This window comes from Phaethon aethereus (genome assembly GCF_964289735.1).
Source record: "Phaethon aethereus genome assembly, chromosome: 17".
Classification (NCBI taxonomy): Eukaryota; Metazoa; Chordata; class Aves; order Phaethontiformes; family Phaethontidae; genus Phaethon; species Phaethon aethereus.
In genome coordinates, this window is record NC_138593.1 from 12,095,125 (window position 1) to 12,203,882 (window position 108,758).

Sequence of the window (108,758 nt, forward strand, 5' to 3'; positions counted from 1 at the left end):
AAGAGGAGGCTGAGGAGAGACCTTATCGCTCTCTACAACTACCTGAAAGGGGGTTGTGGCGAGGTGGGTGTTGGTCTCTTCTTCCAAGTAACTAGTGATAGGATGAGAGGAAATAGCCTCAAGTTGTGCTAGGGGAGGTTTAGACTAGATATTAGGAAAAATTTCTTCACTGAGAGAGTGGTCAGGCATTGGAACAGGCTGCCCAGGGAGGTGGTGGAGTCGCCATCTCTGGAAGTGTTCAAAAAACGTGTGGATGTGGCGCTTCAGGACATGGTTTAGGGGACATGGTGGTGCTGGATTAATGGTTGGACTTGATGATCTTGAAGGTCCTTTCCAACCTTAGTGATTCTGTGATTCTGTCATGAAGTTCTTGTCCAAATTGGAGGGAGGTTTTGCTTTTCTCCACCTTCATCTTTTTGGATTCAGGCTTATGAGATACATAGTATCAGACTTTGAAAAAGGAATTTGCCAGTGACTTTTCTTGGGTTAGAAGATGCAAAAATTATTTTGTATAATATTTAAGTGACGAAACCAAGATCAAGTTCTGTATCCTAACGCAAATTATGGTGGTGGTTTTATAGCAGGAGCTATGTAAACAAAACTACTCTTGTTTGTAGCAAAAAGAACTTAAGTAAGCAACAGACACACAAAACTACTCTTGTTTGTAGCAAAAAGAACTTAAATAAGCAACAGACACTAATGTTTACAAAGGAGAGAAAAGAAAAAGGGATCAGCAAAACAAGAAGCAAGCTTTGTCTAGGATGAGGAAAGAAGCATGAAGTGATACTCTCTAAAATAAAAGGAATTTATGAGCTTTGCTGATGCAGTAGCCTCTAAAAGATAACATGCAGGTCTTCTGCAGGAGGTGAGAGCAGCCAAGGTGCGCTTCTGTCTAGTTCTCCCTGACACCTTCACTCCTCTGACTGTCTCAAAAATGCTCTTTGGGGAAGAAAACGCACACAGAGAGCAGTACATAGTAGTGGCAACTCTTAGCACAGCTGCCCCAGGTTAAAAGAAGTTCCTTGTCAGTACTTCTTCCACCCATGGAGCTCCAAGGGGCTTGTGGAGAGCAACTGAAAATGGGGTTCAGGTCTGTCCTGAACCTAAGTAAGGTGGCAGTTTCATTACAGTCTGATTTACACTGATTTAAAATGGGACTTTCTTAGTCTTTATAATCCTAACAGTTGTGATTAATCTCCATATTAGGTGTGTCAGTGTCTAATGGGTCTGATTCGCCTCTTTAAATGTGGTGTAAATTGGGAGTGACTGCTAGAAGACACAAAAGACTCTATGTGAAAAATTTCTTCTCATTGAGGTAAGACAGACAGGTATTTGAAGAAACCTAGATATTTTTAAAAGTATTGTGAAGAATGTTTTGATACAGTTGTATGAAATATGTTTAACTGTGCAATGTTAATGGTTATTGTCACTGTGATGATTGCACTCATCCTGACAGCATGTGTTTGTACAAAGATGTGGGGAAAATACCGGTGAATGAACAGTCAACTCTGCCACTGGCTCAGTAGCTCTGTCTGGATTATGGACCTGTGGCGTGGGAACAGCCTCTTGTACTCACTGGTATGCACTGCTGCCTTGCAGCAGGGCCTTCATCTGAGTTTTTCTAAAGCTGACCTGTTTGCGGGCCTATAGCTTGATTTAGAAACTAGCTTATCACCTTTAAAAATCTGGTCCTACATCCAACATTTTGAGGAATTTTCAACACGTACATTTTTCCAAAAGGTCTAGCATCCTGGCAGCCTTCTGAGTGCAGAAATGCTACAAAGTTAGCTCTGAAAAAGGGGCGGGGGCGAAAAAAACAAATGAACATATAAAATGCAGGTAGCCAGTCACTTTGAGAAAGCTATTTTCAGTGTGGAGGTCAGGCCAGAACTCCTGTGGTCTGACTTAGCTACACAGTAAACATCCCATGTTGGATATGCAGCAGTGATGTGCGGCATCTGATTTGAACCCTTTGGATCGTATCGCTGTTCAGTTTAGCAAAATTTGAATGATTGCAGCGAGCTGGTGTTCAGTAGAGGTGGAGTTGACTTGCTACGCAGAGAAAGAATGTTTGTAGCACAAAATAAAGCTTGGGTTTATGTGTGCTAAGCACAGAAATGCTTGTGGAGGCAGGAAGCTTTAGCCTTCTGGTAATGGCCCTAGAAGTTGGGTGAGTGTTGAGGGAGGGAGGTTCCACTGTAATTCAGAATCAAAGGCCACTTTCCAAAGACTCATCTTTCGCCTTTCTTTTTCTTATTTTTCCTAGCTGCAGTGGTGGATAGCAGGGAGAAGAGGACACGGATAACAGCATGAATCACTGATGAGATGCGATTATTAAGCCTTCGATATGGTCAGCTGGGGCCGAAGGCTCTCAGAGCAATGCCGGACTGGCCCGCCTGGTGGCAAACTGCTTTCACTGGAAGCACCTCTCCCTTTAGGAGATTTGGGAACAGCAAACATACTCACTGGGATTTCAGACCGTAATCTCATCTCTGTACATTTTCAAGTTTTCAGGGACCTTCTCATCCCTCTCGAATAGCAATGTTTCCTTCATCGGATACTCTCTTAACAAACGCAGAGCTCATGCTGCAGAGATACTGCCTGTGTCTTGAACTTCACAGAGTTTCTGGGGGGTTCTTCATCTTCTGCCTGTAGTCCTGAAACTGCAGGAATCAATATTCTACCATCTGTAAATCCTTTGTTCCCCTTTTCACCGAGGCTTTATGAGCTTTGTAAGTGAAGGAGGGAGGGGGGGAAAGAGGGCGTTGAGAGAGCCATTGTCCCTTCTCTCGGGAATGATCTGGAAATACTATGCAAATCTTCATTTGAAGACCCTGGGAACTGGGGGAGGGCTTTAGCTGCGAGCTCAGTAGGAGGGGAGAACTGCATCCCTGCTCACACACTCCTGCCTAGTGCAAGGAGCTGGGAAGAGTTTTTTTGAACTGGCAGAAGAGACATTTTGCGCTTTGTGCACTTCTGTGAGGCTTTGCTCTCCTCATGTCTCCTGCTTCCTGCCTTTCTCTGCCTGCTTCTTCTAAATGTTAGCGTAAGAATTGGGCAGGGGAGAGATCTAAGAGCTGTGATTAGTAGTGATGAAGTCAGAACAGTGCAGGGTGCAGCACCCCTGGAGTCTCCCACCAAGCAGTGGTGCAGCTCCAGCAGTGCTAGCGCATGTGTACCCCAACTGCTGGCATTAGCATAGAGCATGGGCGCAGTTCAGTGAGCAAATGATTCAGCTGGTCAGGAGTAGTGGAGTAAAATAGTTCGCAATTCTCAAATTATCACGTTGTAGCCAGGTCTTTGAAAGCCTCCTCTTACGGGGGCAAAGACTCACAGACCAGTACCTGCTTTATGAAACCCTGCAGTCTGTCCTGGCTTGGCGCAGAGCTCCCTGTCACCTGTTTTGTATTAGGGCAGGGTCACGCTAACCGCCAGTTTCCTGGAAACTGCGTAGGGTCCTTCTTAGGCCTCATGGAAAGGGAAATATCCTGACTGCATGGGTGAACAGGACTGCGGGGGAGGGAGAGTACAGATTCATATCTAGGCATTTTTTGTGTTTACAAGCTACTGTAGAGGCAGTCATAGTCTTTCAGATTTTCCTGTCCTTCATTTTCATGGCATTGGTCCTATTGCTTATTTTTCAAACTTCAAGGGGGTTTGTGTTCAAAAAAACTCTAAAAATTACTTTTGAACAACGACAGCCCTGGAAAGTGCAACACTGTTCTCTCTGTCCCAGGCTGCTGAGTAGATGCAGCCTTTTAAAAATCTCACCTGTCAAAGCCATAGGAACACGTGCCATGAGACCTGATTCTCTGTTACCTCCCACATTACATCCAAAGCAATGTAAAACACTAGTGTTTAGTTCTGCAAGTACTTTAGTGCTTTGTAGAGGGGAAAGTACACCACAAGCATACTCTCATGTGCACAGTTTGGTCTAAATCTGCTCTCATTTTTTTTCATGTGTAACTCTATAGTGACTCAGCTGACTTGGGTGAAGGTCCTCTGGAACGGTGCTAACTGGAAACCAGCCTGGAGATGCCCTCTGGCTCCTGTAAGTGCTCCCACTACCTGTCCACGCTCATGCATCCGTGTAGATGCTTTTCTGAGTACACTTGTTTGCAGGCAGGCTGGTGTATGAATGCACGTTCTTCTCACCCGCTCTTCACATATGCATGCAAACACACGCATTCTCAAGTGCACACGTCCATTCCCTTTCTCTCGTATACATTTGCGCACATACACAGACCTTTTTGAAAGCTCCTGTTTTCAGAAAGATTTTATTTATAGGTCCTGCCTGGTTGTGAATGTGAAAGGGAGAAAGCCCCTCAGAGGGTTCCTTTCATGTGTAAATCAGCCGAGGCTGAGAGCATTGGGGTCACTGAGAGGAGGATTTCACTCTTAATTACTCAGAGAGAAAGCAGGCAGGGGACTTTCTCAAACTAATAGGGTTGTTCTCTGCTGGGGAAAGCAGCTTGAGACGCCCAAGTTTCTCTTGCATCAGACTTCGGGCTCTGATTCACAGGCCTCTTCTGCCAGTAGCAAGAGCTGGTGTCTGTGGTACTTGGAACAAACAGTTCAGCTTCCAAACTGGCTTACTTATTAAAGATGGTTATGTTCATTCTGATAATTGGGTGTTCTTTGGAAAACAGTGGAAGAACTGACCTAGTTTGCTTTATTTTTATGCCACTTTTATTGAAAAATTATGTTGGTCTGTGCTGCATGTATCTGTGACTGCATCTGAGGACCTCAGTATTCTTCCAGACCTGAAAGCTCCCACCTCTCTGCCAAATAGAAAAATGTTATTGTCTAGAGATTAGTCCAGTGAGCAGGGCTCTGAACTTGGGCTTAAAACCAGCGCTGAATTCCCAGTTCAGCCACCGAATGCCTTTGTGACCTTTGACAAGAGACTTGCTACCCTGTGCCTAGCTGTGAAATGGCATAATCTTCTCTCTAGAATGAGGCTGTTAAGAACAAAAGTCAATATGGGTTGTGATACTCTTGGTAATAAGGCTGTAAATGCCAAGGTAAATGTGGGTGATGAGCATGTCTGAAGAGATGTGTCTTTTTCCTGGAATGCAATGCAAGGACACGGATTCCCATGCTGAAGTATCGGTCACCTTTCATCCATCTACACAAAACTGAGTCTGGAAGTCTACTGCAGAGACAGGAACACCCCAGTCACAAACCACGGGACCTGTTTATACAACCACACACTAATATGAAGTGCAGCTGCAAAGTGCAGCTGTCAGTAGTGGCAGTGTTGTCAAGTGCAGATGCACACACAAGTAAGTACATTTTTTTTTAACTTCAGTTGACTCAATTAAAATTACATCCTCTCATCTGCATCTCCTTTTCATATGGCTTCTGCTTTTCTGGAGAGGAAAATAAATGCTTTGAGGGCCAAATGTTTCCAACCTGTGCACAAACAGCCCCTGGGAGCCCCGATACAGGATTCTTGAAGCTGTGTTAGTTCAGCTTGCCTGGGAAGGCTGAGGTTTTAGTCCGGGAGCACCTGTGTGAGGAAGCTGACGGTAGTGGGGGGGGCCATCAGCAGATGAGGTCAGCAGTCTGAAGTGTCTGCAGAGGTCAGAGAGAAATGAATACGTAATTTCTTTTGCAAATGAAGAGCTGCAGCCTGGAGCAGCCTTAGCAGAGCCCAGCATGTGGGTCCAGGCTGTTCCTTTTATGAGCTGATGGAAATGGGGCCCAAAAGGACTTCCCTGATGGAGTTCTGTCACAGCCTTTGTTATCTTTGCCTCCCGCAGCATGCACTGGGCATAGAATATGGATTGGGGGTTATCCTGGCTGCCAGCACAGTCAAGAGGATGAAGGCTTTATGGTTTCATAGGAAACCTAAGGCTGCAGGATATCCTTATTGCCATTCCACAAGGAAAATCTTGGTTTAAGGTGTAGAACACATGTTTCTTTTTGCTTTAGTGCTCCTTTTTACTCAGTCTACACTAAAATGAGTTAATCCAAGAGCTGCTTTAAAATAACGCACATAACTGAGTAGCAGGGATTAAAAAGCCTTGATTCTATTCTTCATTCTGGTGGTAAATTGTCAGTTGCTTTGACAAAGCCCTATAAATGCCTTATGCCTCACTTCTTCTGTAAAACACTGAAGAATAGTAGTGTATTCCTTTTCCTAAAACATTTTGAGGCTTAGGGGTACAGAGTGCTTTCTATATGCAAAACGTTGCTATTAGTAGCATCTGTCGATGAAATAACTTTGTGTCTACTTTTTATGCAACAATGTAACTTTCTCTGAATCGTTGATTTAGAATTAATTTTATGTTATATAAACAACGTCACTTCTGTTTTGCCTTTTGCTCTTTTGCTTCTCTGCAGACCACCAGGGAACTTCTTTTGCTGTGACATTGTAATGGGAGGTGGAGACACCTCGAGGAGAAGATCGAAACAGACAACACCAATTACAGTCAATAACATCTATGACTTGAGAAAATCCTGCCTCAATTACAGGTTTGTGTGTGATCTGTGCATGCCACCCTTCCTATGTACAAGTATTTAAAATAAGACAGGACATGGAGAAAACTGTTTCCCTTGTAGGAGCTCTAGGACCGACTTCCTATTATTATTATGTTTTCACAGCCTCAGATAGAGTAGCGCAGGGTGAGGGTTTTAAGGGGAAGGCAGCTAAGGTTGGAGTAACTGTGCTCAGGGTTTTTTCATGCTGCTGTGACAGCCGTGACAAGCAGCTAGAAGTTAGAACAGCCCTGGGACTGCCAGAAATTGCACTAAAGAGGAAGATTAACTTAGGTTTAGATTTTATTTTTCAACCTCTGCTATGTGTGAAGGATTGTTTTTTATGGCTTTTATCTCCATTTTCCTTTAGAAACCTCAGGAGGACTGTCCACCCTTCAAATCTGTTTTGACGACTTTTAAATGCACGGTACAAAGCATAACCACTCTCAGTAGGTTGCAGAAAGGGGACGTAAAATTGTAACATCTTCAGAGGGGTAAGTGTGTTCTTTATTTCCTAGAAGCATCAGCCAGTTTTACACCACTTTGTGTAAGAAGAGCTGCAAGAGAAGATGAATGTTGCTGAGGGCTTGGGGACAGTTTCATGTTTGGGGTAAGGTTGAGGTTAGCCATGGAGCCTGTGTCCAGGCAGTAATTTGACAGCAGACATGGGCACACAGTAATGCAGTCTCTGAAAATTACGGAAGCCTGCTGAGTTATTGTGAGCTGGAGGAGCTTTTCTGTTTGTGGGCACATGGGTCTGCCTGCCTCACATTGTGCAGACATAACTGAGACATAAAGGAGGCTGGCAAATTGCAGAACACTGATGGAAGGGGGGACAGGGGGCAGAAGAAGAAAACTTGAGAGTTGGTAGACAAAGGGCTCAAGCCTAGTTGTGAATTCCTAGCAGGTAGCTGGTCTTTAAATGAAAGCGTTTGTCAAGTAACGTACTGATTTAATGTGGGAATTGGATAGATATCTGCAAAGGTTTTTGCACCCTGTTTGCAGTGTGATTACAGGAGATGTTAACAGAGAAAGCAGTTTTACTTTCTACCAAGGTAGCATTTGTTCATATACCTAAACTATATAGGGCAGGCAGTATAGATGACATCATATAAAGTGAGACACAGATGACGCTATGGCGTATGGGTATATAATGTCCCCACAGATTATGACTGATTGTAAATGGTACCCCAGCATACCATGAGCATCACTGTTGGGTTATCCAGGGCCTTGCATCAGCAGCACTTTGCTGTACCTGGCAAAGGTACATCTATATGCCCTGTCCCACAGACCCAGTCCTGTTCCGCCTGGGCAGTGTACCCTACTCTGCATCTCCATTATGAGTAGTGGCTTTCTTGGACCCTACATTATCTCTTTTCACTGCACTGGGACCTCAGTGTCATGATGTAGTTGCTTGGTTGTACTCAGCAGTGGCTGTGATCAGACTGCACGTCCATGCTTGTGCCCATCGCCGACCTGCTGGAACAGATGCGTTCCACAGAGCACAGCCAGCAGCTCCTCTCTGGTCAGCGTGTTTCCCCTTTTTGTGCCTGTCAGGACTCTGTTAGGGAACGTAACAGGCTCTGCGTGGAAGCTTGGTAGGCAATCCCCCTACATTTCCCGCAGTATCCTACCACAGCTCTAGCTAATGCACAGGGCTGTAGTATTTTGAGATCGGTCCCTCATTTCAAACTTTTTTTTTTTTTTTTTACTTTTAAAAGCTTCTTCTTGAGCCTTGAACCGTTCCCATGCTGGAGCCTTGTGAATTAATTGCCAAGGACTCACAAGTTGCTGATAGATGTGTGCAGAAACTAGCTACATAGTTGGACATTTCTGTAAATCATTGGACTCTTCATACATTTCATTGTGGGCTTTTCCTTAAAAGCCCTCTCCCAAACTGGACATGAGACAATGGACACCAGCAGGCACAGCTCCCAGTGACTAGGATATTGTCACATATCCAAAAAGCCTGGTGGGAGGAGCAGACATTAGGTCTGAATTAATCCTGGCAGGGAGATTCAGCTTGAGAGAGGAGGAAAAGAAGGTCAGAGGCAGCTCCAAGGAAACGGCTTTGGTTTAAAATGTTTCATTAGAGTTTTCACACTGGAAATATAAAGTATGGGAATACAATTGCTTGGCAGTAGAACCACATTTAGTAACAGTTCTGTATACACTCAGTACTCTATACAGAAGGAGACAAAATATATCCCTGGTCATCTCAGCAAAATTAGGGGTCCCTGTTGTAAATGTGACTTTTTTTCCAAAGTAGCTCATGTAACCTGGAGATGTTTTTTTATTGATATTGATAAAAGCTGTTCTTTTTCCAGTAGACCATTGCTCTCTGTTGTAGCCGTGCAGCCTTTGCAGGGCAGACTAGCTTTATCTAAGCAGTGTATCGATGTCACTCTGGCTGGGAACGCTATTGGGATGCTCACCTTGCATTGTTTCTCTTCCCCTCTGTCTCTGTCTGATTTTTCCTGATGTAACTCAATAAGATAGTCACAGTCACCCTTTTCCAAAGGCTTAGTCTTCCCCCTGTTGATTTGACAAGCTCCTTTTTTGAAGATGGTTCTCACCTGCCACCTGAGCTTTGTCCCCTCAGGATGTTTTATCTCTTCATGCAGGCAGGGTTGGGAGTTTGGACTGGTGCACATACCTGCAAGATCTAGCCAACGCAAGGTTATGGCAAATGTCAGCAGTGAGGAGGTAGGAAATGGGATGCCAGTATGGTCTCGTCTGCTTTCTTCTTTTGGGACATAGCTTGACCAAAGAACTGAGCAGTTGAACCGTCACAGAGGGGTACGTGGTGTGGATTTTTTATGGGAAGCCAGGATTAGTTTACATTTGTTTTTTTCAGTTTTAATTTATAGGCAAAAAACTTGGAGGGGCTTTGTCATCACAACCCAGTGGTAGATTTAAATTTACTCTGGCTTCAAGAGGAGTGCTTCCCAACAGACTGGGAAAACAAAAGCACACACACAGTGCCCTGCAAAGGTCATTCCTGACCAGACCCTGAAACAGCTGAAGTACAGATTGCCAATCTTTCACATTGTTAACCCTCATGGCATGTTTGTACCCAGGTTCTTTTGTCAGCACTTCAAATAATTTTTATGTTCTTCACTGACTGTGTTGGGCAGCATGTTGTCAGGGCCCTGGGTGCACTAGCTGACTCTGCAACCTCTTCCCCCTGTCCTACAGGTTTGTCTGCCTATGTTCAAGGTCTGCCCTGATATGGTGGAACATAACCTGGGATCAGAGTGCTGTGAAAAGAGCTGTGTGATAAAGAGCCGAGAGAAGCTTCCTGGGGCCTTCCCACTTCCCTTGGGAGCCATGGCACAAAGCTGCCCTTGTCCTCAGTCCTCCTCTGGGGTAGGCTGTAGGGATGTCTGTGCCTGGCTGTGGACCTTGCTGATCCTGACCCGGACTTTCTGACTGGACTTTCTGGCTTGGCTTCACACCTGACTCATCCCTACGGGCTTATCTGACAGTCATTGGGCTCCTGGCTAAATGTGGTTACTGTCCTTGGACCTGCTCCGCTCTTCTTGCTTGGTCACTGTGGCATTGTGTCCCTTTACACTGAGGTCCTGTCCCCGCCTGCCTCACTGTCCGCCCAGCTTGTCTTTCCTCCTCATGGATCCCAAGCTCCTCTGCACTGCTCTGCTCCCGGCATTGACTGCAGCCTTTTACACACAGCATCTCCATCTGTCTGAGAAGTCACAGATTAAATGGGCAGCGACACGAGAGACGTTGTGGGATCATGCTGGTTTATTGCTACGTCAAATAAGAAAGATGTGACGTTAGCTTTGCCTCCCTTCATTTCCAACTTCCAGAAAAGACAAACCGAAAATCGGGTCTATTGGCAAGAGCTCGGACCGCCAAGAAAACAGCCGGCAGGAGGAGCTCTCTAGACATTTCGCTGGATCATTTTGAGACAGTCATAGCTGCTTGTTTCAAGGGCATCACTTTAGATCTGCTTTCTTGGGACTTCCTTGCAGACAAACCAGCAGCAACAGAAGACAGAGGTAACTTCGTGGTGTTGCAACTGAGCAGCTCCAGTGATTTTTAATTTTTTGAGACTTCTCAGGTTCCTTCTCCCACTTATGATGCCTTTCTCTGTCATTGTTTCGGAAATGTAAAGTGTTCCTGAAGATGTTAGGGATTCTTTTTGGCCCCTGGAAGGGCACAAGTGTTTTATCTTCCAAGACAGTTAGTGTAAGATTTTATGGACAGTATCCTAACCACAGAATAAAGAATTCCAAAGCAATGCTTGCCTTTGCATAGAAAGATCTCCTCCTGGATTCCTCATGACCTCCGAGGGGACCTGTAAGCAAAGAAGCTCCAAAATGTATCAGTACCACTCTGAATATTAGCCTGTCAAAGTTATTCAAATAGTTCTGCCTGCTCATATACAGTTCATCTTCTTCTTCTGTAAGAAGCAGGTGCAGAGGACAGAAGTCACTCTTTTGCACAGCACTGTGTTCTCATTAGTTAGGTGCAAAGTATCACCCTTCTTCTTAAGGCCAGTCCTGCAGTCCTAAATTGTGTGGGCCCCATGGTTGTGCCTCGGCACTGCCTTTAAAAAAGAATTAAGTTGGGTTTGGTTTTTTTTAATGGTGTGAATTCTCTATTTTTGTAAGTCTGGCCCTCATTTAGTTATCTAAATGGGAACTAGGTGCCTTCTGGTCTTGAATGTTGCTGTAATAATTATTTTGATTCTGAGTGTGCCAAAAACTATTCTAATGCATATCAGTGTAAATTAAGTCAATAGAGATTCTTCAAATTTATCCTGGTGTTCAAGAGAATGGAATTCATGCACTTCAATTTACAGCTTATTAAGTGATCAGAATTAATGAACTCGCAACAACCTTTTTTGTTCTTGTTTACACGTTTTCTTCCTATTCACTCATAATGTACATGATTTAGAAAAAGCAGAGAGTTGAAAAGGCAGTGTGTGGGTCAGATATGTCCCATGGAGCACAGCATCGTGCTTCAGGCTTTAATTGTATTTGCAAAGCCACTATGTAGAAATGGCACCTTCTGACTCAGTTGATGCACAGAAACCCAGCTTGATTTTCAGAACCCTCTCTGCATTCTGAAAGCTAGAAAAACATTTGTACTGAGGAACAGAGAAGGTGTTCTTCAGACTCACTGGAAGATAATAGATATAGAACAATTCCTCTTTTTTTTTTGAGGGAGTAATTTTTCAGTGTAGTACCATATTTCAGTCTGGAGGTTGGGAATAATGGAAACCATCGGGTCCACCTTTCCGTTTATTCTGTGATTTGGAAGTCACTTGGGATGTCACCAAGAAAACATCTTTTTCCCAAGACCTCAAGGTACCAGCTGGATCCCTTTGATTTTCATAATGTTTAAGGCTGAACTTGTAAGGCTGCATGCTCATCTGGACATCATTTGTCTCTGACTTCATGGAACAGGACAACTTCTGCAAAACTTCTCCACAACTGCAAAAATTTCAGTGACTTCCTATTACTGGGAGAGAGAACACCACTAATTTGTTAAAATACTAGGAAGTCAAAAAGGGAAAAATAGGGGAATAACAGTAATTTAGATACTGCTGCATTTGTAGATGAAGCAACTCGAATACAAATACCTTTATCTCCTCTCTTTCTCTAGAAAAGTTATCATGTGAGCACACTGGAGGATCTGTCACTGGATAAATAATAATACAGTGCTTGTATGCAACCTCTGCAGAACTGGAGAAGAAAGAAGATCCAAAGTTATAAGGAAAAAGGATGGGGGACACACAGCAACCCCGATATGAGAAAGCTCAGGGTACCCTGCTACCGCAATAGTGTAGGTGTGCACAGAAACACTGATAGTGACATTTAGAGAACCCATTTATTCAGGGAAAGGAGGCAGATGGGACATTATGTTGCAACTGTAGGGGAGAATGAGGGATTGCCAAAGAGGAAAATGTTGGAATCGCAGCAACCCATACACAGCCTGCTTGGGGGCATGCGTATGCCCCAGGTATTGGAGGGGGGGCTGAGAGGTTTGGGAAGGTGGCATAGGCATGTGTGCTGGGGGGAGTGCAGTTTACAGAGTAAATCCCTGTATGAGAGCGCACAGTCTTCAAAGGAACAGCTGTAGATAGCGAACTGCCCTTAAGAAATGAGAAATAGAGGGCAGGCCAGCCATCTTGCAATGAGCAGCTATGCTGGCAGAGCTGCTGAGAGCGAGGGGGCCCAAGGCAGCGAATGGAAGAGGTTGTTTCAAACCATGTGGGCTGGTTCTGGCCCATGTATGACTTCCTGAAAACCAGAGAAACTGGTTAGTAACTCAGGCAGGCTAGAGTGGAGCCCAGGGCTGGACAGAGCTCAGAGCAGACACGCGGAAGCAGCTAACTGTGAACTTGGTCCCTGCAGAGCAGCCAAAACCGCCTGCCTGGCTCTCCGCTCCGTGCTGGTGTGGAGGTGATGCGTCTCAGGGGCTACTGGGCAGTCCCTGTGTGTGAAAGTACCATGCAGAAGAAGGTAGTCTCTGGAAGCAGACGTATGGCAAATTCCTAGTTCTTTTTACCTATTTTTGCTTGTTTCATGGCATACCAATGTTAAAAGATGAGAGAGACCCTCAGAGGAAAGAATAATGATACTGGTCTCATTCTGAGGTTTTGTAAAAGCCGGGGGAGGAGATCCCATGGTTGCATTCCAGGAAGGCAGGGCATGCTGTATTCGCAGGACTCTGTTTTAAGTACAACTAATGAAATTCCGAGTGAAAAACAAATGTGTCTTACTACATGTTTCAAGTACTGCTCTATTTTCTGAATTTGTTAGCTTTTTTTGTTCTTCCCTTCTTAGTGATGAGTGTTCAAGCCCACAAGGCAATAACTTAACACCACCGCTAGTATTTCCAAGTTCTGTTTCTTTAAGAAGTTCATAAAACTTGTCACAATACCCCAGTAAAGCTCTTTCTTCTGCGCTATCTAATCCAAAGTAGTTTGTATCAGATTTACGTTCTGGCAGCTCTGTGATAAACTTGGACTCTACCACATTACAAACACAAAAGATTACTTAAAGTTGTTGTTATTGAATTTGAAGGACTCTCTTGTTTCGTGGAGTCCTGCGCCTCCCTAGCAGGGTTGTGGTCTTCAATGGCTCTGCACCTCGTGCATTTACAAACTTACTCAGCCTGGAATGAAGACATTTCTACCAGTAACAATTTAATATTTTGGAAGATTTAACCTGTTATTTGTGTTAAAATTGTGCATGTCAAAAAACACAGTAGAAGATATCAAGCATTGGAGAATTGAGGTCTGGTATTTTGACCAAAGAGTCCTTCAGATGTAAATGCTAGGTTTTGCCTCTCCTGTAAGTCCCCTTAAACCTGATGTCTCCATTCATAATGCTTCCCTGAAACCCTGGATCAACCTTGTGAAGTTCCTAGAAGATGACAGTTATGCAGAAAATTATCAGACTCTCCATTCCCCTGGTGTGAGGCCTTGCAAACTTGAGCCTAAAAACATGAAAGACTGAAACTATGATGTCAGTCACACCCTCAACACAAAGATTATAGGTGTAACCAGAGGAGGAATTCATCATAAAATCGCTCTGATCTGAAATCAAGCAGAACTCTCGAAACAGCTGCCAAATACCCAAGGCCAGAGACCTCTCGTCCTGGGGCCAGTTCTCGTGTTATCTGGTGCTCTACAGCTTGTTCTATCCCTGATTTATGGAAAGAGAAAAGATTATTGACATCCATTGTAGAAGTTGGAAAGTTTTTGGCTTGTGTGGGGGTTTTTTTTTGTTAAAATGAATCTACATTTGGCTGAGGGAATAGTAGTTTTTCCTACTATTACTGCAGAAGAGAGAGGCATTTACTATCTCCACACCTCCAAGTGAGAAGTTCACCTTCTAACATCAGGTGTACCCTTGGGGTTGCACTTAACAGTGACTACCATCATTAACAGCACAATGGTCTGTACTGTCTAACTGGCCTTGGGGCGAAAGATCAGTTTAGTCATTAATGAATTAATCTTTAAATTACTTGTCTTGAAAAACTTATGTATTACTTGTGTGGGACCATGCAACCTGGTCTCTATGTTGTTTCTGTACTTATGATCATCACCGTCTATTTTGCGTCTGGTTCTGCTGACATTTGTAAAGCATTCATGGAATTTGGGGGTTTTCTTCTAATGTTATATCCCAAACACATGACTCTCTAGCTCAGTGGGATTCTGTTGGAGGGTCACTCTGCATTGCTTCAAGACCTGTCTGAAGTCCAGGCGTGCAAAGGCAGCAGCTGAACAGGGACAGGCAGAGGACACAGTGAACTTCTCAGCTGGCTTCTTGTTTCCAACCCCATGCTCTATACTGTTGTGTTCTGCTGTGAGAATCCTTCAATTCTTCCCTTTGGGTCTTTAATGCTACCAGATGGAAATCCTGCTCAACTTTCAAAAACTCTGAATAATTTATTAAGAACAAAATTGTTGGGTCTGAGAGCTGGTTCCTTCTCTCTCTTTCTCCTTTTCTCTCTGCAAACTGCCTTTCAGAGGCAAAAGTTTCTAATTACAGGTCAGGGAGGCAGGTTTAATCACACAGCAGAGCCCTTGATGCAGCATTAGAGTGTGTTATTTATACACCTGAATTAATAGGGATGCAGCATTTCAGTTGAGAAGAATAAGGTGGTTTTCAATTTCACTCTTTTTATGTGAAACAAACCACATCAGATTCACTGGGCTTTTTGACCTAAATTACTAGGATTCTGAGTAACTAACAAATAACTGCTGTGCAGAGCTAGAGCAAAAAGAAGCGAGAATAGACAGAGAACTGCTCACGTAGCAGGGGAACAACAGAAGCAGGATATATCAGAAAGAGCCAGGAGGGGGTAGAAAGAGGAAGCCATTGGAAAAACTGAGCAGGGTAAAAATACACACATGCAGCAGCTTATCCCAAGGAAGACTTCTGGAGAGTGGTAGCATCCACAGAAATTGAAAGGCAGTCTGCAGTGTGTTGGCATGCACTCAGGTACCTCAAATACTGTTCTTTTAAGGCCACGAGTAGGAGAGATGGAGATGAAACCTGAAGCGTGTGAGGAGTCCCTTGTACTGTATGCTGCAGGGAATGGGGTCTCTGCACTGTCAGCACTTAGAGTCATTGTCAGCTTTCACTAGAGGTATTGCTTCTGTAGCAGTGGAAAGAAGTGGGGAGTTGTGGACGGGATTGTTCCTGCAGTGTTGTGAGCTCCAGTGTGACTGACTTACAGCAGTACAGAGATTAACTTTCTCTGCAGTTTTGGATATGAAACTCACAATCCCTGTGGAGTCTCGTCCAGTTTTATCTCTGTCTCTAGCTTGTGTAGTTTGGTTTTCACTGTGAAAATTTCTAGACGCTTTCTGAACTTTTTCCAGGGTTAAAAAATGGGAGGAGACCTGTGCCTATGCATCTCATTCTTTAAGTTATGGAATACACTGAGTTGACTGAGATTCTGATGCCCGGAGTCATCGTTCGGGTTCTGCGATGGTTTGTGTATCTCCCACTAGGTAGATGTCTTGCACCATGTGATGGGAAAGGGTCCCCAACACTAGGGTATTCCTTCTAGCAGCAGTTCTCCTGGTTGTGGTTCGTGGATAAGGCACCTCTCCCACAGCGTGCCCAGGTACCTGCTAAACATATCTGCCACGTGAAAATCCCAAAGCAACAGAGAGAGAGGGTTGCTGTGCTTCAAAATAGCTAAAATGCAGGTTCTGTGGGTATGGAGCAAAGCATAGCAGCCAGAATACCAGGTCTTATGCTCAGTATGTGAGACTTGGCATGGCCTTGAGCTCCTAAAAGCTATATTTTGCTGTGAGTGGTGGATTTCTAGAAGCTGTGCTCAGCAGTCTCTAAGCTAAGCTGAGAGACAGATGAATGCAATGCAGTTAGTACCAATATGATATATTACTTAAGGAACAACAGGTTATTTACTTTTGTAAATTTACTTTCAATCCCAAGATAATTTTTTCGTTTAGATTACCTATACTGTGAACCTTGTTCTCATGTGTGTCTGCAAATCATTACCACAGTGCTGGAGCAGTGTGTGCAGGGAATAGAAGCTGATTCACCAGGTCCAGAGTGTTCACAGTGCTCTGGCCTTTGGATCCGTCAGGCTGGGTGTCCAGCAGTGTGTCAGGATCCAAAACTGGGTTGCAAGCTGGATGGAAACTCAGTTGCAGAAAAGAGGTCACAAGCCTGAGAGAACAAGCAAAAGAGAAGTCTTCAGCAGAGAAAGATGGAAAATACTGCTGCCCTGACGCAGCGGGAGCAGCCCAGCTGTGCTTCCTAGGCTTTGCGTTGCCAACAGGAGGTTTTCCACCAGGCTGCAAGGGAGGAGGATGCGAGGTCTGTGTGTGCTCTCCGTGTGACATCCCTGTTATTACTGTCACATGCAGGTGGCTGACACCGGCTGTGACAGAGGCAACCAAAGGTTTGGTGTTGTGCTGTACTAGACAACCTGTCGGGTGTGTGATAGTCAGGCTGCTTTTCCTGTGGGAGGAGATTTAGAGAGCACTGTTGCTTTTTGGTATGTATGTGGTTTTCTCCTCCAAGAATAGCTATCTGTCGAAGTGGAAGGATTTCAGAGATGGGGGAGGATTAGCAGCGATGGCATGGATGGTCATATTTCAGGGTGAACTCCTGTAAATCAGTCTAAGCCTGTAAGTAGCAACCTATTAAACTGAGTTCACCTCAGCAGCACTCGCCCTGTGTCAGTTCAGGAAGGCTGGAGCTAGCTACCCAGCCCTCAGAGTACGGCTGGTGCTACAAGCTCAGCCTTTTCCTGTCTTCTGTACCAGTGCAAATGGAGCAAGTATGGATGTTTACAGCTGACAAGACAAAACACATCAAAGAGGTGATGACATCTTTTTAATACATCTTCCACATTTCTACTTCTATCTTACCCCATTTCTGACCCTTCTTGGAGCTCTGAAGTGCTCTTCTTTCTTGTTTTGTTTTTAGGGATCTTTTTAGTAGAGAAATTATTTTTAACGTTAGAGATGTTAGATCAAGTCTTCCAGTGCTGCCCCTTCTGTTCAGCAGAAGAGCAGCTAGCAAGGCTGTGTTGCCTGCTTTTCTAGAGGTGAAGCATACAGCTGTCCTAACATCCCATGCCCTTTCCAACCTGCAGGCATACAGTGAGAAATCAGGATATTAACTTGAATCCTCTGTTATTGCCATTGGCTTCTCCTCTTTCAAAAAGGACTCTGCCTTGTGGAATTTCTGAAAGAACTGTTGCAAACTCCTGTTTAATGAACTTTGCATAACGAAGTGTTAGGAAAACATTTCCTATAGATACATGGCTTAACCGCAAAGTATTAATGATTGTTAAGTTACTTTGTGAACAAACACTCTGTACGCGTGACCTGACAGTGAAAATGTTATATGGTCATGGAGTTCAATCCAGTTCTTTCATCAACTTCCAGACTGATTTCTGACATTACAGTATATTTGTGACTGGATTCCACTATTCCATTATCCTCTAGAAAAATGGTATCAACCTCACCAAGGCTCTCAAGACATATGAGATCTTTTGCTAGTTTGTGCATGCAACTGTAAGGAAAGCATCCTTATATTTTCTGATATTTAATTTTTCTGTTAGCTGCTCTCCCTTTTATATAACTTATGTACATTATATACTTACTTTTATATAACTTACTTTGTATAACTTAACTTATAATTTATGGTGAATATTGCTGTGAAAGAAGACCCAGTCATTTCAAATACTAGGTTTTAATAGTATTTTATAAGTTTTCTTCCTTTTTAAAGGAAGCTAGCAAAGTTTCATCATTCTTTTTAACTTGTCACCACTAGATTGGAGTGTAGGTTTATATAACATTTTCTTTGTTACAGGGATCGGTAGTAGATACTTCAGAGAAAGTATGTACTATAAGAAAATGTACGATAGAAAGTCACTTGGTTTCTCATCTGTAAGGGAATTTTCTTCTGTAGGTGAGGCAGAGTGAATATCCAGCAGGAACTGAGGTTCCAGCTCTGGCCTCAGCACGTGAGCTGGTCTCATAGGGTCTAATAAACCACCGATTCCAATAGGACTACATCCTTCCTTCAAGCTAAGTATATGTTTAAGTGGTCTACTGATCTTGGACTGCAGATAGGAGATCTCTTAAATCTGTTAATAAATGCCTCTTTCTGTCACGTGGCTGAGAGTATGAAGGTGCCTAACTGGGCATTGTTCAGAGCACAGCAGTGCCTTCAGGTCTGCTGGAGACTAGCAGGCTGTGTCTAATACCTGTGTGATACAGGGTGCAGAGGGCAGCTCTGGATAATGCAGGACCAGACATACTTCTGAGTACTCATCTGCCCCCTCTCTCCCTTACGTTTGTTTTCTTGAAGAAACAAGCCTGGCTCTCCTGATCGTGGCAGTTGAGAACTTCAGCAAATTATGGAGCTATTTTATTTTCTCAGATGTTCTCATGATCCTGCAGACATTGCAGGTGATCTCTTTGCTTCAGGCTGACTGCTGTCTCTGACCACTTTGCCAGGTAAACACAGGTAAGCGTCAAAGTCCAGAACAACGTGTTGTGCACGATGAAGAGCTGTTGTTTTCTTCTGTCACTTCATATTCACAAATAGCAAGTTGTGTTGTAAAGACTGAGAAATATGCCTAAGTAGGTCCAGGGAGTGATTAGAGTTATAGACAGATGATACAGATCTCTTTGCACATCTTCAGACCGGTGCTGTCGCTGCCCTGCCTGTGAGTGTGGGGATTCCAGTGACGCTGGTGCTGAATTTTCCAGAAGGGACTGTGAATAAAGAAATAGGACAGGTTTGACAAGGCAAGTGCATTTCTACTGTTTCCATATGAGCTCAGTAAGATAGCTGCTGCAGATCTAAACAGTTCTTCAGAGTCACCACTTCTTCAGGTCAGTTACATACACTGTTCTCCCAAGAAAAGAAAAATTGGCATTCAAAACAATTTGCATCCAAAGACATCAAAGTGAATGTCATCATCCCTGTTTTACAGATGCAGAAACTAAGATTTCAGCAAGGATTTACGCAAGTGAGAGAAAAACAGGAGTCAAATCTTGTATAAGGATGCTCTTGTGAATATGTGTCCTGTACTTTCACTAAAAAGTGTTCAGAGTTCCTTCTGGTTTTGGAGTTTGGGAATTACTGGGAACAATCGGTGTGCCTCTGTGATGCTGCATTCATCACTTTAGGATTTTGTTGATAGTTGCTTTCCTTGATGAAACATGTCATCCCAGTTGCCTTCCAGGAACTGTGGGTGTTAATGTCTTAAGAAACTTTTATTAATTTTAATATAAGCAGTTTTTGGGGAGGGGAAGGATCAGCTGTACCAGAAAGAGGATCGTTCTGCATGTACAGAACAATAAAGATCTGGCCGTGGCAAAACTCTGTTCCCAAATTTTCTCAAGTGCTTTTGGGAATGACTGCACCTCTGTGGGAAGCATGGTTAGTTGGGTGAGTTGCTGGCATACAGCTGTCGATGAAAAATGCAGTCTTTGCCATTGCCTGAGTAAAGAACATTTCATTTTCTAGTAGGCATAAAGAGTTGCCAGTGTCATTGAAATTTTGTAGCTCTGAATAGTTGCTGTAAATTTCATCTGGGCAATATCCCCAATTGTGTTAGATATAATTACATTCAAAGTTCTTTTTAATCATTTATTTGGAACATGTCCCAAGATTCAGCAGTTTTGGATTGGGACAGAAATTGAATTATTTATTATCAATTAGAGGTTGTCAGAGCCTTTGACACCACGTCGAGCTGGCATTGTTTGGTATCTGTATTAATGATCGTATAGATAAAAGCATGAAATTATTGGTTAGAAAGCTTTTATTCTAGGCTGAGAAGGCTAGTTTGCATACTTGGCTGGATGCTTCCCTACACTCACTGTCATTATGGCTCTGTTAATCAAGTCAACGTTGCCTGTGGAATCGCTTGCCCATAAATTGATGAATTGAGTGTAAGAATAATTCTCCCTAGATGAAACCCAGTTGTGACTTCCCTTGCCATCCCAGCCCAGCACATTTAGACTCTTCTGCTTTGGCTGTGGTCTGCTATAGACCCTGGAACAATCTTTGTCGCATCTGTTCTTTTCTTATGAGAGCAATTTATTGACGGCTGTTGGTGCTATGGTAATGCTGGGTGCTGAGCTCTTGTTCCCCCAGGTGAGGAGATGGAGAGGATAACCTCACAGGTGTTGTTGAGCTCTCTTCATAGGTCTTTTCTGCATCCTTCTCTCATCAGTGTGGGTCAAAAATAATTTTTCTCACTATGTTTTGGCACTTTGCAAGAAACAGCTTAAGAAGAAGATCATGTAACAGAAGACTGCGTAGGGTAATCCCAGCTACATTGCTGCAGAAAGGCAAACTGTCAGGAAATCAGAGGAAAGGAGCATGGAGAAGATGCCACTTGTCTCTGTGAGTGGCTGAGGAGAAAGGATGCTCATGTGACATTATCTCATCCCTGTCTCTTCTGGGTTTGGCTGTTGTGAGGGTTAGTATAGCCTTAGCAGGAGAAAGAGTTAAAAAAAATCCTTCTGAGCATATACTTGCACAGTTTTTTGTAGCAAATACCTGTTTTTTCTGCCTGCACTCCAAGCTGCTGGAAGCAATGTGCATTTGCCCAGCACAGAGACTGATCCAGCATGTTACAAGATGTGATGTGAACAAGGTTAGAAGTTGTTACATGCTAGATCCAGGGAGAGAGCAGGAACTTCTCATAAGATAGATAAAATAATTCATGTTATAACTTCTTCACCAGTTCTACTCTCTACTGGAGTTAGTTCTCCTCATATCAATCTTCTGTGAATTCCAGTATTTTTTCTTGAAATTTATGTAAATTTCTCAGTTGGCATTTCTGATCTGTTAGGGTTTTTCTTCTTCTGAATTTTTTTTTCTGCTTCACACACACTTATCAAAAGCAGGGTTGTCCCTCTGTCACAAGGAAATTATCACATACACCACTTTTCCAATTATTTCATTACAACAAAGGAAACTGGAACTAGAGAAAGACAGAAGTTCTCATTTTACTGGGAAATGTTGAGATTTCAAAACCTTTTCCATCCCAGAATGAATCATGTCATAAATCAAACTTTCTTACAAAATGAAACTCTGAAAACATTTTGTTTTGATCAGAGCAGTTCCTCTGAATTCAGTTTCTTTACACTGAAAAAAGTTACTTTATATAGCTTTATGTAACTTCTTATGTAATTGTGTTTTTTTGTGGTTTTGAAAAGCTTTTCTCAACAACGTCCAATACACTGACGATGCCAAAATAGGCCTTTTTAACATTATTGAAATACTTAATTTATTTTGTTGAACAGAAAAATCACCATGTTTTTCAAAGCATTTGGGTTTTAACAAATACATTTTTCCTTTATCATTCCTCCACTCACAAACACTCATTATCGAGACAAATATTTTAATGCTACGTAACTCTCATTCTTTTCAAATTGGTGCCTGTATCGTAAGAAGTACCTCTTCCCGGGAACTCATTTGGAAAAGCTGAAGCTGCATGTATCCAACCTCTCAGGCTCAGTGCTGACTTCCACAAAGGAAAGTATGCAACTGGAATTCCTGGAACAGAACTCTCTTGAAGTATGTGCTTTGTATCAAAGACGCTATTTCTCATGGAAAAAAAAACCAAAACAAAACCCAAGCCAACCAAAGCCCAGCCTGTAACAACAAATCAACAAAAATAAAACCACTTTTGTTATAAATCAGCTTTTGTCTTGACTTGCAGAAGGTGCAATGGCCCCTTCATCCGCTCAAATCCTTCTGCTTAGAGGGGGGGAAAAAAAGTGGAAATGGAGAATGTTGAGCTGCAGTAAAAACGCGCCTCAAACCTGCGAGTAACTTTTCTTCCTCAATCTGGAAACGATGTTTCTGATTCCCAGCCTCCGTCTTCAGAAGCTGACAAGCAGCAGCAACTCTCAACTGAGGCAGTCTTGGGAAATGACTAATTAAACAGTGATTGCAGGATTGCTTCCTGACCTGGGTATCAGACCACAAGGGTGAAGCTTCATAAAGATAGAGTGAATGCAGGAAGCAGTCCTGCATATTTCCACAATAGGGGCATTATGGAGACATGCCCTGGAGGCTGCTTGAGACCTCGCTGAATGGATCCTGATACCATCGGGGAATGGAGTACCTGCTAGTTCAAAGCAAGCCTGAATGCAGGTTTTAATCCTTTCTGACAATTGTTGAGAGGAAATGGCCTTTCCTCTGACCTTATCGTTGTAAACAACAACTAGTCATCAGGTTTGTCCTGCTAAGGGAATAGTCAAGGTCTATGCAAGCATTTTACTTCAGATTTTTTTTTTTTCCTTCTCTGATTACAATGGTTTAATTCTGTAGACCTGAAATGCATTCTCACCCGTTGATATACTGGCTTCAGGTACATTCTTTCTTAATTATTGAGTCCATACAGCTCAGCCTGGTTCAAATTAGCTTCTCAGAGCTGTGGGCAGACATCCCGTGGCCAGTTTCGGTACTCAGCCCTGTGGTTGTTTTTGTGATGGCTGTTGTGAGATGCCTTTTGGATACACCAGTATCCCCAGAACTGGGTGTGAGACAAGCTGACAAACTCTTCTAGCATGACAGAGAATCACTAAGAGCCATTTTCAAATGGCCAACAGGCAGGATGGAGGACTTGCTGCTGGGCACCATTAGCGTGGCACTTTTAATATGATAGAAGGATGCATGCGCTCCTGGGACTGCAGCAGTGGGTGGATTTAACTCTGTGGATTCATATGGCTTTTAGTGCTAAGACAATACAGATGACAGAGGAAATGAGACAGCAGCTTTTGCTGCTCCTGGAGTTACAGCCAACTGTCTGTAACCAGCAGGACAGAGTGGCCATGCAGAAGAGGGCTGACCTGCTCTACTGTCAGAATTTGAGGGTGGTGAAATCCACCTTCCTCCAGATCTGTGCAGGACTCTGCCACTGACAGGCCCCCAATATTGAGGAGCGCATCGCTGTGCCCACCTTTGAGCATCCCCTTCCCAGTTGCTGCTCATCGGGTGCTAAGTGGTGTAACAGAGACCAGCTGTCACAGCCTTTCTAAAAGGGAATTTGCAGCGCTATTAGGAGGGCGCTTCTGTGCCTGGTCACAGACCTTGGCAAGGGTATAGGGGGTTACTGATGGCTTTGTATGAATGGCTTTTTAATTCTAGTGGAGGTTACGGGTAACACTCAGATGTCTGCTCTTTGGTCCCCCACACTAAGTCAGATAGCAAGCTGGAAGAGATTTCTCACTTACACTGCACAGCCTTAGTGATCACTGCAAAATGAGGGATGGGCCGCAGAAGTCAGCATGCCTGAACTCTCTGTAAGTCACAGCTTTTTCACTGAAGCAAAGGAACGCTTCTTCCCTAGGTAAAGACAATGAATTGTAGTTTTTTCCTGTTATCCTGGTTGACACAGCTTAACATCTGCTTTTCTAGCTTGTAGGGATTCTGACTACGTGCTTTGATGAGAGAAATGTGTATTTTCAGTAGGCTGAAGTTCACTATATATAGGTCCATGTTTCTAGTCTAAGGGTCTGCAAATTAGAAACGGTTAAAAACCACTTTCCTGGGTTTGTAGGAATGTTTGAGTGGGCTGTGGCAGGCTAACGGGAGACTGGTGGATTTTTATAGAAAGAATGGCTGGTTTTTGCAATTTTGTGCTACCTGTGGACATAGTTTGGACTGTGTTTTAACATATTTGTGAGCAAAGGGAAAAGCCTGAACGCTGGGGGGAGCAATCTCTGAATACCGCATACATCCTCTACCAAGTGGATGGTCAAGGTCGGGGTCTCACATAGTGAAGGAAACAGGGTAGGATCTGCCCTGTGCTTTGTCGCTGGCCCCCACGTGTGCTGTGGCCATGAACGGACTGTACCCAGGGGAATGGGTTTCTCTGATTTTCGTTAGGGATCTATGGCTGTGGGTGGAAGAGGGTGCTATAATAAGTATTTGCAGTCTGTCCTGTAACCATGTGAAGTTGTTTTGCTTGATCCATACCAAAATGAGTTGGGATCTCTTTGCTCCTAGTTTTTGCAAGGCTGTGGCCCACGTGTGCCAGTGGGACCGAGATGTAAGTGGGAAGGATCTCAAGAAGCTCTGATGTGATATGCCTGAAAGGATTTCCTTTCCTCCCACCCCTTGTGGCAAGGTTGCATAATTAGGCTGCTTGGAGATCTGGTCACTGGGTACGGTGTGTGCTCTATGCTCTATACCTTGCAGGACACCAGCAGGTTGGGGGGCCAGTACCACCATCCCAGTTGCCTTGTGTACTGTCTGCATCATCTGTATTATGTCTTCATCAGGGTCATGTTGTCAGAAGACTGAAAGGAAGGATGTCAGAGGAAATATTCCCCTTTCAGCTGGGATTAAAGCAGTATTTCCTGAAAGAAGTGCTCTCTTTCCACCTCACCCCTTCTCCCCTCCAAAATTAACTTGTTTATATATTTGCAGGTGGTAGCTCTTTGCCTTGTTGTGGTATTACCTGTGCTAAGGAGAATCATAAAAAGTTCAAGCACTTACCGATTTAGTAGTGGGAGCCATTTCAACAGTGATAGAATGCTGCTTCTCCCTCAGTTATGGAATACCTATCACATTCGCATCCTACCCTGAGGTTCCCTTTAAGACTTGTTGAATTATTTCCTCCACTTTATAGAGCTGTAACAAAGGATGGGTGGCTAGATCACTGTGCCAGCTTTACCTGAGTAAAGACGGCCACGGAGAGGCTGAAAGGGCGCCTGTCAGCAGGCTACTAATTGCATGTGTCCATCAGCAGGTTGTCCTTCTGCCGAAGAATGTTATCTTGAGATGAATCCATAGGCAGCACAAGAGGGTCTTGTTGAAGAGGCAGAGCAGGGAGCTATAGAGTCCTGATAAGTAGCAGCACGGTGTCTTCGCAGCAGGTGCAAGAGTGAAAGAAGAGCACTAGCTATGGCAACTGCTTTGCCTTGCAGTGATCATAGTGCTTTTCTGTCTCGTAAGGGACCACTTGTGTTGCGTTTTGTGCTGCTCTGCAACATTTCTGGAAGCCTGCAGTAACTGGTTAGCATTCTGTGGTGCTTGTTTGTGGTGAGTGAATGCTGCTTTTCCTGCTGGTTTTGTCGCATGCATGTTATGCTGTGACACTTCGAGTGCACTGTTTGTAAAGAAGAGCAATCTTTTTTGTTTCAGAGCTTAGTGAATACCGCAATGGACTGTCTTGTTTTCACACCTCAGTTTTTTTCATTTATTTTTTTTCCCCTCCTGTATAGGAGCAGCACATTTTGCTGTTTTACACCACTCAAGCATTGGAAGTGTCCAAATATTCTTATACAGTTCAAATGTTCCGTGTGGCCTGTCCTGGAAGCTTCTCACTGAGGCCAGTTACTTAAAGATATTTGCACGTGGTTAGACTTTTTTTCTGATCTATTGAGAAATGATCACAATCACTTCCAGATTGTTTCTTTGACTCAAAGAAAGCATCACCAGAGCTGACAAGGTCTCATTCTCAATATGGTATATATTGTAATTAGGATGTATATTGCCATCAGCATGCTGAAACCCCAGGAGAACATGAGCTGAGGATTTTGCTTGTCTGCCCTTACTGAATGCATGTGAGAGTCTCCTGAATATTTTTGAAGCAGGTCAAATACTTGCCATTGCAAATCTATAGAGGCCTCAATGAAAGGAATCCTTTGAGCAGGAGTGAAGGTGGATTTCTCCTTCCTTACAAGAAGGCTTAAGGAGCACTGGAATAATCTTGAAGCAGTGGGTAATGCCTGTGGAGTGAGTTTTCATGCTGAAGTCAGAGAGGTTCTTCCTGATCTTTGTTCAGCTGCAGGCTGGCACTTAGCACGTGTCTGGGTGCAGTGGAAGAGGCAAGTAGGACTGTGAGATGGCAGTGATATACTTGATGTGGAAATCAAGATGCTTCCCAAAGGCAAGCTTGCTGATTATATGGCAGTAAACAACTTGGTGTTAAGGAGACTTGGAGTATGGTAGAATCCTCTTCTTTAGTAATTATCGTTGTTAATAATGATGATAATATTTGGAGGCACTTACATTACATTGTTAAACAAACACCTCACAAACAGCATCACCCAGTAGAACATCACATGTGACACTGTTGGGAGGTGGGGGAAATGATGAAACTGAGGCAGCATGTCATCACCCCTTGATGCCTCCAGAGTGAGACAGAGGAAACGCCAACACTGCTGGAATTCAGCTTTCATGCAAAATGACTTGAGATCCTCTTTAACCAGGCAACAGGGATGTGCCTGAACCCTCAAAGGAGAGGGCTGGGTGGCGATGCAGGGCATGAAGTGCAAGTCAGATGGGGTGACATCAGAAGCTGATAAGACTATGCATCCTTATCACTTCAGAGCCTGACTGCCAAAATGTCTGGTCCAATATTAGCCCCACCAATTGACTGAGAAACAGGACTAGTGGAGCCAAGAGGTTTATTCCTGAGCTCAGCAGCGTGCATGAGAATAGAAACAGTTATTGGCAGAAGAACTTGCTGTCCGCCTGGAGAGCCTGGAACACCTGGCCATGAGGACTGAGAAGTCTGTATTTAGCCATTTGTGTCCTTGGCTGTTGGAATTGGGCAGGAATTTTCCTGTGCTGTTGAGCCAGTGCTACATCTATGATTAGGACCAAGTTTCATTCTCTTTCCTTGAACCCATGATGCCTTGAGCTTCCCTGACTCATGTTGCTGGAGTTCCCTGTCATGGTTTGGTTGCTGCCTGAACCTAACTGTGAGCAAACGACTGGTGAGATCCCAAACATTGCCATGCTCATAACTAAAGTTCCCTCCTCCTAAGGCACATGCAAGATCATTAATCCTCTTCCTGTACTCATGATGCCCAGGGGGCTGGAGCTGAGCTTCTGCAGCCCGGGGCTGCTTGGGGATGGAGTTGGCTGCAGGAGGGGATACCTGCATTTTGATGGAGGTGTGGAGGAGGCAGTGTTCTGCCTCCTGTTCCTCAGCAGCCAGAAGGTTTTTCTGTTCTTCAGGGCTACATACATCCAGGTAGACTCTGGTCTTTTTTGGTTTGTCTTTTGTTTGTTTGTAAGAGACGGAGTAATCTCTGCTCTGGACTCAGTGCAGGAAAGCTTACCCCCAAACTCTCTCTCCTGTTGGTTTTCTTGGTTGTTGCCTTAGAGCCGTGGAGGACTTCTTCCTGTAAACTCCTGCACAGAGGAGGCCTGTTGCCGTGAACGCTTGCACAGTAATTAGAGGAATCAACTTCGGGCTCCTACCGCTGGTTACGCAACAGGGCTGGATTTGGCCGCTGTTTGTCATCAGGCAGCTCAGCACCAGCGAGCTGGTGCCTCTGTCCTGAAACCCCTCCTTCGCCTCCATGCCCCCTCCAGGGAGCTGCTTTGCAGATTGCAGGAGTTTCTGTTCCACAGTCTGCTCCCAGGTAAATCCTGTCTGGGACCTATCAAGGGAAATCGTAGCCCCTTAGCAGAAAGGGTCCAAGTTTCCAAGGCAACTCTCCTCTAACCCTATTTTGAATGCTGCTCGGTTCCCACAGAAAGCTGCCCGTTAGTCTCGTCAGCAGCTGCTGTGGGGAGCACGCCACCTCCAGAGAAGTTGTCCTTTGCTGGGCTCTTTATTCCCGTAATGAGCAGCTGGGGGGGTGCGGGTGGCATGTGCTGCTGGCCCCCCAGGCTGGGCCCGGCCGGCGCTCGGGCAGGGCACCGCCTCCAGCCCGGGAGCCGCTTTTGAGCAAGTGAAGGGCTGGTTGTGCCTTTCTACCTTCCCAGGGAGAAAGAGGTGCTTGGGGCTCCTGGGAGGTGTGTGGAGCAGGAGTCTCAAGCACAGATGGGGCTGCTCTTAGGGTTTTTTGGCAAGTGGGAAGGTGACAAGTGAAGAAAAAGGACACGGAGTTTTATTTAATTAGAAAAACCAAACTCCCTAAAACTAGCCTCCGAAGGGCCTCCGTTGTCATCAGCTGCACAAAGAGCTGTGACAAATGAAAGGAACTGAGCAGAGAAAAGGCTGCTTTCTCTTTGTGTCTCTTTCCCAGCTTCTGTTTGCTTTGCTGTCTCCCTTGCTCCCATTGATCAGGCATGTGGAAACATTCCTCCTCCTGCGCTCCCATTGTGGCCGCCTGGTTGCCAGGCTGCCGTTGGCTTGAATAACTTCACTAAGCCAGGCCTCTCCAAAACCATGCCATCCGGCGGGCTGGATGCGGGGCCAGACGCTGCCCTCCCATCCTCCTCCTCTCCCTCCCCCTCCCCAGCAGCGCAGGGGCGCAGTGAAAAAATGCACCGAAGAACAAGGGAGGTAATGCGGAGCTCCAGCTGGCCCGACATGGGGGAGAGGCGTGAGCTTGCCGTAAGAAAATAGGGGCAGCAAGGAGGGGACAATGGCCAGCCCGCGCTGCTGCCTTAAAAAGAAGGTGGGTGGGTGGTGGCAGGGAAGACTGCTAGCCCAAAATTTCTGAGCAGAGTGGGGACAAAGGCATATTTCCAGGGGACACAAGCTAGCAAAGCGCAGTGAAGTAAACCCCTGCCTTGTTTCCTGTGGAGGGGAGAGGCGGCGAGGACAAAACAGGAGGCAGCAGGCAGCCGGCTGTGACTGGGAGCGATTCGTGGCCAGCTCTCGCTGGCTGAGCCACGAACGCATCCCTTCAGCAAACAGGGCACCTTGGGCCAAGCTCACCACCGCCGCTGGCTTGTGCAGCACCTCTTGGTTCAGTGGCGTCGCACCAACGGGTGCTGGAGGTGACGCTGGTGCAGGTGACGGGTCTGGTGCAGAGCATGGCCGCACTTCTGGGGGGTGTGCAGGGGTAGGTTGGGGGGCTGTGTCCCCAGGACTTGACCCTGGGATTAACTTGGGGTAGCTCTAGTGCTGAAGACACTGGACTTGAGCATGAGCCAGCGGCCCAGGGACCTAGGGAGCTCGTGCTGTCACTGCGGAGGGGCTGCCACTCGACCGAACCCACACACGGCTCCGCTGCCTACAGACTTTATTATGCTGGATCCGAATCTGGCCTATTGTTCTTAATGCTATTTTTCATCGGTGAAATAGCAGTAAGCAATCTGTGCTTTCAGACGTGCTTATTGACTCAGCACGGCCAGGGCTGGATCCTCAGCTGGTGTAAAGCTGCCCTGGCCCATCAGCTCACGGTGTCACCCGTGACCCCCATTTAGTCTTTGCCTTGCTGGCAGCTGTGGCCCGGCGCTCTGGATCAGAGGAGCTGTATGACCACGGGCTGTGCCTGTGGCCGGGCAGGGACTCCCTCCCGCAGCCGGGTGACCCCGGGTCTGTCCGCAGGGGTGGCCCCTGCATCCCCGGAGGTGGAGAGAGATGTCGTAGGGCAGCTGGAGCCTGAGCCAGGCTGGGTTTGCTCTGCAGAGAGGTTCTGGGTTTGTACTGGGCTTGTACTGGTTTGAAGGGCAGGGACTGCTGAGCTCAGGTGATTAACATAACAATCCTGGGGCTCTGTCTTCATCCTGTGGCTAAAGCCTGGTTTGCTCAATCCAATTTCCAGCCTCTGCCCTTTCTTTAGCAGGCTAATTACACTGGCAGGACAGTGGAAATGACCTTCTTAAAGCTACAGTGCCCCTCGCCTACTTACTGTCAAAACACAGGAGAGCGGGCACTGATACCATTCAGAGAAATAACATGTTTAGGTACAATGGGCAAACCTACTGAAGTAGCAGAGCACTCCCCTGAAGTTCACAGCGGTAACTTTGTTGTTCATCAGTAGAGATGTGCGTCTGTAAAGATCTCTCCAAGCAAGGCCCACAGGTTAGTGGGGCCACGGAGGTGTGGGCTCGTGCGAGTTTAAGGAGCAGTAAGTGTGCAATATTGCACCAATAAATGTGCAAAATATTACAGTCTCGCACAGAAACCTGTGAGGGCACTGGGCTGGAAAGCTTTTGCAGCACTGGCTTCTCTCATTAGTCATCCTAGCCTCATTCTGTCTCTGTAACACGTAGTGCCCGGCTCTAGTGCAGCTCTGTCCTTTTCCTGCACAAACTTGGACATGGCCTTTGAGCCCAGAGAAGCTATGAATGCTCTGATGTCTGGTCCTGCAGCCACTACAGCCCTGGTGTGGGCTGGGGCAGGAACCTGCATGCGGAGCCTGCTGCGGGGCTGCAGCTTCAGATGAAGCAGAATGGGAAGCTGCAAGCTGTCTTGCTGCCAGGCAAGCCACAGGAAACCCTTGGGCTAAGCACAGGATGCTGATCTGGCTATCCACAGAGCAAAGGATGGGTGCTCCCAAAGTCTTTGCAAGGACTTGTCCACTGAAGCCGAAATAGGTGATTTCCAAGGAGGGTATAGAGCATGTTTCTGTAGTGGTATTCTGACCAGCTTTGTAAAGACCTGTGCTGTAGGTGGTCTTCATAGTATAATTCTTGAAGCTACGTCAGCAGCCACATAAATCTGCCCCTTCACAGACGATAACAGAAAGTAAAATCTTGTGCCTGACCAGTAGCTTGGCACAGGACATACCCATTGTGGTCCTGTTGAAATTGGCAGCGATACCTTGTTAGGGCTGAATTTTGCTTAGGATTGTCTTTGTGTGTTGTTAGTACTCACAAAGAAGGCGGCAATCTCCTGGTTACAGGAGGACCTGTGAGGTGAAGCCAGTCTAATTGGTGGAGCAGCCATAGCTAAACTTCTTCTGGAGCTGAAAGGATGGTTTTGCTATCACTCCTGCTTGGAGAGGAGGAAACATCGTGAGCATCTTGAGGTTTAATGTAATGAAACAGGCTGGGAATAAAATTAACTGGATAGCTGATACAGATGTGTCAGTCACACTTTGCCCCAAAGCCACTGCTGATTGCTGAGATACCTGTTCCTTCAGGCATTGAGAAGAGGTAGGAAAACAATTTTCAATTCATGGCAGTCTTAAAGAGACCTGCTGCACACAGCAAATTTGATGCTGTGATAACTGACACTGTTTGTGACAGACAAATCTGTGGCTTGTGTAGTGAAGCAGTTCAGAAGTGCCTGCTGTCGCATACCAAAAGGCTGTGGAAATGGTACTTGCTAGGGAAAATGTTGCAAGAGGATCCCAGCTACCAAAGGTGTCTACAGAAAGCCATAGGAGAGCAGCAGGATTTTTTTAACATAATGGGAGGGTTTTTTAAAATTACTTTTAATTCTAAAGGCACAAATGACATTTGGTCTGATCCTACTGGAAGCTACAAATAGGGAGCTGTTGAGAAACAAGGTGGTGTCAGGAAAACCAATGCTCCTGCATTGAAGTACAAAGATAAACTGAACGTATCTGAAAGAGAAGGAAACAATTACGGGAAAGGCTGTTACTAGAACTGCTGGGAGGAGGGCAAATGCATCCAGGGCAACAAGTCTAGGATAAATATAGGGAACAATCTGGGAGGCATGACCTTGCCCATCCTTACCACCACAGCCTTTTCCTACATTTTATTACTGGGAAGATAGTCACAGAAGTTGCTCTGTCTCTGACATGGAATGCAGAGTTGTAGGAAACGGTGCAATTGCTTAGTTCTCCGCAGAGCGATGCGGCTTTCCAATGAGGCAGGGATCAGGTTTAGAGCTATGCACAGTAAGATGGACTCACAAATGTTACTGTTGATGATGAAGAGCAGTTGGCTGCTTCAAGGGAGTCAGAATTTGAAATTATGCCTGTATGTTAATTAAAACTTATAAGATAGAAAAAGAAATAAGTCTACCTGTAACATATATGCTACCTGTAATGCAGGTGCACTATGTGAAGAGGCAAACCGAAGCATGCAAGCAACATTGCTTAGAGGGGGGAGAAAACATGTCTAATATGATTTGTGGTGTTTTTGTTTGTTTTGCCTACACAAACCTTCCAGGGGAGACTCTCTTGTTGGAAGAAAGCTCTGCTCCTGTAGGGCAGGGCTCTTGTGGGTTGTCACTGGTCAAGCAGTGACAACAGGCAGCTTGGCAGAGTCAGAGTGTAGACTTTGCAGTATTAAAATCAAGGCAAGTAGTGTTAGCTCTTCTCCACGTGTGCTTAAGCGCGTTCTGTGCAGCTGGTGCCACGCACTGTTGTGGCCCACTGCTCACAAATGCCTTTGCCAGGTGGAAACCACGTCTGCTTTAGTTGGAGTTAAAGACCAAATGAGACTTCAGTCTCTGTGTCACTTCTAAATGATACTTGGGCTCATATTTCAGGGAGGGGGTCCTATGATACTTTCAATGAGTGAATTCACAGATCTTTTTTTTTTTTTCCCCTGTGCCTTGAAAAACGTTCCCATAACCAAGTGTATGCAAGAACTACCCCATACCACAGCTGTGTCAGCGGAGAATCTTGTGTTTCCTTCAGATTTCACACCCCAGTAAGTGACTTGGATCAGACAGTCTCTTAAAGAAAAGGCACCATGGGAATGCTGTTTTCAGCATCCCACACTGTCCTCGAACAGAAGTCAGAGATGTCTGTGTAGTAATTGGTTGCAGTGCTCCTGTTTTGGGGGAGATTAGTGCCATGGTGTCTACAAGCAGAGATTGTGCAGTCTGATTTTATAATGAAGAATTATAGTAAAACAGTAGGCAGTGCTTCCTGCAAAGAATATCTGCTGTGTATGGCTTTATACAGGATAAACTGTCTGGCTTAAATATAGAAGCAGCATTCTTCTGTCGGGAGCTCTACAAGAAAATGCGTTCGAGTTGGCGTTTGCTGGCAGTGTGTTTGGTGTATCATTCACTTACCTATCTAAATTCCAAATGTAAAAGGTAAAACAACATTAGTTCATTCTCCTATGGTGTATTGGACTGATGGAAATCATTATACATTTGTGAGCTGTGTGTCCCCCATCGCAGTGTAGCGGTGGTCTCAGGATCTGGTTTGCAGGTACCCAGGGTCCCTTTTGTAAGCTGGGCAATGTGCTGTACCTCCTACAATGCCGACTGTGAAATCTCCTTAGCTCCCGATTACCCCCTTTCTCTTTTACTCACAAGGACCTTGATTCAGCTATGTCTGTGACAGGCTCTTAGTAACAAAACTTCTGTCTGAAACGTGCTGTGTCTGGCAAAAGAAGTAGCAGCTCTTGCAAGGTCCTTCCAAGCAGGTTTCTCTCACTGCCGTCGTTCCCCGTGCACACGCACGCCATGCCCATCCCAGGATTTGCTTCCTTCCTTGTGGTGATCGACTCTGTTGTTTTGGAGCACAGGCTCACAGAGCCAAGCTAGAAGATCTCTAAGGGAAGGTTGAAGTGTTCAATAAAAGAAGGAATGCAGGGAGAAAAGAAAGTGACTCAAATGGCATCATTCTCTTTCCCTCGTCCCTTTGAGGCTCTCCTGCCTTCCCTGCCTGCGTGTGACCTCCCTCCTCTCCCAACCAGCCTCTTTCTTTTTTCAGTCTCCCTCCTGCCCCTCACCCTCCTCGTTCATTGATCTCTCTTTAGGCTTTATTAGCGACTCCCCCTCCCACCCTTTCTCTCCCTCAGTTTTTCTGATTCTCTAACATAAGACCATTGAATGAGGCCAGACTCCTAAGCTGAAGCTGGGGGTGAGAGGGAAGAGGCGTTAAGATTTAATGATATTGCCTCTTTAAGGAATCCCTAATTCCTAACACCCATCTCCTCCCCCACCTGAGAACCAATTAAAACTCAATGAATTCAAGTGGAGGCTTTTGTGCATCACATGTGCTTGACTAACAAAGCCTTCTCCATGCTGGAATAAAAGCTTCTATTCAGCAGCCAGTTTGTTCTAATTCAAATCACTTCCACTCCAGCATCCTCTCCTTCCTTGCTGCTCCTGAGTTCCCAGGCTGGGCCGCTGCCTGCACAGCCCTGCCCACAGCTCCACCTTGCAGAGCGCTACCTTGGATGACAGTGGAGCAGAGGGCAGGAGATGACCTCCATACGGTTAACTGGGCGATCCATGGTCGTTACGGCCCTGTCCCCAGGAGCCTGCTGGGCTCCTGGGGGGTAAGCCCACATCGTGTCCTCCTGCACAGGAGCTCCAGCCTAGGGAGCAGTCTCTGACGGGGCTCTGCTGCGCCCTTGGGAAACACCTCGTCTGCGCGGTCGTCTGTGTGGAGGCAGAAAGTTACCTTGTCTATGGGCAGAGCTCAGCCTTCCTTGAAACCAGTGAAAACCCTCTCCTTTCCTCTTCGCTGTAGGCTTACGCAGATGTGGTGACACTTGAAGTAGCAGGGGGGTCTGAAAGCACACAAAGTCTAAGCGAGTCCGAATAGTTTGTACTTTCATCTGCCTCGTATAAATTGCGCTACCTGGGAACCTGAGGGTAGCTTCTGTCCTCTACTGTGCCTTGAAAATAAAAAAAGGAGCTTGAATAAGGTCATCTGGGGGTTAGAATATATTTCGTGCTATTCAACTTCCAAATTTAAAAACCTCACTTGAAAGCCTTGGAGCTGCAGATCTGGGTTTTGGGTGACTTTATATAGGGAGGCAAATTCTCCGTTCAGATGTTAGTCAGGTAATCTTCCCGGTGTAAAACAGGCTCTGCTCAGAGCTTCTGCCTGTCCTTTACAGCTCGGTGTTACCCGAGCTGTTCGCAAAGCTGTATGCATAATACTAACCGGGTTATGGTTCTTGCAGCCTCCTATTTGTAGAGGCACTTTTGGATTTTTTTTCTTTTTTTTTTTTTTTTTTTTGGCTCTTGTGAGAAATCTCTGGTAGAAGCAGGTTGAGTGCTTTGCTCTGATGGCAATGAGGTTTTTACTCCCTCTAATCTCTCCTGGGAGTGAGCTCCAGCACTGCGGGCCAGCTGCCAAGGAAGCTATCTGCAGTGCTCCAGAGCCTTGTTGTGGTACGTGGCAGTTGCATTGCTCCTGAAACACGTGGCTTTCTCAGGGAGTCATGAAAGAGCTACCCAGATCTTGGGTAGCTGGGAACTATCCTGCAAGAACTCTGGTATTTAAGATGAGCTCTTGAAAGCTGGCTTGATATTTGCAGAGGCACCAACGGTGTGAGGAGAGATCTGGGTTTACGTGTAGTTAGGGACCTGTGGTTTTTGACAATGGGCGTATTGCATTTTGAACTTGAATGGAACTCTGTCAGAGTTGTAATTCTTTCTACCACACTACCTTGCAGCTGCCAAGCATGGCAGTGAAGAAGTGTTAATGCACATCAGGGTGTGTTGCAATCTTGTAGTTGCCTTTTATGAACGAAAGACTTGAACATCGCTGTTTGAACATCCCTTAGTGGTCAGTCCTGTTTCTCGCTACGGCTGTCGTCTCTCAGATCTGATCACCGACCCCAACTGTGGCCAGCATCTAGAGCTGAAGATACTTTAGTGTTCCCAAAGGGCATGTCTGGGTCTATCCTTGTTTGTCTCATTTGTGTCTTCATAGATTTGGACCTGGAATGCTCTGTCAAAAGACTTTTACTGTTTAGTAAATTGGCACAAATTTTTCGTTCAGCTTTTTCCTCTAAGTGCAAGTTGTCTTCTCGTCGCAGTGATGTGCGTTGAAAAACATTTTGGTGATCTGGATAGGTTTTTCTTTAGTAAACCAAGTCCTGTGTCTGCAAAAATGCAAAAGAGCAGGGACTCTGAAAATATGCAAAATGCACTGGGCTCTCAGACTAACGCACAAATTGTAAAGAACAGTTCTTTAAGTGACAAGTTAATTTCAGGTAATGCTATGCGGTATCGTGACAGTATAATCTCTGACCATGAATATAGTGAGGGGGAAGAAGATTGGATCAAAATCTGTTGGTTTGAAAAAATATTTCACTCCCTGTGAGAGAGTGATGATTATTCCAAGGAAGTTAAAAAGTATTTCCCTTTACAGCTTTTGGGTTATTTTCTGCAGCATGTTCCCTCTGAAGATCTCAAAGCTTTTTTTTTTTTTTTTTTTTTAAATAAGGAAGAAAAACCTCAATTTTCAAGTAGAAAACCAGAGTTTCTTGCACCAAATCACCCAGCCAATCTGTGAGAATTGCTGGGAGCAGCACCAACAACTCATGAGCTTTACTGAAGAGCTCAGTCCTCTTTCTTGAGCCTCCTGTGAAATGCAGCAACTGTGTTGTAGAGTCTCTAAGGTGGGGGGCTGACAGCATCGTTGTGCCTGCTCAGGGACTGGCACAGCTTAGTAGGTTCCGAGATGTTTTTGTAATAAACACGCGTAATGGAAGAGAGTAGAAGCTCTGCTCACGCGCTCGCGTGGCTTGGTGGGCAGCACAGCCTCTTCCTTCACGACGCAGCTGAGCTCTCCTTGTGTCGAACACTGACCTTCGTCTCTGGTGCTCTGCACTTTGTTCCTGTTTCTCATTAGTGAAATGAGTTTGATGGTCTCAGACTTGCTAGTAAATGGTTTCTACTTCAAAACAAAGTGCGGTTAGTTTGGCAAGAGAGTCCCAGGTCTGACCTAAACCTAAATTACAGCTGACCCTGAGACAGTGAGGCCCCTCCAGGTCAGGGACAAGGGCATTGTCAGGACACTGGGAGCTTGCACTGTAATTAGCAGCAAAGGTATCAAATACCTCTGTTTCCAGCATTCCTGTCCTTAAAGCAACACAAGCATAAAATCCCCAAACTTCTCCTACTGCTGCCTAACTAAAAAAAAAAAAAAAAAAAGAAAGTATGGCTGAACAAACTTTCATTGATTTGTTTTTTCTCTGTTCTGCAGTAAATCCCTCCTCGTCTTAAACTGTCTCCCACAATCCCTTGTTCCCCCAGCATCTGGGAATGAATTTACCAGACGCTGCATTGCTTTCAAGGCTCCAAGAATGACCAACGAACTTGAGCACATTTTGTCTGACTAGCAGGAGGGTGTAAGAGGAACTTTCCTAATTCAAAAACTTGCCTGGCTCCAGAGCTGTTCTCCCAGCAAATGTCTCTTCTATCCCCAGGTTTCTTCAAATACCAGACAGGCTCTTTCAGATTCACTCACCAAAATGTGCGATTTGCTTTAAAAACACTTTATGTCACAGGAACTTGATAACTTTTGAGATAGGAAAAAGCTTGTACTAGCTTTCTTGGTGTCTAGCAGAGTGCCAGTAAATAGAGGACAGGATGCTATTGCAGCTAAAAACATAGAGAAGGTATAGATTGTCCAAGGGTTATGCTTTCGACCTAGTCATCTACATATAAAGAAACACAGATCTTTGGTGCATACCTCGAGACACCACGTGCTTGTTTTAAAAAAAATGTTGTGTGCCCAGAGCTTCCCCAGGCCTTATGTGGAAAGACGAACATTTACTACATCTGCAGCTTTTTGACTCAAACACTCAAAATCAACAGGAAGTTTTGGAAGACACCTCACTGTTTCCATCTGTCACAAGTGGGCAGTTTCCAAACCCCAAGGGTGTCTGTGAAGCAGCAAACTTGGTGATCCCCAGAGGCGAAATGCTGGAGCAGGGCAGGACATACTAAACAGGGCTTCCAAAAACACCCGTATAATCAGATTACAAGTCCAGTGAGTCAGGATGTCACAAGCCTGAGTATGATCCCACTATTTCCAGTGTAACTCATGAGATTCTTCTCTTCTGGTGACTCCAGAGCTGCACCAGTCATTCCTGCAAACAGGTGAGCAGAATCTGCTCATTGATCGATCAAGAATATGGCAGGCAGATGGAACTAAAACCTTAAAAATGTTTAATTAGATTAAATTTTTGTAGGAACCTTAAGTGGGGTTTTTATGTCAATATTCCCCATTTTGATACATGTATCTGATAGAAACTTTTGATTGTACAGGTTACTGTTTTATTCCTACTTTTGGTAAAGGGATGGTTCCAATATATATTGTGCACCCCACTGTGAGAGAGGTTTCCTGATGCTCCTCTGCATCCCCCCTGCTTCTGACAGGGTATCTCCACGTTGCTTGTGTCCCAGCTTTGTGTTGAAGAAAGTCTTGGACAGCTACTTTGGAGGGAGCTGGTCTGTAGCTGCTGCGGTGGCTTGGCTACTAGCCAGCTGGGAGCTCTGAAGAATATAGTTTGTGAATCGCTTCTTGCTCCTGGTGGGAAAAGGATCAGTGACTCAGTTTACTTCAGCTCATGGACTGCATGGTCATGAGGTAGGTGGGAAAGTTCTGCCTGGAACTTAAAAAAAAAAAAAAAGGCATAAGGACCCTGATGTAGCAGAATCAGCCTTGAGGGAAATCCAGAGCAGGCAAAGGCGTGAAAAGATAAATGCTTAAAGGCTGTGAAAAGTGAGCAAAAGATACAAAGGCAAGAATGGACAAGTAGCAGCAGGAGCAAAGTATTTCCCACTAGACTGTGAGCAGTGCAGAATTGGAGCTTGTCTTCAGTGAGAGGTCAGCTCACTGGGTCTGTGGGCAGCGGGAATTGCTGTGTCTCGGGACCAAAGAATGGATTTTGAGCCTTTTCCAGTTCCAAACTCAACATATTTAAAAGCTGGTGTAGGTTGCTGCAGCTGGAATCTCTAGTAACAGCTGCCTCATTTCACATTCCTTAACCCAGAAGGATCGGGACCCTGTAAGCCTGAGTGAAGATGCTGTGCCCTGGGGCGGGAGAAACCCTCCCTCTCTGGAGGACATCACTCCTGGCCCCACAGCATCTGTTCCGGGTGCAGTGCTCTAGAAAACCAGGAATTCTTCTAAGTGCAACACTCACTGGGCAAGTTTGTGCCTTGCCATAGACTATTCTTCCCTGGCAAATAGAAGAATGACCAGAGGTGACTACAAGCGCGCCTGGACCCTCGCAGCCGCTCTTGCCTCCCTTCCCCATTCTGCAGGAAGGAGGCTCAGGCAGGAGTTAACGTGTACAAAGCAGCTAAGCCGCTCCTGCAATCTGAGGATGGGAGCTTTGCCTGGGAAGACACTGGTGTCCATCTTGATTAGGATGTGATGCCTGATGTAAGTTATGTGACAAGTACAAACAAAATACCTTGGCAAAACCTTGAGGAACCAGGACAGGCTGAGCTGCTTAAGGAGATTTACAGCGTGTATTTCTGTCCTGTACACTTGCCTTGGTCTGAACCTTTCCTGTCTCGGGAGCTCCAGCACACACCCTGGATTTTAAAAATGCTCTCTTCTGTTCATTCCCCCAAATAATTTGTAAACCTTCTCAATTTTGTGCTGTTAAGTTTAGCGGTGTAGTCCCCGTTACTTTACACCGCCGCAGTACCAGAATGCTATAAAGTTGTCTTCTGAGAAGTGCTGTTGGGATTTGTGGAGCAAAGGTCCCATCAGCTTAGATTAGAAAATAAGTCTTGAAGAAATGGGAGAGTTAAAAGCCAGTGTGAGTGTTATAGCAGAGGTAGGAAATTGATTACGTCCTGAAAGGGGGGTGTGTGTGTGTGAAGAAACAGCTTCTGCTTGCTCAGCTCCTGTTTGTGTGCTGAGCCAAAAGTTCTCCCTGTAAGTGTCTCTTCCTTCTGGTGCTGCTCTGGGGCAGTGCCAGCAGCCAGATTTTCTGCCTCCTGCAAGCATCTCAGTGGACGATCCAGTCCTCCTTCCCCTGAGCCTTGTTCTCCCCTTGCTCCCCTGTTCTCTTGGACTCTGCTATCTTTAAGGTGGATTTTAGAGGTCCTTGACACGGTGCTGACTTCAGCCCCGGATGAATAATTCACACGTGCGTCAGACCTGCAGAGGACGTGCAGATCAGCTGATAGGGCACCATCACTGGTTCCTGCCTGAGAAGCCGGTTACTGGAGGCCCAGCAGACTGGACTGCGAGGCACCCAGCAGCGTCACTGCAGGGAGACACTCGAAAAGCTGTGTCTGGTGTGGTGTTGTGTTCGGGCTTTTTTCTTTCTTTTTTTTTCCCCCTCCCACTGGGACACAGGATTTTATTTTGAATACAGAACTTCAATACTTTTTAAAAAATGTTAATACAGAAACCCACTTTGTCTAAGGTAGCTGGTAGCCTTTGCACTGGCTGACGCTCTCAAATCTGACCTAGACATTTTTTTCTGTTAATACTATTTACCTGATTCAGTCCCAAACGTTTTCGCCAGTCCTGGCAATGTTTGGGGCAGCCCAGCCCCATGTTGCACTGTTCCTTGCCTGTGGACCACAGCCTTTAAATTTCTCTGTGTTATTCCTCTCTTCTCTTAGCTTCCAGCTGTGTGTTGGAATGTACTCAGAACTCCCCTTTCTATTAGACAAGCCCTCACTTTTGCCTCTTCTACTGCAAACTCCTTCTGTCCTTTCACCTCACATGATGAAGAAATTGTAGACACTGAGGATCAAAAGTGATGCCAAGAGGTCACCTCTGCAATAGGCAAGGACAAAATAGAACCTGATCACCAAGCTGACATTTGCTTAATTTGTTCTTAAAAATCCTCATGGATGGGGATTCCTTGGCCTTCCTGTCTGACCTCTCCCATCTTTAGCCATCCTCAATGTTGCTAAGTTTCTCCTAATGTGTAACCTTTATCTCCTTCTGTGACAACTGAGCCAATTGCCTTATCCCCAATGAGCATGAGGAACAGTTTAATCAACGTCGTCTTTAAAACAGTCTAGTGCATCTGGCAGATTTCTGTTGCATCTGTCCCCATCTCCTTTCTCTGATGGTGGGGAAATGGGTCCCTCCTTATCGCCCCATGGGAAGCTTTGAGCTTCCAGGTGAGGAGGGGAAGCGCAGGAGAGAATGCTCCGCTTACGGGCTGGGGAAGAGCCAGGTGCTCTGGGAAAGGTCCCCTTTACACGGGTTGCTGGAATGAGGGCTGGGGAGAGGTTAGGTAGGAGCAAGGATGGAGCAGAAAGCCGCGACTGATGGAAGTCTGTGACAAATCTAACTAAGAGGTTAGAGGGAAGGTGGAGCTCAGGATGCGTTTGAGGAGAGAGGTCTCATTTTTCCAATCTGTTGTTGTTTTCTGTCACTTTGTATGCAATCTTTGGAGTGTTGTGTTTAGAAAAAAAAAATTAATGGGAAGTGAAAATTGCTTTCAGCTCATCTTTGGAGAGGGAGTTCCCTTGCAGGCTGCTGCAGAGAGGTGGCACCTACGCAGGCCCAGGCTGGTGCGGTGCTGGGCGCTCTCAGTGCGTGGAGCAGCTCTGGTGTTAGAGCTGAGCAGTCAGTGTTTCCTCCCTTGTTTGCTGGAACACTTTAGATGGGATCATGGAGACTAGACACCACGTAGCATTTTTTAGAGCTTGTAGAGAGGGAGAATAGCAGGAAAGGCTCTCTGGTTTTTCTCTTAATCATCATTTCCAGGAGAGCAAGTGGGACCCTGCAATCTCCTAGTGTCCTTCAGACACCTCTCCTTTTTTGCTGTTTTATGCTGAATCCCTGTTCACTATGCTTCAAATTCTATTGATACTTTATTTTTATTTTCTATCCTGTGCAGACCTCTTTCCCATTTTGTTTCTGAGGCTCCAATCCCTCTTGCTGTTTTGTGGTGATCAGGGTGGTCTCTTCCTCCTCTCTCCTCCCTCATGTCTGTCTTCCAGTTATCCCAGTTGTCTTTATTTACTCTTCATACTTCCCTTTCTCCTGCTCTTTATTCACCCACATCTATGTTTCTCTTCCCTTTTCCTGTCTTGCATGCATTCCTATTCCTCTCCTCTATTCTTTTCCACCCTGTTCTTCAACGCTCTGCACCATGTAGCCTGTTTTCCCACCGCAAATCTTGCTCCGTGAGGTTTCTTATATGAAGTTGTCCTGGACAGAAGTAAAGAAACCCTTGGTGTCTTCGCAGCCATGCCTCTCTTCCTATTGCTGGATCTGTCCCTCCCACTGACCTGACTGGAGTCTAAATAATTAAATTTCTCTCAATAGCTCCTCTGCCCCTGTGTGCCTGACTCTTGCCCTATGCCAGCTCCCACCAGGCAGGAGGTGGCTAAGCGGTGGGTTGCCTTTGAGACAGACACCCCTGGCTAGCAGGGAGGTTTTGCCATCAGCTTGTCCAGAGGGTCAGCATCCCTTCCAAAGCAGGCGTGAGCACCACTGGAATCCGCTGCCAGAGACTGGCATTGCCCCCAGGCTGCCTACGGAGCTGCAGTTAATATCTTCCAGGTTTGCATGTTCAGCATCATAAGGCAAATATTACAAAAATTATTTGGATTCCAATTCAAGTTTGTTTATCAACTGTCTAAACTAAATGAAAAGCAAAACTTCTTGTAGTACCCGACTGCCAAAACCTCCTGGCTAAAGCCAGGTCTCCCAAGACACAATCTCTCCTTAAGCCTTATATGATGAGGGAGGAAAAGAGGCGGCTGCTGCCCTGCCCCTCCCCTAACCTCCACTTTTTGGAACCTCCCTCTCGCCATGAATAACTCCAGTGTCTGCCACTGGTGCTGGGCAGAGCTTTGCCAATCATCCTCCTCAGCAGGAAGTGGACATGATTTTGATAGTGTCACTCTACCACACACGAGACGCTGAATAGCAGCAAGAAAACTGAGCAGTTTTGTTAATCTCGCTGGTGTTTGGCAACCTCTCAGCAGCAGCCACAGAGGCACTACAGCTGTCTGTCTGCAGCCCCAGGAATACAATGCTGCATTATTTTATATTCGGCAGATCATCTTTCCAATCATAAGGTCTGGAATGTTTTATATATTTACTTCTCTGTGAGGAAAGCTTCCTACTGTCACTAATCAACAGATTTTTCAAGACCTGCTGTCTTGTGTGTTACAGAGATAAATGAATTGATACTTACAAAGCACTTTGGGGTCCTGAGGTGGAAGTACAAAATATTGCGTGTGTGTTTTGGAAAGGGCCTCGGAATAGGTTACATGGTACGGTGTCATTCCCAGTGATGCAAGTCCAACCACATCCTCCATCCAAATGCTCCTGAAGGCTCACTTTTTTTTCCTCCAATGTTCACAGATGTTAACTCACATTGATCCTGTTCTCCCTTCTCCAATATTATTTTGGTAGAGAAAAAGAGAATAAAACAATAAGCATAATGCAAAAAAAAGATATGATGAAGCATTTTAACACTGTGTCCCTCAGAGTGCTCTACTTTGTCTGTCTCATAAATAACACACATTTAAAACTACAGCAGTGCATTGATAGTAAACCAAGAGATGTTATCCTTTAGCGCATCCAACACTCAGTTCTTGTTCCTTTTTTTTGCTCTTGTGTTTAATTAGCATTAGTACTGTGCCTAGGTTGGGCAATTATGGAGCATAAAACCTGCGCTAGGTGACTTGAAATTGTTGGTTCCCCTTTTGAAGTATTTGCCATCCAAATGAGAGAGAGCAGGTGCCGGGAGGCAGCGCAGCAGCAGTGAGTGTGGACAGCATGGCAGGCACCAGCGGCGGCTTTCCGACAGCCCAGCAATCATCCAGTTTTCTCAGCATGTACAAGGGGAGATGGCTGGGATGCTGCCTCAGCATTGCTGCTTCAACTAGAAACACAGCCCTTCCCCGTCACTGCCAGCTGCAGTACCACCTCTGTGTGTCATTATTTATATTTCTCTTCTGCACCAGCCCAGCTGCCTCTCAGGGCACCTCCACCCAAAGTGGTGACTTCAGGTCTGTGGAATGATGACTGGGTTATTCTGGAGAAGCAGCTCAGCCTGCACCAGTGGCAGCGGGAGCTGGGGCTGCTCTGTGGCCACAGCTGGGATGCCATGTAGCTCATTTCCCAGAAATGGCTACCAAGTCTCTGGTGTTGAATGTGTTGCCGTGCTCAGGTGCGGGGCCAGGAGACAGGATGGTGTCACTGACCCAGCTCAGGAAATGGAGTGGGTGAACGGTGGTTTGGCAGAGCTAACAGGCAGAGGATGAATTTAACTTGAAGTTGCAGCCCCAGGCCTCAGGATGAGCCCATGTAATGAAAGATACTATTGCAAAGTGTTGTTAAAACAAAGGTGTCCTGGTTCCTCTCCAGGTGGGAGATAATGTGTGTTGGCACATGGAAAAGCAGTCATGAGAGAAGGGGAAGAAAGGTCAAATGAGCATGGCACAGACCTAAGAGCTGTCAATACCTGGAAGGAGTAAAGCTAGGGCTGTGTGTGGGGAAGATTTGGTAGCACAATGGCATGTGCACGCCTGGGACCCTGTGATACCCCCTTGCACTGAGAAGGGCTCACAGTGACTGTCACCAGAGGTTTTGTGCACTGCTCCGATATGCCACAGATGCTAACAAGTGCCTTCCCTCAGGGCGATGCATGGCACAGTCAGGAGAGAGAAGCTGCAACTCTTACCCGACTCTAGCTTTCCAGATGCCAGCCTGCACTTTGTTTGCTCCTCAACTGAGCTCCTCCAGCCCCCCGGGCTGGGTTGCCCAAGAGCAGAGTCAGAGAGTGCACGGACCTGCTCGGGAGCCCTCAGTACATGGATGAACTTGTGCAGCAGCGGGGAGAGGCCGGAGCTTGCCACGCGTGAGGCTGTCAGTTTGAATGAGCGAGAAGCTGCGCGGTGACTTGGGGCCAGCCTGGCCGCCCTCCTCGGTGAGCCGCGGCGGGAGCGCAGGCCGGGCTGTGCGCACCCGGGGCTGCGGAGCCGTGCCCAGCGGCCGCTCTGCTCGGGGCCCGCCGGCCGGCGCAGCCCAGGCACTGCCGTGCGGGGCGGGCGGCGGCACCCGGGGCAGGGGGGCGGCGAGGCCGGCCAGCCTCCGACCCTTGCAAGGGTCCCCGCCGGCTGCGCGGGCGCACGGAAGTACCGGGGCTCCGGGAAGGCACCTCGGGTGCCGGCGCCGGGGCGAGGCGGGCAATGCCGGTCCCACCCTAGAAGCGCCCTCGGCGGGAGCCGGTCCCGAACCCTCCCAGCAGCGGCTTCAACCCGCCCGGTGCCGGCGCCCGCTCGGCGGCGGTGAGGCACCGCGGGGGGACGGGCTGGGGTCCCCGGGGCCCGCTGCGGCGAGACCCAGCGCCCCGGGTCGGGCCTGGCTACCGCCGCGGCGGGGCTGAACCCGCCGCCCTTTGTCCGCCGCCCCGGGGCAGGTGCGGGCGGCGCGGCCGGGGACAAAGCGGCCGCGAAGCGGCCGCGGAGCTCCCGCGCTGCTCCCGCCGTCGTGCCCGGAGCCGGCCACACTCCCCCAGCGCGGTACGGGCGCGGCTCCCGGCGCTCGGCCCCGGCGCCGCCGGCGGGTTTTATGCGCAGGGCGGCCGGCGGGCCGGCGGGGGTGGGAGGAGCCGGGCAGGTTGTGCCCGCCGGGCCCTCCTCCCTCGCTCCCTCCCCGCCCGGCGGAGAGGGGTCGGGGGAGGGGGCAGCATGGCCTGTCCGTCCGGCCCCTTTTCCAGCGCTCATCTGCCCCGGGAGTGCGGCGCCGCTCCTCGCAGGGAGAAGAGGTCCGAATGGAGACAGACGGCAGCCAGCCCGGCCTCGCCTCCCCGGACTCCCCGCACGACCCCTGGTACCGCCGCGGCGGCCGCCCCCGGCCGCCCCCACCGCCCCCCCCCGGCCCCGGCCGCCCCCTCCCCTCGGCCCCGGCCGCCTGGCCCCGGCAGGCGCGGCGGCGGCGGCGGCGGCGGTGCCGCTGCCAACATGGCCGATCCGCGCCCTCCCCTCCCCGCCCGGCCCCGCCGCCGCCGCCGCCGCCACCCCCGCGGGGTGCCGCGGCCCCCCGGCGCGGCCCCGCTCACGGCTCTCCCCTTCCTCCCGCAGCAAAATGTTCATCGGGGGACTGAGCTGGCAGACCACGCAAGGTGAGCGCCGCGGCGGCCCCGCACCTGCCGCCGGGGCCGGGGGTGGCGGGGCCGGGGCCGAGTCCGGCGGGGGCGGCGGGGCCGGGCCGGGAGACCCACGGTGGGCGCTGTGCTTGCAGAGGGCTTGCGGGAGTACTTCAGCCAGTTCGGCGAGGTGAAGGAGTGCCTGGTGATGCGGGACCCGCTGACAAAGAGATCCAGGTGAGAGGCCGGGCCCGCGCCTCCCTTCGCCCCCGCCGCGGCCCGGCCGCCACTTTAACCAACTTTCTCTCTTCTCTCCGCATCCCCTCTCCTGCCTGGGCTGCGGGGCTCAGGGGCTTCGGGTTCGTCACGTTCATGGACCAGGCTGGCGTCGACAAGGTCCTGGCCCAATCCAGACATGAACTGGACTCCAAGACGGTGAGATGACTTCTCTCATCTCAGGGGTGCATTTGCCGGCGGAGCGGCTGCGCTCGGAGCAGCCGTTGATTGCGGTGTTTGATTTCCAGTTAGAGGTTGTAAACTATCGATTCCTGATACGGATCGATGGTCCCCTTCTCTGTCCTGCTCACCGGCGAGTAGCTTAGCTGCTGCCTGAGCACCGGGCTTGCCGTCGACCTAGGGCTGATGTCCTGGAGTGGGTCTGTAGATCCTGGTGATGGTTTTCCTCCCACCCATCGGTTGTAAGGCCTCTCTGACGAGTGACCGTGGCCCTCTTGGAGCTGGGATACCTGAGCATATTTGGGGTGAGGATTCGCACCGGGAAATGGATGTGGTTGTGTTTGGGGAGAGGGGAACTGCCCCTGCCCCTCTGTGTGCTGCCGAACACTGCTCCCTCCCCAGGGGTGCTGTCCCCCAGCGCCAAGGCCCTACTTCCCCCCACCGTGGTGGCCCGTGCCCTCCCCTTGGCAGAGAGCCTTCGTGCTGCGTGCCCCAGACTCTCCCATGGTTTCCCCGGGTGAAGTTTTTGTAACGGTCGTGCAGGTTCAAGACTTTATTGTCTCCGAGCGTGGCCAGCGCCCGCCCATATGGGCCACCAGCAGCCTCTCAGAGCGGCCGTGGCTCCAGCCCTTGCTCTGCAAAGCAGGGGCTGATTAGGAGCCCCGGCTGGGCCAACAGAAAGATTTTGGTGGCTCCCTGGGTCGGTGGCATATCATGCCTGGTCCTGCCTTGCAAATCTGTGGTGCTTTGGAGATGTGCAGGCTGTTTTGGCGGGTGGGGGTGAGGTGTCTGAGTGGGAGGTCCCTTTTCTTTAGTTTTAGTGACTTGCCTTCCCCTGAATTCCTTTTCCTTATTGCTGCCCCGGGGTGAAGGTGAGGGTAGGGATGGGGGAGTGGTGGGGGCTGCAAGCTGGTGGCATGGTGAGGGGAGCCGTTGTGGCTCCGGGCATGGGCTGCCGAGGAGTCCAAACGTGCAACTTTATTTCTTCCAGCGCGTGGCTCGGGCGTCCTAGCCTTTATCTCGGCAGAAGGGAGGGGGCGGGAGAGCGAGACCCCCCTTTCTTAGGCTTTACGGCGTGAGTTCCAGCGAGATTTATGTCTGTTCCTGTTTAACTGCCTGGATCGCTCCCTTTGATGTGCACAGGTCCTTCCTCCCCACGGGAGCTCCCGGTTAAACCTACCCCAGCCTTCCTGGCCGAGGCTGGGTCCCCAGGACTCCCAGCACTCCTCCTTTCAGGAGTGATGTAAAGTGAGTTTTGCTCTGGGGGGGTTATGGTAAAGTCTTTTGAGGAGGGCCCAGGGCTTTCTTTTTTTTTATCTTTTTTTGTTTTTTACTAGCCTGTGTAAACACGGTGTCTGCTCAGCTAGTCCCGCCATGCGTCTGTGGGCTGGCATAGACCCCTCTTGGAAAGGCAAGTGATGGTTGTCTGTTGTAGCACTAATCCCGAAAGTGTTTTGGGGCTAGGAGCAAGCCGAAACCCACAGTCTCCGTTCTTCTCCCCAAACCGCCGCTCCCGCCTGTGCGAAGCCGCTCTGCAGCCCACCGTGCGGCCCACGAGGGCGGGGAGGGACGGGCGGGCGCTGCAGGAGAACAGAAGGGCCTCGTGGCGCCGGGTGCATGGGGACAGCCATTGAAATTCCTGGCTGCATCTGCTTCGTGCTCTCCCCGCTGGCGTGGCAGAGAGAATGGGGGCAGTTTCGCCAAGGCACTTCCTTTTGTTAGGAACTTTGATCCTTTCCCCTCTTCCTTTTTATTTTTTATTTAATGCGGTTTTCATCTGGGTCAGATGTTTTGGGGTGTCTTGCCTGGTGAGAGGTTGGTCTTGTGGTACTGCATGGAGCCTCTGTATGGCTTTTCCCTACTGAACTGAAAGGCTCTGCTGTGAGTCATGGGTTAAATGACACAAACTCATCTGAATCCTAATTTAGGGTTTTATGAAACTTTGCAGGAAAAGGCCCGATGTCCTGGAAGGACAGCCTTCTCTCAAGGCTCGGTGTCTCCTGGCAAGCAGCACTTGATAGACAGTGTCTGCCCAACTTGTTGCTTCATTGTTTTCCGATTCTTCCTACCCTAACAAGGGCTGTTGGCCCGATTCTCCAGGGAAACCTTCTGCTTTTGAGACTCCTCTTTGTTTGTAAGCTAGATAGCAGTAGCCTATGGGGTTATTTATGGAAGTACTTGATATGAGAATTGGCTTTGCAGTCTCAAGGTAAAAGATCTGCGTGAGTTTGTAAAGCTGCAGCTGGCCGCTGCCTTGAAGAGCGGGCTTGGCGGTGCTGGGTCGCCCTGTTGTTTCTTTGTTGCCCTGAGTTTTTGCTGGGTTTGTCTTTTGTGGCGGAGGGAGTGATCTGCGGCTCTCGGGCAGCGCAGACCAATGGAGCGAAGATAGCTGCGGAGGTGCGATGAATGAACAAACCCAGTCCTGAGGTCTCACAGGTCCTTCCTCACCCTCCCCCTGCTTTGGGGCACTGATACCAGCCAGGTTAATGCAGGAGTTACGTGACCTGAGCTATGAAATGGTGCCGTAGGTGGCTTGAAGAGCGTTACTGAGGAGCCCAGCGGCCCGCTTGGTACACCTGCGACATCAGTGGGATTCCTTGTCCCCAAAGCCTTGCGGGGTGAAGTGGAAGCAGTTTGTGCTCAACTGACTTCCACTCACTGCAGCCTGATCCTGGGGTTTTGTGTTTTGGATACAATCTGAGCAGTTCTGAATGCTCTTACTCTTGGCAGATTTTTCTCTACGTTTGTAATAAGGGTCTATTACGTCAGTGGGTGACACTGAAACACAATTCCTCCAGGGCTATTTGCTTTAACACCAGAAATAAGGGAATAAAGTGCCAGTGCTTTTGCTTTAATTAGAAAGACTCCAGCCACCGAGGAGCAGTCCAGTTCGAGTAACTTGAGTCCGGCACTGAACTCGCTCCCCTCCGTGTGTTCCCAGGGCTGCTCCTGCAGTCAGTCGCGCTGGCCTCCTTCTACCTGCAACAATAGCTGGTTGTGCAGAAGAATTTGTGAAATGACTGCCTGCTCCCTCCAGCCAGGAGGACGCGTTATCTCTGCCCAGTTGATCACACGCAGGGTAATGAGAAAATGAGGCCGAGCTTAGCATTGCAGAGTATGAAAGCATCTTCTTGGCAGGAGCTGAATGACACTGGCTGAGAAGTAAAAGACAGTAGATTATTGTTTTTGCTTATTATCTGCCATCAACCTCCTGGTCTCCTGCCGTCCCCTGTCCTCAGAATTCGCTGTGGGTGTCTGCACTAGCCAGGAAGCGTTGGGGGGGTGTGTGTGTGCGCGGGGAGGGAGGAATGGGATGGTTCAGATGCTCCAGGGAGGCACTGGAGGGTATGCTAATCTACTGGTGCTTGGAGCTCGGGGAGGGAGGTTTATTTTTGAGTTTATTTGTGCTCTTCACTTTTGCCTCTGTTTACTTACGTGCTGAGTTTATTTATGTTGTAGGCTGTGAGTCAGGATGGAGGTGGGGAAGGCAGGGAGAGAAGCTGGTGGAAGGGCGCAGGGAGGCCAAGCTCTGGGGCTGTGTGACAAGTGAAAGGACGCGGGACGGGAGGGTGGCCAGGCTGGAAAGCTGAACAAAGCAGTGAGAGAAACACAGCTTCCTTTTGGGCTGCTTGAGCTGCCAGGCTGATGGGACGATGCTCCAGGCTGCCCTCCCAGCTGCAGCCTGTCCAAGTGCGGGGATGAGCCAGACCTGCCTTCACCACAGGTCTTTGTAAGCTGATTTGTAGGTCTGGATCATCCCCGATGTGATGTAACTTTACAGGAGTTGCTGTAAAAATAGGCTATAAAGAAAGAGGTGGTGGCTGAGGAGAAGAGGCTTCGTGGGTGTTTGGCTTGCAGCTGCATTAGTGTTGTCCCGGCTTTTGTGGTAGCGGTGCTGTGAGGCCAATGCAGGCACACGCTTATCCATGCTGAGCCCAGCAGAACGCACGGCACCTGGATGGCGGCGTGGGGACGGCAGCTCTGGCCGGCGGCAGGTTTATACAGAAGCTGAACAGGCACAATAGAGGGCTCAGCCTGCGGAGGGGAGGCATCGTGCTATTGTGTGCAGCGCAGCCCAGGGAGAGGGGCAGCACGCTGCCCTGCAGCCACAGCCTTTGCAGGCTGGGGGGCTTTGGACTCTTCAGTTTAATTTGTGCCATCCTGTCTGCTCTTTTTTGTCTCTTCGCCCTGTGTTTTGTGGGATGAAATGTTTGGCGCTTTGTGCGCAGCCTCTTTTCTGTCCTATTACTACCCAGGTGAGCTCTGTAATTGTAGGTAGAGTGAAGGGGGAGAGCAAAAAGGCAAAAGAAAGCACTTTTACTATGAGGCCGGGGATGCAGGGCACCCAGGGCAGGCTGAGCGGGAGGGTGCAGCGCAGCCTGGTAATCCCAGCATGTGATGAGCTCTTGGGTGCATCTGGCCAGCGCTGAGCCGGAGATGGACCACGGCATGCTGGGACTTGTAGTCTGCCTTGATTACACCTTACCAAGAGGGAAAGATGTCTGCAGCCAGCTTTGTTTTGTTAAACCTCAGGTAGATTATTTGGGTTTTTAGCAAGGTGCCATGTGGGCAGAGACAGCTGTGCACATGGAGGAAACCTTCCATCTGTAAATAGGCAGCGAAAGCGTGTTCACCTGTTCTTCCCCACGTCTCTTTCAGATTGACCCGAAGGTAGCGTTCCCCCGCCGAGCACAGCCCAAGGTAAGCACTGCAAGCAGCCCTTGCCACTCCAAAGAGTGAAATTTGTGACGGTGAATCTTGTCCTGCTGTGCAAGGTTGCCAGTGCATGCAACGGAGTTGCTCCCTGGGGTTTGCTCAGGACTCACCTGGAGCGGGAGCTGCTTTGCTGCACCGCCAGCGTGACGTGCTGCGCTCCTGTTGGGCTTGCAGCACAGCGCTGGGGTTTTGCATGGTGCTGGAGGAACCAGGAGGCCCCTCGGTTGTACTTTAGGATGCACTAGTTAGAGCTGGTGAAATAAGTGCTGCCCAGGGTGAACTTAGTCCTTTTGAAGTTGCAGCCGGTGTCTGGAAGTTTCAGGCCTAAGGAGATACAGAACAGCTCCATGCTGCGATGTGATACAGGTGGAAAGAGGGTTGTGTGTATGCACATGTGTGTGTATGAATAGGTGTATGGCAGGGAGGGGGAAAAGGGTTTCATTTTGTGAAATGCCCTTGTGTGCTTCAGCACTGAAAAAGGCAGAAGGAGTTTGGTGTTGGACCTTATCTACGAGAGGCTCTGGCATCAGAATGTGCAGTTGCAAGAAATTTTTCCAGGTGTGCAACTGGAAGCTTAACTGAGGAGCCAGCAGGATGCTGGAGACTGCCTTTAGACTTTGGGTCTCCCTTTAACTTTGCTCTTGGATGGGAGTTTTAAAGTTTAGAGTCTCTATTCCAAGTGCTGTCATGGGAGAAGGAGGTGGAGAGAAGCAGTGTTGAGAAGCAGAGAGGGAAGAGGAGACTGGTGCCGGGAGGGAAGTAAGTGGGATCAGGCATTGAGAACAATTGGTGAGCAGGTATCCCGCGTAACCAGAGCCAGGAAGCACATGGTAGGAATTGGGTTAATTCCATTAAGCAGTTTGGTGACAGAAGGTGCTTTAGTGTTAGAACGGGCTGCTCTCCAAGCCAGGGAATTGCTGCGGATTAGCCCTGTGCTCCTTGGGGTAATTAGGACCATGTGTTCTTCTGAGAGCAGGGGTGTAGCCAAGCAGCTAAGGGGAGGATGCAGCTGGAGAGCTGGTTCAAAGGATGTCGGTGTGCCTCAGCCTGGCAGCAATGGCCCCTCTCAGGGTGGTTAGTTTTCTTGTCCCAGCTGCATGAGTGACAAGTGGCAGAGGGATCTTCTCTTTGCCCTCTTGCAAACGCAAAAGAGATTTAACTGGGAGTTGACTGGGCCTCATTTAAGCGACTGGGGAACGGGTGCGAAATGAGGCTTATTGCAAGCAAGACCGGATGCTTCGCAGTTTGTGAGCTAGGAGGGCGAAGCCTGGGGAGCCTACCTGTGCTGGCAGGCCTCCTGCCTGTCTTTCTGCTCTGGGAAGCAGAGCAGGCATCTCTGGGGGAGCCTGGAGGAGGATGGCTGTGCAAAGTGGCAGGGCTGTGGGAAAAGCTGGAGGGCTGGGGAGGGGACAGTCATGTCCCATGCCTTCAGGGTGGTGTAAAGGTGCCAAGGGAGTGGCAGCAGGTTAGCGAGGCGAGAGGCTGGTAATGTGCTCTCCAAGGAGGAGGTGATGGCTGGGCGCTGACAAGCACGATGGGGTCGTGCAAGGGCGAGAGCATGCCTTGGGGTCCAGCATGGGACGGACCTGCTGGCCGGTTTTGGCCAGGGAGTCTCAAGAAGGTGGAAGCTCAGCCGCAGCAAAGGGGCAGGCGCTTCCCAGCAGCGGAGGGGAATTGGTGGCCTTTTCAGTCTCGTTCTCTGCTTGCTCTGGGCTTATTTGGTGAATTCCTGTCCTTCCCTTTTCCAGATGGTGACCCGAACGAAGAAGATATTTGTGGGTGGTCTGTCCGTGAACACTACTGTGGAGGATGTGAAACAGTATTTCGAGCAATTTGGGAAGGTAAGTCTCTTGAGTGGTGTTGGATCAAAGCTGTTGCTTCTGGGGCAAAAATGCAGCAGTTTTCTGAACTTCTGTGGAGGCGGGATTAGGAGCTTGTGAGTCTTTTGCATGGCGTTAAGTAGATTGAAGGTCAGTTACAGATGCTGGGTGGCTGTAATGTCTTTGTGGGGGCTACAACCAATGACTCCTGCCCTGTGATGTTTTGAAACAAAGAGTTTGTGCTTGTTCCTGAAGCCAGTAGGACCTGAGCTAAGGGAAATGACTTTCCAGTTTTTCCCAATGCAGAGGCCTCTTGGGGCCAGCAGATTTGCAGTTCAAATGCTGGAGAAAGGTTTGTAGACACTCCTAACAGAGTGGCTGCAGCATCAAACTTGTGACTTTGGCCTGCTTCTAACTCCAAGCCTTGTGATTGATATGTCGGTAATTCTTTATTAAAAATAAGTTTTTTTTTGTCCTGAAACTTCTCCTGCTGAGTCTTGGGCAAGTGGTAGTGATGTTTTTGGATGTTTGAAGAAATTTTGGCTCTACGGCTGTCCTTTGTGGTGGTCTGGCTCTTCTGTGCCAGCTGTTTGCTCAGGGAAGGGAGAGCTTCTGTGGATGGAAGTCACTTGTGCCGTGATGTGTGAAAGCCAGGTGTGCAAATTGTGGGTCAGGAACAAATCGGAGGATAGAAGAAGGCTCAGTCTTGGCCGTTCAGTCCTCTGTCAGGAGTCTGTGAGCAACCCTAGGAGCAATCTCAGTAGTATTAGACTGAAGGATCCCAAGTTTTTTAATGTGATTAGGAACTGAAGGGGATCATTGTACCCAAATGCTGAACATGGTTACCTCTGGGGCAGGGCACTGTGACTGTTTCACTGTTGTTTGGTCCTGTTGTGCATGGGTTTGCTATTTGGGGCAGGAAGTGTTGGATTCTGTAGCTGTTGGGACCTTCTTGCCCATTGGCGGGGGCAGAACACAGTTTGCTGGGCAGTAATCTGGCCAGGACATTGCTGATAGCATCCTGGACGTGGAGGAAAGTACCACGGGAGCTGCAGAGTGTGCGGGATGAAGGCTTTGGTATTAATCTTCTTCTGAAAGATCCTGCAAAAGGGTGATGTTATTTTAAGGCACATTAGTTGGTGAAAGGAAAGGAATTTTGTAACCAGTTGGAACGTTTGGGCACAAAGTTTGGAAGAAGTATTTGCCTAGTACCTTTGTTCAGCTTCTGAAGTCAAATCTGTGTGTCCTGGAGTGCTCTCATGACTACAAAGTGGGACTCCGTTGTATTTCTGTTCAGTCCTAAGAGAACGTGGCAATAGCCAAAGTGGTCAGATATCCCCATGTTTATAGTCGTTAGCTCTGTGTGGTTTTATTTTCTATTAGAAATAAGCAAACTCTATTGTGTCCCCAAGAACTTTTCCACGGTGTCACTGAAAGTGTCACTACTAAAGGTGGTGTTGTCCATGTGTCTCTGTAGTCTGAAGGTTGTTAGTTTACTTGCATGTGCTTCTGCACTGCTGATGGATGCATTTGATAAGAAAACAAAATGTCTTTGGTGTAATCCCCTTTTAAGCTTAACTGTACCTCTGTTAATTTGAGGCAGAAGCATGTCATGTAGCACTTGGTTTACAAGCAGTTACAGTTGCTGTAGTTTGAGAAGTACTTTCCAGGTCTTTTGGAGTGTTATGCTGTTATGTTCCTCTTGTTTAATGGTCATGTGCTGAAAGGTGTCCTGACGTCAGGAGACTGGCAAGAACTGGTTGTGTCAGATTGTTTTCTTGGGACTGGGCAGAAGGGAGAGCTCTGCATAGCTTGGTGCGATTCATTTCTGAAGAACCAGCATCCCGGATGACATCTGACGCTCAAAATCTGCATGAGGCTGATGCAGCTAGCCTCTTGGCTCTGGGGAGTTTCCGTGGGGAGAGATCAGGGCTGGTCAGATTGACTCTCCATTTTTGGGGCAGTTTTCTGAGTCATCTGGCCATTTCAGCTGAGGAGAGACTCCTCAGAGCTCTTCTATAAAGCACTGTTCCTGGCCTGTAACCATCTTCCAGACTAAGCCTCAAATAATTCACCAAAGGCCAAGAGAACTGTTTCCCGAGAAATTCTCTCCAGTCAGTAGCTCTGTGCGGCTGGTACGCAGGATCAGCGGGAAAGCGTGTTTCAGAGGAAAGCCTCCGTGGCCATCAGCTCTGGGGTTCTGAGCTCTGAATGCACTGCTCTGTGGTTTCTAGGGCTAAGAAAAGCCTGTTGCCTTCAATTTCGGATGTGACTCATGGAGACCATGATGTTGGTGCACAGGCTCTTTTGGTGTTTGTTTATGGTACTCTGGGACCTCCTAGCTTTCAGAGGTCTCCTAGAATCCCACCTTTAGAGGTACTCTTGGCACCTGACTCTGTGGTCTTCATCTCCTTGATTTGTGGCGTCTTTAAGTGAGAAGTGGTGAAGCTTTAGTCATGTTATTCACCTTGGAAAGCCTGTCTGAAAAAATACTTTCTAAGTCATTTGGGCTATTACTACTTCTCGAATTGAATTGGGACTGTTTGAAAAGGAACTGTTAAGGATGCACTTTTAAAGCATTTCCTTAGAGAACTTACCCTCTGAGGAATGGCTTTGTCTATGTTCCCTCTTCTTCCGAGTGGCCCCACAGTTTTCTTGGATCAGCAGGGAAAAAAATCGTTCCTCTTTCCTCCTGCCTGTCCAGGGGGGCATGGGAACACTTAGGATCTAGAGAGGAAAAGGTGGAGAGCACCAAGTCATCCTGTCTTGATTCCTCAAGATCAAGGTACTGGGTTCCCAGGGTGATTTTTAGTCAATGCTTGAGAATCCAGTGGCAAGCTCAGTTTGGATCTCAGCTTCAGGGAGAGATCATCCTCTGCTTCTGAGGACAAGGGCGTACAGACTGCTGAATGGGTTTTGCGTGAAGGTTATCCTCTAGGTAACCCTCAGGCTGCAAGCTTAAGTGTGTGTTAGATATGCTACCACTTAAGGCCTTTAAATTAGGATAGATGCTTTTTGAAAAACAGATTTTAGTCCAGACAGAAAGCATGCACATGCTGTAGGAATTACGAGAGGAAGTGCTATGGCCTGCAGTACTGATGAGCTCACATTAGATTATCATACATAATGTTCTCTCCGGTCCAAATCCGTGAACTGCAGTTCACAAGTCTACCAAGGTAGCTAGTGTCGGTGCATCTTGGGTCAGAAGGAACACACCTCGTGTGTCCATTAGCACGAAAGAAATGGAATTTGGTCGGGCTGGAGATTAAATGGTTTCTCATTTCATAAAACAAAATTCCCAAGTCTGATTTTTCCATTTTGCCATTTCTGCTTACTCTCCTATTTTTGTTTTGTTTTCTTTCCCTTTCCTTCCTTCATCCAAACCTTCTCTTAGCTTTGCAAAATGGAAGTGGCAAAATAGAAATGAAAATATGTGAGGAGGAAATCCATGAGTATTACTTAGGGATAAAGGAAGCAAGGGAGAGGCTGGCACCCCAGTTCTTCATATCAAAATACTTGGTTTTAACAGGCACAAAAGGTGAAGCTTCAAAGAGGATCCCAAATACAGTGTGAGTTTCTGTGCTTCAAAGAAGGATTTTTTTTTTTTTTTTTGTTCCAAAACTGTGAATGAAAAATATGGGCTGCTGTTTTCCTGAGGAAGAAAATATAATGGTGTTTGGTTTTTTTTTAGTACAGTGAGAGAGACTGAAGTGCTCTCAAGCTGGCTATAGTTTGTTAGGTGCAGCTGCTAGGGCTTTGAACATAGTGGGATCTCTAGGAAACACTTCTGGCTCCAAAACTCAAATCTCTCTGAGATGCAAGCTAAGGCTATGGACATGCTTTCTAAAGGAGATTATTTTTTCAACTGTAGGACAGAAGTCCTGGAAAGCGTTGCCTTCACACTACGTGTAGCCAAGTGTCTTGGCTTAAGTTGGATGGGGTTGGAGATCTCTAGACTGCTCAAGGAAGTATTTAAACAGCCTCTCTACATTCAGGCTATCACTCTCCGTGAAACCTGAAACAGAAAGAGAGGAGGAAGATATCTTGTACCTACCACCTCAGGCATAGCTAGTCCTCTGTCTAGTTCAACACATATGAGGGTGTCTCAGAGGACCTCGAGTCCCAGCTTCCTCCTTTTCTACTTCAACCTGTGGGAACATGTTGTTCTGTATTTTTTTTTTTGTATTTTTTTTTTTTTTAGGAAAAGGTGTTGTCCATCAGAGTAATTTCTTTGGACCATTGGGTCTCTGATCTTGTAAGCAAGGTTATTTGTTTCAAATCATAACTGAAAAAACTCAGATCATCTTTCTTTTTCAAGGGTTGGTCAGATGAGGTTTTTGCAGTAGAGAAAGTCAAATAAATTTCAAGATAGGAGGCTCAAAACAAATAAGGTCTTTTTGTCATGGAGCTTATCTAAGCTGTGAAATCTTTGCCCCAGGATGTTGCTGCTAAAATTTGCATAGACTCCAAAATGATTGGACAAATTCATGGAAGTCTTTTTAAATACACAGACACCCCTTTGAGTTCAGGAAATCCACAAATCACAAATCGTTTGGAAGACGATGGAGTATTCTGGGGTCTATGGTAATATCCTTGCCTTGTCTTCATGTTCTTCCAAAGGTGTCTGTTGTTGGTTGGTGTCTTGGGGGGTGTTGGGCAAGGTGGACCTCTGCTCTAACTTGGTGCAGCCAGTCTTTTGTTTGTCATTAGGAGAGAATTTGATCCTTTCAGAAACTAGAAATGCAAAGGTACTGGAAGAAATGGGGGCCTGGACCCAAGTCAGGTGTTTGAACTCATGGTCTTCTTGTGTGCTTTTGCATTTCATGAAGTGGAAGTGCAAGAAATATATTCACAATGACGTCTTTGCATGACTCACTAATCGGTTGTGGCTCCAAGGGTGCTTGAAAAGTGCTTAAAAGCAATCTGCATCTCTCCCTCGGCTTGCAGGTGATCTGTGTATGTGGATGAGTTGGTCACGAAAGCTCAGCCTCCCTGTGAGGCAGGTCATGCCTGGAGAGAGATCTGCTCTCTAAAAATATCCTGGAAACAAACAAGAAGAAAGATCTACTGAGGTCTGAGAACGATTCTGACCTTTAGGCTGCCATCTAATATCCAGTCCAATTTCTGGGCCGTTTGCTTGAGACAGGTTCTGAGATCTCACTCAGGCAATGGCTGTAGTACTGTCCCGACCAAGAGAAAACCACGTATCTGAGGCACTGGGTTTGATGAAGGTTTGCGTGTCTGTCACAAATGCATATTCATGTACACCTGCCAGAAAAATGGTGTGGTTGACTTGGGTATATGAAATGAGTTTTCCCTGCTGACTAATTGGGGAAGCTTTAGATACTGATGGGGAATTTCTTTAAAGGAAGACTTGTTCCTGTGCTTGCAGTGGGCATGATTTCCCTCACTTTGGATTGGGAGAATGTTAATTAATTAATCCCTAATTTGCTGCTCTCTGGAAATTTTGGGGATCAAAGCTACTTGTCAGCCTGCTGTGGATTTCCAAACTGGATTTTGGATTTGGATTTTCTTCCACAGATCAGAGGGCAATTTATGCAAATTCTCACGCGTAACATGGTTGCAATGAACAGATGGGGAGGGGAGGAGAAGGGGAATCTGATCACCTCTCTTGTGGCAGTAGGCAGTTTGGCTTGTGGTAACAATGCCTCTGGAACAAAGGGTTCTCTGTGCTCCGCATCTGGTAGGCAGATAGCCAAAAATGCTGTAGCAAGTAATGGTCATTCAGGTCTTCAGTAGTTCATTTGATATTTGCCAGGTGCCTGCAGCGCAAGAGAGGGCAGGAACACCTGGACAGGCTGTCCCACTCACCTGTGGCATGGAGTGGGCTCTGTCCCTTGCCTGAGTCTCATTCCCAGAGTTTTGAGAATGGCTCTGCAGAGCGGGGAAAGAAGGGTCCACCAGGAGCCATGTGGGAACAGCTCGCCTGCTCCCTGGAGCCAGGCTCTGGTCCTCCCCAGAATCAGCCTGTCCTGTTTGAGCAGCTGGGAGAACCTTGTGGGGTTGCTGATGTCCTCTCTTGACAGGATGGCCGAACGGTTTCTAGATCACTTGATTTATATTTCCCATGTTGAAGCTGTCCCAGCAGCTATTATTCTTGTGCCTGATCTTTCTTCAAATATGTTGCCATGGTTCCTTCTTTGGACCAGCTGAGCCATCTATAGTTGCTGTTCAGGGGGAAGATGCCTGTCTCTGCAAAGCCTTTGCTTTAATATTTGCAACTTTATCCAACATTTCTCATCAAACTTGTGTTGGAATCTTTTTTTTTTTAATCTGCATGAGGCTGTCATTAGCTTCCTCCTTTGCAGACACCCATGGCTGTCCCAGGAAGATTGAAAGGTATTAGAGTGGGAGTAAAGCCATTGAAAAAAAAAAAAACAAAAAACAGGCATTTTGGCCAAGGCCAGGTAGACCATACTGCATTCTGTTTTGGTATAAAATGCCAGTAAGCATCATGCATCTGTGCACCTGAATATTTTGGCTAGGCTGAGCGCTGCTTTGGTGGAAAGTCTCTCTGAAACCTGCAACTGTTGCTTTCCCTTCCTGTCACCTTCACTGCTCTCATCAAAACCAGGTGCTGGTTCCTGAGAGAAGGGTCTGTCTCCTCCTCTCGGGAAGGTGCTGCTTGCTGCCCTCCTGCAGGAGGTCTCAGCAGTGGCAAATCCATGGAGGATTAGAAGAGCTTCCTCCTCAGGGACAAACATTTTTTCACTTTCTGAATGCGTTGCCTCCACTTAGCCAAAGCCTTTATCTTGCTTGCACTCCCATTTGTTTTTGCAAGGCTACAGAGGGCCACTGGAGACAGAATTGAGAGGAGGTGATGTTGGACAGCTTGGGTTTAAGGCTTAAGGATGTGGTACCCACCCCCAAACTGCCAAGTACCTGCCAAAGTTGTCTCCTGTGGTAGGGTTTCCTTGGGAAGGATACACCTAGAGAGCAAGAGTCACTGCTCTTGGGAGCCCCTCTTTTTTCCTAGACGTTTTGGACCCTTGTGGCTAAACACAGGGAGAGACATCATTCCTCAAAATTAACAAACCTTGAACTTGTAACCTCAAATGTTGGGTAACTGCAGCCTGGACCAGCAAGTTAAAAAGTTCCCTGGGAGAGAGCCTTGACCACTAAGCTAAACACTTTTCTAGTAAAGTGATCTGCTTCTTTGACTATGTTTAAAGAATTGAAACAAATATTTATTTAAGGGGGGGGGGGCGGAGAATGGGGAGAAAGACAATTCACCCAGAAAAAAAGCCTTTGTTAAAGTACAGTTAGGATCACAGATTATTTCCATAGCCTATTAAAAAGGAACTCAGGGGTGTTTCTAAAACTTTTAAGTGCTATTTTCCACATGCTTCTCCTACATCCAGTTCTTGAGTAGTTGACCTGTTTTGTCTCTGTCAACCGTTGGGGGCCAGCTGGAGATGGCATCTCCATTCCTGTCCTGATGGAGGGCCCAGACCCCCTTCCTGCCCCTGTGGAGACCTAAAACATCCCTGTTTCTCTTATCCTTTGCAACACCCCTGGCTCTGCATCCCCTCAGTCCCTCACAGCCCACCGCTCCCTCACAACCTGCCTCAGCCCAGGCCCACTGCCTCCCTCGGAGTGGGCGGGGGGGGGGGGGGGAGCGGAATGTGGCAAGATGGCGGCACCTCTGTCCCGCCAGAAGCAGGGCCGGGAGGGGGGAACGAAGTCGGTGCAGGAGGGGTCTCGCTGTGAGACCTTTCTCCTTGTGGTGTGAGCCCCTTGTGCGTGATGGTGGCTGGCCTGTGATGCGCGTGCCCTCCCGCAGGCTATCACAGGCCGCCATTTGTGTGAGGGCGCCGCCGCTGGCGGGGCGGGCGCGGGGCCGGCGCAGCGGGGCGGCTTTGTGCGCGGCGCTAATCCGGGCGGCAGCTGCTATTGGCGGCCGCGTTGCCCTGGAGACGGCCCCGCCGGCGGCCGCCTTTGTTGGGGCCCGGCGCGGCCCAGCCGTGCAGGGACCGGCGCGGCGGTGGGGAGGAGGGGGGGGCCGTCGGTTCCCCGCCACAATAGCTGCCCGCCGGCGGCTGCCACTCATGCCTGGCTGTGGTTGCGGGGTCAGTGTGGGTCCTGCTTGTAGCCCGCCTGGGGCTGCCGGCGTCGGGCCTTTGGTGGGAACCGCCCATGGTACCTCCATCCCCTCAGCAGTCAGTGCTTCGTGTGAGGGTCTGCCCGGGTGTTTTGGGTAGCACTGGGCCTCAGGGAGCCCTACGAGCTGAGGCAGCTGGTCCCCATCCCCTCACCTAGCTGCAGACTAGGGGTGTGATGAAAAGAGCTAAGAGGGATCTGGCGTGAGGCAGGACCCCCTGGGCAGGGTGCTGGAAATGGCCGCTCACTGTGGATGCAGGTGCGGCCTTTCTCCCAGCTCTGCAGTGCTGTTTGGTCTGCAGCCTGTCCCACTGGCTTTTGTAGGCTCCAGCACTACCGCTGCACCCCTCTGGGTTGCAGGGCCCTGCTTTATCATGTCACTGGCTATGTGCTGCCTGAAACTACACAGCTTATAGAATCACAGAATGGTTTAGGTTGGAAGGGACCTTTAAAGGTCATGTAGTCCAGCCCCCCTGCAATAAGCGGGGACATCTTCAACTAGACTAAGTTGCTCAGAGCCCCGTCCAACCTGACCTTGGATGTTTCCAGGGATGGGGCATCCACCACTTCTCTGGGCAACCTGGGCCAGGGTTTCACCACCCTCATTGTGAAAAATTTCTTCCTTGTATCTAGTCTAAATCTACCCTCTTTTAGTTGAAAACCATTACCCCTTGTCCTGTCGCAACAGGCCCTGCTAAAAAGTTTGTCCCTTCATCTCACCTGTCTCCTTGGAAGGAGACAAGAACATGCTCGTGTATAGGTTACATTGACAATAAAAAACACCAGTTGTAGCTATACCTCGAGTTGGGGCCCTAGAGTTGAGTGGGGTGAGTCTATTTCACATGTGTATATACACATAGATACCTATGGTAGGAAACAGCTTTCAAATACAGTATGTGTGTTACTGAAAATACGTTTTTGCAAGATGAGTACATTTTGGGGTGCTGGGTAGATATCTGATCTCAAAGCACCAGCAGAAATGTAGAAAAAAGCTCAGATGGAGGAAGGCTGCAGCTCTCCTCTCAGCATACGGAGGGTGATTTGGGATGAAGTCGTTGCACATCTCCTGGCTCCGAGTGCTTGAGCGCCGTGGGAGGGCCTGGGCCATTGGTTTTATGTGTGGATGAGCGCTGGGCTCTGCCACTTGCAGCTGCTACTGCTGTCCAGGCTTTGTGAAGAAGAGGTTGTTGCTGGGGCTGGTTGAACAGAGTAGGTCAGCAGCTGGGCTGTGCTTGTACCTGCTGGTTTTTCTTTCTGTGCCCATCTCTCATTGCCATGGGTTTGTGGGCTCCAGCTACCTGAGTTGAAATCTTAATGAGCAGCACCGCTGCAGAGTGCTGTTGACACAGCCTTCTCCCAGTGTTTACTGGGGAGGAGAAGAGCTATGTGCCCAGCTTTTCTCAGAACTGGATGGAGGAACAGATCTAGCTTAAAAAATTAACAAAAACAGACAGCAAAACTTCTTGAAATATTTTTGAGCCACGTCAGGTTTCCCCCTAGCTTGTCGCAGTTGTGCTGACACCATGAAGGGAAATGGTGCAAGGGCAGGAGCGAGCGGCAATGGGGAAGTTGCACCAGGGGAGGTTTAGATTGGATAGTAGGAAAAAATTTCTTCACTGAGAGAGTGGTCAAGCATTGGAACAGGCCGCCCAGGGAGGTGGTGGAGTCACCATCTGTGGAAGTATTCAAAAAACGTGTGGATGTGGCGCTTCAGGACATGGTTTAGGGGGCATGGTGGCGCTGGGTTAACGGTTGGACTTGATGATCTTGAAGGTCCTTTCCAACCTTTGTGATTCTGTGATTCTGTGTGAAATGGCAGTGTGATAAGCTGCCACCCGCCCCCAGCTCCCTGGCCATGTTTTGGGAAAGCTGCTGAGGGTTGCTTTGGGTCTGTATGAAGTCTTAGGTTCCCCATGGCTCTGACTGGATGGCTGGCACGTTTCTCAGGCGTTTGTTGACTTGGCTGAGGGAGGCTGAGCTGGGATGTGAAGAGCAGGGGATGAGTGGGAGCTGGGTTGTCTGTTGTCACCTGGCTCTTGTGGGGTGGACGTGTTGGACAAGCCCAAGGGCATCAAAGATGATCTCTGTCTGCTCGTGGTGGCACTGGAAATGTTAGCAAGGGCGACTTCCATCCTTGTGGCATTGAGGTGGAGCCGGGTGTCCCGTTTTGCCCTGGGGGGCTGAGGCTAAGGAGCCCTCTCCCTTCCTTGACTGGGGCTGTGGGGTCTCCACGAGTGGAGCCTGTGCTGGGATACGGGCAGTGTTCTGCCCTCACCGGTGGGCTGTTCGTGAGAAGGCAGCAATGCAGATGCTTCCTGGGGACAAGGCAAGGGAGTAATTCTTCCACGGAGCTGGGGGCTCACAGGGCTTGCTGCTCGGGGAGCTGCTGTCTCGCATGGAGGAGGAGGAGGGCCAGGGCAGCTGCTGGCCGGAGACTGCTGCCGCCTCCCCTGAGCACTTGCATGTCCAGTTTCATAATCGGATTAAGGCAGCGGTATTAGAGAGGAGGGATGGGTCAGTGGGACAGGTTTACACTGGGGCTTACACGGAGGGGATTGAAGTGTATTTTTTAACCCTGCTCGGCCTGACCAAGCGGTGCAGAGGCGGCTCTGCCAAGCAACACCCAGCGGGAAGATGGGGGGAAAAGTGGCACCAGGCGGTGATGTGCTCGCCGGGGAGGAGAGCAGCCCCAGGCCGGCTGGGGGAGGGGATCCGGCCGCCCCTCCCCCCGGGAAGGCAGCCTTGCTCAGGCCTTGCAGTAAATTTGCTCTAATTACAGCCTCCAGCAGTGGGAAACCTCACTTGGAGGAAGGGCTCCTCTGGGGTGGGGGCGGGGGTGCTTCCCAGCTTTCCCAGGCAGGCTCTGTTGTCTGAGGCCTCCGCTTCCCCTGTCACTGGGAGGCCCCTTATTCCTCTCCCCTCTCCAGCTTTGCTTCTCTCTCCCCCGCCTTTAATTCTCCTCTCCTTTGAGGCCGGGATTTGGGAACAATGCCTTCCCTGCTCCTTGCCCCCCGGCTGGAGCCGCTGGCAAACAATCGGGGTCGCTCGCTGCCAGGGGCCAGGCCGCGGGGGCTCAGCCCGGCAGCACCTGCCCCGGGCTGGGGGGACCATGCTGGTTGTAGCTTGGGGATATGCCTGGTGTGGTAGCTGATGTGTGTGTGCACACCCTCTTTCCTTCTTGGGGATTGGAGGTCTCTTCTTGATCCCTTCTGGTTTGGGGAGGCCCAGGAAGCTCTGTACAAAGGTGTCGGAGGATGCTCGTGGCGACGGCAATAATCTGATCCAGAGCTGCTCTTTTTGCAGGTGGACGACGCGATGCTAATGTTCGACAAGACAACCAACCGGCACCGAGGTGAGAGTGGTCTTCTGGCTGCAGGAGAGGGAACTGCAGAGGCTTTGCCTCCTGCCTTGCATAGGGAGGAGTTAATATCCCAGAAGCAGGGCACACGGGTCGCAGCTGCTCTTTATCTTGCCTCCAGTCGCCCCATCCTTTTGCATCTGCATCCTTTACCAGCGTCCCTTGCAGCACAGAGGGCTTTTGTCCAGTGGGTTTCCTGTGCTGTAAACTTGCCGAGTTGCAGATATGTGAGAGGAGGTGGCCCCCTCCCCTGCCCGCTTACCTCCGTGGCTCCAGCCCGCAGTGTGTGTCTTACCTTGTCCCAAGTAATCTGAGCTCTGGGAAAGCTGACACGAGAGCCTGAAGACTGCCTGCCTCTCGCCCCTTCCTCGGCCCAGAGCCCGCCTGTGTGCTTACAGGTCACCTTTTCTTACCCCCGTCTTGCTGGTGGAGTCTGGTTACAGGATGGGAGCAAGGCTGTAATATTTGCTGTATCCGGACCCAGCCCACCCATGGGCGTCCCTGCCTCCTGCTCTCCCAGTGAGTCTTCAGACCAACTACCTGGTGGCGTGGCAGGGCTTAATGCTAGCAAGCATTGCATCAGCTCAGAGATTTATTTGCAGCAACTTAACCTGCAGACTTAGCTGTGGCATCTTCCAAACCAAGGCCAATAACAGCTCTGTTCTGGGCCATTCTCATGTCTGTGTGTTGTTTGAAGCACTTCCAAGCACCTCTGCCCCTGGATCAGTGAGGGAACGCTCCCTTCTGCTTTCTCTACACTGTGTGCCCTTCAGGTTTTTGTTTTTTTCTAAAGCTGTTAGAGCTACACTGGTTGGAGTGGCTTAAGGTGTTGTTTCAGCTTCACCTTAAAGGGAAGAAGTGTTAACCCTGTTCTTCCACGGGTGTCTCCCAGTCACTAGTCAATAAAAGAGTTGTCGAGTGTTTTGGAAGGAGCAGGAGGAGCTGCCAGCTGCCATGTTGGCAGCATGGGGTTCTTCCCAGGATGCAGCAGGCCTGGTGGGGATCTGATGGGGCTCAGGACTGGTTTTGGCATCAGGGTTTTGCTCTTGAACTCCCAAGCCTCTCTGCTTGTGGGTGTTGAGGTGAATGATGTGAAACTACCTGGGCATAGACAGACAAGAGGAGTTTATGAAGAGACTTTTCTGGCAGTATGGAGGAAAAAGTGGCGTTCTGGGCAGCGGATCCACATCTATTTTTAAAAGTCACTTGAAAGCACCATGGAATTGGCCAGTTCTGGAAAGCATAAAGCTCTGCTTAATCCCAGCTTGCTTGTAAGGCAAGTTTAAAGACATCCTCCCACCTGCCTCAGTTTTCCAGAAGCGGCTGCAGTCAGCTGAGAGGAGTCTAGTCTGCCCACCCGAGCTGGTCTTTGCCAAAACTGTCAGCAAAGGGGTTGGTGAGAGAAAAGAGGTGTGAGCGTGGGCCAGGAACATCCTGTCCTGTCCTACCCCAGGTACTAACCTTACTTTGATGAAACTTTGCAAATCATTTCGCTTGTGTATCTGTCTTGCTCTGTACAACTGCATTGCTGATATTTGCCTGCTTTATGACCAATGACTGAAGAGGAAACATGCAGGGTGTTATGGTGGTGGGGTATGTTTAGTGAGTATGGTGACGTCCTGGCAAGCAGCTGTTCATTTCTCCACTGACTCTCTTTGTGTGAGCGTCTGCTGGGATCCTCCCCAGCATTATCAGCCATGTGGTTTGCCTTGCAAATAACAAAGTTTAAGAAAAAAATACTTGGTTTTGAGAGCAGTTGGGTTCAGAGGGGGTAGGAAGCACAGAAAGAGGAGGAAGGGGGAATCTGTAAGGGGATGGTCCTGTTCTTGTGGATAAAAGCAGGATTTGCTGGAGAGGGAAGATGAGTGACAGCTGTTTTAGAAAGGGCTGATTATACTGTCCAAGAAGCCTGTGGCTCCTTCTCTTCTGCCAATAAAAGGATATGAGTAGCAGGTGCAAAACTGCACAGAGCTCTGACCTGATCAAGGAGTTTTGCCTTTTCTTCAGGGTTTGGGTTTGTCACATTTGAAAGCGAAGACATTGTGGAAAAAGTGTGTGAAATCCACTTCCATGAGATCAACAACAAAATGGTGAGTGTCTGGGGCGGTACCTGGGGGAGAAGGGACAGAGGTATGGGATAGAGTGGGGCAGTGGCACAGGAGCAGGGTGTGAGGTACTTGGGTCCTGACACCCTTCCCTCTGCTGTGGGGAATTGGATTGGGTCTTTTCCCTAAAATCACAGCAGCCAGCCTGGGAAAGAAACTTACAGTGTGGACGTGAACCAGCACGATACCGAGGTTTCAAGGAGAAGAGCTAACTGTAACAAGGAACTGTGCAGTACTTGGAAGTTTCAAAGTTACATGAAACCTCTCGGTGGCCTGGGAGAGGGCAGGTTTTAACTTTATTCAGAAATGAGGAAAATCAGGCTTTGAGGCCCTGGTACAGGGCCAGGCAGAGCATCAAGGGCAGCACTAGGAGGAGAAAAGCAGTGTTTGAGCTCCCCATTGTGTGCGGTGGCTGCAGAGCGAGGGGGAAGGCTGGCTGCATGCAGGCCAGAGGCAGGGACTCTAGGGAAGGACAGCAGGACGGGCTGCCGGCAGTGGCCAGGGCTGGGGAGTGCTGTCATGGCGGGCAGCGCTGCCTGGCCTGCAGCCGGGGCGCTGCCTGTGCTCTGTGGCACCGCTCTGTGCTGGTGGAAGCTGAGCCTGATCTTTACTTTCTTGTGGCAGGTGGAGTGTAAAAAAGCGCAGCCGAAGGAGGTGATGTCCCCAACGGGCTCGGCACGAGGGCGGTCCCGAGTCATGCCTTACGGGATGGATGCCTTCATGCTCGGGATCGGCATGCTGGGTAAGCCCAAGGACAGGTCTCCTCCCCAGCTGCCGGTCCTGCCAGGCAGCAGCTTAGAGCTTTTATTCCGAGAGCAGGCAGGGCGGCCAAGGGCCGCTCTCCCTGGTGCAAGGCCGGGGATGCTGGGGGGGATGCCGGACCTGTTTGCGATCACAACTTGCCCTCTGGTGGCACCTGGAAAAACTGCAAACTTGTCACTGCTGCCCTGCGACAGCCGGGACTGGCAAGACACAGCCATGTGCTGGGCAGCTCCGGCCCTCTGCGACTCCATTAACGGTCCCCCAATGCCATAGCATATAGACTGTAATTCTTTAATGGCGCTTATGGAACAGGATGTAACTACATAGCTGAACCGAGCGTGGAGTAATCTGTGCCCAGGCATCTTCCTCCCACACTTCTACAGGCTTACCAACAAATTAGTTGGTTAAAGAGCTCCCAAGCTTCCACTTGCAACAGTGGTCCTTATAAATGTCCTCACTGCCGTTTAAAGACCATAACAGTGCCCTTAAAGTTCTAGTTAAGCTTTGTCTCACTTCGTTCCCTCCCTCTCAGGGGCAGCAAGTATGCAGTATTGCAAGGAAAACCATACACTTACCGTGGGACTGTCTTGTAAGGAGGAACTGGTGACAAGCAGGCTGGGTTTCATGCCTATCAATGATTCTAAGGCAAATGTGTTCGATTAAAGATTAAAAAAAGAAAAGTCGTTTGCAGCCCTCCCTTCTAGGTCTATAAACCCTCAAGCCTGGATCTGAGAGTCAAGCATGACCTTTCCAGCGTGGGTGCTGCTCCTGGCTTCTCTTCCTCCCTCTATTCATTCTAGTCAGGCTTGAGCTGAACCAAGGACACACTGTTTGCTCAGGATCACCGCTGGTATTGCTGGGCAGGATGTACTCAGCCTGGCCCTCCTTGCTAAGCTTGCCCAATAGCAGTTAGTCACTGAACAAAACCCCAAAAAGGGCATTTTTTTCCCCAATGCTTTCGCTTGACTTCTTGAAGGAAAATACATTTCCGGCCTGTGGTTTTGGGTTTTGCCTTTTCTAAGCCATCTGAATTTAAAGCAGCAAGGCTCAAGCTGAGTCATTGGGAAATCCACGTACTCATGTCTTGGGAGATCTCAAATCAAATATTCATCTCTCAGTTGGTGCCCTGCGTTCTCACAGGCTTATTCAGTATAGGTGGTCAGCTTCCCAGGGAACGGCAGGAATTGTCCTCGTACCCGGCGCCAGGAAGAAGCACTCTGCCTGCATTCGCCAGCACTTCTAGTGCAAAAGTGACTCAGAGCTACTCAGCCGTTCAAATGCCCCCACCTCCCTGATCTCCTCCTATTTGTAAATCCAGCTGATGCATCAGAAAGCCTTAGTCTGCAGAGCTGTGAGTTTCTGAGAAGGAAGCCTCCATGTCCTTACATGTTTGGACCGAGGAAAAAAAATGAAACAGGCCTGCTAAAACTCTTCTGCAGACGTGCATGTGTGTAGACTCTGCCCAGCAATTTCCTGGGTTTTTTGCTATTAGCCTTATTTGTGCTTTCTAACACTAATGGTCACGCTGCTTGTGAGCCGCCAGACAGAGGACATGGACCCTGTGAGCTTGCAGTAACAGAGCCCTTTTCTCTTCCCCCAGGTTATCCAGGCTTCCAAGCTGCCACCTACGCGAGTCGAAGTTACACTGGCATTGCACCTGGCTACACTTACCAGTTCCCTGGTGAGTGGCACTCCCTGCTTGGTTTTTTGGTCTGCCTTCAGGTGGTGGGAGTCCCTGGCGTGATCCGTGACCCAGGCTCTGACCCTTTCACCCTTTTCCCTGTTTGGTCTTTCTTTAAATTGGAGACGGATGTGGAGGGGGGAGGGGAGAAGCCATGGAATAGGTGGGAACAGCCTGTCCTTCATTAGGATTATCCTCACACTCCAGTGGCAGGAAAAGCCCAAGGCTGCTCTGATGCCCTTTATATTAGCCTCCTCCGTAGGGCTGCTGCTGTGACACAGAAGGGCCCCTGCAGCTCTGCCTGTCTCGCTGCCTTTGTGTGTGTCTGTCTCTCTTTACCAGAGTTGCCACTGCTCTGAAAGTAGCACAGAATTTTAACGTGGCTTTCCATGGGCCAGGGAACTCCTAGGCACCTGAAATGCAGGCGCCTGCAACGCTACAGTTGTGTTCTGAACAGCGCCTGGACCACTCACAGCCTCCAGAAAACATGTGTGAGGGCAGTGGGTTGCAGATCCCCCACAAATGGGGTGCTTTCAAGCTCTCAACCTTGCCATGTGCTCAGAACATGGATTCTGCGATCAATGGCTGGAACCTGCTGTGGGGCAGCTGCTCAGAGCTTTCTGGGGCCTCTTTTCCCTGTTCTCTGTGAGGCAGGGGAATGAGATAGAGCACACTCAGGGAAAAGACTCTCTTGCTATTTTGTAGAGAAGTGGCAACTCTGAGCATCCTTTCCTTACTCCATCCCTCAGTGTGATGGTTTATATATGAAGTCTTGATGTTAGGGGCTGGGAATGGGAAACTTCCTCTTTGCCTGAGGCAAGCCCAGGCTGACCATGGCTGAAAGCTGCTGTTGCCTCCTAGCTGTCTGGAAGCTCTCTGTGAATCCAGTTTATGGGTCTCAATCACTATGGCTTCAAGTGCCTCATTGTAAACCCATGCCCAGATGAGTGTGGCACGTACTGAGCACTCAGTGGCATTGCAGCTGAGAGCTCAGACTAGATGGGTCACAGAGCAGTGCTCCAGGGCAGACCTGAGGCTGCACAGGGAAGCTTGCACTTGCCCTGCCTTGGCCAGATTCCTTTCAGTCTCCAGGGCAGGGGTCCAGCATCTTTCAGCACCAGTTATAAATTAGTTTAAAGAAGACACTGGTCTGGTCACAGTCCGGCTGCAGGCTGCTCCCCCAGCAGACCCCGGTTGCTGTCTCTCTGCGGGGTCTCCCTCAGAGCGTTTGATGAGTTCCTAAGCTGTCTTGCATTTCATTTTTAGAGTTCCGTGTAGAGCGGACCCCTCTCCCGAGTGCCCCCGTCCTCCCTGAGCTCACAGGTCAGTCCCGCTCATTTCCTACACTCAGAAGCTGGAAGGGGAGAAGGGGGCTTTGGGCTGTTGTAGTGGTGTCGCTGCTCCACAGCCTGGTGCAGTTAGACTATTTCCTCTTGCATTTGTACAAGCTCCATCCAAAGCTGGGGCTGGAAAGATGGAGAGGCAATCAGAGCCATGTGTATTGCCTCTGAGAAGGGCAATTCAGGTCATACCAAATGAAGGCATTTAATCCTTAGATGGCGTTACCTGCTGCTTGCCTCCTTTTTAGCTCCTTGTCCCAGGCTGGGTGTAAACCAGATACAGAAAACTGCAGAGACCAGAGTGAATTCTCAAAGGTCTACAAATGACCTTTACCTGAGCTGCTGCAAGAATGAGATTTGGAGTGCTGGGAGGAGGGAGAGGGAGTGGGGGCACTCCTGGTTGCTCTAATCCCGTTTGCCTGCACAGCAGGGGCTGCAGGGAATGCTTTCCCTACTTGGGGTGGTGCAGGTCCCCAACTACTCCCACATGAACTGCCCGGGCAGAAGTGAGTGTGGTGGGATGTACAAAGTCCTGCAGTGCCCGTAGGGAACTATGGAATGAAAGAGGGGCAGAGGACCATTCTCCAGAGACTAGTCCTGGCTCAGTGTCCTCACAGTGCAAATGCCCTCCAGATCCTCAACCTCTGGGTTGTGTGCAGCGTGCTCTCTCTAGGTGATGTTCCTTCTGTCTGCTCTCCCTTCCATGGCCATGTTTTCCCCAGCTCTGTTATGTCCATGGTTTTTGTCCTAGAAAAGCAGCTTTGTGTAGCACCCTGCTCCCTGTGTGCCATCTCATTTCTGTGGTGTTCCTCCTCTCCAGTGCTTCCTTGCCTCCACCTGTTTCAGGGTTTGAATCTCTCTGCAATGGGTGTCTGCAAAAGCTTCCTGAGAAGCTCTCCTGGAATTATCAGTACCAACAGGCTTGAAAGGGGGTTTCTGTGGCACAGAACCGTGTTGATCCTCAGGGAGTCCCTGTTCTGGAGGATGCAGAGGTTGGCAGCCACCAATGAACAAATTGGCCTGAGGAAGGTAGGGGGAGACCAAATCCTAGCTCCCTCTTAACAAAACCCTTCCCTGACGCCATATATGCAACTGCATAAGCACCTGACCCTCAGCCTCTGAGCCTTTTGGTTGCCAAGCAAAGGAGCTGTGGGTCCAGTTGTTTTATTTACATGTGTGTTTTCCAGAAAAGCCCATAAAATTTGCAGAGGAGCATTGGTGACTTGGCAAAAGTGCTTTTCCCTCCAAGGTCCACCCCCAGCTGCACTGTGCCTTTTCCTAGTGGAGGTGAATCGCCCAGGGCCTGGCTGTCACCAGTGGCTGGGGTGCACCACGGCTCTGTACAACAAGCAGTTATTAATGCTGCTGTCCTGGCTGGGTGCCATGTTAGCTTACAGTCCTGAGTGTCTTGCTGAAGTACCAGCTGGGGATCGTGGCATTCTTCCCTTCCCGTTACGCTTACCTACTGTTAAACAGTCACTGTGCAGCCTCTTGGCTAGGCCAAGAGCTGCGATTCCCATGTATAGGCTGGAGTTGGTCCCACGAAGGGCAGGGCCCCCTTCGTTCCTACAAAGGCCCGGCGAGCTGTGCAGTGCTCGAGGGCCCTTGTGCCTTCAAGTGGATGCGTGTGTGTAAATGGGCTGCGCTTTATGGGCTTGGCAAGTGGAACTGAGATGAGGGGATGGCACAAGCAGGGATGATTGCTCCAGCGCGCAGGCAGCTAACATGCAGGTGTTTTGTCATCACAACACAAACTCGCTGTCTCAGTAGCTAGACTGCAAAGGCAAGAAGGGTTTTTCCTGGAAAAAGAACTGGAGTCTTTTTGAGAAGACCTGGCCTCCTTTCTCAGAAAAACCGCATTCATTCAGCTGTGTGTTAGGGACTTGACACAATGATGGGGCAGGAGGGTGGCTGCCAGCAGCCTTTCCTCCCCGGAACAGCATCTTTGGGGGTGATGCGAAGCAGCAACATGCTCACGTTGGCCCAGGGCCTGTAATGAGCGGCTAACCCAGATACAAGCCTCATATGACGTTTGCTTGAAACAGGCTGGTGCCTGCTACTAAATATTCCCTTATAAGCTAGTCTGGGTTTCAGCCTTAACGGGATTGATTTGTTCTGACCTCTTTTTATGGTGCTCTAAACAGAATCACAGTGAATTTCACATTCAGGCATGAAATGCTGACCCAGTCATTTTAAGGGCAAAGAGAAACATACTGGCTAGATGCCTCCTGCCCTGAGGGCTGAATGCCTGTGGCAGGAGAGTTGGGAATTAGAACTGCTACATATAAATTAACACTTATTATTTTAATTAAGCCATTTCTAGTTCCTGCTCCCTAGGTATACGTTTCCTGCTCTTCTACAATGAACAGCAAGGGTTTGAGCAGTTCAGGAGCAAAACTCAGGGTAGGGAGGATGTTGCGTCTTGAGCAAAGTAGAGAAATAGGGAGAAAGGGGCTATTAAACTGTTATTCAAGAATAGTACCAAGGGACAGAGAGGAGGAGCTGAGCCTCAGGACGCTGGGCTGTCAGCTGCTGTCCCCGAGCTGCTGTGTCTCTGCACATTTACAGCCAAAATCTAGATCTGTAGCTTCAGATTAAGTGCATCTTGCAAGCTAAGTAGCGACAGGATACATCTGAAATTGCCCACTTCTAGTTCAGCTCTTCCACGTCATGCCCTCAGCTGCTCCAGAGTGTGGGCTTAGCAGAGCTAAGTGATCTCTGGCTAGTGAGTTCCCCCAGACATTCGCTGTGCAAAAGGATACTAATAAATGCAGGGCTGTGCACTTCCCTATTGTCATCCTTTTATGTCCTGTGTGATGCACTAAGCTGATACGTCTGTGTGGGCCTGGTGTTTTGCAGTGGGAACTGAAGGCTCCTGTTGAGGAGTTTCCCATGTAGCCACAGTGCCCCTCAGATGCCTGTTCCTTCTTTTCCAGCAATCCCCCTCACTGCGTATGGACCAATGGCGGCAGCAGCAGCTGCGGCGGCCGTGGTGCGAGGGACAGGTAACTGCCACTTTCCTCCCCAGCGCGGTGTCCTGTCATGGAGGTTTGCGATGGGCTGCGGGAGGGGGGTGGGACGGGGTTGCATTTTTGGGATCTTCACTACGTAGTTTTGCTGCCTGCTGTAGGTTCCACCCCCAGTCGCACCGGTGGATTTCTGGGCACCACCAGCCCTGGGCCGATGGCAGAGCTTTATGGAGCCGCCAACCAGGACTCAGGGGTCAGCAGTTACATCAGCGCTGCCAGTCCAGCCCCGAGCACCGGCTTTGGCCACAGCCTAGGGGTGAGTGTTCCCTGTCAGGCTCTGTGCAGGCGGAGGAAGATGGAGAGTGGCACAGCCAGGGGAAGGGGCTGCATCTCCACATGGTGGTGGGGGTGAGCAGCAGTGGGCGGACCCCTCTCAGCCCACAGCCTGCTTTCTGGTTAAGAAATAGCACCTGCTGCAGCATTTGCCATGCCACCGCTGAGCCCCAGACCACAGACCAGTGGCGCAGGATGGAGTGGTTCACTTGGAACCTGCATCCCTGGCCTCCAGTGGCTCTCCCTGACCACCACTCAAGGTCCTAATCTCCAGACCTTTCCCTGATCTGGCCCACGCTTTCCAAGAGCCTGTCTTGGCCCCGATGCAGTGTCCTGCAGTGTGATGTGCTCTTTAGACCTGGCACATCCAACTGAAACAGGCTTTCCCAGCATTTGGGCCATGACTGGGTTTGTTGTGGTAGTAATTCTCCTTCGCTTTTGTTTTGTTTAAAAGTGGGGGTTTAATTCTTTCTTCACAGGGTCCCTTGATTGCAACAGCTTTTACCAATGGGTATCACTGAAGCTGGGGACCAAGGAGGCAGGAGGTAAGAGAGCTTCAAACAGGAACGGGTAATGAGAGGAGTGAAGTTCTGAGGTAGCCCCTGTGCTTGGGCTCTCGGCAGGAGCTGTGGATGCCGCTGTGAGGCTCACCAGCCCGTGGGAGGAGTCCTGCAGCCAGCCTGGGGCTCTCTTTGGCACCAGAGGGTTGTCAGGTTGGGTTCCTACCTTATGCTCCCCAGTCTGGGAGTGCTGTGGAGAGGTCACTTAGTGTCTGGATGCAAAGAGGAAGGCAATGGGAGCACTGACAGAAAGAGGAAAGGTCTGCAGGGTTGGGCAGAATCACAACCCACTGGTGACCCTGAGAGACAAGCTTGACTCACCTGCATGGCGGGGGAAGCCTCTTCGATGCAGCTGGTTGTTCTCACTGCTGCTGAGGCCCCTTCCTCTCCTGCCAGGCAGAAGGAAAATCTGGGTCTAATCAGTTTTGTTTCAGGTCCTCGGATGGGCCTGAGAGGGAACTGGTGGATGGTCTCTGCTTTGCAAACATGCCTGCAGTTAGCTGGCTTAAAATTAAAAAAAAAACCAAACAGCTTTTCAAAAAGGAGGGCAAAAACTTGCAGGGAGCAGTGTCCAGACAGGAGCCGATGGCGGCCTGGCAGGGCTGCACTGAGCTGAGTACTGGAGGAACAGCTGGACCCCTCTGCGTCACAGGCCTCCTGGGGGCCAGGAGTGCCACAGGTCTGGGCAGGCAGGCTGCACGGCGTGTGGGGCCTTGTTTCCCAGGCGTGCACGTTGCCATTAAAGATGGAAGCACCTCTGCTGCCCTGTCACTGTGCCAGCGAGATGCAGAGCAAGTCTGTGCTGGGGCAAGTTTGGGTATCGAGCATTTCTGTCAGATCACACCGGAAGAAGACCCCAAGAGAAAAGCTGTTGATTGTTCTAGATCCTGTCCCTTCCCTCCCCTGCTGTGTCCCGCAGATTCCCCAGTGACCTAACCGAGGACAGCGGCTGGAGGATCTGGTGAGCCTCGGGGGATGAGCCAAGGTTACCTTTTTCTTGAATCAAACTGCACACTGCCGGCTGGCTGCCAGGCTCCTGCCGCCCTGCCCCGATCTCTCCATTTGACCAGACCACACTGGACTGAACCCGAGGAGATCATCTCGCTTTCTTACTAACCACCGACGGTTTACGCTTCCCCCTTCCCTGCCCCCAGCCCACCGATTCTTCTTTTATTTATTTTATTAGCTGTTAGTTTTATTTTTTTATTTTATTTTTTTATCTTTTTTTGGGGCTACCCCTTCTTTTTGTTGTTTGCTCTTTCCCGAGCTAGTAGACATATTTTATGAATTGGCTTTGTGATTGTGTTAGGTAGTTTTTATTGAGGAGTATTTTTATTTGGCTTTGAAACTGTTTGGAATATTTTCAACTCTGTTGTTGTTGTCGTCAGTGTTTTTAAAGCACGATATGTAACAAGAATGCAGTTCTGAAGGGAAGAAAGAGACACAGAGAGAGCAAAGGCTGAGAGGAACTGATGTATTTCTATTTTTTTTAAAGAAACTGTTTTTAATTGTTTCTGTTTTGTAAATGTGAGGCTTTGAAAAGTATGAAACTCCAAGGATCTGAAAACGTTGGACATCGCTATGGAACAAAACAAATGTATATTTTGCTAAGTGAAAAACACTATCCTTACAGCTGAAAGATTTTTTTTTTTTTCTCCCTAGGTTTAGTTTTAACGTGGGGTTTTCTTTTTCCTCCTGTATAATATGTAAATATCGCGAGCTGAACCTGGCTGCTGCCTGCAGCCTGGCTCCAAGGAGCAGCTCCAGGTCCTGGACTTGGTGCCGCAGTGTGAGCAATACTCTCCAGCAGAATTCTGACAGGACTCCGTTCTTTTTTTGTACACCTTTTACTGTAAGATTTTAAGACCTCTGATGAGATGAAAGGGGGGGTGGGGGCGGGGGTGAAACGTACCGGCCATCGGCTGTTTTGCTGAGCGGGTTAAAGCTGCTTCCAATCGCTCGATGTACAGACTCCATCACTGGGCTCCGTAGTGCCAGCCTCTGGTTTGGCTTTAGGTAAAGGGCTTTACCGCCATTGCTTGTCTTGGTTACTTTGAAAGGAATTCACTCTCCAAACACTATTGCTTGTGTCAAGATTTCCTGGGAAAGGGGATCCTCCTCGGGAGGTGAGGGTGTCGGAAGGGCTGTCAGCCAGGGCCAGGGGGAGATTTGGGTGGTCATTCTCTGAAGGGCAGGGCGCTGGGTTGGGGAGTCATTAACGGGGGAGAAAAGCATTAGGGTGGTGATTTGGGGGCGGGTTAAGGGCTTCTCAGGGATTATATGAATTATAGAATTGCAGCTTCCCATTTGCTTTACTCTGTTCTGAAGACTGTGGGAATTTGTCTGTTGTCCTGTGCAGGGGTGATCTGGTCCCTTCTCCAGAGCCTGCTGGGGCTTCCCCTGGCACAGTCCAGCCCCCTGCTAACAAGCACTCTGCCAGGGGAAGCCTCCAGCAGGAGTACATGGGGCAGGTTTGGGTCTGGATTTCAGTGAACCAAAGACCTTGTTAAGGGGGGTGATTAAGCCTTTTATTAAGATGCAGCCAAACTCTTTTCCCAGGGAAATAACAGCTTCATCTTAAGTTTTAAAAATCATTCCCTCTCTTCCCCCAAACTGAGCCCCTGTAAGGGAGAGGGGCATTTAGAATAGGACTGGGAGGGCGACAGTGCCCGCAGGGCCGCCCTTCTCTTCCATCCCTCCCCGTCTGCCGGAGCTTGTTCTGACCTGGGCGATGCGTTTGGAGAGTTCTGTTTAGGTAAGAGGGTACTTAACAGATCAGTACTGAAAACACAAAGCAATAATTTTTGTTACTGAGACAAGAGTCTGTATGTCTGTTTTTTTAAATATTTCCTAAGTAAAGAAGAGCTGCATTTTATTGGGTTTATTTTTATTCTATATACTTCAAATTTGGGTCTGCAGACAGCGCTTTCCTCCCTCTTGGTATATGCGCTGAACTGCTTCCGTGCCCCCTCCAGACATCCAAGGCCAGCTGTGCTGCTGCTGGGCTGCGATTCACTCTCTGGCCAGTGCTGCCACTGCCTGGAGGCTGGGGCTCCGGTTTCAGGGTGGGCATTTTTTTAAGAAGAAATAAAGCTGTCTTTTTAAGCCAGTAAGTTATTACACTCCAATGTTTGTTCTCTCCACACCTGTAACCCTTTTTCCAGATTTCAGTTTTAAATTCCTAATAAATTATTTGAAAACTGTCCTTCTCTCTCATTATTTGGGGGTGGGAGATTTTCAGATGGAGGAGATTTCAGGTGAAAGTGGACCTGGCAGGAGTCGTATCCTGCCATTAGGAAAAAAGCCCCAGGCAGGGCCCTGACTCTGTGTTCTGCTCCCAGACTTTGGCAATGGCCCAGTTTATAATGGGAGGCAGATCTGGCTTTAACAGAGATTGTGTCTCTTCCCTACGTTACAGAGGATTTGTATATGTATTTGTAAGTTCAAGAAAGGAGGAGATAGTGCGGTCCTTAGAAGTTTGGCTCTCATGCTCTGGATTCAATGACTACGGTGCACCAAGAAGGCTAGATCTAAGAAAGTAACATATGGAAATGGGAAGGAAAGAAAAGTCCTTAACAGACAAGACTAAGAGAGAGAGGTGAATTCTAACAGTGTGAAATAGTAGGCAACCCTGTGCAACAGGTCTTAATTATAGAGGATTCTTAAAAATAATACAAGGCTCAAGCCTGTAAGTTTAGGAACCAGTTGTAAGTTGGGATGGCCTCACAAGCAGACTGAGGACCAGCGGCTTTGTATGCAGCACAGGTTGGGAGAAACCAAAAATAGCATTGGTGGAAAAATCTTTACCCTGCTGGGATTTTTCTCATGAGGCACTCTTGTAATGCTCATGTGCTCACTTTCCCACACTTGGTGATCCTCTTGTTGAATTAAAATGTATGAAATCCAAGATAAGACAGTATTTTTGATTTGTGACTTTTTTAAGAAGGCCAGTTTATTGGAAATTTTCTTGGCAACATCACTAATAAATAGGACATTGAGAAGTGAGGAAAAAGGAACCAGAGAGTCTTAAGGTCCACAGGTAAGAGAACAGAGAAATAATTTTAAAAAAAGGAGTAAAGGTGGCCAGAGTAGCAAAGGTAGAAGAGAACACTTACACGGATATTGAAGGGAAAGTCAACAGATTGATCTGTGGGCAAAAGATTAAATTATTTTTTTTCTGAACTAACTATGGTACAGACTGTCCTTTACCTCAGCCTTTCATGTTTGTTCAGTGTTCTGTTAGGACATGAGAATTTGGAATCTGTAACTCCACATCGGTTTGGCTTTAGGTAACCTGTGAGTGGGGAATCCCAGAGAATCAAGAGAGCTTGTGAGAGATCAAAAAAAGCCAGAATAGTTCTAGTTGTTGAACAGCATGTCTACCTTTAGCTATGGGTATGTCAACATCCTATGGATACTATAGGGCACCCTGGCAGTTTCAGCTACTATGAGATGGAAGATGTCCTCATCACCCCTTATAGAAACATGCATTTGAACCTACTGAAGGGAGCTGAACCCTAAGCTTCCTGAATAAGCACTCTGGTATATTAGGCTGTTGCAGAAAGGTAGGACTCTTCCTCTGCTCTTAAAAACCGAAGGCTTGTTTGGTGCTTTAGAAATAAATGCAGACTCTCACTATCAAGTGAGCAGCCTAGGATCTGTATCTTGAGTATGCAAAAATGCCAAACCTATAGCCCTGACAGTGTTGGAGCCTCTGGGGTCTAAATATAAATGCAGTTATTTTGGACTTACCCCATGCTGACTCTAGGAAGCTCTTTCTTGCCCATCTTTTGATCTTCTTTCAGGGTTCCCAACTCGCCTCATGCCTTAGCATAGAGAACCAAAGGGCTTAACTGGATTCTGCTTTGGTGCTGGAAAAAACAGAAACTGCTGTCTAAGCTACTGAAGTCTGCTGTGTATGTTGAAACTTTTAAACCCCGTTCATTTCCGGTATAACTCCCTTAAGGTCACATAAAACCAGATGCTATTCCTTGTTGAAGCCAGATACAGAGGCTTTCCTGGTTGCTTGGCTCCTGTTTTTTTGCCTAGTAGTACCTCTTTCTCCTATATGGTTTTGAAGTAAAAAACCAGCTTGAATTTTTTTCAGTTCAGCTCATGCCAAATTGCCATTTGAGGTGAATGGATGACCTGTACCTTATTCTTTGAACTAGGCCAGGAGAATCCATGGAGAGATACAGGATTAATGGTAAGTGGGATCCCATGAAAAGAGGATGCCAGTACAAGTAGGATGGATATTAGTGTGCCACCAATTTCCAACGTAACTACCACACTACTACTATTTTTCTACTAGAGAGACCTTAAAAACACTCAGATCTTTCAGCCTGGCTTCTAATAGTAGCATTAAAAGAATTTAATAGCAAAAATCTAGAGAACAAATATTTGCCTTCCTGGCTTTCAGAGATTTAGCTCCACTGGCCTTCAACTGATCATGTCACGACCTCCTGCCCACAGCCTCTGATGGAAGAAGTCTGCATTTAGTAACATAAATACTGGCTTGTTTATCTCATACCCGTGTCAAGGTGAGCTTGTCTTATAAAGAGACGCATTTTCTTTAGCACCAGGCTCTCTGTCAAGTCCTCCAAGAATGAAGTCCCTGGCCCTGCTTTTCCTGCTGTCTGGTGTGTAGGTGGCACTCATCCCCCAGCACCCCTGGACTGGTAACACCATCCTTAACTCTAACCTTTGTGTCCCTCCTCAGTGGGTGCAGCCAGCGCTGCCGTCTCACCCATGGCCATGTGGAACCTTCGCAGCATGATCAAATGCACCATCCCGGACAGCCATCCGCTGCTGGAATTTGCTGATTACGGCTGCTACTGCGGCTTGGGAGGCAGTGGGACACCAATGGATGAGCTTGACAGGTTTGTAAAACTCTGCTTTGACAAACCTCTTCCCTTGCCTGTGCTTTCATGGTTCTGCACGCCACGTTCATCTCAGCTGGCCCTGCCTGTGAATGTTCACAAAACTCTCCGGCTGCTGTGAGTGAAGCTTTCTCTCAAAGACCAGTTCAAGGAAAAATGTTGTGTAACTTCACACCTTGATGCCTTATAACTAAGAGAAAATATAATCCCAACAACTCTTTTTTTGCTTCTGCGGCAGCTAACCTGCACTTTTTCCAGCATTTTTTTTTTGCGGCAGTGCTGTGCCAGCAGCCCAGACACAGCTCTGTGCACCCACTGCCCTGTGCATGACCATCAACACATGCAGAGCTGAGCTGCAAGATGCTAAGAAGGGGCTTGGGCAGTTTAGAGATCACACAAAACTGACAGCCTAGACGCAGTGAATTGTGTCAGTTGTTAGCTCTTCAGCTACTGGCCATTGACAGGGAGTGTAGGGTAAATGCTGTCTTTTGCTTTCTCTGTGCCCAACGGACAACTCTGTGAAGATGCTCCAGTAAGTACATGTGTACCAGACATCTCTTGGACCATTAGCTGGCAGAACCATGTCCCTTTGAGGTCCTTCGTGTCTGCTCTCTTATCACTGGGTATCTTTTTTTTGTTGTTCAACTCCTTGTCAAAGCAATACTAGCGAATTTATGTGTCTTACAGGTCAGATGAGTTTGCATTTCTAGTATTTTCTGCCTTTTTCCTCCTTGTTTCCCAGGTGCTGTCAAGCACATGACGAATGCTACTCGCAGGCAAAGAAACTAAAAGCATGCAGATACCTTCTGGACAACCCTTACACACAGTCGTACAGCTTCAGCTGCTCCAACAGTCAGATTACGTGTAACAGTATGTCCACTTCCATGTCACTCCGCTTCAAACATTGCTCCAGTCTCTATCCTGAAGGAACGGGGCCGCGTCGCACTGGATGTGTCTGTGGCAGGAGGGCGCGGTGCACGTCCCTGCCAGGGGGCTGGCTGGTAGAAACGGGGCACCTGACACGGGCACCGAGTGAACATTCTTCATTACCACACAATTTAAACTTTATGGAGGATATACGGTATCGCAGTACATAGGGCAGCCTGTCCCCTCTTCAGGGGATTGAGTTCCTGTGGTGCTTTTCTGGGAGTCCCTTTAATGGCGGTACTTAGGTGGTCAGCATGCTAACTGGGAAGTGTTCCACAGCTTCTGCCAGATACTTCTAACGACAATGGAGCTTTTATAGGACTCTCAAATGGAGATAAATAGCAGATAGGCTGGCAAAGAGAACTGCAGGGAAGGAATGGCGGAGCACGGAGGTTGCATGCAGCCTTGAGGCCAGAGGGTTAGCGGGGAGAAGTACATACACCTCCAAAAGGATGGCAGCAGTGAAACGGCTATGCCCTGGCAGCAGAAATGCCTGCCAGAGCCACTGCGGTGCCTGGTGAAGGAGCTGCAGGGTCTGACCGCTCCTGCTCTCTCCTCCAGGCAAGAACAACGAGTGCAAGATGTTCATCTGCAACTGTGACCGCACGTTGGCCATATGCATGGCCAAGGCGCCCTACAATCCCGAGTACCACAGGCTGGACACCAAGAAGTACTGCAAATAGCCGTCCTCGCGCGCCTCCTGCCGCTCAGGGCAGCGAAGGCCCGCGGCAGCCTGGCACTAATAAAGGCCTTGCAACGACCGGGGGGCTCCCGCCTCCGCCTCGCGCCGCGCTGAGGGGAATGGCGGGCGGGCGGCGGGGGTGGGACCCGGCTGCGAGGGGAGGAGAGTCTCCGTCCCTCTGCCCACGGTCCATTGTGGCGCGTGCGGCGCCTCGGCGTGCTTTGATTGGCCCTTGGAGGCGGCGGGGGCGGGGCTGGGGGCCGTGAGGGGACGCTCGGGCGGCGGAGGCGCGAGGCCACGAGCAGGTACGCTGCACGGGGCAGCCCCGCCCCGCTCTCGGGGTGCGGCCCCGCCCTCTCCCCTCAGGTACCTGAGGCGTGAGGGAGGCGCTGAAGCTGTTCGCTCCCTTTTGGGTCTCCTCACGGCCGCTCTTCGGGCCCCGCTGCCCTCCCGGTGAGCCCGAATGGGAGGCCCTCTTACTCCTGGGGCTGCTTAGAGTGCTGCTGCCTCTTTTATGGGTGTGTATGCCTCGGGGCTCGGCTGTCTGAGGGGCTTGAGCCATTTGTTTGGCTGTTTGCTGCTCCGAGAGGCCCGTATGTGCTTACCCTGGGGAGGCCTTCTCCTGCCTAGTGGTGCTCCTGGTCAGGAGCTGTAGGGGAAGAGGTAACATTGGCCTGGAAGTCACTGGAGGGCAGGGGTCCCCACTGAGGGAAGATGTCTGCCCCAGCTTGCCTGTCCCAACAAGGTCCTGCACCAAAGCTTCCACCCAGACTTGGTGCTGTGACGCTACAGAGGCAATTTTACTGGCAGAGGCTCTCAGGAGGGTGTTGGTGAGCTCCTGTGGTAGGGGCTGCTCATGTCCCTGCTTGTTGACAGGGCAGGAGGAAGGCCCCAGTTCACCACGAGAAAATAGCTCTCTTGCCTTCACCAGCTGGAGGAGAGCATACAGCCTGACCTGTCATCTTTCATCGGGTACAGAATGGAGGTCCTGGATGAGTTTGACAATGAGTACCCCCTCAGTATATCATTTTGCAAGCTGATTTCCTTAGAGGACTTTGAGGAACAGTCTTTGTCCTACACCCAGCAATGCCTGCAGGAACTGTACTCAGACATGGAGCAGAACCCAAGGATCTGTGAGAGGGCTTTGAGAAGGCAGAAACAGATGGAGAAGGAAGAAGCTGGCTTGATATCTTATCTGAAGGTACTTGCAAGGCCTTCCTAGTGAACATCACTGTATCCTTGAGGCTGTTGGGATGATAATGAGATAGGAAGGCAAATTGCATTTTTTTTTAAAAAGAAAAGTCTGTGTGTGTGTGTCTCAGCTGACTACTCCATCTTAAGCAGATTGAGTCCTAGTTTTGTACCAACATTCGTTGCTTATTTTTCCTCGGGTGTTTGTATACATGAATTTTCTGGAAACATTGAGCTCTTGGGGTCCTCCACAGGAATCCTGAGGATCCTGGATGCACTCCCACCATACAGCTAAGATGAATCATTCTTAGGGCTGGAAGTGCAAGATGAGGTCTCCTGTCCTCACACACTAGCTTTGATTCTGAAATTATTGTTTGCAGAGCACTAAAGATCCTAAGTAAATGTTACTGAAATCCCTTTGTAATGACAAATGATAAATCCCATTGTAGAGAAAAAAGTAAAATACCATTGCTATCTAGAAGAAACACTGTACTTTTGAGCTATATCATGACAAGCAGGGAAGAGAGCTGGGGTGCAGTGGGAAGCATTTCAGAAATTGTTGGTATAAATTTTTCCTCTATTGGGTACTCTGTAGGTTTGAGGTGAGTAGTATCTCTACTCCTGGCATCCAGCATTTAGGGCATGCTAGCATTCCCTAGATAAACTTAATGGATAGATGAAGGCACCAACTCATTCTATATCTGTCTTACTCCATACAGATTTTTAGAAGCCTGCCCTTATGTTTGGTCCCTTGATCATGCTTCTCATTTACATGCTGCTTTAGTGGTGCAAAAGACCTAACAGTAGTTTTAAACAGCCCCCTGAGTGAGGCCAATATATAGGGAATCTTCACACATAATGTAAAGCAGCAGGCCCTGGGCAATGGCAGAGGCAAGGAGCAGGAGAAGGGGTTGTGCTGTTGCAAAGTTGCTCTTTAGAGCTTTAAGGAACATTGTGGAAAGCAGAGTCTAAGAGCAGGCCTGTGATTGCTTGGACTGACTTACTGCCCCTTATGGGGAACACAAAGAGTATGTGAAGATCTTCTGCCATGCCGGTCTGTATTTCTGTTCCAAGACCAGAAACGGAGTACTTGAAATACAAGGTACCCCTGTGCTCAGCAAGCATGGGAACTCTGAAGCCCTGCGCAAAAGTACAGCTATTGCAGCTGGTGTGCGAGATGCTGGAGGGATGGTGGCTCTACAGGCTTATGTTACAGAAGTGAAGGCTCAGTGTCGCATCTTCCTTTTCTCTATTGTTTTCTAGGCCAAGATTTTTCAGGCTCTACAGGGAGACCTGAATTACTCTAACTATATGGGCATTGCAGAGATGAAAGAGAAAGTACTCCAGCTGAGACGAGACATGCAGAGAGCAAACAACTATGCTTATGGTAATGACTGTGTTTCAGTTTCCATTTGGGCCTGGAGACCAATACTAGACACTTGTACTGTTGCTCTTCCTCTCAGGCTCAGCATTTCTTCTTCTCTGCCACTGTCTAGTTTGTGATGCAGAAGGGAAAAAGTGCAGAATGTGGTAACTGGGTATCCTTCCTTAGTAGGAAGGCAGAGGACAGGGGGCTGCACACAGGATTGCAGATACCATCTCTACCTGGAAGAGTGGTTTTAAACCTCAGCTGGCTTGACTCTGCCTTTCACCTTCCTAAAGCAGTCTTGTTCCTGGTCATTCAGGAAAGGTCTTGAGGAGAATAGTGATGATGTTTATCTACCATTTCTTTCATGCTTTTTCTCAGTAGAGCTCAGAATACCTTTCAAAAAGTCATTCCTTATATCTAGTCTAAATTTACCCTCTTTTAGTTTAAAACCATTACCCCTTGTCCTATTGCAACAGGCCCTGCTAAAAAGTTTGTCTCCATCTTTCTTCTAAGTTCCCTCTAAGTACTGGTGAGTGGCTTTCTGCATGTCACGGTGTGACTGCTGGATTTATCATCTTCATCTCATTATCTGAGAATTCACTCCGGTCTCATCCTTCCAAGCCTAGTGCTCTGTCCCCTGGGCAACACTACCGAAGTTTTCCTCTGCGCTTTGAATCCGCTGTGCGCCTGTTGACTATCCTGTTGCCTCTGGGGCTGGCTACCCCAGAAAATAAGAGACATAAAAAAATATGCATCTTTTGGGGCAGGAACGTCTGTTAGAATAGACAGGGGAAGACACTTCTGAGTAATTAATATCCAGCATTTTGAAAGCACCTTTTGCTGACAGAGTGTTCCACAGACAAGATACAGAAAACAATATGTTTGCAATATGTTTGGTGAAGGGTATTGCGAACCCTTCCCATTTAATCAAAAATATTACTTTGACTTTCTTTTCAGAGCAAGAACTTACTGCTGTTGAAATCAGTATCAAAACTCCCTCAAGTTAGGAGAGGAACTGGGGCCCCTATTTGATATTTGCTGCTCTGGCACCAAGCTGAATGCCAGATTTTTGGTTTCGGGGCCATATAGTGGGTATATATAGGCCTGTACGGAAGTTAGACAATTATTCCTATTCAGCAGTGACTGTTCTTGCAGTTTGGTGTCACTGGGGGCAAAGCCCTTACGGAGCAATAAATCAGATCCTGTGTGGTTCGTATGCCAGCTGTTGCAGATCTGCTTTTCCCTGTGTCTCTCTCCCCTCTGTGGACAGTTGAAGGTCCCTCCCCGCTCCCTCGGCTGGCCCAGCTCCTGTGGTGTGCATCCTTGGCCTGCAGCTCCTTGGACACCACCTGTATGCCCCGATGTGAGGAACCACGCTACTTACGCTGTGTACACAACACAAAAATCTGTAACCCACCAAGGTGTAGTTTGGGAATTGCTAACCCTGCTAGACACGGAGAAGTCTGGGATGTGCAGAAATCCTGCAAAGCCAGTCACTCTGCTCTGCTGGTATCAGCTGAAATAACCAGCTATTAAAGAGAGCGCTCCACAGACTGCTGTGTGTTGGGTCTGCGTGGCTGGACCAACTGGTGGGATGCTAAGGTTATTGCTGTTGGCATAGGAATGGGGACCCATACATGTCTCTTAGGTCACTCTCTCTTACCCTGTTTTGTTGCGGAGAGTGGTCCTTGGAAAGACAGAGATGGTATGGTGATCTGAACAAGGTTCAGAATACTTTTTTCATGGTAATTTTGAGAGACCAGTGACTGTTTAATGAGGATTGGAAGACAAATCTTAACCCAGCTTGTCTCTGACATTTTCAGTAACTTTCTGGACTGTGGTTAGACTACTCATGTCTACTGCAACGTGCCTGGCAGAACTTGCTCCCAGAGCCAGATGCTGTTTTGCCACCTGGAGAGAAAAGAGCAGGTTCAATACCACTGTATACAAATATATTTTTGTGTACAATATTTCTGCTGTGGCTGTTTGTACAGTAGTTATTTGCAGTACAGAGGAGACCATGCAATTTATCCTAGCTTAATAGGTGGGAGAAGTGTTTTTTAAGATAATGTGAAAAGAACTGAATATAGGTGGAGAGTGTTAAAAGTGAGGGAGCAACAGTGCGTGCAAGGATGGGTCTTGAACGTGACTTGCTGGATGTGAGGGCTTGCAGAGCAAATGCTTGAATGTTCAACTGTCTGTGCCCCATTGAGCTGAACTGCATACTTCTGTTTAGAAAGAACCTAAATATTCAGTTGATTTAATTGCTCTGTCATGCTTGCTTACCTCCTTGAACTGCTGTTGTCTCTTGGCAGCGAGGATCAGGTGAACTCTTAGGCTATTTGTTCCCTGTGCTTAAGCCTCTGACTAGCATATGCTTCCCTCGCACCGTATCTCTATGGGGAAGGTGGGTAAAAGGCTGTTACAAGGGCCTTCTGCTCCCTTCCCCGATGCACCAGCAACCAGTAGGGCAAGTGCTGCTGAATCCAGTTCTTCTGCATCCCTGTAGTATGTGCCATAAAAGGAGGGCAAGACCTTCTCTGTCCATTATGGGTAGCTATACCTCCTTCCCTATAAAGTGGTTGAGATGATTCATCTGCTAAATGCTGTGTGCAAGCACTGTCTTGTTTTTGTAACTGTGAAGTAGTGGTATTGTGGGTTTGGTAACAGCCTAAGAGTATTTAGGAGACTACTTCAGCAGAGGGTTAAGTGTAATAGGACAAGTCGGAGAGGGAAAGGCCCTGTAGTGTTACTGGCTTCTGGTCACGGGTGAGTGCTGGTGGGAGGAGTGGTTCAGCCCACACCTTCTGCCTTGCTTGCTGCTCCCAAATGCTTCTTGCTGTGGGAACTGCCAGTGTGAATTGCAGAAACAGCTCAGGGAAAGCATCAGAAAGGTGGCTGGCGTTCTGTGGTCTTTTCTAGAAGATATGACCCCAAATCAACTGTGTTGCTGCTGGATGTATCGTACGTCCCTCTCTCTTATCACCACCTGAGCAGAAACCCCTTGCTGCAACTGCAAGCTTCTACAGGAGAAACATATTCACTCGCTTTGCAAGACATCTGATTTATCTTCCATTTTGCAGGGCATCACTAAAACTTATTTCCTGAATTTTTTTGGGGTGGTTTTCATGAGCCACGAGCTCCATTTTTCATCACCCCCTTTAAAACAAGCTTTCCTCTTTGATCAGCTCTTCACAGCTCCAAATTTCCCTCTAAAAGGGCCAATCACCATAAATCTGGCAAAGCTTTAGGAATTGTCTTCAACCCATTTGGCGGTGTGCAACTCAGTAAATGGAGGTTATTATTCCCCTTCATGCTAGGCTGTGGAAATGCATCAAAAAGCATTTGCATCAAAAAGCATATGCTTCTCATCTCAGCCCCAATGCTGTTTTCCCCAAGCAACAAAGGGACTCATTTTAGTGAGAAGGCAGCCTTAATCCCACTTGTGTGATAGCCTCAATCTCCTGAGGATCCTCCAGCTTTCCTCACCTGCAGGCACAGCTGCTTTATTGTAAAGTCGTATGCGCATGGAGAGAAAAGGAGCCTCACTGCAGCCATGGTCAGTTCTGCACACAGACACAGGAGTCAATTATTAAACCCAATCAAGTTTTGTCATACCAAGTGCTAAGTACAGGAGGGTCATAATCTGTTTGTTTTTTTCATATGCCACCTGCTTGATTGAGGAGCCAAGCACTGCTGCCCTCCACCAACAGTGATTTGTGTCCGACTATGAATTCTGGGGCACGGATTGAATTGTTGCAGATACTGTCTTTAGTGTTACAGAGTCCAGTTGGATTTTCTTCTCCTTGGCCCTTGCCAATGTGAAGATGTGGGATCACGCTGGAAATCTGGGTGCAGCATGTGTCTAAATCTTCTATAAATTTTTGTTTTTGCAAGAGTTTTCTGATAAAGGAATAGCAGAATGTCCCATAAATCCTCTTTTATTAGCCAAAAGGCACTGTTTCTGATTTGCATATGCTGAAGCTGCATATGTTGTCTGGGTCTTGGCAAGAGCAAGCAGCACTTGGGTCATTCACTCAAAACTGCTCTCCTGTAGTGTGTAAAACTCACAGCTTTATATTGTGAGGCCCTCTAACATGAAATGCTTTTTCCTTTTTTTTTTTCCCCTCCTTCTTTTCCCCCTCTCCTCTCATTTTTAGCCTTAGTAATTGTTACCTGCTTGCCGAATTGCCTTGTCAGGGTGAGTGGGTATGAATTTCTTATTGTCCACTTGTGTCCCCCTGCAAGTCTACCAATCAGGACTTGGGTGCGCAGGTGACAGAGCACTTGGCTCTACAGCCCCTGTTGGGGACCCCTGCAGTTAGAAAAATGCATAGAACTAATACGATAGGAGGAAAAGAATTAATGGTCTCCTTTGTGGTGTTATTCCAAATGCATCATCCACCTCTTTTTTTAAGGCTCCAACCAAACAAATCGAAGCTGTTTTAACCGCCCATGTACCAGAATTTCCTGTCCCTACAGAAAGAAAGCATCAGCCAGGAGGAATCTGGCATATGAAAGGCATTTTCACAGTATCTATCAGTGATGAAAATGGCCAGACCAGTAGGACTGGAGAGGCAAAGTCCTCTGTCATAAATTTACTCTCTCACTACTATTATTTTTTTCTGTAATCTAAAACCACAATTGCTAAGGCCAAGTTAATTCAGATCTCAAAAACCCTGTACTGAGACACCATAGAGAATGGCTGGGTGTAGTGATAAGAAGCTCTGACTAAGGCATTTGGCTGAGACCCTCCTCATTCCTTTGCCATTGACTCTAGACAGCCTCCTAGGACTGTTGCTTTCAGTTGCTGTTTACCTGGGGTTGCCCTAGGACAGGTTATGTGAGAAGAAGACTCCATCTGTCCTGCCCAAGCCCCAGGTTTTGAATGAATAGACTGAGGAAACCTGTCAGTTGGCAGTGGTTTGAAATTCTTTTTTTTTTTTTCCCTCCTCACAGCTGCAAAGACTGGGAAAGAGCGACATCAAAGGCAGTCATGGGGGAACAAGCAAACTCTTGAAGGTAGATTTAGTCACCTTCACTCCAATGTTTCTGAACCTCCCAAGTTCACCATGCCCAGGGTCTTCGGTCCTTTTCCAGAAGTGGTGAGTAAGCAGGTTTGTCAGTATGAGGAATCTGACTGTAAGATGTGGGAGGCTGCACTTATACCATACCCACCAGGCACAAGTCTTCTGGGCCACCTGCAGTCAGTGCTGCTCTCACTGGAGCACAGTATATGAAATATCTTTCTCAGCCTGCAGGACTCGATTACAAAGTTTGCTCTGAGAATTTGCCCAGAAACAAAGACAAGATTTGCCAAATAGGAAGCAGCTTTTATTTGCTTTGGGTAACTTCAACCCTACTTTCAGAGGAGTGGCAGAAAAATCACAGAATCACAGAATCATTAAGGTTGGAAAAGACCTTTAAGATCATCAAGTCCAACCATCAACCCAACACCACCATGCCCACTAAACCATATCCTTAAGTGCCACATCTGCATGTTTTTTGAATACTTCCAGTGATGGTGACTCCACCACCTCTCTGGGCAGCCTGTTCCAATGCTTGACCACTCTCTCGGTGAAGAAATTTTTCCTAATATCTAGTCTAAACCTCCCCTAGCACAACTTGAGGCTATTTCCTCTCATCCTATCACTAGTTACTTGGAAGAAGAGACCAACACCCACCTCGCCACAGCCCCCTTTCAGGTAGTTGTAGAGAGCGATAAGGTCTCCCCTCAGCCTCCTCTTCTCCAGACTGAACAACCCCAGTTCCCTCAGCCGTTCCTCATAAGACTTGTGCTCCAGACCACTGACCAGCTTCATTGCCCTTCTCTGGACACACTCCAGCACCTCAGTGTCCTTGTAGTGGGTGGCCTGAAACTGAACGCAGTGTTTGAGGTGCGGCCTCACCAGTGCTGAGTGCAGGGGCACCATCACTTCCCTAGTCCTTCTGGCCACGCTATTTCTGATACAGGCCAGGATGCTGTTGGCCTTGGCCACCTGGGCACACTGTCGGCTCATATTCACCAGCACCCCCAGGTCCCTTTCCGCCGGGCAGCTCTCCAGCCACTCCTCCCCAAGCCAGTAGCATTGCATGGGGTTGTTGTGACCCAAGGGCAGGACCCAGCACTTGGCCTTATTAAACCTCATACAGTTGACCTTGGCCCATTGATCCAGCCTGTCCAGATCCTTCTGCAGAGCCTTCCTGCCCTCCAGCAGATCAACACTCCCGCCCAACTTGGTGTTGTCTGCAAACTTACTGAGGGAGCACTTGATCCTCTCATCCAGGTCATCAATAAAGATATTGAACAAGACCGGCCCCAAAATAAAGCCCTGGGGAACACCACTTGTGACTGCCCGCCAGCTGGATTTCACTCCGTTCACCACAACTCTCTGAGCTCGGCCATCCAGCCAGTTCTTTACCCAGCGAAAAGTACAGCTGTCTAAGCCATGATACACCAGTTTCTCTAGGAGAATGCTGTGGGAGATGCCAGGTATAAAACCCATTATAAGGTACTCTCAGCTCCTCTATCTAAACCTCAGGAGCTTATCCTAGTAAGAACAGCTGTAAGAAAAAGGGAAGAGCTGTTGATTCATCTAATTCAATAGTAAAAAACTGTCCTTGTGCTGTTGTTTGATGTGTACTTTTGCCACCCACAGGTGAACAGGGATACAACTTCAAGCCCTAATCTAAAATACTGGTGGACTGGTCTAACAACAGTGAGCCAGAAAAGGTAGGAGAGGATTGAATCATGTGGAGGATAAGGCTGGCGTAAAGCAGACAAGGTAGATGGAAAGGATCTATGTTTCCTTCCTGGTGATGGGGGAAGAGAACAGTGCTCATGCTCTGTAACACCCTTTTTCTGTTAGTTTCAGCCAGTAACATAAAGATTACCATCCTTTTGTTTAGTCTTTTGGGAACAATATCTCTCCCCTTTTTAAAACCCTCCTCCCTTGCAAATTCTGCATAGGCTGAGAGAATAAAGCTGAGCACTAGGTCAGTTCTTTTACTGAGTTTGTTGTTTTCCCACAGCATGGCTAGTTCGCATCCTACAGTGCTCAACCCTGGAGGTTTCTGTAACTCCTCTAGGCTGGTAACCACATCAGTAAGCTGAGAAATATGAACTTCTCAGGATAGGTCTTTGCTAGCTACCTGCAGTGACATAGTTACCTTCTGATAGCTGTTATCTCTCTGCATTGTGTCTTTCCACACAAATAGTCCCAAAGGCGTGACAGGGGAAGGTGTTAGCATTAGAGTGATGCAGATCTGCCTTTTGGTGTAGAAACTTTAGGCTTTCTCTGGCATTTCTCAGTTGAGTGAACTTACTTCTCAATGGTGTCTTGGGGAACATGTTAAGAGGTGAAATGCTCTGATCCTGCTCTAAAAGAAGTCAATTTTAGTAGCACTGAAACAGCTTAGCAGAAAAAAGAAGGAACTCCTTTGTCTCAGCCTCATATACTTGTATATATGCTCATTAACATATAGTAATAAACCATGCACAGTAAATTTACTGTAAAAGTACATTTACTGTAAGTCATTGTCCTAGTGACTTTAAAAATATATAGTGTAATCAGTGAAGGGTCAGGGTAATATGACTCACTTATCAGTGTTGCTGAAGAGACACCCTGACTCCTCTCCCACAAGCTCAGCTGCTGAACTGGAAAAGAAGCAGGGATAGATGTGGGAGGTTTAGTTGCCTGACACATTGCTAATGCCAAGTCCTCACTGGAAATGTTTTCCTGTTTTAGACTTCTTGGCAATGCTCCCTCACCTTCTCAAAATGCTGGCTCTACTGGCACTAAACCTGCAGCCTCTGTTTTTAACACACCTGTGTCATGCAAGTTCCAAGGCAGTGCAGAAGATGACATGGATAGGGAGAAACCCAGCCCCAGTTCCTCTGCTAAGGAGGCATAAATGTCTCTTACGTGGAAAAACCTATGCGAATAAACATTCTGTGCAAGCTCCCTGGATGTGTGTGGAGACTCTGCTATGCCTTAGCAATGATTTCTGCAAAAGCTTTGGTTAGCAGGACAGCTGTACTATGCTAAAGATGGAGTGACATCTGTGAGCTTTCTTCACTACCAAACAGCAGATACCTAACTTGCTGCAAAGTGGGATCTCCGTTAAATGAGAGCAGAATGCAGGTAGGGGTCCTGAACTTACCTTGCTCAGCTTCTAAGTGAAGCCATCTCTCCTCTAACACATAATAGCCAAATCTTGAAATGCGTTCAGTATCTTAATTCCCTCTACCTTCTGCAGAAATTGGGTGTCTAAGTATTGCTTAGATTCTGTGCTTTACTAGCTCCTGCCTGGCATGGATTTGAATCAACAACAAAGAAAAAAAGAACTTTGCATCATGTGGTCTGTTGTCCTTGCTTTGCTACTTGACCTTTCAGCAGATGACTCTGGCATCCTTGCTTCCAACTGCTTGTTACAGTTCTTGTCAAAATATTAATATGGGACATGTTATGTGTAGAATAGGACTGGAGCATTTGAAAGACCTCAGCAATTAATCTTTCTCATAGCCAGAAGGGGAGCGGTAGATTTATGCAGAAGGTTGGGTCAAAAATTTAGCGTTCTAGTCTGGGCAAGATTCTGTCTTTTACTCCATAAATGGTTTAAGATGGCTTATGTTACACCCTAAGGATCAACAAAAAAATGGTTACTCAGTAGTGATGGATCTCGTGTTAGGAGTGTGGAAAATTACATCTATTAATAGCTTGAGATTACCTCCTGAAGGAGACCTATTGTACAGATTTAATTGTATTTCTCCCTTAATTTATCAGCTGTTAGTAATTACATCCTGCATTTTTGCAATGGAAAAAATGAATCTAAGCAGGCTGTTGAGACTGTGCTTAAATAAATCATCCGAGGGAGAGGAAATTGCAATGCAAATAGTATCAGTCTTGTAAACAATTTTAATTCACTACTTAGCTATTCATTAATTAAAGAACATCTTCAAAAATGCATTCTGGAAAATGTAGCAGCCACGCTGAAAGCAGTGCTGGTCAGTTTAGCTTAAAGTAACTCCTCTGGCATCTCAACAATATGTAACTTTTAAAAGGTTCAGATAGTAAGCAGTTTAGCTTGTCAGCTGACAGTTGAGAAAAATGCTGACTTTCCCTCCTTGCTGGAAGATGTCAGCATTATAGTCTGTGCTTTCAAATAATCTCTTACAAGAGTAATATTCTTGTTCAGCTTCTATTTTGAACCCTTTTTTTTTTTTAAATCACAACTGCAGTTCCTCTTGCCTCCTTTTCCTCTTTGCACACTCCACAGTTGCCCGCTAGCGGTATTGGATCCTCCAGCAGATACTGTGGACCACATCGCCCTCCTGTGCTATAGCCTCAAGTTACTCGGTCAAAATCCCTGTCCCTTCATTCTTCTCTGGGGACAATTCTAACACAGGTATTTTGTTCTCAGATGTGGTAGTTTGATTACCCTGTCCCAGTAAATGAAAAGGCACTGTTTACAATGGCAAGGTAAGGCAGAAAAGTACTTTTTTCATCATTGTCCTATTTCCTCATAAGTGGAGATGGCTTCAATGGAGAAAACCAGGTCAGGATGACATGTGTGAGGCTTGCTGCCCTCTCCTGGTGTCATCAGGGGCCATGCATTGGATCTCACAGCTGCCTCTTACATTGAAGTTTTCCCCTTTTGAGATGATGAGTCCTGCAGGATTGGAGGGAAGAAGCTGCTTTATAGATGGAATTGATTATTTTAAACAGCAGTGTTTCGATTAGGATTAGCTGGATCAATTCAACCAGGCATAGCTTTTGAATTCTTGGTTGCAAAGGCAATGGTGTTGATCAGGTTCTCTGAATCTACAGATGATTCCCTGTAGTTTTCTGACTGGGACAAATGCATTGGAACTCAATGCTGATGAGTCTTTTGGCTACTCTTGCCCAATTTTCTGGGAGAGTTAGCACTTAGTATGCTTTTTGATTATGATCATGGGAAACAGTATCATGGCCCATCAAGAGCATACCAGTTACAGATGAAAATTTACAGCCACGCTTTGGTGCACATTTGTGGGGATGTATTTTTAGTCAGCACATCTCAGTTTCAGCATTCCATGGGAACCTATCTTCTTACCCTGTAAGGTGACTGACCAGGGAAGATACTCACCTTGTAGAAATAATTTTACTCCTGATGATAGTTACTGAAGCTCAGCTTGTGTCATGTGCAACAATCAAAGGCAGCAGCTCTCCACAGCGGGAATTCAGTTTTAAGGATGCAAAGTGATCTAGCCTTGTGGGCCCAATGTTAAGGATTGCAATTGGCAGCTTCTTCTCCCGGGCAGCGAGAGCAAACCTGTAACCAGAGTATACCTGCAAGGAATACCAGAAGGCAAAATTATTGGCAGCTTAGGCAAAATAAGAGCTACAGAAAGGAGTAAGTAAAGTAAAATAGTTGTTGTTGGCAGTGGGAAAAGGGATGTATGTACATGCTGTGTTAGGCAACTACACTTAATTCAGGTAAGAAATGTCTTCATTCAGGAGTGCACAGAAAAGAACAGCTTTTAACCTCTGTCAGTGAAGGATTTTCAGTTTCGTAGAAACTGAACTTCATAGTACATTGAAGGGAAATGCCCTTGTCTTTTAGCAAATCTCTGCAGCAGTTTTCATTAGTTATCATAGGTACTTAAATGCTTCAACTTTGATGGTTCTCACATGACCCAGCTTAGGTAGTACAAGAATGAACCTAAGGCATTTCAATCATTCCTGTACAAAGGATTATAAGCTTAAGAAGTGCAAGCTCAAGGAATTTGTCTCCAGTATCCTGAAGCCAAGAGAATCGCAATCAGGCAGCTTTGGTTTTTTCTTGTTCTGGGAAGTGTTATTTTTTTTTAATGTAATCGAACTTGTTCCTGGAAAAAATTCTCTTATACAAAGTCTATTCAAAAAGCTTCCACAGATTAAACAGCAGGAGTTTCTAAACTACCTTACCTTATAGATAAGAGGCTAATGGAGAAAACACATTGTGATACAAAGGACAATCCTAAGCAGCAAGCAGAGATATTTTTGCTCTCTTCTTGAGAATTTAGTTAGGAATTAGAGGTCCTAAAATCTGATATTTCGCACAGTGTGCCATGAGGCCTAGAAAGCTGCCAAAAAAATTCAAGCAAAAAAATGTGGGGTGGTAATCTCTGCCAGACTGAATTGCATTGGGTATCTAGGCTTTGTGGGCACCTGTGAACCTACAACGTACTGATGGAGGAGGTAGCAGAGACAGATCTGAATGTGTGAATGGAGTTATTTACAGCAGCGTGCAGTAGACTGGGCTTCCCTGTCCCCTACTGCCAAACAGGCCACCTGTGAAGCCAGATTCCAACCACAGTAAAAATAAAATACAAACAAGCTCTAGAGAGGCTGTTGTGATCCACCAGCAAGTAGTAGTCCTAAATTGTGGGACCAAGGATTGCTGGAGGCAGAGTAGCACAGAAACGGGAACGCAGTGTGGGAGGAAGACGTGCTTACCTGCATAGAGGATCCTGCCACCAGCATGGAGTCTGATTCCGCCAGCCGTTGGTGCACAAAATTCACTTTTTCCCGGTTCACCGTGTCTCCAAAGAATGTCACATCAGGCTTCAGGATTCCACCACATTTATGGCAGGCTGGGACTTGGAAATTACGCACCTGCTCATCTGTCAGGAAGACATCCCCATCTGGAGCCACATCGAGCGCTTCAGCTTTCCAGGTAGGATTCAGAGCTTCAAACTGCTCCTGGAGTTCAGAGCGCAAGATTTGGTCTCCACAGGCCAGGCAGAAAACCCTGAAATTCAGAGCAAAGTCTTAATGGAGAGTTTCATGTCAACTGCAGATCTGGAGTCTGTAATTAGTTCCTTAGGAGGCCTGGAAGGTCTGTTGTCACTATCCACATTTATTTACCAAATAGTAGAGGTCAAGGAGCTGTCTTTGTACCTCCAATTGTCGCTTTGTAGGAATGCTCTAGAGGAAGCGCCTTGAACCCTACCGTGCATCCTCTCAGTTCAGGCTGTGCTTTTTCATTTGGAAACTTTGGGTGATCACAGCTGTGACTGTGGTGCCCCTTCTCCAGTCCATTCATCCTGCACGTTTCTGGCACTATCCACTCTGCTTAGCCCTGGATAATCCTTGCATCCTCAGGATCCCTGTGTCCTCTTCACTATGAGGATATTTTGCTGTACCAAGGAAAGGGGAAATTCTAACTGATGCAAGCTCCAAGGAAAATGATCCAAATAATGCTCCAAAAAATGAAGTGGTGGTGTTCTTTCTTTAATACTGTGCTGTGAACAGCACTGTTTTGTGATCTTTTCCTCCACCCCAGCCCAACACCACCTTTGAGCATGTCATCTCCAGGAACATAGCATTGACGTTTTGCCTCCTTTCTCGGCAGCTAACACCGCACCTGTTTCTCAGTCACCCTGAATGAGAGACCTGGAGGATTAACCATCCTCTTTCTGCTGACAGACAGTACCTGTGCGTGCAGCCATGCAGTTCTGTCATGCGCTGGCTCCCAGCTTTGGTGTGAAGGGCATCCACATTCTGGGTCACCAGCCAGTACAGCTTCCCCAGCTTCTCCCAGTCTCTCAGTACCAGGTGTGCTGTGTTTGGCTGGTGGGAGGAGAACTGGGGCCAGCCCACAAAGTTCCTTGCCCAGTACCGCTGCCGGGCTCTGGCACTACGAATGAACTCGGCGTGCTGGATGGGCCGTCTGTCTGTCCTGGCGTAGAGCCCAACACCTTCAGAGCGGTAATCTGGGATCCCCGATTCAGTTGAGATTCCAGCTCCGGTCATTACAAACAGCCTTTTGGAGTTGGAAACAAAGCGCTGCAGCTCCTCTACTTCCATGGGATCTGGGGGAAGACAGGCTGGCACAAAAGCCAAGTTTGGGGAGGTCTTGGATACAGAATGGGATCTGAAATGATGGAATCCGATGGCTCTGCGAACTCCTGACAACTTCCTGGCAGAGAACATGTTCAGCTAAAAGCCAAGAACATAGAACACATGGCAGGTAAAAGAAAGCAAAGAGCACGTCCTTAATTCCATTTTCTTGTGATTCTCTGGAAAATTATGCTGATAAGTATTCTTTACTCTTTTTTTCTTTTCAGTAAAGGAACACAAATTATTTTGGAAATATTAAGTAAAGCCCACTATCTGAGGACAGCATTCGTATGGCCCTTTCACAGAGGGTAACACTGAGGACTGCTCAAGGTACCAGGACAGAGTTAGCACAGCTGGCCCGCAGGATTCCTGCTCTCCTATTCTGGTGTGAAGGATGGCTTCCTAAGAGGACTTCTAAAGAGCTCAGACCGGAACATGCAAAACCTTTCCCAGGTATGTGCAACAGGGCAGAGAATGGCAGGAAGGCCAAGCACCCCACCCCAGAGACAGTGTACTGCTGGTGTGTCTGGTTCCTCCCCACAAGAGACCCTTACTCTGCTTTCTTTAACACTCTGCCTGCTCCAAATTGGTCCTTTCTATTTACCCCATCCTTTGGATGTGTTGTGGGAAGGGAGAGAAAGGATAGTCTGGTGCTTAAAGCTTGCTTGGTAATGTGGGATGCCTGGATGCAGATTCATGCCCACTCACACTTCTGTCCTCACCACCAGATGTTACTGGGAGGACGCCTTGGGGGCTGGCTCTCACTGGGAGTGCTCAGCTGCTAGCGCAGATCCCTTCCAGGTGTTACAGGCAGTGGTGGGAGGGAGGGCTCTGTGCAGCTTGTTAGCTGGCAGATGGTTAAGCATGTGGGCAGTTTCATAAATGCTGCTTACAGGAAACTTGCAGTGCCTGTGAGATCTGTGGCAGCTCTGGGAAAGTCAGAGGTATTCAAGCGGTGAGTTTATTTGTCTAAAAGCCTGGCACATAAGTACTTTTGATGACCTGTGCATCAGTGCTGGGATGGTTTTTAGACTCCTGCTGCATCTAGATTGCTTCGCCTCAAGTTCCTAGTCCCCCTTGAGTACCACTTCTTACAGTAAATGGAGCAATATTTAAACACATTTAAAGTCTGGGTGTTCAGCTGTAAGTATCATGATACTAAATTGATGCTAGTGGCAAAAAATAGATTTGTCTCAGTTAATCTCCAGTTCTCAAGGCTTTGCTTTATCATCAGTTGAATTACAGGGAAGACTTCCTCCATGGTCCTGAATTATTTTTTAAACCTAAGCAGTGGATTCTGTTCACAATGATTTTTGCCTTGTTTTGTTGTTTAGCAGGAGTTGTGTTGGGCATTCCTTCTGAGGAGGTTTAATTTTCTATATGAATTAATTAGAAAGGACAGTGTCTCGCAATAAACTGTAATTTGCTTTGAGAATAACTTCTGTCATGGTGCTCCCCAAAGGCTGTTATGCCAGTTTGACAGTGTTTAACTTTCTTAAAATGATGAAAATTCACCCTTCCTGTCCTTTATCATCAAATGATCTCTCAGAAGGAAATGTTTTGAGGGGGAATGAAATGGAGATATAATATGGGTTGGCCCACAAGAGAGAGAGAAGGCAATGGTAGGCCCAGAAGCAAAAAGAACAACTACATTTGAGAGCCACTGTGAAGTGGAGAAGTAGGACAGTGTAGGAGGAAAACTCACAAAGGACAGAACATTTCCTATGAAATACAAAGCTGCTTTTAAAATTAAAGAGCTCAGATTAAGACATAACAACTACTATACCAAAGTGAAACTCTTTACACATACCTTTCGAGATCCGAGGCTAGAGGTTCCAAGATGCTCCACAGAAAGAGATTGGGCAAGTTTAAGGTACAAGAGAAAACAGGTTTCTACAAACGGTTAATGGGCCAGAAACTCAGAGGGACACCCACATCATCCGAGTCTCTTGTGCTGTAATAATGACGTGGGGGGTGGGTAATAGCCGAACCGAATACAGCTAATGAAATAAGAGTGATTGGGGAATAAAAACTCACCTTTCATAATGCTGCCGTGCCCGGCCGCGGAAGGGAAGGGCTGGCCTGCCGGAAGAGGCGTTTTCTGGGAAATGTAGTTCACAAATAAATTAAGCCCTAAGCAGAAAGACTACAATTCCCATGCCTCAAAGCAGGAAAAAACCCTCGAGTTCCTGACACCTGATAAAGTCAAATTGAAACGCTGAGAGCTTCGCAGCTGCTCTCAAGGAAACATGCCAGGATAAAATCAGTTTTGATTTGATACAAACGCAAGTAATAGCTTTGATAAAATGCACTGTAGGTGCTTGTCTGTATAAAAGCATGTGTTTTTGCTGGTACTAACAGGTTTTAGGCTTAAAATGTGACTAAACAAATAAGAGAAGAAAAATCCACTGGGAGCTGTTAAAAACATCTCTTCTAGCTCAGGAATTCCCTGAGATGTAAATTGTTGGAGGCTATGGTAGTACACTGGGCTGATACGTTTGCCCTGTTCTGACACTCTTCACTCTTCTACACTTGGTCCCAGGAGAGGTGGACCTGTCTGTCAGTCCTGACGTTCATAGTTAAGCACATTTGGGATGACAGGAAAAAGGTTTGGGAGAAAGATGTGGAAAGGGCCTGCGGCAACAAGGATGGACAAATGATGGAAAATCTGGTCGGTTGTGCTGCAGTTAGTGTGGCTGAACAAAATCCAAGATGTCAGCATGTGACAAGTGATCTCTGGATGAAAAATGAGAGGGCGGTTGTTTCTTTGATCTGGCTAGACCTCTCCCAGAGCATAGTCGGACACCCTAAACCACTTCAGGATTTAATTCTTTGCTGCCAAAGGGCTTGTACCAGTTGAGCAGTTCATCAGTTCCTTCCAGGGCTCCGTCTGTCCCCATTTGCCTTGCCCAGTCTGATCACCGTGTTGCTGGAGGTGGGTTTCTGCCGGCTTGGTGAGCTGGCTCAGAGAAACAGGGCAGCTGGCAGATGGGGAGCAGGGAGTGGTGGGGTGGAGGGACCACCTCTCCACCGGAATGAGCTTTTGGATTGGTGCAACCCACCTTTGCAGAGCTGCACCAGTTACTCCCACCCCTCAGCACCTCATTAGAGTCAGGGATCTCTTCCAGCATTTTCCAGTTGATGCAGCAGATCTTGTTTCTAGGTGTGGAGGGGGCAGAGGTGGCTACTTGTGACTTCTTCAAGTCCTTGCGTGAACGTGGCCCACAGTACTTTGCGTGCTCTTGGTCCATGCCAGAGCTGACACCACTCAGCTTGTTTCTAACCGCAGGGCCGTGCTGACCTGCTGGCTGCCTATCCCGTGTTCCCTGGCAGGACTTGACTGTGCCTCTCTGCAGGCGCAGAGTCAGTCTCAATAATCACATAATAAACCCTACGAATTGCCTGGCAATAAGGGGTTTGGCTTTTTTCCAAAGGAGATTTTTTTATTTTTTATTTTAAAGAACAAATAAATAGGAGGAGGTCCAGACTACTGCACGCTAGCAGCCTGGTACTGGACGCTCACCTATTTGACACACAATGGACTCTTTCTCATAATTTGGCCTGCTTTTCAAATGCATTCTCCAAATAGCTCATGCTAATTAGTTCATACCATTGCAGGAATTTTTAATCCATCTTGCCTTTTATTTCAAAGCCCTGAGGATTCTGAGCCCATTATATAGCAGTGTGTAATTTTGCCATTGCAAGGAAGCAGCGCAGCCCCTTGCGTGGTGGTGCCAGCCCTGCCGCCCCCACGACGGCCGAGCTGCGGGGTGCAACCCCCTTTGGGGCAGTTTCGTGGGTCTTAAACTGTTGAAGGTGTTGGTGAGGCTGTTGGTGCCTATTTCGAGTGTTTAAATCCGTTTACACATCGTTGGGTGGTGACTTTGCTTTGGTGCCGCCTGGGTGGCGAGGGCAGCCCGGGCTTGGCAAACCCCGGCGGGGGGAACACGGGACGGGACTGCCCCGCGCGCTACCTCTCGGGACGGAAAAGGGCGATTTTGGCCACCCGCGGCGGGGCAGGGGCAGCCCCCGCCCTGGTGCTCATTACCATAGCGTCCTCCCGGCACCCCTCGCGGCTCCCGCCGCCGCGCCGCCGCGCATCCCCTCCCGGTGTCCCCTCCCTCCCCGCGCCCAGCGGGAGCGTGGGCTGTGGGCTGTGGGCGCGCGGCGACGCGGGCCGGCGGGGCGCGCGGGGGCGCGCCGGCGCGCTCTGACCGCGGCGGCGGAGCGGCAGCGGGGTGGCCGCAAGGGCAAAGGAGGGTCGGTAGCTTTGCGCAGTGGCAGTATCGTAGCCCGTGAGGTGAATCCGAGGCGCGATTATTGCTAGTTGAAAACTTTTCCCAATACCCCGCCATGACGACTTGAAATATAGTCGGCATCGGCAATTTTTGAGGGCCTCCTTGGAGGCTGTTTTTTGTGGTTAAAGAGAGATCGAGAAACGGGAATATGGGGTCAGGCGGGGGTACCCGCGAGGCACCTTGGAATGGGCTGGGGCTCACCGCCAGCTACGGTGGGGGCCGGGCTGGGGCTCACCGCCAGCTACGGTGGGGGCCAGGCTGGGGTGCACCGCGCGGCGGAGGGCAGATTGCGGTGCCCCGGGGATGGGCTGGCGCTGCTGAGCCCCTCATTCAGCGGGGCGCTGCCCGCGCTGACGTTACGCCTACTTTGCATACTCTTTCCCAGCATGCTTCGCGGCAGTCCCGCCGCTCGGTACGGAGGGGAAAAACGGGGCGCTTCGTCCCCAGCGGTGGGGTCGTACACGGCGGCGGGTGGGGAGCGCTACCGGGGAAAGCGCGGGGCAGACGCGGACGGACCGCGAGAGCTCGCCGCGAGCTAGGCGGCGGCCCCGGGGCGAGGGGCGGCGGCGGCGGGATAAAGGGGTCAGCTTTGCGCAGTGGCAGTATCGTAGCCAATGAGGTTAATCCGAGGCGCGATTATTGCTAATTGAAAACTTTTCCCAATACCCCGCCATGACGACTTGAAATATAGTCGGCATTGGCAATTTTTGACAGTCTCTACGGAGACTGAATTTTGGTGTGAAAAATAAAGGAAAAAAACCTGCGGAAAGAGGTGTGGGTGGGTCTGCCCACTATGGCCCCCTCGGATCCGGGCGGGGTATGGGGTCTGTTATGGGGAGCTACAAGCACCTTTGATCTCTTTGGCCGCAGCCGGTGTCAGCTGCTGCCAAAAACTTGGTTTAATACATCGAGGGCGCGTTTCCATAAAAAGCTCGGGTCTTGCCTTTTTCTTTCAAAGCTGCTGAAGGAGGAATTGGTCCGTGAAAATGGAAGAGGAGGAGCTGGGGTACGGGAGAAGCGTTTCTCATGTAGCTCTTGCTGAGAGGAGTCGTGAGCAGCACGACCTCTCAGAAGGTAGTTTAGGCAGCAAGGAAAGGGCTGGCGTTTCTGGAGCAAGTGAGGGGGGTGAAAGTCTGAATCGTCTTTGACTGGCTCCAGAACTGCCCCAAAACCTGTTAGGGAACAGCTTTCAGCGCACAGTACCTGTGTTTTGTGTGGGTTTCTTAATGTATATCCATCAGCAACACTTTAAAAAAAAAAAAAAGCTCCTTATTGTCAAAGAAATCACAAACCTTTACTCTGGAAAAAGCAGCTGCTGAGTGTGGTGTGAAATCCTATTTTTTATAAGTTAAGTAAACCTCATCCATTTCTAAGTTACAGCTGTTGCCTTATTTAATACTGAAGTAGACCCTGTGGAGAGAGACTAATGACCATTGCACACCAGCTCCCTGGGCTGAATCTCTGCTGGAGCTGGAAGCAGCTGCCCTCTGTCACTTTGTGTGAATTAGATGTAGCTTATGTTGCTGACAAGTTACCTCTGAAGTTCTCTGTATGGTTGTGTGTGCCATCCAGATGCTCCGACCCTGAGCCTGGTGGCTATTTTAAACTATAACTAGGCAGAGTAGAAGACTTAGTAGCCAACATTAGTGTTCCCTCTTTGTAGGTTTATTTGTAATGTTCAGCTATGCTGGGGTATTGTACGCAACAGTGACCAAAGAGTGACAGTGAAACCTTCTAGATTGCATTTCCCCCCCATTTGTACTTGGTTGCTAGCAGTATCTATTTGAAATCAAAACCTGAAGTGCAGGGATGCCATTACACTTGGGCAGAATAAGCCACACTGATAAATACCAAAGGCATATGTAGTGAGTAATACAGTTCATGTAACTGCTTGATTCATATAAACTGTGTTGATAAGTATTGGGTTTATCACTTGGTTGTTTCTCGTCTCTTCTGCCAAAACTAGCTGTGATAATACACTGGTGTGGTGTTTTCATTCTGCATTGCAAAGTCATGTCTTACATCTTATGCTAGGAAAAAAGTTTGTTTGTTTTGCTGTAATAGATCCTTCCAACAAGTATGAAGTTGGACCTTGAATGCACAAGTTGCATGCTGAGATTTACTGCCATTGCTTTAAGCCTAAATCTCTGCCCAAATTTGTCTTTTATGCATTTACCTGAAGAAAGAGGTGCATCCCCTTGCCTGATGTCCACGTGGTGCAGTACAGAGGACACATGCTGCAATGAAGTCATTGTCATCGCTCTGCAGTTTCAAGTCACTCTCTGGGAGGTGCATAGGTAAGCTCTAAACATGCCTTACAAGCCAGTGTAGCTTTGTATCTGTTCTTCTCTGACAAAGGTTTAGACTGCTGTAAATAACGGTGCTTTTCATAAGAGGTGTTAGGAAATGAGTTTGGATTGCTCCTCAGTTTCGTGGCCAGTCTAGATTACAGCCCTGAAGGGGACAGGTGGGCAGTTAATCCATCTAGTCTCTGAGTGTCAAGTGTGTGGAGGTCAGTGGGTTAAGCCACCCTTCTATGGAGCTGGTCCCTAACTAGTAAACAATGCTTTGACAGGAGGGAAAGATGCCTTGAGCAAGTACTCTGAACACTTGGGTTGTGTGGAGCCAGAAAGTCCTGAAGTCCAACATTAAGTTGATATTGACTCATTGTTTGACTTTATTTCCAGCTCCCAGCCCTGTTTCCCACCTGTAAATGGGGGCAATAACTTCTCGTCACACCTTCTGTGAAAGGTAACGATAAGTAGAGTCGTAATGTGCCTTAGTCATAGGGCACAACGTGAGAGGAAGCCCTGTGCCTTTGGTCCCTAGTGCTTCCCACCCAGCACCAGTTAGGAGGGATGTAGCTGCTCTCAGCGTCACATCCCTCTTGATCCTGCCAGCAGCCTCTGGGCACGTTGCTCTGGTGGGAAAGAGTTTGCTGGAGGTACCGTCACTGGGGAACTGCAGCTGCTTCTGCCAGCAGCTGTCAGCTGCATAACAATGGTGCTTGAGCAGCAAGCAGGTGTTTGTGAGTCAGTAAGAATTTCAGAGGCAGAGAGCAGGTAGATCATGAGAAAACAGGAGTTCCAGGGCGTTAGGAAGGACAGGAAACAGTGGACATTGTTTGGGTGACTTTTGCTTGAGCCCACACCACTGAGCAGTTGTCTTAACGGCTTGGGTTTTAACCTGCCTCCTCCTCAGGCTATCATGGGAGGGTTACGGACTGACAATTTTAGGTAAGAAATGTTAGTGTGTGAAGAAGAATTCAGTTATGAATACCTGGCTATGAGGAGTGCAGTGAGAATAGGGTTGGTTTTAAAAGCGACGTTACTAGAGGATTGTATCCCTCACGTGACAGCCCTGCCTTTCCACCTCACTGACCCTTTCATGGCAGTGCTGAAGCTATAGGCAATGCTTTAGAGGCAATAACATTTTTTTTTTTCCTCACACTGAACAGCTTGGACACAACCTATTTCTTGTGGGCGCAAGCCTAACTGGTTCGATGAGATGTTAATTTCAGCCCTGAGATGGAATAGAAACTGCTTTCTTGATGTGCACTTGCTTCCAGACTCCCAAAGGATCCTGTAGGAAGCTAAAGACAAAAATTCATACCAGGCTACAATATGAACAGAGCACAGTGCGTGCTTTATTTATGCAGATGTAAAAATACAACCCAAGTCAAGACTGTTAGTTGTGGCTAGAGGAAACATACAGATCCCAGGAAAGGACATGTTTCTGATGGCTTTAGGTCCATTATGCTACCAGCAAATGCTAGTGTATTATGTTGTTCCACCTGAAGGGACGCATCCTGAAGTCATCACTCTAGAGCCAGTGATAGGTTTTTGAGAAAATGTTACAGTCCCATCAAATAATGTTTTCAGTTTTGCTCAGGGACCAGCAAGGGTGGTGTCAGGTGAGATCCGTGGCATTGATGGTGAAGCACATGGTGAAAGTCTTTGCTTATATTTGTATTGTACTTAGATCTAGGTAAGGATGTCATTTTCTGAGAAGTCCTGGAATTGGAGTAAAGCCTGGAATGAATTTCCTGGAGGCTGTTGATTATTCACAAGCATTGCCTGGGACTAGGGAGGGGATATTTCCATGCCCCCCTAGTGATAGTTCTCATTATTAGCATGTCTTAACACAGGAAATAGTGATGTCTGTTGAATTGTGCTAGCTGGGGAAACTGGGTGTGTTTGTGCCTAGAGAGTGAAAAATAAAGCATTGGAGATTGCTAGCAGCTGACCTCATGTTCCCTGTTTTCATGAAAACGCAGTCCTGTAATCTCGGCTCGACGACAGGACGCATGCTGTTCAGCTCTGAGAACATTCTCTGACTTGGTAGTAATTTTGTAAGGAGAAGTGCTAAGAGAGTCATGTTTCCTGGATCCTGAGCTGTTCCCACACTGATAGTTTTCAGTGTATCTCTCATCAGATGAGGAGCTGAACACTTGGGCTGAGCAGCTGTTTTTACTGCCATGTTGACTTGGCCGGAGTGCGATGGTAGAGCGAACACTAGCTCTTGCTGAGGGTGGAGCTGCTCCGTGGCTCGGGCAAGGCTGAGGACTTCGCTACGTCGGAGTGTGGTTTGGTAGCGGTTTGAAAGGAAAAACAAGTGGGAAATGGTGGTTCAAGACGCACTGTCACATGATAAATCCAGGAGGGCTGTTACGGTTTTTAAACAGAGCAAAGGAGAAGTGGTTGGTGGCTTTCCTTTATGGTGGCAACAGCTTAGGGAAAATTGTCTCAGGAAAGCTTTCCTCTGCCCAAGCTTTCCTGTGGATCGGGTCAATGATGCGGGGCTCGGAAACGTCAGTTTGTTCCCGGGAGTTCGGGGCGCGGGGCGGCAGCCTGCGGGGCTCCTCCCGGCCGAGCCTGGCACGGACGCATGGCTGCCTGCGGGGGGACGTGCCCCCGGGGAGAGGGTCCTGCTCCTGCAGTGAAGGGGACAGGGTTTTGGGTTGCGTTCCCAGCCGGGCAGCCGCGGACGCGCGTGGGGTCGCAGGCCGGCTCCCTACGGCAGGGCAGACTTTGGCCCCGGGACGGAGCCCCGCCGCGAGGGCAGGGAGCCGCAGCCAGGCCATGTCCCCGCCCGCCTTTTCCCGGGGCCCTTTCCCGCCCCCCAGGGCCTTGCGCACCGGACCTCGGCAACGCGGCCAGCCCCGCCCGCGCCCGGGAAGCCGAGCTCCCCCCCGCCCGGGGCCGAGCTGGCGGCTCCCGCTGCAGCCGGCAGGGGGCAGTGCCGGGCGGGCGCGGCGCGGCGGGGGCGCGCTGGGTGGCGGGCGCGCGCGGAGGCGGGTCGGGAAAGTTGCGAGGCGCTGAGGCGGCGGCGGCGGCACCGGCGGCGGGGCGGGCACGACCGGGCGGACCGGGCGCGGCGGCACCATGGACGACTTGGGTGAGTTCCGCGCCGCGCGTACTCCCCGCGGCGGGGGGCGCCGCCCCTCAGCGCCCCGGGCAGCCCCCCCGGCGGCCGCGGCCCGCCTGGCCACGCTGCGCCCCTCAGGGCCGGCTCCGTGCCGCGGGGCTCGGCCCGGGCCTGCCGGCGCCCGTGGACGTGTCGCTGCCCGCGGACCGCGCAGGCCCTCCCGGCTCGCCTCGCCGCCGCCTGCCCCCAGGACCCTTGGCTGGGCTGACCTGGGGCCGTGGCCGCCCCCGGTCCGGGCCGTCGGTGTTTGTCTCGGCTCTGCGCCGGCCGGGAAAAGGCGGCCGTCGGTCCCGTACCCCGGGAGCAGCGTGGTCGGGTTTCAGCAGACACCGCTACCGCAATCTCTTGAGCCTGTCTTTGGGCGAGATCGGTGTAACTTCGCGCGGGCAGGGAGCGGTCCCGGGGGAGCCCTCGGGGGTCAGCAGGGCACGGCCCCTGCCCGGCGCGCCGCCTTCTCCTTCCTCCGCCTTTCCCAGGTGTGCCGGAACCGTGGAGCGGGGAAGTGTCAGGCAACTGGTCTCACTGGAAAGATCTAGAGAGTTTGAGTTTCCTTTGGTACCAAGCCGGAAAGGGGGAGGATCTGCCAAAATCCCTTGTGCTCTGGGAGACATTAGGGTGACTGAGTTCCGCTTATGAAACTGATTAAATCAGGCACTGGGGAGGGGCCGCGATCCGTAACTTCCATCATACCTTTAATAGAAACCAGACTTTTCTGTTAAGATATGCTCCAGGAAAATTGGAGTTTTATTACTGGACCTGGAAGCTCACGTTACAGTGCTGGCATAAAGCTGGTGGTCACACCTTCAGAAAACAGACTCTGAATTGGGCTAATGATAAAACTTACGGGGCAAGGAGTCCATCAGCTGCGTGGCTTCCTGGTGAAAGGTGCACCATGAAGGGTTCGTTCCTCGGGAGTGAAAGCTCGCCCTTTGCCCTGGTGAAGTAGCTGGTGGTGCAAACGATGAATTTCTACTGCACCTTCTTCTCATAGTTATTGTTTCTTTAAGTGGAGACAGTTCTGTTTACTGTTTCTTGTATCCCTCATCCTGGTTATCTCTTGGAGATTTGGTGCAAGTTTCTAGCGTGTTCAGGAATGCATTGCTAGTTGGAACAGGATTCACCCAGTCTGTGTATTGACTTGCTGAGTGGCCCTTCAAGGTGAGCATGCAGATAGCATTGTGTAGGGCCAGTTTAGTGTCTCATCAGCATGCCCTTTAATGAATCATGGGAGCTGTACTGTACCCACTGCAATTGTTGTAATGTGAATTTCCAGTTACCTGAATAGGCTACAGCAGTTTCAACACATTTTTCATTTCCTCTGTAGCAGGATTAGTAGTGAACTGCAAAGAAGTTCTGAAAAATATCTGCATTTTGTGTCTGTTTTCTGAGGTGTTAAATGTATTGGCACAACCAAAAGTTAAAGTTGTGATCTGATTTTTAAAATAGAACTTTTTGTCTCAGCAACTTGATTTCATCAAGTCTTAATTACACTGTGTCTTTCTCAATTTTTGTGCAGTCTTTCAGACTGGACAAGATTATCTAACAGTGAGCAGTTGAATAAAAAAAATGGGACCCTTTCTCTGTCTAAGCTTTTCTTTGGTGTACAGAATTAATCACGGAAAGGTACACCAGCTGTCTTCCCTCTGCAAATCATTGTTAGCCCCAAAATTGCTCACTTATTTGTCTGAAGCTGTTTACCCTGGGATGCATACATAAGGGAACAATGCTCTGCTGATACAACTTCCTTAAAATAAGTCAGACTTTTGAACTGAAGTGAAAGTTGTTTGTTTTTCTTTCTTCATTATCTATGGTGGATTATCTGAGTTGTGGATTAACTGTGCCATGGATACAGACGTCTGCACTGGCTCTGTCCAGAGTCAAGCTGGTCCGGCAGGACTTGTTGGTTCAGGCACAGTGCCATGTGGACATAGCTGCATTGCTTCCAGGGCCAGTTTTGGCCCAAAAGTAATTTAGCATTGAGCCTGAGATAATACGTCTTGCAGGTTCAGAGTTGATGTCAAGTAAAATCAGCTTAGATATTTCCACACCATAC

At 48.3% G+C, this 108,758-nt stretch overlaps 3 protein-coding genes across 7 annotated transcripts; 2 read left to right on the forward strand and 1 right to left on the reverse strand.

The window, feature by feature from the left end:
- Positions 1-45,328: 45,328 nt before the first annotated feature.
- Positions 45,329-74,027, forward strand: MSI1 (musashi RNA binding protein 1; the record flags this gene model as incomplete). Of its 5 annotated transcripts, none has more annotated exons than XM_082007547.1 (14): positions 45,531-45,589; positions 45,841-45,881; positions 46,001-46,082; positions 46,196-46,280; positions 50,961-51,002; positions 52,766-52,858; positions 64,262-64,310; positions 66,324-66,406; positions 67,046-67,163; positions 68,784-68,864; positions 70,131-70,187; positions 73,141-73,236; positions 73,317-73,489; positions 73,986-74,027. In XM_082007547.1, the coding sequence occupies 14 exons, from the start codon at positions 45,531-45,533 to the stop codon at positions 74,025-74,027; spliced, it is 1,101 nt and encodes a 366-aa protein (XP_081863673.1). The 5 variants fall into 5 exon arrangements, with proteins under 5 accessions (XP_081863672.1, XP_081863673.1, XP_081863674.1 ...); XM_082007548.1 differs by having other exon boundaries at positions 73,141-73,209; positions 73,335-73,489; XM_082007546.1 differs by having other exon boundaries at positions 45,329-45,589; positions 46,001-46,280; positions 73,141-73,209; positions 73,335-73,489.
- Positions 74,028-79,671: 5,644 nt separating this feature from the next.
- PLA2G1B (phospholipase A2 group IB) lies at positions 79,672-81,555 on the forward strand (the record flags this gene model as incomplete). Its single annotated transcript, XM_082007647.1, has 4 exons — positions 79,672-79,705; positions 79,786-79,945; positions 80,688-80,815; positions 81,434-81,555. The coding sequence occupies 4 exons, from the start codon at positions 79,672-79,674 to the stop codon at positions 81,553-81,555; spliced, it is 444 nt and encodes a 147-aa protein (XP_081863773.1).
- Positions 81,556-94,283: 12,728 nt separating this feature from the next.
- SIRT4 (sirtuin 4) lies at positions 94,284-97,073 on the reverse strand (the record flags this gene model as incomplete). The annotated part of the gene is made up of 3 exons (XM_082007491.1): positions 94,284-94,445; positions 95,595-95,889; positions 96,574-97,073. 3 exons carry the CDS (start codon positions 97,071-97,073, stop codon positions 94,284-94,286), a joined length of 957 nt encoding a protein of 318 aa, XP_081863617.1.
- Between the last annotated feature and the right edge of the window lie 11,685 nt (positions 97,074-108,758).